The sequence below is a fragment of the Lutjanus erythropterus genome, chromosome 12 (genome assembly GCF_056507025.1).
Source record: "Lutjanus erythropterus isolate fLutEry1 chromosome 12, fLutEry1.hap2, whole genome shotgun sequence".
Classification (NCBI taxonomy): Eukaryota; Metazoa; Chordata; class Actinopteri; order Lutjaniformes; family Lutjanidae; genus Lutjanus; species Lutjanus erythropterus.
In genome coordinates, this window is record NC_139328.1 from 24,551,154 (window position 1) to 24,674,848 (window position 123,695).

Here is a 123,695-nt window from a genome sequence, read left to right on the forward strand (position 1 = left end):
TTCAGCAGCTTACTGCTTGCCAACAGCAACTTGAGCATTTTCATTCCTTCCAACAGGTACAGTGACATTTAATCCCAAACCTCCACATGCCAGGATATTCTTAAAAAACTCATGACTCAGCAAAAAAAGAACTGCTTGCAGTGTTTCCTACTGGAAGCTAAACAGCACAAACAATGCTCCTCAGCCAGTCACAATCTTCTGCAAAATAAGTTTCAGATGTGTGGAGGGTGAGCTGAGGGAACGTAGGCTCGGCTGTGCCAGGAATCAACCAGCACTCCTGTTTTTATGACGTGTGCTTAAAACTAATTAACATTTCTGCTTATTTCTGGTGGAATATACAGCACAGTGCAGGTAGCTTTTAAAGACAAGCTGCTTGGTGGCTCAAATGTGGGACAAATTAAAACAGTGGACTGGACACAAGCGGTTCAGAAAAATTATGCATGTGCCTCTTATAAATAAAACACATGTAACCGTCACAGTGAGCTCACGTGTCAGCCCACTGCCAATATTATGACAAAACAAAGATCCTGTAAGTTATTACAAAGGGAAACTTTCTCAAAATCATTTCTCATTATTTTATAAGTCATTTTTTGAGTTTCTAAGTCATTATTCCAAGATAAGTAGTCATTTTGTGATCCTAAGTCATTAATTCAAAATACTAAGTCATTATTTTGTGAAGTTGTTAATTTAAGACTCCTGGTCATTATTATGAGATACTAAGTTGTTATTTTGAGAAAACAAGTCCATATTTTGAGATAAGTTTCTCATTATTTTGACATACTAAGTCAATATTTCAAGATTAATCGTTATTTTGAGAAACCAAGTCGTTAATTTAAGATACTAAGCCCTTATTTTGCAATACTGAGTTGGCATTTTGAGAAACTAAGTTGTTATTTTGATTTACATACACGTTATTTTTAGATACAAAGTCATGATTTTGAGATACAAAGTTATGATTTTTAGATACAAAGTCATTAATATGAGATACTAAATCATTATTTTGAGAAAGTTCCTAATCATTTTTGAATACTAAATTGTTATTTTGGGATACTAAGTCATAATTTGAGACACAAAATTGTTACTCTGAAATACTAGATTGTTATTTTTTTGATACCAAGTCATTATTTTTTTGATACCAGGTCGTTATTATGCAATACTGAGTCATTATTTTAAGAACTTCTCATTAGTTTGACACACTAAATGCTAGTTTTGAGATACCAAGTCATTATTTTGAAAAAGTTTCTCATAATAATTGCTTGCAGGAAAAAAAAAATCATCACATTGGCAAAAAAAGGGCTTCTGCTCTTGCTAGAAAAAAGAAAATGCAGGTATATAGGGCAGAAGGAAAAAAAGAGAACAATCTAATCAAAAGCTTAAATTCTTTGGACAGGTTGGTAGACTGCAAAAGGTGAAAATAAATCTTGGCAGCACTTTAAAGGAAAATAGTTGGAGTCAAAGTTTTTAATGCTTGTTGGAGGGAGGACTTTACATAACCACATGCTTTACATTGGGCCTCGGGTCACTAACCTGCTTCAGCTCATCGCTGTCCTCTTTATGCTCCTGACTGCTCTCGCTGTCTAAATCGGCTGGATCTGGAGCTGAGACCTGATCCTCAGCCTGATCAGAGGCAGCTCCCCTGGGTTCAACCACTTCCTCAGAGTCTGAGGAGTTGGACCTTCCTGCCTTGTTACATGCCTCAGCAGGCATTTCAGTAGAAGCAGACTGTAAAATATATTTACAAGCACAAACTTAGAGCTGCTGTCAGAGAATTCAAGATGCCCATTTGTTTAAGAAAGTGAAATACAAGTAAAAATCTTTTAACTGTCCGTTGCTGATGGCTGAAGGCTGATGAATCCTGCCAATGATGTAAATCTTTAAAAACATGTAATGAGTATACAGTCATTTTTTTAAACAAAGGCTGACAATAGCTGGGTGCTAAAGCAATGTTACTCAAACAGGATTAAAAAGTGTGTGAAACTACAGCAAAACACAGCTGGTGTCAAGAAACAGCTACCTCACTAATGGTTAAAACTTAACCTGCACAAAAATGACAAACAAATACAAACCACCATGTTCTGAACAGACACTAACAAAAAGTAATAAAAAACATTTAACTTAAAACACCACTCTGTCCAACACTGCATTTATTTTACAACTCCAGCGGCAAAAAAGTTGGGACGCTGTGTTAAATGCAAATAAAAACAAAATGTAACATTCAACTAAATGCAGTCCAAACACAAAGATATTTTATGTTTACACTGAATAAATGTATTGCTTTTGTAAATATGCACTCATTCTGAATTTGATGCCTGTAACAGGTTTCAAAAAAGTTGGGACAGGAGCAACCAAAGACTGGGGAAAGTTGTACAATGCTCAAAAAGCAGCAGTTTGGAACATTCAACAGGTGACAGCATCATGTTCGGGTATTAAAGGAACATCCTCGAAAGGATCAGTCGTTCACAAGCATGGAGGGGTGAGGTTCACAACTTTGTGAAAAACTGCATGCGCAAATAGTCCAACAGTTAAACATCTACAATCCATAATATCATTAAAAGATTCGGAAAATCCAGAGAAATGTCTGCATGTAAGGGGCAAGGCTGAAAACCAACACTGAATCCCAGATAATTGTATAAAGAGCACTACATGAGCTCAGGAACACTTTGGAAAACCACTGTCAGTAAACACAGTTTACTGCACCTACGAATGCAAGTTAAGACTCTACTGTGCAAAGAGAAAGACATATATCAATAACATCCAGAAACACTGCTGACTTCTCTGAGCCCGAGCTCATCTGAGATGGACTGACAGAAAATGGAAAAGCGTGCCGTGGTTTGAGGAATCCACATTTCAGAATTGTTCTCAGAAATCATGGATGTCATGTCCTCCGGGCTAAAGAGGAAAAATACCATCCAGATTATTACCAGCACCACCTTCAAAAGCCAACATCTGTGACGGTATGAGGGTGTGTTAGTGCCCGTGGCATCATGTTCCTGTCCCAGCCCTTTCAGAAAGTGTTGCAGCAAATTCAGAATGGCTGTATGTTTACAAAAGTCAGTTTCAGTTTAACATAAAAGTCCTTGTCTTTGTACTGTATTCATTTGAATGCAAGTCAAAAAGGATTTGCAAAGCATTGCAATCTGTTTTATTTATGTTTCACACAAGGTCCCAACTTTTTTGGAATTGGGCTTGTATAACTGTACAGAGCATCACGTACGGTGAGATCTAGCACGCCACACTATTTTTGTTTATACCCAACTTATATGTCACAGAAGAATAAGATATATCAGGCTTTGATACACAGAGAGACATGTTAACAGAATCATTTAATTCCCAACTGAACACTATGAAGCTACTTACCAAAAGAGTCACAAAAAGTGAAACTTTAGACACATGATGTAGGAATATGTTTGGCAGATTGTATTACTTTTGTCTTCTGCATGTGAGCCAGATTTAATTTGACCAACTGGAGGTTGGAGAACAAAAAACTAAAATAAAAACTCAGTCTGCTTTTAATTCTGTTCAGTAGAAACATCTTTGTTCTGTTAAACAATCTGTGCAGCAGTGTGGAGCTGGACTAAAAATCTGTAAAACCACAACCCCTCTACTGTCAGACACAAAGTAATCAGGGTTTGTAGAGACAGAACCACAAAGAGCCATTAACACACTGACACACACACACACTCACTGACACACACACACACACACACACACACACACACACACACACACACACACAATTTGTCTCAGAAGATTATCTTTCTGTCACACACACAGTTTCTGTCCAAACAGCATTATCTGCTGCATCACTGAGCCAACACAAAAGAACAGAGACAAGACTCACACACACACCAAACTAACAGATACTGGACAGACGGGGAGACATGAAATGTGTCTGTGTGTATTTCAGAGGCATATAATAACAGTGGAGCTACTGTCCATCTATCAGCACATTATTACAGTCACTGGACAACAGCTATGCGTGTGTGTGTGTGTGTGTGTGTGTGTGTTATTGTGAGGGGAGTCGTTTCCTGCTGCTGCAGAAATAGTCAAGACTAGTTACGTTTAAGGCTGAACGGTTTTGAAAAGTTATCTAATTGTTATTATTTTAAATGATATTGCAATTGTGATACGATTTGCAATATTAGAGGTAATGATCATTTTTACATCATTCTTCCTTTGACTGAAAAACATTCTTGTCTGCCTCACTACTTTCATTAATTTACAAGTTTTTTGACACATTTTGCCTTTAACAAACATTGCACCTCCTGTGATCTGAAAATTGCAGAAAGCCGTATTGTGATTTCAATAAAAAATTGATTAATTGTGCAGCCTAAGTTACTTTTAGTCTGAATTCATAGATCAAAGGCATATTTGAAACTTATTTTTTTTCACTCAGAACGCAGTCTGTACTCTCACAGAAAACAAACAGCAAGAAAACAAGAGAACAAAATGACTTTTTGCCTTAGTCTCATTTGATGCCACACATTTTTTTCTCACAAGGGTCTAAAGATGAAGGACGCCTGTGTTTTTTGACACGGCTACAACTACCCGCTCATTGTTGCTACAAATGTCAACAAGGGTGCCAAACTCATCTCCTGGCAACAGGGACGAACAGCTGCACTTTGTTGACTAAAGGACTTTGCAAGCAGCACAGTGACCATAAGAACAATACAAAAGAACCACATTAGCAGGAGGGGGTACCATCCTACTCTGGTTCAAACTTGAATAAACAGTGTGAAAACAAAGGAAATTTGACCTTCTCTTTTTTTAATTTGGTGGCTGCAGCTTCACGCCAGCAGCAGCTGAGGGTTTGAAGGAAGCAGCATCACTCTCTTACTTTCCCATCCCTCAGTTTCTCTGATGGTTCAGTGATTCAAACTGGTGGCGTTCCAATCAAAAGCCTGCTTCTCTGCTGCCGCTGCCATGTGACGTCTATACATCACTGTCAAAACACTGTCACATGTTGGACGTTACGCTCTCTGCTTACCTCTTGCTCTGTTTTTGTTTCTTCCCCCTCCACTTTCTTTTCTTCTTCCCTTTCAGAGGAGTCAGAGTTCTCACCATTTGTTGTTTTGGTTTCACTGACAGGATGCTGCAGCTGCTCAGAGACAGTCTCAGCATCTGTCAGGGACTCTGAAGCAGGGACACAAGACAATTCAGGTTAAGGTTTAAACTCATAACTTAGAAAACAAATACTTAAAAATTAGGCACCAAAAATAAAATTAAAAGACATTTCGCAAAATTAACAGCTAAAATTGTGCAATTTTTAAAAAGTCAAAGTATAAACTCTCAATCAGCCGTCAGGTGACTGAAGAGATACGACATACATACTGCAGGAAAAACAAAACATGCAAAAACACCCCACTTACCAACTGGAGGTTTGGTATCCACATCTTCTTCTTCTGTGATGTTCGAGAGCTCAACATCTGCGACCCCTTCTTCTTCACTGGTGGCAGGTTCTGGTTTGATGCTTTTCGTCTTCAGAGTGGTGGCGTCTTCTGTCTCCTGCTTGGCCAGAGAACACAGCCTACAACACACACAAACACACAGACACTTCATTTCATTTATCAGTGATTGTGCAGACAGGAGGATTTAGAGACTGGAAACAGGTAGAATTCAAACATAAAAATGATTCAGGGCTCCTACACCTTTTCTTAAGTCAAATTCAAGTGTTTTTTAAGTTTGACAAATACATAAAATTAATATTATTACATATCTATTAATACCAACACCCATTATCAGCTGCAGTCTTACTTTTCTGGGTTCTTTTCTGTGTTTTTCGAGTAAAATATCTCCAACCTAAAGACATGTTGAGGACTGTTACTGCATCATTCAGTTGCAGACTGTCCTCTCTGCCTGTTAAGAAAACATGTTGGAGTACTGAATATCTTTGTAGAACAGTTTAATTACTAATTAATAAATTAATTCATACTACACAATTTTGGCTAGGGACTTAAAATTACATTGCTATATATTTATAGTATAATTCATAAAAACTACTGTGTAACCTGGACTGGTATGTGGAACGGCGATAAATGAATTAGGCCATATTGTATCGGCTATAGAGATATATATAGATATTTTATATTCAAATTGATTACTTCACTTCTTCCTCACATAAAATCAGATGTTACTGTGCTATAAAAACACAAAATCTACAAAATGGTGACAAATTAATCAGATAATTAATTTCAAGTATCATCTGGCTTTGCCAGTATAAAACCATCAATAACTATTCAGTCAGATAACTACGTATTATAAGACAACTGCAAATTACATTGTAAGCACAGGCACTTCATCCAAAATCCAAGCACTTTTCAAACCTTGAAAACACCACATTGAAATTTAAGCACTTTCAAGGAATTCCAGAACCCATGGGAACCCTGACTGTTGTCCCATAGTCAGGTATTTCAGTTATTTGAGTTATTTCATTATTAAATACTACCTCAGGATGTACTGATCACATGCTCGATCCCAGTAATATTAACTTACATGTATCTGACATATTGAAACAGATGTAGCCTCCTAAATTTGGTACATATTATTTTTCATGATTTTATTGATCCACTGAAAGTCACTGAACACTGAAAGTCGTGATTTGAAACTATTAAGTTGATCAGTTTAAATATCAAGTCATTTTTCACATTCACTCTATATCAAACAATAAATACAAAAAAGCATGCTGTTTTTTTTGTGTATATTAACAGCTAAAAGAGTATACTGTGGTGATTGTTATGTACTGTTGTACTGATTGTGGACACAGCGAGTCTTTTAGAGTTTGTCTGTCCTCAAAGTGTTAAGGCAGCCAAGTTTAAGCTGCAGGATGTTCTGACAGCTCATGTAAAATGTTTTGGAGGTAATAAATTCCTGATGAGTGAAAACAAGTCAAAAGCTTTTACAGAGATCAGATCAGATCATCTGTCAAACAGCCAGGACTTCACAGATGTCTGTGAACGTCATGACTGCGAGTCTGAAAACTGTCAGCAACCACAGAAAATCATTCTGACAGGAGAGTCTGTTTGTATGTGACTGATGAGCAGAAGGACGGACCTGCTTAACTTGAAAACACACTTGGACAAGATGCACAAATGTGAAATGTGAGTTCTGTATTTTGTGTTTCATACTTTTAATATTTGGGCCACCCAGAATAACTGTCACTGACTGAGTCGGAGGATTCACAGAGTAAAATCAGTGATGTGAGCTGAGGTCATTCATTCCTCCATCTATCTGCTGCCCATTTAATCCTTTTCAGGGTGGAAGGGATTTGAAGCGAATCCCGGAATGCACTGGGCAGAGGTCCAGACAGTCATTCATGGGGAGAGACGCACACAGACAGACACACACACACACACATACACACACACACATACATACATCCTGTTCATAGAGACAGTTTGGAGTCTGATGATGGTTGAATCATTTAATTAAAAACCATGAGGAGGTAAAAGTTTAAACTGCTCCCATCACTGTCATCACAACCACAAGATCATCAAGTTCTTGAGTCTTTACGGATTTTTGGTTCTGAAAAAAACTGAACTTGATTGATGGGCCATGTTTGAAGTAGAGCTGCAACAACAGCAACAATTAATCAATTCTTTCTTCTTTCTTTTTAAGAAAGAAAAAGTCAAAAATCTCATTACAGTGTCTTCACTGTGAATACTTTCTGTTTTTTTTACTTCTCTATGACAGCAAACAGTAAAACTAATCTTTGGGTTCTTGGGTTCTTGACAAAACAAGACATTTGAGGATGTCTTCTTGGGCTTTGGGAAACACTGTTTGACATTTTTCACCATTTTCTGACATTTATAGACTAAACAACAAATTGATAAATCAAGAAAATAACTGACAGATTTATCAACAATGGAATTAATTGTCTGCCTTATTTTAAAGTTTATTCTGTTCTTTAAAGCTTATTCACACTGATGCACACTCAACTTATGCCCACCTTTATAGCAAACATTATCATCTATATGCACATCAAATGTACAGTGTATTATTGGGCACTATCTATGTACAATGTGTATTCAATACATGGTAGTGTTAGAGGAGGGTCCTACTTTTAGATGAGTCTCAAATTCTACTGTTGCTCGCTTTTTACTGTGTTTCTTATAGGCCTGGACAATAACACAGTAGTGGTATGTATCTGCAACTGACATTTCATCAGCAGCAATATAACAATTGTTCAATAAGATGTTCAACAATTTCACTTAAATACATTAAATGTAAACCACCATAAAGCACATAATGAATACACTCTGGCTCATAAAAAGCCAATCATATCCCTTGATAATGAAGCAACGCCAAACTACTGGCACCTTTTTGCTACAGGCCACTCCCTCTGCCACGCCATCTTTTTGCCAGTTGGCATGAACAGTTTATCAGCTGTTCTTTGGCTCGTGAGCAAACGTGCTGCTAAATCTTGTGCAAGTCTATGAATCCATTTAAAAGTTATGCACCTTCTTGAGATAAGCCACTCCCATTACCACGCTCCATTTTAGCCAACTGGCATGAACACAAACACACTTGACTTCTATGCCAAACTTGAGCCTCCAAGGGTGAAAACTTTTCCATCAGCAGCTGGGGAACTTTGGTGGACCAACCAACCGAGGAGGTGACCTATAGAGCCGCTGTTCATAGCTGAAAGGGACTGGTTAACTCGCCAGAATTTAATGTTTCAGCTATAATCGACCAGCCTCATTTTCTTACCTCTTTGACTGTCCTTACCTCATTTGTTTTCATGATTTATGCATCTTTGCTGCACTGTAATTAAGTATTTTAATCATAATGCATCAATTTAGAGGACTAATATTTCAAGCTGTTGCTTATGTTTTTACAAACTGGGTCTACGGCAAAAATGTATTATTAAACACAGAGGCAGAAATTTCTTGTTGTGTGTGACATTTCAGACTCACTTCATCCAGCCTGTGTAGATGTCATGTAGGTTGGAGCTCTCCTTTGAGGTTTCCACCTGCACAAACACACATAAATAAAAACACTATAAAGACACTGAACTTTCTCAGTAATCACCAAAATAAAAAAAGACATTTTTAAAGTTATTGACTGATGTCTTGAATGTCTATATTCATGTGGCTGGACAATAATCCTGTAACTCAACCATGATGACTTACAGTCTATAGAGAAGCTGACAGGGAGCAAATTTCCTGTGGTTCAAGAGCGCTTTTGATGTCACAAACGCCAGGAAATGAATGAGACTTTGGATTCAAAGTCCCTCAGAGCGATGATTTTGAGAATGCTGCGCAAAGAAACTGTTGAGACCATTTTTCTCTGTTGTGGTAATCCTAAAAGTCTGTCAGCAACTTTTAACAACGCTATTTATAACATGTTAACCTGAAACCTGACACTTGTGTCCGACCAAAGTTTTGTCATAACAGATGCATAAAACAATATGCTGGTGCGAGAAAAGTACAATTAAAGTGTCATTATGTTAGATGCATTATTAACAAAACAACTATTTTTGTAGCAGAACAACACTTCAATTATAGGTCTGATCATCTAACCAGCAACAATTCAGATTTCACAATAGATTTTGATTTAATTTTGGTGGTTGAGTTTCCAGAATATATTGAAAAAAATAAAATAAGTAATTAATTGAGCCATATTTAGCCTTTTGTTAAAGCTGATGAGTGTGTCTGCTTGCATCGTGACCATGCACACACATTTTAGGGCTTCAACAAGCTGTAGTCTTTTAACTCATCAGAAACAGTGAAACACTCCCATCAGTTTCTTTGAACCTCAAGTCATCACTTGGTATTTCTGCTTGAAAATTGACCTTAACAATTTACTGGCAATCAAAATTAATTTTCTGTTGAACTGTCTGTTGGGGCATCTAAATAATAATAAGCAACTTTTATCACTAAGCACTATAAAAATGTCAGGAGGTTTTGAACAGGGGGTGTGAGTGTGCAGCAGCAGGCCTGCAGCAGGCCTGTTTCACGGCCATGCAGCTCCTGTAACATAATGTTCTTTTCCTCCAGGAGGCCTCGACAAGCAGCCATGTGCTGCAACACACTCACACAGACTGACCTCCTGCAGCTTACTGACTGCAACACACACTGGAGCAAAAAAAGCACGCTGAAATCACATTTATATTTAATCCATCTTCTTATATAATAGGTAAGACGCGCATGTCAGCTCAATATATAACAATAAAATCATAAATACGGTGATTTAAAAAGAAAAACAAAAAAAACACAGATGGTACAAACCATTCTACACCGACTCAGGCAGTACGTGCTGAAGATTTCGAGCAAACTTCTCACCTGAGTAACGTGTTTTTCCAGCACCTTCGCAGCCTTTTTGTAGCCGTTCACCTTGAGGTGCTGATAGATGAGAAACAGCAGAACTTCGTCCTCCTCCGGGGCCATGCTGCTGTCCGACCGGACCGACCGACACGACTGGAAACTGGACCAAAAGTGGAATATTATTGAGCAATTATTTACACCTCAGTTCATGCTCGCTATTCAGCGTGCAGCCATGAGCGCTGACGACGCCCCCCTCGAACTGCTTTATGGGAAATGGAGTTTTCTGGAAGGACAACACGGACAAGGACCACAAAAGCATCTTCTGAGATTAGTAGTCTTACAAACGTGAAGTAAAATGGATGAGTGACACATTTTAGGAGAATATTAGGCCTGTAAAACTTACATAGATAAAAATTATAGTCGCAACATGTGAAGAATAATATATCTTTTCATTTTTTTATTATTGCAAATCACTTAAAAACGTTATTTAAGAAACATACTTTGGAATGAATGGAAACTCCCTTCACATTATTTTAATTTAAAAGTATCTTTCTTCCTATTTTATTTGCCACACACACACACACACACACACACAAAAGCACAAAAATGAAGGATGGGTTTATTATAATAGCACGTTACAGCAGATTTGCTGAAGGAAAAACAGCTTAAAGTATTGCCCAACTTGTAGTTAACATTCAACATACATACTGTACATATAAAAAGTATTTTAAAAAGTGTATAAAAATTATATCAATGATGCCATCATCCATCACAATGTTTCTTCATTTCATTGGTCTGTTGATGAGGTGATATGCCAAATATGTTTCCCAAAGAGAGCTATTTTGGATTGTCAAGCTCAACAGAGAGTGGTGATGTATAGTTACTCAAGTGTTCTACTTAAATACAATTGTGAAGTTCTTGAACTTTAATAGATCCATTTTATGCTATTTTATACTTCTACTTTCCTACATTTCAGAGGGAAATATTGTACTTTAAACTCCACAGAATTTATTTGACAGCTTAAATCACAAGTTATTTTTAAGATGGAGACTTTACAGGATTGGTAACAAGCCTATAACAAGCTTTTAAAATACTGCACATTGTTAAAAAAATACAACTAGTGGTTTCCAGACTCTTTTGGCTTCTGATGTCCTACAAAAGCTGTGTGTATTTAAGATGTCTGAGTTGTTAACAGCTCCATCAAATATTTTTTCCTCCCTCTCAACTTCTCACAGGATTTCATTTCAATAAACGTTTAAATGATCCAATATTTCACCAAAAATCAAAAATTACAAGAGATTAGTGTATTATCCTTTCTCATCAATTATGTCATGACTCCTCAGATATATCTGGTGACCCTGTGTATAGAACTGTATAGAAAGTAGTTCAAACTCCACCTCAAGTAGCTAAAACTATTGGGACATTTGCTTACATAAAGGATCTGAATACTTCTCTCACCTCTGCCCATTAAACTTTCAGGGTAATTTTACTTTGAAATATCTCTTATAATGTTCAAATTTTGATTCTGACTATGGATCTCTATTTCTATTCCTTCACTTGCTTCCTGTGACTATCTGAGTGTTGACACCCTCTCGTGGTGTTGTCTGCTGCACACCAGTGTTGAAAAAAAGTCATTACCTTGATTGAAGAAAGTTGCTGTCAACTCTCTTCATGCTCTGAGGACGCCCGTAGCCAAAATGTGTCAGTGATGATATTTTACCGAAACTTAAAACTCTACAGGCACTGTTTGTTTTGATGCTACGCCACTTTTTTTCTCTGGTACAACATAAAAACATAGTGCACTGACAAAGTAAGGGACACACTTTCAAAACAGTTTTAGGCATAAAAAATATAAAAAATGATTTAAGTAGATAAAAATAAGAGGAGAAAAAGAGGTGACAGCACAGTAGCATTAAAATTTCCCTTTAATACAAAACCCAACCCATCAGTGTTCAGGTCTACAGCTCTGATAAGGAACCTTTTCTTCAGTCTGTTAGTCCATTAATGGCTCAGTATCTCTGACCAGATGGCAGGGGGTCAAACAGGAGATGATCCCTGGTGATGCAACAGGCTCTCCTCAGACATCTCTTGTCAAAGATGTCCTGTACGGGTGGCAGTGTAGTGCCAGTGACATGCTGGACTATTTTCACCACCTGCTGGAGAGCTATGACTAAAAAGTAGCACATCTCAAGAGTTAACAAAGCCGCTCTGCCAGTATGCCATGACCAAACAAATTCCAAGTTACAAGATTTTTATTTTTGTGGTTGAGCAGTGAGCACCCACTTGCAATGCATATTTATAGCCTCTTTTGTCTTTTTAAAACAACATTTGTCTGACTGTCTCATAAGTTTGACTTATATTTGACAGAAAGTAGGATTTATGACGTACTATGACATCTTTTGACTTCTAGCTCATAATTTTGACTTGGTGTCTTAAAGATTTGACTCAGTGTTTCTTTGTATTATTATAATTGTTGACTCTCATCTTCATTTTCATCTTTCACTGACATAAATGGACAATAACTGTGACTTAAAGCTTCAGCATTTAAATGAGCAATTAATATTGGTTCAGTAGATAAACTGAGGACATATAAGGGTTAAAACAGTGCGTTTTAAGTATGGGGAGGGTGAACAACTGCTCCTTTTCCAGCTACAACAGCGTCTGGCAGCATTCCTTCATGTATTGCTCACTGCCAGTGATTCAGGCATTCATAAATCACACACAACCTCTATCACTGCTTTGTTTGTTTGATACTTGGAGCAAGATGAACCGCCGGCAGACTGTTTTAATTATAGATACAAATTGTTTAAATAAATAGGCAAACGTCACTCACAAGGAATAGGCTAGTGAGACCTTAAATGGTGTTAGAAATGTTCTTTCGCCAGGACAAAAAGGAGCATTTCTTCAGTCTTTCTGCCTAATTTATGTTCATGTGTTTTAGATAACCGCTGTCGGTCATCCATCATCGTTAAAAGAGGCGCGACTAGGACAGGCAGGATTTCTGTTCACAACTTTCAAAATAAAAGCACAAACTGGGGAACCAGCAGCAACGTGTCAAACGAAGCAAAGAATAAAAGTGGGTCTTTTCAGAACACCACAGCTGCTGGAAATGCACGAAATACCAAACTTTCAGATTTATGCTGCCGTTATACTTACATTCATGCAGCTGTTACTTTTTGTACAGTCTTTTTGATACTGTTTATTATATGTTCTGGACAATGTGTAGGCTATAACATATGATATCGTATATTGTAACTGTAATTATAATTGTACTTTCCTCCTTATTTCTTCTGATATCTTTATTTATATTTTTTGTATTTTCATATTTTTATGTATTTATTTATTTCATATATAAGAGTTTGATTCTATAATAGCATTCAGAGTGGAAGGCAAAGAAAGAATTTCACCGTAAAAGGGAAACTTAATGTAATTGTGTATATAACAATAAATGCTTTGACTTGAATAGCTTGTCTACTTTAATTGAAATCATGCTCTCTGCCAAATACAATAATCATAGTGGTATAATAATGGTGGTATTATCATCAGAGCGCTGCAAGTTCAAGTCATATGCAGGTTAACACAGGACCAATGGTAAAATGAAATATGTAGGACGAGAGGAACAGGTCAGCTCACCAGTACGAGCACTAGATAACAGCACTAGTCAGACTGAGATGAAATAAGAAAGAAATTGGTATTAGGTAGGTAAAATACAACAATATACTAATATAAACATAATATTAACACTATATATTGGAATTGGAGGAGGAATGTGTAGCAATTCCATGTGCAAAAATGAGCACTGCAGTCAAAATAGTGAGCTGGAATCATAGAAGGTGTATTATATAGGTTGAAATCCTATTTAATATACAATCTATGGTTGAAGTGATTTGTTTTGCAGCAACAGCTCCTCCTCAGACTTGAGGAAGCTAAGGCAGGCTGCAGGGACACTGGAGTGCAAGACATGTGCAACATCGTAAATTGACAATAACAAGCGACAACGAGTCCTGCACTGTAAGTTGATCAGCTTTTTAGAATTGCTAGTTGTCTTTCAATGTAAAGCTAAGCCTGTTGTCCTGAAAACAAAAGCCCACTGCTCTGAAATAAGACTCTCAGAACAGTGAGTTCAGTCTCACTGCCTGCCAGACTTTTTCAATTTAACTGTTATAAACCGTTTAAATATCTATTCCTTCCAAATTATTATTGATAATAAATAAACAGAGACTAACTCATTATTCCAGCGCAGGATATAAATTTCAAAAGGGGACACCACAGTTGTTGGTGAATATTTCAACTTGTTTACTTATTCTTTGATGGCACATTGAGTAATGTCATGATTTATTAAGGGAAATATATTAGATTTCTCCTTTAAAATTAGGATTTTTTGTATGTAAGAGTAACAATACAATAATACAACAATACATTTCTTATGATGTTGTGATGATGTCTAAAAAGAACAAAAACAAATTAAATTAATTTCATTAAACGAACAGCTGTACAGGAACTGTCTTAAAATAGTTAGCAGGAACTATCTGATCAAAGAATACACATATATTTCTATTTTTATTGTGTTGTGTCACAAATAAATCACATTTTAAATGTGCTTGTTGTAGTATCATTATTTTAATATTTTTACATGAACTCATATATACGTTGCCCTTTAATCTGTTTTAAATGTTCTTTTATTGATGTTCTATCTGAATTACATATCATCATATCTGCCTTATATTAAAAAAAAGTTATATTTTATTTGCATATGATTTGTGGTTCTCGCTTTTACCTAAATTGTATGATTTTATGATCTGTATTTTACTTATTGGTAAATGAACTTATTTCTATAATTTTAGTTAGGGCTGCTTCATCATGTACTCTGTTTTTCTATTTATATTCTAATTATTATTATTATTATACATACAGAGGCACTTCCTGTGGTAATACATGACTTTTGGTGGACTGATTAATGCACCTTATATATTTGTTTGTCATATTTTAAATAAAATGTTTACTTTGCCTCTGTATGCCTGTATATTTTTGGATGTTAAAGCTCAATTGACCATCTTTTATTTCTTGGTCCTCCTGACTACTGTGACAACTCTTCATAATGGTGCGTTTCTAATCCACATGTTCTGAATTGCTGTAGGTTGTTTATTATGTGTTTATTAATTCTTGTGATAATGATGAGCTTTTACTTCCTAATTGATGTGACCTATTTCCGCTCTCACCCTCGTTTGTCTCTGGAGGGCTTGATGCCGTTTTGCATGTGTACAGTAACGTTCATTGCGTAAAGAGAGAAATTCCTGGTTTCCTCTGAGTTGCCAGCTGGCTCTTCTGCCTGTTTCACAGTCCTCCAGCCTGCAGTCACGCCGCCCGGCTGATGTTCAGTCTGCCGTCACACAAACACGGGCAGGAAACTCTTTCACAGCGACAACAATCACGATACCAGAAACACAGTAAAGTAACCGATAAACGAGCGCTGTTAAAGGGGCTGGGGGCTTTAGTACGTTTTCCCTGTGTCAAGTCACACAAATAAAAGGAAGAACGCCGGATGTTGAGGAATTTAGCCTTCAAAATAAAACTTCAAAATCTATCATTATTCATCAATTTACCTGACTGATTTAACATCACTAGAGAAGGCATATGTACGCCATGCTTGACCTGTTTTGTGTTCAGGTAATCAAATCCAATAAACATCCATGTCAAAGACAAACATAAATTCCACACTCATTAAAAGTTGACTACAAAGACAACAGCGATTGATATTTTTATTTGAAAGGATTTGACATTACCACCAAAATTTTGGGGGCTGTTAGTCCATAAGTATTTATTTAAAGTTTTCTTTTAGTTTCTAGAGTCAGCGATTGTTTTAGGGATGAGTCGGTTAATCGATGTCACCGATAACCTGGAGCAAAATGATAAAGAATTAAAAAATATATGAGCTAGTTAATTAACTTACAGTAGCTAAGTTTCACACTGGCATTGGTTTAGTTAAGTTAGCTAATTAATTAACTAACACTGGCTATGTTTCATACTAGCATCTAGCAGCTGACATTAGCTAAGTTCACACTGGCATTAGCTTGCATTAAGTTATCCAAGTAGCTAATATTAGCAAAGTTTCACACTAGTGTTAGTGTGTTTAGTTATGTGTCTTATATTTCTTTCTTTGAGCATTAATACACTAGTCCACAAGGCTGCTAGATAACTTTAGATGATAGTTAGACTTCTTTGTTTTTTCTTTTTTTATCAAGTATTTTCCTTTTTTGTCTGTTTGTTTATTTAAATACTTTATTCTGGGAGTAAATATGACAATTCAATTTATAACCAGATTATCTCTAAGGAAAGCTTCCCACTGGCTGCACCAGGTTTTGTGTTTTATTTTGATAAGTCAGACCGGTAGTCTCAGCCTGGTAGTGTATCTGACTTGACGTTGGTCGTATTTCATTGGGAGTGTGGACGCTCAGACTGAAGGAAGGAAGGTTTGGTGGAAACTTGAGGACATGCGGCGTCTCCTGCAAACTTCACTCCAACCAGACTTTCTGCGAGTTGAAGAAAGACTCGAGGTGTTAAGAATGAACTGAAGAGAGGAGAGGAAGAGGAAGAGGAGAGGAGGAGGAGGAGGAGATCCGTTCACTCCCATTGATCCTATATCGAGGTATTGATTCAGGCCTGGCTTTGAAATAATGCAGCTGTTGGTGAGGAAGTGATGTGAATTTAATTAGAAATATACTGACTTTAAACACAGCTGTGTGGATCATTTGCACTTTGATGGAACTGTGATGTCAGATTAGAAATGAAAACTGATATTGATAAATACTGTCTTTCTAACTGGGTTCAGACAATTTGTAACTTGATCCAAGCTGTAGACTTTATCATAACAGTTTTTATACAGGACTAGTCTGAGCTTGTATAGTCTGAACCAACAGGCTTTCACAGGAAAGGAGTTCATCGTCCACCACTCACACACACACACACACACACACACACACACACACACACACACACACACACACACACACAAAGTATGTGTCAGAGTGTGAGTCCTGTGTTGTTGCCATGAACACCAGTATCTCATCTAATGGGAAACCAGTTCAGAAGCCCTGGTCACCACCAGCTCTGTGTCCATTCAAGCCCAGGCAGCTGCTTTTAGTCACTTCTCACAGATAAAATCAACATTGCGTGCTGCTCTGGGCTTTGTAGTTTGTAAACATGTCATAGATGATACAGACTCACACAATCTTCTCGTTCCTTTCACAGATTACTGAACTGTGCGTCAAACTGGAGCAAACTGAGAAAATTAGGGGTTAAAGACTACGGATGTGAAATCTTAAGCAAAGCAGTTCAAAAGCCTTGAAACATCTTTAAGAAGTGTGTTTTCCTTTTTGGTTGGCACTTTGTGATGGAGAGCTCTATTGTAACTTCTAGGCCAGAGTATTTGTGGTGACTATTGAATTACATTACAACAGAAGGTTTATGACAAATATAAGCGACGACTTCAAACATAATGTAGTCCTCTAGTGCTGAAATGATGCCAAGTAGTGAAGTGATTTATTCAAAAGGCAAAGCTCAGTGTAATGCTTCTAAGAGTGTAGCTTTACATTTTAAAAAATTGGATTAGGACAAGATATACTGTGAGTGAGGCCATATAAAATTACCAACCGACAGGTGCTGATTTTGTAATTCATGTGTGCACAAATAATACAACACAATACAACACATTACAGTAAGTCACTGAAGAAAAAGTGACAAAGCAAATGTAACAAAACAAAACAGATCTTGTCACTAGACAGTCTGAAAGACAATAGTACTTTTTCCAAATAAAAATGTACACAAAGCGTAAATAACCTCAGAAACTACATGAGTGCAATGAATGAAGCAGCATACTTTCCTTAAAAGGAAGAAATATTTTTGTTCCTTTGTGTTTCTGTCTTTCCATTAAAAAATTAGACCAGAGTTAATAAAACTTTCCATGGTAATTATTATTCCTTGCAGTTAGGGACTGAAAAGAGGCAATGTCTGTCATTCACTTTAAACATTAATCAAAAACAGGCTTTGTCTGACTATTTGCAATGGCGAGGAACAGTCCCTGAAATACCTACAGCCTGCCAATGTAAGTCCAAATTTTTTGTTTGGATGGACCTGGTGGTGGGAGAGACCTAAAAAAAGCACAGCCGAGCAGATTCTGGCAACGGTTTATTCAACCGCTCTCCAGTCCTTTTGATTACTTGCTTCCACAGAAGGGAAACAATCGAACAATCCCACAGTAAAATCAAAAAAAGTATCAGTTTCCTTTCAGTACCTCCACCAATAATTACAATCCATACATTAAGCCCCATTCCCATTGGTGGTGTGTACTACACACTATGACACGGCGTCTCCCAGTCAGTTTAATAAAAAGAGGAGCATATGTACTGATGACGGTATTGGCAATCATACTGTCAGGATTAATTAATACCCTGATAAACTGTAACACCTTTACCGCCCAAGCCTAGTATATATTGATAGAGAGTTTTATCCATGACGCACACACAAGTTGTCACAACACCAGAATTTTAAAGTTCGATACAATGCTAGTACAGGAAACAATTACTGATCAGTTTCTGGTTCTACTGCAAGACTGAACTGAACTGACGTCTTCAACGAACACTTTTCTTTTAATTTGCTTTGTTGCTTTTAATACTATGATTAATGGCTATTTTATTGTTTTAATGGTACGGAAAAGTATTTAAGTATTAAGTAAGAGGCTCCATAAAATGCACCAGTAAATGATCAATGAATAGTGAGACGAGTCACATTCAAACTGGTGTGTTTCTGCTTCTTCAGCCATGACTGATATTTTCAGCAGTTTTTATTGTTGTAGACTGTAAATGGTTAAAAAGACCTCCTCGGAGCTTTAGCTCCCCCAGATGGATGTGTTTCAAATCAGTTACAGCCAAGTTGGCAAGTCCACCTCAGATGTGGTTTGATGATCTACAGTCAGTCCGCCACTGATGCGTGCTTGTGTGAATTTGTGCCGACTCAAACATTTTTAAGTTCTACTTCCCTGGAGTTTTGTTGGTAGAAGTTCTGACTGTATTGTTGTGATTTGCTGTTGTTGTTCTCTGCAGGATCCTGCAGTAACGATGCAGGCTGCTGCTGTGGTCGTGACTGTGCTGAGTGTTTTCTTCAGCCTGGGCTGCCTGTCCGCTCAGCGGTCCAAACCAAACCAGAGACAGCAGCGGGATGACAGAAACACTCAGAACCACGAGACGGGAGAGAAGAAGAAGAACCAGCCGCACATCTTGTTTATCCTAACAGACGACCAGGTGTGTGTGCACGATGACGATCCCGTCCGTATTATCAGGGTTCAACATTAACATGGCCCGATGGCCCGTGGAAACAAAATAAAGCAAAACCAAATATTCCATGTAGGTGACCCCCTGTGATCACCACGTTTCATCCTCAAACTGCGAGACTTCACCAACAGCATTATAGACCTGCAAACATCCTGATTCCACTTTTAGTTCAGCATTCTGCAAAAACAGCTGCTGATAAGTCACTGCTGCTGAATTCTGGGTTTACCAAGCCAACTCAAATTGCTAACACAATCCTTACAAAGGAACCAGAAAGACAAAAGACAGGCCATGAAAAAATAAAATGGCAACAAAAATGTAGGCGTGAATGGAAGCAGGAGTTTAAGTGGTGAGAATATGACACATTTAAAGATGTAATTTACTGGCGTGTGCATCACCAATTTCCTCAACTAGCCGAGAAGATGAGCTCGTTTTTCATCAAAAACAACGTGTTTAGGAAACACCACATCACAGTTCCTGGGAAAAGTGGACAACACAAGTGTCACAGTTAAAGGTATAATATGTGTCTCTTTCCTAAAAAAACAACAACGTATAGCTTGGTACAAACAGCATCCCTGCCCTCTGCCTGTATTTCTCATTATTTTGCTGTGTTCGGGATTCTTCACCAACCCAAAATGTTGGTGTCCTGGGAATGAGACACAACAATAAACTATTGCGTTTATAAAAAGCTCGGACAAGTCTTACTTATTCTGCCTTCTGTTGAGATTGATATCCCAGATTTATGAGCTCATAAACAACATCTATCCACGCTCCACTGAGAATTTAAAAAGTGCGTGGGACTCTTGGAGTAGTTTTAACAGATGACCAATGAGATTCTGTCTTTACATTTGATAGACACATCATCTACGTCCACTAAACATGGCTTCATATAAAAGTGGTACACAGAGGTGATTTTACGAATGCTAGATTGGCAAAGATTTCTCAGATCATTGATCTGTTATGCTCTTAATGTAGAGGCCTGCAAGCAGGTTTGGTTGTTTTTCCCAGTTTGAAAAGTGGTCACCGTTCACTTCAACCGTTTGGGATATTCTTCAGCGCCGTTTTCCTGCAGAGTTTTGTGGACTAAAAAAACTAAACCCGACCTTCGATCAAAATTTTTGGGTGAACTGTCCCTTTAACGCACATGTTCTAGCGGTGTCTCCACCTTCTGGATAAGTATTTTTAAAGATGTTATTGAGATGTTTGAAATCCAATTTGAGCCTGACCCAGTCTGTGCCCTCTTTGGTTTAACAACAAAGGAAGCCTGTGCTCTCTTACCAAATAAAACTTCTGTGGTCAGAGTCTTTACTACACTCCTTACGAGGGATTTGATTCTTTTAAAATGGAAGCAACACGCTCCTCTGTATTTCTCATTGGGTCAAAGATGTTTTGTATTTCTTATCATTAGAAAAAATGAAATACATACTGAACGAGTCCTCTAAAAGTTTTGTTCCTGCACATAAATGTGTTCTCTAACCTGTAATCCTGTGGATGGGTATTAGGATCTCAATATGTCAACATACTTGATGAATTTTGCCTCTTTATATTTGGGAAATAAGTAAGTGAATTGAAATCAAACAGACATGTTTTCTATCTTGTTACTCCTGTGGAAAGGCTGCTACTGTTTGGTTTAGGAATGGCGCATGCTTCCAAAACAATTACCCGTGTATTTGGTGAGTTTAGCTGCTGCTCACGATCTCACATGAAACAAACCAAAATGTTTCCTTAAAAAAAAAAGGCACTAACCAAAACACTGGGCATAAACAAAAGGTTGAATGAGCCTGATCAAAGACTGTATGCTTCTCTAACACAGCGACACACGTGAATCTGATTACCTTCATCTTATTAAAGTAAATCTGAGTTATGTCATAAGACAGATGTTCCGTGTGTTATACTCTTTATAACACTGACTGAGGGTTGGAGGTGTAAAAGGCAACTACATACAGGAAGATATGAGGAGGTGGGAAGGAATCAAAGGGTCTATAATCTTTGTAATGACCATCTGGGATCACTTTAGGAGAAAGAATAATTAAAAATGTTTGTGCATGTCCATGAATTTTGTTGCTACAGAAGGAAGGGATTATCTAAAAATATTTTTCTCTAAAACTCTCTCTCATGACTCTAAAACAGGGTTTCAACGACATCGGTTACCATAACCCGAACATAAAGACTCCAACTCTGGACAAACTAGCAGCGGAGGGTGTGAAACTGGAGAACTACTATGTTCAGCCCATCTGCACACCGTCACGCAGCCAGCTCATGACCGGCAGGTACACACACCTGTTTTACTTTTTGTTCAGCCATCTGTCTGCTGCACAAAACACTCTGCGCTGGATTTTTGAACTGCTGTCACTGATATATGAAGCAACTTGTACTTGCAGCTTAAACTATTAGAAATATATTTATGGGGCTGTTTTTTATCAATCAGATATTTTTATTTAACTTGTGTTAGGGCAGCATTGATTTAATTTGAACACCACTGAATACATTTTGGCATAAAGCTGAATGGTAGCAGGATATTTTCTAGGGCTGCAGCTAAGGATCAGTTTCATTTTCAATTAGATTACTGTTGATTTTTCAACAGTCCTAAACTGACAGATATTCAATTTACAGATACAAAACAAAGGCAAAATAGCAAATCCTCAGACTTTTGCAGCCAAAACCATGAAATGTTTGGAATTTTTTGCTTAAAATGACTTAAAGCCCTTAACTGAAAAGTCTATTGGATGAATATTGATTAGTTTCAGTATGAATTCATATTCTCGTGTGTCTTATTTTACTCTTGTTCTGTTGTCATACTGTTATGTCTTTTTACAGCGTGTTGATATTACTATTTACATTATTGATAGAGTTATTGATTGTAAATGCACGTTACAAGTCAGTCTGACACAAAAGATGTCAAAACAGAATAGTTTTTGAGTCTGATTCTCTGATTCTCTATGTAGCTGCTCTGACTAATCTGATTATTGATTAGTAAACCTCTCTGTGGTGAGGATAAATGAGCCCCTGGTTCTAACAGCAGATCCTGTGTGAGCAGTGAGTCTGGTACAAAGCCAATAAGAAGTCTTTTTTTCTTCTTCCAGATATCAGATTCACACAGGACTACAACACTCCATCATCAGACCGAGGCAGCCGAGCTGTCTGCCTTCACACATGGACACGTTGCCCGAGAGGCTGCGTGAGGCCGGCTACACCACACACATGGTCGGCAAGTGGCACCTGGGCTTCTACAGGTGAGACAGACTCCACTGGTATCAATGTGGATGTGATCGAAGAGTTTCTACTCATTAATTATTATATTGTATCTATTTGTTACAAACAAATCAGGCAATTACGTGTCCAATATTTTACCATTTAGTTGATGTTTAGTTTTCAAACGTATTTATTGGTGGGATGAAAAGGGATGATACAGTAATTGTTGAAAAATGGCGTTAGCAGTGCACCCTTTCAGAAAATTCATAGTGTTGCTCTCGGTTCAACACATGAAAAGTCACATAAATAATTGAGAAAAGACCTTCAGAGAGAATTTTCCACTCAGAGTACGCAGAGCTTTTAGTCCCAAGAAAATACTTTTCAAGAAACTAACATTTCCATCAGCCTGTTAATGTCTTCCTTTCCACCATGGTCTTATGACTCAGGAAGATTAGGTTGTTTTTACACATAATTTTTGCTTGCGACTATACAACAACAATTAATCCATTTAAAGCGTCAGACTGGCATCATTTTTGTGCGACACTGGGTGTCATTATTTCTAATACCAGCTGGATTTCGTCCTGAGCACTTTTTCACCAGTCCATCTGTCTCATGCTTTCTTCAGTAACTCCGTGTTGATGTGCTGAAGCACAACGAACAAAAGAACAAACAAACAAAAAAAGATAGCGATAAAACAGTGGTAAACAAGATTGGTAAACAAGTACTTTACCAATCAGATATGTTCAGCGTTTAGCCACACCCCCAAAGTTCCTCTACTTTCTGAAAGTCCTGTGGATTATTAAGACTTGGAACCCAAAAATTGGACCTGTTAAGTCCAATGAGAATCACCTGGTCCATATATCTATTTTATTATTCTTTTTTTGCTTCTTTCTCATTTCTCCTGCTGGCCCCGCCCATGAGTTCCTGCTCAGCCCATAGACTTTACATTGTAATGAAGTCACAGATTTTGAAATCATTTTTTCTTGGCTCGAGGAAAGTTTTACAATACGAAATACAATACAAAACCTCCATGGATCAAAAAATTCATAATAGAAAGAGTCATACGTGACCATGTTTACAGTTCCAGGTGTCCTCTTAACAGTTTTACAGATGTCTCTTTTGTAATGGTGTTTTATGGGGAAAATGCTTTTTGGGATGAAAATAAAATATTGTCCTGAGAACATAATTTAGACCCTGGTCCCTGCAGACGGGATGCACTCCAGATGTCCCTTGTCCCTGGGGGAAATTCCTGCAATGGAAATGTCAGATTGACAGTTTTGGTTGGTAACAGAAATTGCCGGACTCAGACCCCCAAATATGATGCTGGAAAGCTTTGGAGGGAGGGGATTTCAGACGCCATTTAGACTATCTGGCAAACGCTGTGGTTTAAGTATTCAGACACCATGTCTGTGTCCCTAAAATCTTACCACCCACTGTCTCACCCTGTAGAAGAACCTTTAAAAACTTAGTTAGTACTACAAATGCATGCGTATGTATATCTTGTACATATTTTCAGTCTATAACAAGAATGCCCTGCTGTAAAACTAATCCTGCAGACAGGCAACTGAAATCTTACCAATATGAAATGCTGTCTGGCAGCTCAGTTAATTTAGGTGGACCACCATCAAAAACTACTGGCTGACACAATCTGACCACATGTGTCACTCAGTGAGTAGGCGGGGATTCCTAGTCTTGCCTGCAGGGGCTGTGTCCTAGCAACTACCAAGCCACAGTGGCAGCCTTGTTTTTATCAACAGGACTTTTGCCCATCATGCATACAGCTGTACGCAGCGACCATAATGTGATTTGTTTTTCTTAGTATTTATGTTTGTTAACGTAGACGTCCAGGCACCCTGGGAAGTTTCTGATAATTATTAACACTATGGATCAGTGATGAGTGTATCCCTGTTTCACATTCACAAGTATTGCAGGTTTAAAACTTCTCTCTTTCTTCTTTCCTCCAGGAGGGCCTGTCTGCCCACCAGAAAAGGTTTTGACAGTTTCTTTGGTTCTTTAACAGGAAGTGTGGATTACTACAGGTAAATTATGATCATGATGATGATCACAATGTGTTTATTTCCATTATCTATCTCTCTTAACTTACATTTCTCCATCTGCCTCCAGTTATGGGTCCTGTGATGGCCCGGGGTTATGTGGGTATGATCTCCATGATGACGAGGGTGTGGCGTGGGGCCAGGAAGGGAAATATTCGACCACGCTCTTCACACAGAGAGCTCGTAAGATCCTTGAGAGTCACGACCCCACAGACAGGCCTCTCTTCCTGCTGCTCTCCCTCCAGGTACCATGCTAAGGTTTGATATCAGAAAAATACAAAGTAAAACATCTCTGGAACATGATTTAAGTCTGAGGCCCTCAAAATCAGAAAACGAGAGCTGCCATTTTGCTGTTGTTCAAGAATCTTACAGGGAGAAAATAGGTCAAATGCACTACAGGCTGACATGTGTTTTGATGCTGCGTTAGTTTATGTCTGGATGTGGGGAGTCAGACATGTTGGAATAACACTGAGACCACATGAAAGTGTTTGTTTGTCTCTGAGCATCAGAAACCTATTTGAGCCCGTTTGGCTCATATGGACCTTGACCATGTGATTAAAAACAGGCCACACAGAAAGTGTAGAATGACATTTGATTATTGTTGAATTTTTGTGGGCAGCCATGTTCATTTCATGAAAAGTTTTGAGCCAAGTGGTTTGAGAAAATCGAGCTGATGCCTTGACAAGGAGCAGAAGAACAAAACAAAGGGCTGTTTTATTTGATTTTGCCCTGATAGGGGGTCAGCGACACTGAGCTCTGACTTATGCACCATGACTAAGGGCTAGATTACACTGTCAAAAGGGCACATACATGGACAACTGCAGACACCACAGACGCATTTTAGTTCTGTTTCTGTTCAAGTTTTCAACATTCACCCAATCAGATAGTGTTGTGGGCAGGACATTGAGTGAGATCGCAGAATTGTGACCACAAGCATAGAGAAGTGGCTGCATCAGAGCCAAAGTAGCTCTTTTTTAAATTAATATAATCTTGACTGGCTAATTGATTGGTGTGACACAAATGTAGCGACACTTGCAAGCTAATTCAGTCAGTCAACTCGCGCTGCACCACAATCACACGTGACACACCTCACACGCTGTAGTACATACCAAACGCACCCTTCCAATCTGCCTGTTCATTCAGCTCCACCAACACCCCAGCATCCACCTGCAGGGTCAGACAGGGGTCCAAGATATGTCTTCATCACTCCTCTGTATCTGTGTGTAAACATAATCTGTTAGCAGTAACGAGGTAGACATTAACACTAAAATTTTTGTCCTTGCTCCTGATTCTCAGCTGCCTTCAGTGAGAATTCACAAGAAAGAAATTATGATATGTTATGATAGAAAATGTATGAAGTGAACATGTGTGAATACACACGTTTTCCTGCAGGCAGTTCACACTCCTCTACAGATGCCTAAGTCCTACATCTACCCCTACCGTGACATGGCTAACGTGGCCCGGAGAAAGTTTGCCGCCATGGTGTCCACGGTGGACGAGGCGGTCCGCAACGTCACCTATGCTTTAAGAAAGTATGGATACTACCGGAACAGCGTCATCATCTACTCCACCGACAATGGCGCCCAGCCGTTCACAGGAGGGAGCAACTGGCCGCTACGAGGCCGTAAGGTAGAAGTAACTTCTGGTATTTTGTATTTTATATCTGTTTTACTGCTTATAGTCAGTCTTCAGTTATCTTCAGTGTTTCAGAAATCAATTCAAGTAGCTTTGACACCACCACATAGAATTTGTTTGATTGCCAGGGGAATTTGATTGGCTTTTTTCTTTTTGTACCACAAGCGTTAAAAATCTGAGAACAACAGAGTTAGCTCTATTTTTTTATTATTAAGTACTGCAATGTGGATGTGGTTATTTCAGCAGCCACTGTAGGTAGTTTTCCAATCTTTTCCTATAAATTTGTGACTCTAATCTCAGAGAATATTTAAGTTTGTGAGTTTTTTTCTAATAGTTTTATGTTTTTTCCAAGTTAATGATTTTAATTTCAAGTTTTATTTATTAAGTTAAGTTAAGTTATTTACTTGTACATTTGTGACTTTAATCTCAGAGAATATTAATGATTTTTTCCTCATAATTTGTGAATTGTTGTTCATGTAAATCTGTGTTTTTCCCTGACTTTAATCCTGGCTCTGTATTATTATTATTATTATTGTTGTTGTTGCTGTTTTTTTTTTACTTAAAATGGCCCTACCATGTCATCATATGGTAATAAACTTAAGTTTATTAAACTTAACTCTTAAGTTTTTTTTACATTTAAAGATAAATATATGGAGTCCTTCTAGTGTCAAATAAGGAGTAATTTACATGAGTCCATATATGTGTAACATTCATAGATCCTGTTTTCCCACCAAAAATAAATTAATACATACATAACATTATCCTCAAGTGGCTGCAAATGTTCACACAATGTGTTTAACACTGATGTTGTGAATACTGGTGACACATACAGAGATAACTGAACTCTCTGACTGTGTTTCCAGGGTACGTACTGGGAGGGGGGCGTCCGTGGAGTGGCGTTCGTTCACAGTCCTCTATTGAGGCGAAGGAGACGGGTATCCAACGCTCTACTTCACATCACTGACTGGTTCCCCACACTGGTGGGCCTGGCTGGGGGAAACATTAGCCAGGTCTGGAAACTCAGTATTTTATTACAACAACATGTGTAATGAGTTTTAACATGCCTGAATATGTTTTTAGATTTGTATTTTTTTTTTTTTTGCATATTGCTTGCCTTTACCTTGTATGCTTGTCACTGATTTTGCTTTTTAGCTTCTTGGTGAAAACAGGATAGCAAAGCTTAAATACAATAAAAGAGTGGATTTCTGGCCATTTTATTGTCCTGTAAAACGAATCAGATTTAGAGATGCACTTCTCACTACAGCCACCCAACCTACTGATATGAGCGATCACTTCACTGTAGGGCTTTTCAGCTGTATATTTTCCTATTTGTTTTGCCAAAAACTTTACTCTGCTCAAGTTTACTCTGTGGTAACTTGAACCACTCAGCGTGTCCAACCGATTTCATATTTATAGATCTGTTTATTTGTTGTCACGATCAGAACTGAATGTGGAGTTCCATCTACATCAATCCCTTTTGGCCTCGGACTAAAGTTCAGCTAGAGAGCTACTGTAAAACTGTCTTTATTTGCTATCATGTTGATAAATGTGCTCTTGACCTATTATGATAAGTGCACTGTTTCTAAACGGTGGCCACATAGACGCTTTGTGTTTTACTTCAGATATAAATTCAGTTTATTGGTGAGTCGGTGCAGTCCGTGTACAGCTCCCAAAGAGCTTTGTTGGCTTTGTATATAAGTAGGTTTCCATTGCCAAAGCAGATAAGGAGGGCTATCTTGGCTACAGTCAAGACAATATCTGACTAATCCAGAAATTCGATAGGCACCATTACCAAGGGAAATTTATTATTATTTGTCCTGTGTGGTAGAAGTTTGAGTATTTCTTCTGGCAACATAAATGGAGGAAACACGTGGACAGTTAATCCTGGTTTCACTACCTGGCACATGTATCAGGGACCTCAGAGTGACCTCTCATTACTCTACATGACAGTTTCTTTGTATTTTCTGTAATTTACGTGTTTATTTCCCCTACAGAGTCACGGCCTGGATGGTTTTGATGTTTGGCCCACCATCAGTGAAGGGAAGGAGTCGCCTCGTCAGGAGATCCTTCACAACATCGACCCTCTGCACAGACCTGCTGCAACTATGATCTGGGATGACAGAACAGAGGGAGCCTCAGGTAACTATTTATAAGAGAGAACAAATGATTAGGAATTTGTTGTAGAAAGTGTTTCACAAAGTTTATAAGTTTCCCATAAGTCACCAACTGACAAACTGTGATTTGTCAGGGGAGTCTGGGGCTGATTTGCCTCCATCTCAAATTACTCAGAAGCAGGTTTTGCTCTGGAAGACAGAAATCAGTGAGGATGATGAGACTGTAGGTGTAAATGTGAAGGCAAGATAGGATCGTATGTATGGGGATACAGATCCTATTTTAATGCCAGGTGTGAATGGGATGTAAGTGATATAAAAATGGACTAAAAGTAATTTTATCTCCTCCAGAATATTACATAGCATCAGCAAAGTGTTAAAGTAGTGTTTACTTCATATTCCTCATTCTTGTATGTTTTCTTTGATTTGTCAGTGAGTAAATCAAAAGGCCCGGCCTTTAAGAAGCCGAAGAAGAAGAAGAAAAAGATCCTAACACAACAACCAAAGCAGAAGTCAGCATTCAAGGTGAAGACGCCCAAGACATATAAACCAAAACCTAAATCTAAGCCCCCTCCCAAACCGAAGCTTAAGTCCCTCACAAAATCAAAACTAAAACCCAAACTCAGGACTAAACTTTACCCTCAGAACCAGAAACCGTCACATTACAAACAACAACTGAAGTCTCACTCCAGTGGTCCTCCATCAGTATCAGGAACTTCTCGTCCTAAATCCCTAAAGCCTCAGATCCAATCACATTTGATGTCAAAGTCCAGGCGGACAGCATCCCAGAAAAAGGACCTGTCACGATCAAGACCACCACAACTAAAATCCAAGACACAGCTCAAATTACTTTTAAAGTCAAAGTCCAGGCGGACATTATCCCAGCACCACAACATGTCCCAGCTGGGGACGCTGCCACCCAAATCCCATCCAACACCGCAGTTGAAGCTCCAGTCGTCCCAGCCAGTGTGGGACACATCAGTCCAGGCTGCCATCAGGGTTGGAGACTGGAAGCTGCTGACAGGAGACCCAGGCCATGGAGACTGGGTCCCCCCACAGGTACGGCGACGCATTATGGCTGGGTTGCACCACTGTTCATTTTTAAACCTGATTATCATGGTTCAACTTTAAATTATGTTCCACCAATTATGTTGCAACTTTAAAAAGCCTAAAATTGAGGAAGATTCAGTTTAAACCTCTCTTTAAGCCTTAGTTTAGTTTTTATGCTAAACCTAGATTAAACTGAATTATGCTGCATCAACACTTAATTCTCAGTATTAACTTTAAACCTCTACTTGAGGAGGTTTAACTTTTAAAATGGATGCCTTTTTGAGATAGATTGAGCACAATAATGAAGTTCCTGGAAGAAAGCTAAGACAAACTCAACCCAGTTTAGTCTTCTGTTATTTGGCCATATTGCGCCAATAATTAAGCCGAGTTTTTCTCCATGGAGGAGAAATTAGAGCTTGTTTACCAAGCCATAATGGGTAGGCTAACTAGGTTAACTAACTTCTTAGCCAGCTAGTAAGCAATGAAATGTTTTGTTAATGTTTAAGCAAGCTAGCAAACAATACAACATTTTTACTTTTTCATGAGCTAAACTGTGATCAGAACTAATCTTAGATTAAATTATCCTTTGTCGGTCCAAGCCTTGAACCAGTTTTAGCATTAAGTTTCAAGTTCATCATAAAGAACATAAACGATTATATGATAATTTTGTTCTTCAGGTGCTTCCCAGTTTTCCTGGTCCCTGGTGGAACCTTGAACGTGCTGACTCTTCCTTCCACAAACCTTCCGCCCTGAAAAACGTCTGGTTGTTCAACATAACGGCCGACCCGTGCGAGCGACAGGACTTGGCAGACCAGAGACCGGACGTAGTCCAACAGCTGCTGGCCCGACTTGCCTACTACAACCAAACAGCCGTACAGGTTTATTTTCCCCCCGATGACCCTCGAGCCAATCCTAGCCACCACGGTGGAGCCTGGGTACCTTGGGTGGACGAGGAGGAGGAGGAGGAGGAGGGAAAATATCAGGGAGTATACAAGAAAGGTAGGAACAGAATGAGGAAAAAGAAGAAGAAGAAGTGTCGGCTGTGCAAACTGCAGTCATTCTTTCTGAAACTGAACACCAGGATGATGTCCAATCGGATCTGAGTTGACAATTGTGTCAACGACTTCAACATTTTGAAATGTTGTTTGTTGTTTTTATATTATTACATCTTCACCTCCTAAAACCAGTGAAAAGGTGGTAACCAGGTGAGCTAATTCCACTACATTCTTTTTTACTGGTTTCACTTTTTTTCTTCTTCTAAAAATAAAGTCAGAACAGTTTTTTTTATTATCATAAACATTATTTTGTCAATTAGGTTGTGAAATTTGTAATAATGTCAAGTGTTGCCATACATGGAATATATGTATATATGTGACAGTCCAGCTGGGTTGGTAAAGGCCTGAATGTACTCCCAAAACGATGCGTACATGGACAGCTGCGGACACCACAAACGTATAGTAGTTGCGTTTGTACAACTTTCTAGAGTCTGATTAGAGGACATGTTCCAGTCATGAACAGATGGTATTCCATGGCTTATTTTAGTGTAGAGGCCTCACGGACAAGCAGTGGACAAGTCCGCACAGTCACAACAAGTCTGAGGTATGCATCTGCACCAAGCCTTCGCATACACCTTCTGATGACACAATTTATGTCACAGCATACGCTTGTGTACTTCAGTTTAAGAAGACTCAATTCAGGTTTTTCATTAACTTTTTAAGGGCCATTTCATTCAAATCACAACATATTTTCTCACTCATCCCTGGTTTTATTCGTACAGAGTTTTGAGAACAGTTGTTCCCAAAATCTTTTTAGCATCGGTTGTTGGTTGAAGAAAATTGTTACCAGTGAAAACTTTGGCCAGTGAGTAACTGCTGTACCTTGTACATTGTTTGAGGGAAAGATGCATTGTTGTTAAGACAGGCGCAGGGATAATCAGTTACTGTAGCAGTCATACATGGGCAGGAAATGGTTAAAGGTGCTCCGACCAGGATTTTTGGGGCCAATCACTGGAAGCAGTATCACCCAGTAGCAATCGCATGGGTCTATTTGAGGCCATCTATTTATCATGTAACATTATTTATTTATTTAACTATTCTAAACAACATTGTATATTAAGCATACAATAACTTGCAAATATTACAGAGGTACTTTGGGGGCTGTTCTGCAAGAATGTGGCTGTGTTTGGTGATAACAATTTGATAAGTTTTTTTTAAATAGAATTTTAGAAATGGATGGGATAATGATTTTTGCCTCTAATTATTTAAAGATGCAGTGAAAAAAACAGACTAATGACAGATGGTGGAGATACTAAAAAAATCTCAAATTTTAAACAACCGTTGTGGCCATTTGTGCATAAATTTCTGAGTTTATGAGGTGCAATTGAATGCACCATGAGGTCCATGTTGGTGCAAAGAGATGATCAGCCAGAGCACCCTTGAAAACAATAAAAAAAAAAAAACTCAACAAAAGAATGTGAAGCTATCTGTGTGACAAGTTACTACATGAAGTAAGCAGGGAAATGTTTTGTGATTTAGGTGAATTGGCCCTTTAAACTGCTAACTATTCTGTTGGAAAGGTGGTTCTCCCAGCCGCTGTTCTTTACTGTTGTGACGGCTGTTGAAGTTCTCAGCACCTGATCTATTATGTGATTTCCACTGTTTCCTCATTATTGTCTCTTACTCCTTTTTGATATTTGTCTCTCACAAACTGACTGAGTTCTTGGTACGAGGACCGACACTGTGTGGCTGCAAAATGTTTTTGACACTGTAAAATAATTTGATTGTGTTTCTCTGACTCTGAACAGAATGGACCAGAAAGCCATTGTTTTCAAGCATCAAGTGATATACACAGGTTTCATGTATTTTTACACATACAATTCACACCTAAACGTCCCAGATGTTGGTTTTAAAGCAAATGTTTGTTTTTTTTTACAGTGAAAATGCATGTAATGCAATAATTATTTCTATAACTATGTGACTGTTTTTGTTTGTTGTCAGATTTTCTTGGTCACAGTGAATACACATATGTCTCTAATGTGTGTTATAAATGCTTGTGATGTGTTTGTCTTACTGTGGCTGAGACAGGCCTTTGGATACTGTGGCTGTTTGAATGTATTGCAAATGGCAAACATATTTTGACTATGAATTTACAGTGTGTGTTTTTAATTCACCACATCCTACTGTGAGGAGCAGAAACTGCCTTTTCAACATGTTATTTCACAACTTATTCAGCCCCATCTATGAATAACACAACAGTAACATTTTAATATTTTTACAGTTGTAGGAATACTGGTACAGCTCTGATTATACCATTCCTCCAGACAGCCGTGTGATGATCCCTCAACTCAAATGAAAACATACACAAAATGAACCACTTCAGCATAAAGTAGCTGACTCTCTCTCCTGCTATGACAAACACTTGACAGATGTCAACACTAGTGTATTCTGAAAACAGAGGAGGAAGTAAAAATGTGTTTTACCAGCATTAGAAACCTCTTTGAAGTAAGGTGCTGTTTTTTTTCCGTTTGAGCAAGACACCTAACCTCTAAATATTTCAGTGTATTTGCTCAATATCTAACAAACTGTAGCTGCTGTAACTCAGTAACTGAGGTGCACGACAGTCTGAGCGTGGAGCAGAGTGTTCCTCACAAACAGTTTAAAGGGACGCTTGATTTCTCCACCCTGAGTAAATAAAGGTAAAATATAATTAACTGTGACTCTGTTCTTTTGTGGTTACTGGAAACAACATACCATTTTATAAAATATCAAAGTAGTACTAGTAAGGTAAACATTCACATTTACTGTTTTCATATTAACATGGATAATCATAGCATGATGACCCGATTGTACAAAATCTAGACCATTAATTTAAGATTCCCCTGAGTAACCTCCTCTGCTCAGTGTGAAGTGTTTCTCTTCTTTGTAATTAATGTACAACAACTTCCTTACTTACCGTTAGGTGCACAGAGATGTCATTATCTGTATCTGTTCATCCAACAAAATTATCTGCATCTGTATTTGGGTAGAAAATCAGAAGTAGACATCAGGAAAATAAATGATAAATCGGGCAAATGTTGGTACTTGCTGACGTTATATTCACTAGCATTGAAACTGTTGAAATGATTTAATATGGGTATATAATTAACTATGAAATATGTTGCCACATCCTCACACTGTATTATCCTTTTCTGTCTCTCCTTATTTTTAATTTTAACTAAACTAAGTTTTATGAATCACTTCCCCTTTCACTGGGAAACATTGAGCAATAAGAAACTTAAGAAATCCAAATTTTAGAAACTGAATATTTCTGTTTTGCATTGGAAAGAGGAAGCCTTCACAAATACAAAAAAATATTACAGGGTGCCCACAAAGTCTCTTTACAATTAAAAACATGTATTACAAAAGCAATCGATGAGATATGTTAATCAGATTTGTTCTATGTTCTCAGTGGTTATCAGTTTTTAATCACGTTCAAGATCACTGATGTCATTGCCACCATTGATGAGGCCGTACTACAGCGAACATGGCAAGAAATCGAGTACCGTCTTGATGTGCTTCGTGCAACAAATGGTGCCCATATAGAGGTGTATTAAATGAGGCAAAAAACTTCAATATCTACTTTTCATTTTGTAATCATTTCCACAGATTTGTCTATTCATTTGTTTTTGTAATTCATTTGTTAAATTGTAAAGAGACTTTATGGACACCCTGTATATCTTTAAAGATATTAAAAAATATGCTTCAGTTAAAGGGAATAATCTTAAATTGCAATGACGCTGCCTTCATTTTCCTCAGTAAACATAAATATGAATATTATAATACTGAAAATACTTGTGAAAGTACTAGTGTAAAATGTACTTGTAAAAAGTATTATTCTTAATGTGACTGCATTACATTTTGGAAATTCATATAATAATGAGCAAGTGGGTAGAGGGAATATCTGTTTCCATCATATTATTTGTTCTTTCCGAAATAACGTATTCAGTATCGGGTGCATCCTTACTTACTATCAATAAGCAGCAATTGGGAGGATGTTAAAGGAAAATGGTCTCATAGTTTGTAGAACTTAGTCATGCAGAATGAACCATCAATAGTAAGTGCTTTATAATGACTAATAAAAAAAACTAATATGCAGCATAATAAATAACTAGTTAAGGGTGAATATGTGTACACTTTATTTTTAAAGCTGTTTGAGTAACTCAGATTAAGTCTTCTCAGTGGACAGGCCTGATAAACTCATATGTATGTATGGTTTTGCAAAGCCAGTGTCTTACTGTGCAATTGATTTTTAATTGTACTGGGATTTTACCAGGTCCAAACTTTAATGCGACTTTAATGTTTTGTTTTGTTTTTAATCTCTAGTAAGACCCAGCTGTCAAGTTCATATCTATTTTACTCATTTTATGACTTAAGTCTCAAACCTGCAGCTTGATTACAGATTGTTATTAAGTTATTTACATGTAATCCTAATTGTTGTTTATTAGTGTTCATAGCCACAGAAGATAAGACAGAATAATTTGATATACATACATTCATATTAGAAACTCACTGAGTGCACACAGTGGATTAAACCACTAGGTGGTGCCACATATCAAGAATCCTGCAGAAACATCACATCAGAAAACCTCAGCACACACACACACACACACACACACACACACACACACTCACACACACAAATTTGGGCTAAAAAAGGATTTTCCACGCTTGCTGTCGCCTTCCTACTTCACACTGTTTCTACAGAGAAATAATTGAATTTGGAGCTTCTTTTATCCCCCAAACACAAGTGGGATTATGTAATCCTCCGGGATTAAAATATCATGATTCAGGAACCAGTCTGGCCACTGATGCTGCAGAGAAGCTGCTGGTTTGATGCCCACTGACAAAAGTGGATGTACTGCAGAAACAAAATGAAATCTATACAGTTACTATAGTGTAGCCTATATACTGGCTCCAAGAACAGACAGGAGGCAAATCCTGTGATAAAACCTCTTAATCATTTGGTTGTAAAATGTTTCAGCTGTAGTATACAGACACATCATGAACTCCATTTGATGAAGGCATTTACACCATTTTTGTAACTCACACAACCAAGAGAAAACACATTTATTTTGGGTTTTTCTCCCCAAAACTCTCAATCTTGAGGTCAGTCAGGACACTCATCTCGAGTTCAACACAAACTCTGTCTGAGCTCCGAAATGTGTATTTTCTAATCCCAGTTATAGCGAATTAAAAATGTCTGTGACCTTATTTAGATGTTATCTAGCAGCCACTGACCTTTTTCTTAAATACTTGTGGGTCCTGCACCTCCTTGATTATAAGAGGCAAAATCTAGAACCCACCCAGGCGGTTCTACTGAGAACCCTTTTTTATTATGGTACAAAAAAAAAAACCCTGATGAACCCTTTTTAGAAAGATTTGAAAACTTTCTTCTTTGGAGTTCTTACAAAGAAAAAAGAAGAGGAAAGAAAAAGAGTTTTTCTTCAGAGGCAAATAGTTCTGGGTAGAACCTTTTGGAACCCTTAATAGTGCAAGTTCATTATTATTGCTGTTATTATTATTATTATGGTTCAGATTGCAACAGACCACATTTTGAGACAATGACGTGACAACCTGACCTGAATCTCTTTGTTAGAAAAAGGAAAAAACAAAGTTACCAGCAGCGGACACACACACACACACACACACACACACACACACACACACACACACACACACACACACACACACACACACACACGTCACAGCTTGAGTAAGCAAACTCATATATAAATAATGCACTAATTTGAGTCACACACAGTCATGCTTTCTCTCCTCTCACACCTTGAATTAACAAGTTTACATAGAAATATCTTCCTTCTCACCTTCTCTGTCACACCCTCCCTCCCTCCCTCACACACACACACACACACTCACACACACACACACACACACACACAGACACAGACACAGACACACACACACACACACACACACACACACACACAGAGTCACAGAGACATAATGCAATCGTGTAACCAATAATCCTGCCTTCATCCTGCCTCCCCTCCAGGGAACCGGTGGAATATGAGATTTACAGAACCGAAGCACGTGGGCGGCTGTGAAATTAGGATTCCCTCTGCACAGAGCTGCTTTTCGAAGGGTTTCTGCTGACACAATCACAAACTCATAATTGAGTTCTGTTCTGTGGTCGTACTGACACGAGCCTCGGTTTGTACTCTTCTGCTAGATTTTTTAAAAAAAACAAAAAAACAAAAACAAAAGAAGATGCATTATGTTCCCTCTGTGTGGTTGCATGCTGAATTATGATGCTTCAAATTGGTACAGAGTGACATTTCAGCTCATCTGTGAGTCTAAACTGGGACTAGGAGACATATTAATGTGCCTTAACAGCAAGACACATGTTGCAGGGGTTCAGTTATGTCCCAGTCATACCAGTCTGACATAAGGCTACTGCTGGCTGCATGAAAATTAATGCTGACATCTCACCACCCTCCGCCCTGGGCCAAATTTTTCTTTACCCGTCACATCATTTCACAATAAGCCCCTTTCTCATCTTTCACGTCCTCACTCTCAATTTCATCCCTTTCTTGGCGTGCTGTCTTAAAGTTACAACTGTTTTCATCACTCCCTGAGAAGAAGCAGAAAAATAATAAATGTCTTTCACTCTTGTTTTTGGAGGGATTTTTAGCTGCTGCCGCTCTTGATGCTCCTTACATTCGATTTGAAATTAGCACAATACAAATGGTGTGATGTTTCCATCCATTATCATTTAAATTACTTTTTTTCCTTTGTTTTGTTTCATTTCATTTGGCCCAAGATGGCCCGTGAGATTCATTTAAGTTCTTTTTCATTATCTGAAATGTTTGACAGAGCACAGTACAGTGTCTGTAATGGACAATATTGCTGTTCTGCCACCCTAAAGGCGGCACTAAACTCCATCTGAAGTGCTTGTGGGATGGTTGAACAACATCTGAAAACCCGTCCCCCACACATTTCCAACACTGAAACTGGGGGCTGCGTAACAGTCTCTGTAGGAGATGAAGAAGGGGTCAGGATTTTAAACAAGTGTAGACCCACTGTGCCACGACCCGGTTTGTGGTTTTGAAGCCTCTAATTTGGCAAGATGGCCATCACCATCTCAGTTTATTAAAGCCAGAGGTGACCATATTTAGATGAGAGTGTGGATCCTGGGAGGATGCGTGTTGCTTCACCTCTATTCTGGTGAGATCTGACGGAGACGGAGGACACAGCATGTTAGCCAGGCCCTAAAACACACCCTGCTTTATTGTCTGTAACAAATGAACATGAGAATAGCAATTGAGACCATAAACTCATTGGGAATTTGTTTACTTAAGTAATAAATCAAGTGAGAAATAGGGCCATTTTCTCATAGACTTCATATAATCATGTCTTTTCCCTGCAACCAGTGGACTAATACTCTGCTGGCACTGAGAAACAAAGCAGGTCTCTGTCCACTGTTCATACTAGTTTGAACTTCTCTATCAAGATCTGTTTTTTCTTCTCGCAACTATGTCTGCCACTTTTCGTGTGAAGAGCCAACGCCACAAATGCCTTCATGTGCTCGTGTGTCTTCTCTATAGTAACATTTTCATTTAAACGTAGCATCCAGATAAACAGCTGGTGGCACTAATTTTCCATTCAGATGCCATTAAAACATTGTAGAAGAAGAGGCTGCAGCTAGATGATGTGATTAAAAGAGCTCCAGTCAAAGCCCAGATGGTGGGAAAAACCGTGAAATGGCATTTATGTTTGTTTCACTGGAAAGAGATGGGGTGTTAATTTTGAGGATGACCACAGTCTCCCCATTGTTCCACACCGGTCTGAGGTTCAACGATTGCTAATTTTATTCTCTTCAGAAGAGGGAAAACTTGAGTGACAAATAAAAAAAAAGGTGAATGGACACATTTTATTTTAGCTGTTGCCAAAAAGTCTCTACGTCTTTGCCTCCTCCAAATCTCTGAATTTATTCTGTGCTGTCTTTCCAGTTGTTGATATTACTGTGGAAATTTGTTGATCCTTATGTTATCTTAGAGTATAAAGAGTATATCTAAGATATTCAGTTATCTGGTGTCTGTTGTCTGTAATTTGAGTTGAATTGCTCATGTATAGTTTCTATTTAATCTATTCCTGTTTGTCATTTTCTATGCTATATTTATTCCTTATTTATTTGTACTTATTCACTTATTTTGTCTTTGTGCTGCCATAACCCCCAAATATTCCCACTGAGGGATCAATAAAGGATTATCGTATCTTATCAAAGGCAACTATATTGTTGATCATTTTAATCTTCTTTGCTGACATTTACATTGTCCGAATGTTGATTCCTTTTCAAATAAGGTACCCTATATATGTAAGCTACTTAATGAACGGTTAATAAATCATCTGCTAAATGCTTTATAGGAAAGTCAGTCATAAGAACAATTTTAAGGTTGCCAAAGTGCGAAAAATCAGTTTCTATGTCTTTTTAGCTCCGTAATTAACCATGAAAATCCCTCCTTCTGGGAAAGATATGCAGCATCTGGACCAAAATCCCTTTAACAGCACATTTAATTTAGACTAGACAGTGCAAAACCCTCAAGCATTTATTCACAATTACCAACATTTATAACAGTATTATTACTAAATAGAGAGCATAAACAGCAGCCAAATAATTTTTTCCACACATTTATGAACTTGCAGCCTATCAATGGCTTCTACCTTATCTAAAAAACATTAGCAAATTATTTATTAATCATTAATAAAGCCATTTGTTACCACTTATGAACCATTAATAAAGGTTGTCTTCTCAGAAAGTGGTACCGACATATTTTTCTCAGACCTGTGTGGGTAAAAAAAGGTGCCTTTGTATTTTAGTTGGAGAACACTCTATCTGGGATGCATTTCTTTCTGCAAACTTTTAACTATGTATTCAAAGATCCTATGGTGCAAACATATTGAGATTAATAAGCCGTAGTTATTGACTGTGGTGTTGGAACATGTTGCAAATCTTGCTTTGGTTTGCTGATGAAATTGTAAAACCTCAGACAACTTGAGAAACTAACAAAAGTAATTTAATTCAAAAATGCACAGTCTAAAGCATTCAAGCCTGCATCTGAGTGTGAGGCAGCATCACTGCAGTGACAGATGGATAGTGATGGATACTCTCACTTTCAAGTCAGAGAACAAAGCCTGAGACGCTCCACACTTTGAGTGGGCTCAGACACCAGACAGTTATTTGGTCAACGTGATCAGGCCTTTGCAGACAACCTTGATCATCCCTATTTGCCCTCTGGCTCATTAGCCTTAATGAGCCTGCCAGTCCACAATGTCTCCACTGAGTATGTCTGCTGTTCATTAGGGCCCCTAGTAATTGAAAGCCGCGACTGTAGATGAGGATATGAAGGTGGCTCGGAGAGATAAAGTCAGTATACATGCAAGCCAAGAGCACAGATAATGAGGCTGGGGTGTGAAAGCTTCTTTGTGCTGCGCTCTGTATGGGTTTGATTGGCCTCTATAGAAAATCACCTCACTCAAAGCACCCACCAGCGTCACCAAACTCTCATTTACTACAAGCTTATACAGCAAGAAACGTTGCTGATGTCTATGAAACACATACAAGTCTCAAAACACAAGAGAAAAGAGGTGGTTACTGACAAATGTCAACCTATTCCTTGTCGATACAATCATAATACAACACCATGAAAAGACCAAAACCAACTCTGTGTTAGTCTGAGCCTGTTTACACCTGGTATTAACACACACACACACACACACACACACACACAAAATAGTTATCTGATTTCTATTTAGTTCACTGTCATGTAAATTATGTTTGTTTGCTCCTTACTTGCCAAGATAAGCAGCAGATGTTTGTGAACACAGCATCTGTTTCAGCTGATTTCACCATTCAACCAGTAACTGCAATATCTTCAGATTCCTTTAAAAAAAATGCAATTTTGAGAGTTCTTGCAGGAATAGAAACTTGATAAACTTTGTGAAATACCTACTGCATTAATCATTAATTAATCATTCATGCCTTCCTGTAAATTCAGCATTGAATGCAACATATTAAGTTGTTTCTTTCCTCATATGAAGTATTGTCAGTTTGAGAATGTGTGCGCCATGTACTGAGGCTGTGGGTCCTCTGCAGCGTCCATGGGTTGGACTTATGCCTACAGCACTTTGCTGCATGTTATTCCCCAACTCTCTCTCTCTTCCCCTTTCCTGTCATATCTACCTGGGAGCATTTAGAAATTAGGTGTTACAATACATTGTTTCAACTGTTTTCACCATTTATGCTAAATTTATGAGAGAAGGCAACATTTTATTGACAGCAAAAATGTCAAATTTTACAAATAAATTTAACAAGAAACCAGTATAGTCTATTTTTTTACTGTCCGAGGAGAGAGTGCCCAGACTTTATAAACATTGTGAGATGCTGTTTATGACAAACTCTTGGTTATTAATATTGAAAATAATAATTAACTTGATAATTCTGCAAATCTTTTGTTGTGTTGTGTTGGTTAGCCGGTTAAAAACAACAATGCATTTGTTCTTTGCAAATGGAAATTATGTATCTTTGTGTTTATTTGCATATAGAGCAGAGAAGTCTGATCTGATCGCAGGCTGTTATTTCAGACGCACACAAATACTAATTTTTATGGCAGGTGTGAACTGAAGTACTGAAAGAGCAGGAAGAAAATAGAACATCAGTTGAGGACTGTTTTCGGTGGTGGATTAATACAAATTTGGTGCACTACTGAATAGTTCAGCAGCTAGACAGCATAAATTTCTGAACCGGGCAAAAGCCTAGGGAGCCCAAGAGTTCAGAAGGCCCCTGAGAGGCGACAGCATCTGTTTGAAGTGACTGTCAATGCTGGAGGGTGAAAAGTCAATCAAATGACCACAAAGATACTCAAAACAACTACAAAAAGACTTACAAAAGATCACAAAGAGATCTAAATTGACAACAAAGAGATGCAAAATGAATATAAGAGATGCAAAACAACAACAAAGCAATGAAAAGGACTAAAAATAGATGCAAAATGACTACAGAGTGGTCCAAAATGACCACAAAGGGATGCAAAACAACAACAGAGGTGCAGAAGTGAGGTGGCAGGAAAGATGTTGGCATTTTACATGTCTGTTTCCAGAGGTCTATTGTCTCATACATTCTCTCTAGACAGTGTGTGTGGAATTTCTTCCAAATAAACTACAGTGTGTGTGTGTGTGTGTGTGTGTGTGTGTGTGTGTGTGTGTGTGTGTGTGTGTGTGTGTGTGTGTGTTACTGGTAATGGAGAAGGTTCCTTTAAGGAGCATGTCACCCACAGCGGTTCACTGATGTGATTTTAACAGCTTTTGGACAACAATTCAGCTCTGTAGCTTATAGAAAATTCATTTAGATATATATAAAATATTGCTTTCAATAAGCACAACTCTAGAAATCAACACTCATATAAAATGATTTAGTGAGGAGGAAAGAGAAGAGAAGCATCAGCAAATCTCACGTTTCATGAGTTTTGTTTGTCTCAGGTGCTGTGGAACCACTCGAGGTCTGGAGGTCAAATGCATCACAAGCTGTTTAATTCTGTTTTATACAAATACTTTGAATCCCAGACCATCTGGTGAAATGTGGATGTGGGTGGTGAATAATAAGTCCTTTCACTGCCCACAATAACTCAACACAGGTCGGGGTGACTTTTAACAGCCTGCAGCACTAAACTAAATATGTCGAAAGTTCAAAGTGATACCAGGGGCTATGTTACAGAAAATTAGGTCTAAGATAGTATTTTTCCGTATTTGGTATTAGAGAACAAAATCCAAACTAACTTTCTGAATTCTCTCTTATCTCAGGTTAGGGAATCCTAAATACTCAATCCACACAATGCAACTTTTATGTTTGTTACCTAGCAACCATTGCTGATTTTCTTATCTTGCAGAGCTTTTTTTCTTTTTTTTTTTAACATTGTTCACTGAGTTTTTGAGCAGACCATAGTTTAGAAAGTAGAGCTTAACAACTTTTAGCATTTTTTTTTAGCATTGAAACATACAGAATATGAAGCAAAAACAGCAACGTGCATTTTACTTCATGATACAGGACACTGAGGTTTTGGTATCATCTGTAGAGAAGTATGTCCTTCAGCAGTAGCACTGCAGAAACATTTAACACAAAATCTGTTTTTGTTAATGATATATAATGCATTAGTTAATGATTCTTTCACCATTAATAAAGCCAATAGATACAATTCATAAATGGTAAAAATAAAAATGGTAAAGCATTACAAATAAAACATCAGTGTGATGTCATTACCCTGACACATAATGGCAACCCCTGCTTCTTTTTTAAATGACAATTTTAACGTGTCTTAAGCCTCATATGAACTTGTCAGGAGGAATGATCACAGCAAGATTACATGTATTAAAACAGTCTCATGATTAGTACAGCTTTTTAAGAGTAAACTTTAGGCATTTTCAAGCACTTTCCAGGCACCTAAACCAAAGATTTCAAGACACTCAAACTCTTTATTAACACATCTAAATAGTTACTATAGATGTGACTGCAAATTCTTTTTATACCTGCAGCAATCAATGTATACTATCACTTTGTCTATTTTACCAGTTGTTCATATTAACTTTGACAGCATGTGATTATTTAATGCTTGCTGGGGATCAATAGAGGAGTTTTTTAGCCTTGACAAATATGACAATGGGATTTTAAATAAGATTTTTGGTTTACATGAGTGATTGTGTCAATAAAACACCAAACTGTGTTGTTTTTCGAGGAGCATATTCAAATCCAAGATAAAAGGGTTAAAATTACACTTTTTACTGACTTTTAAGACTTTGAAGCCTGCAGACTAGGAAAAAATCTGAACCTATCCTTTATGTGTTGTTAAATATGTTCAGCCCATGGGTGCAAAAGAACATCCTGTCTCCATGCATTGTCCTTTCAGTTTTTAATTGATCAAACCGAGGTCAGTAGAAACATCTCAAATGTGAAGACACTTCATGAAAGCCGGGACCACTGCAGGAATGCAAGGTGAACAGGATCAACCTCGCTGCCTCTTACATGTCTCATTGTTGTAACAGATTTCTGTACAGCTTACAAGGTGCTGCTGCCATAGAAACAGAAATCTAGAGCCTTGTACATGTCGTCTGCGAGTGTCCTCAGGTATCATCATCTGGGGTTTTAATCCTTACTCTTTGAAATTTCAAGCTGTGTTTGACTATAGTGGCACTCAGAGTTCAGATATGGCTTTTGACGGCGTATTTAAAGACCAGCACTCATTGCTCACTCACATTGAACATACAGAGCACTTAACAACTAAGCAAGAGGGCTGTATATCTATTTTCCTTTTCTTTTAGAAAGTGGCTGTTGACACTGCAGCAAAAGTTAGCAGATGTATGGACAATTATCACTGACATTTTACTCATACTGTCATATGTAATGGGAATACAGCCTTGTACTGATGAAGACATATAATTATCCCGAGTCAGTTCCCCTCCTCTCAGTTCTACAGAACATTTCAGCATCTTTTAGCTCACTGTTTTAGTTTTCTGGCCTGCAACATTAATGTTAACAGACAGCTATTTTCAGTGCAAAAAAAGCTCTGATGAATCTACTGTACACTACCTGCTCTGGACTAAGTTAGGGACGCGTTGGTGAACCATTTCAACCTTGTTCAGACTGCCAGCTGTAATCTGTTTCTTGGCATATCCAGATTTGATCCAGACTGATTTTAGAAAGTCTGGACAGCAAAAAAAACCCAAAAACACTCCTATAAAATATGATTTTTGCAAATTGTATCCAAACTATATTTGGAAGAGGTTTGAACTGAACATGTCTCAGTCCAGATGCTCTGGTCACTCAGGATTTCAAAGTGTTTTTTCCATCAATCGAAACTTGACACACAACGTCAAATCCAGAAAGACAAACGCGCATCAGACCAGCTAAACAGAATCCATGCTGCTACTGGGAGAATGGTGTGGAGGACAAGACAGTCCATGGAAAGATCCTTGAAATAAATAGTCTGCTGGTACTTTGGAGGGAGGTTTCTGCAGAGACAAAACTTGAATTTCTCATGATTCTGTATCAGAAAGCACGTCACCAGCTTATGCAACTATAGTTACCAAAGCAACCCATGCAGGAGTTGGTTTAGCTAAATAGACTAATGAACAGCATTTATCAGGTGGCAAGAAACAACTCAAAGCCTGCCATATCAGTTTTAGAAGGTGATGTTGTCTGTCTTCCAGCTTCACGATCCTGAAGAGTCAACAGCAATGCAAGGGGCTCTGAGAGGCTTATTCAGAGCGGTGTTTTATCCTAAATGATAACGTTGTTCAGCCTTTTAGCATGCTAATATTTACCAATTAGCACTTACCACAAAGTAGAGCTGAGGCTGATGGTAATGTCATTTTTGTGGGTATTTATCCTGCATTCATGTAGTGTTAAAACAACTAGAAAATTGAGTATTGCAACAAATCTGGGACGAAATCACTTTAGAAATAAAAAGCTTCAACTGTTTCAGCACTCAGTACTTGAACAGCAACATAAATCTTCACTGGGACACTATCAACCAACACATCGCCCTGGTGCTACAAAGTACAACCCTCCCTGCTCCTTTGTAATGTCAGTGTTATTTCCACAGTACCACTTCAAGGCTCTTGAACACACCAAGAAGAGTGACTTCCCAACTCGAGAAATGGGAACTTTTAAGGAGTTTGTGAATGCATTAATAGTCATAAATTATTGGAAAAAAAAAGTAAAGTATTGGACAAAATCAGTTTTGACCTGATTGTGGTAGATGAAAAGTCAGGAGTTTAACAAAGTCGTTAGGATGTTTGAAAAAAAAAAAAAATGTCAAGGGGAACCATCAAACGGTTGTTGAGGTCTGACCAACTGAACAAAGAACCAAATGAGAGAGCCATATCACTACTATAAAACTATTATTCATTAATGCAGTTTTGTCAGATTATTTGTCAGATTAAGTACAACCTATTATGACAGTTCAGTCAACTCAGTAAAATTTAGATTAGAAAAAAGTAACTTAACTTCATCCAGAACCAGATCAATCAGCTCCATCAGCTATATTTTTTAGCTGAAATAAGGTAAATGCTTTTTACAATGTGCAAACTTTCATAAGAACTTGATATATGTTGACAAACGTGCATTCACTTTTGCTGTATTATTATAACTGGGACAAGAAGACCACAGGCAAATGAATGGCTTTCCAACTATTTAAATACAGGTCCTGCATCTTATTGCTTTGCACACTTTCCCCCAAAACTGGTATCAGCTTCTCCTCCATCTCTAAAAACTTTCTGCATTGACAGTTTTGCTCTCTTTCTACCTTTTTGGAACAAGCAATTACAGGCAAAGATCCAAATATGATCGAGTCAGACGCACGGTAAACGCAATCTCTCTTTGGAGGTTAGACTCCGCTCTGCTCATTTATTTTCCAGCTCTTATCGACTTTCCTCTTTTCCTCCACTAAGAAGCAGAATTTACATTTAAATGTCATCTCTTATCCTACCCAATTTGTGTTGACTTCAGTGAATAAGAGCCACAGGTAAACAGCTACAGTGTTCCAGCCTGGCCTTTTTTAGGCGCTGAGAAGAAGGCAGAACAAATTTATGTTTTTCTAAACTTTCTTTTAATGGACTTATACTGCAATGCAGCAGCGGTGTACAATAAAAGCTGGAGATTCTTCAGTTGCCGTCCTTTTCTGCATCAATGTCCTTGTTAAGTCCTGAACAACCTTGATGTCAGCAAAATGTGCATTACAGAAAAAAAAAAACAGAAATTTTTCATTGATCTCATGACCTACATTCACTACATCTACAGCTCAATTCATGTGTTGAATTTGTCGACACAGCTTTTAACACAGCTTTGTTTCCTTTTTCTAAACAGCTTCTAAAGTTCTTTTGCCTGTAGGTCAAGTCGCTGAATAAAAGGGATAGATGTGGGCGCCAGGCACAAAGGTAGGAACTAATACACGACACATATTGTAGACCTTTGCAACAGCTGACTGAACAAAGTGAGGGGAACAGAATCACATTGTCGCTTAGGAGCCTTCTTTTATGAATACTCTCACTCACAATGAGCATTTTTCATGGTTTTGTGTAAAGATCATAAGTAGTACTTTTGGAAAAACTTCTTCTTTGTCCCATGTTTTTGTACTGAATACATTTTAATAACTTGTTAACACAGTGCTCATATGGTTGAAACACTAGCAGGCTGATGAAGGACCCTGTCTGAAATATATATATACACTTGAAATCATTTTTTCTATACATTACTGAAATTTTTTCAGTTGCTTTACAAAGCTCAAGCACCCACACACTTTGCCAAGTGGATTTCTTTGCATATATTTTCATAAATGACTGACGTAAACCTATTAATCTCATAGCTACCAACCTACTTCCTATTGCAGGACATACAGTTTCTCGCCCCCAACATGTATAGATGCAACAGATGTTTTAGGAGAGATGTACTCTATTAACAAACTCTTCAGATTGAGATTTCAGTTTGACTTAATTTCCATGGGAACAAGGTTTAGAATGTGTTTGTGACAGGCAGAGTTGGCTTCAGTCCAAAGACCAAAGAGAGTTGTCGCCCTTGAAAGTGAAAACCATTATTTCGGGTGTTTTTGTAGAAAATGGTCATTTAGACTTTGTTCTCTTTGTGTTGTTATTGTGGTTATTTTATTTGGGTTATATTGTATAAATGCAGATAGTTTTAAGACTTTTCTAGTTTGAATCATTGGAAGAATTAATTAAAATTTAATGGGACTGTAAAGCAACAATAAACTATACAACTGTGACAGGATCATACTTTTTTCCTTCTGTGTCAAGCCATTCGCACTAAAGTGGGCAGAAGTGAGCTGCTGGGCTGAGAGAGCCACGTTTCAGGTCCATCAAAAAAACAAAAAACAAACAGAAATTGGGAACAACAGTCTATCCGTCTAATGCCACAATTCAGTACAACATAGTTCTCATTCATTTCAGCCACTACATTCTAACATGTATGTGTTCAGAAGAAAAACTCCTTTTCCTTTTTTATGGACATGAAGTCAATGAAACTTCTCAAGAAAAGAAAAATTTTAAGCTTTCATTAGGGTAAAGTTACTTTGAGATAGCCCTGTTGTATTCTAGTTTTTATTTATTGTAGTCATTTTTGTATTTTGTTTTGTTCTCGGTCAACTTGAGACGAAGAGGAGAAGATGTGAAAATTTGTCCTGTTTCATTATAGGAGGGAAAATTTTATTTTTATTTCCAATATGAAATGTCTACATTTTAGGGGGGGGGGGGGGGCCACATCTTCTAATGAAAGATGTGGCTCCAGAGGTTCTCAAACTTTTTACCCCATTTGAGAAGATGCTGTGTTGTCTTGAAGCATTTTTTTTATTACAAGGTTTGATCACTGATTGCCTATGAAGACTTGATTATCTTTAAACAGCTACCCACTCAAGGAACCCAGTTGGTCCCCATATCACATCTTGAAATCCACTTATCTAGACATGTCACATCTATGTAAATTTTATTTGTCTTCAAGAACAGAAATTAACCTAACACACTGGTGGAATGCCTCTGATTTTAGAGATTCACTGATTACATTTTTTGCCATTTGATAATGTGGATACTGACCCATTTAAAATGAAACTCAAATACAAAGGGATCTGTACAGAATGAAACCCTCGACATTGAACATGATGACATCTTGGACTACAGATCACAGGAGCTGACTAATACAAAAGTAACCAGCCACCTCCACAGTTGGAGACTTTCAAATGATGAATGTTGGTTCGCTGCCAAAGTGGCTGGCAGACGCTCATTCATGTCCTTACCTGAATTTAGACACACATGAAACAACTAAAACAAAAATAGATCACAGCATTGTGGGTAGCTGGCTGGAAGCCAAAGGGACTAAAAGGGATTTTTCCACCACCAACCACAGGCCAGAGGAGGCTAAAACTTTGGCTGGTATCCCAAAAGACACAGTACTACACAGCATTAAAAGTTCACGACAGATTAAACAAAGACAAAAAACGAGACAGGCTGGTCAAAACACATAATGCCCTGGATTTTTATTTCATTTTGTGACATTTCAAGAGGATTCTTAGTCTTTCCCGTGTGTAAATGTGTGTGTGTGTGTGTGTGTGTGTGTGTGTGTGTGTGTGTGTGTGTGTGTGTGTGTGTGTGTGTTTGTATGTGTGTGTGGAGGAAGGGACTACAAAAACAAAACAATAACTCATGAATCAACTGGGCCATTGGAATGGGCATTGGGATTGTGGTACAGACAAAGAAAAACTACAAGTAGCCTTGTTCAGTACCAAACTCTTCACAGAAGAGAGCGAATTTTTTTTTTCTTTTTTTAAAGTTTTTTTTAAATTTTTTTCCCAAATGAAGGCACCCGATAACTTGTGGTTCATGGCCTTGCAGCCTTCTGGAGTTTTTAAAAGTAGAGAAAACTGTCTTTTCAATTGATACATGTTTTCTTCCTTATTATGTAGAAGCTGGAATGATAATAAATGTCAGTTACTGCATCTTTTTTTTTTTTACTCCCTTAGTTTTTCTTTTTTTAAGATCAACAAGTAACAAAAGAATGAAGTCTTCTGTGAGGAAAAATTAAAATAAAAAAGTGGGAGATACAAAAATATTTATTTTAAAAAATGAGAGGTGAGGGATTATCTTTTTAGAGAACAAAAAGTAAATAAGGTCAACTGGTGCAAACCAGAGACCAAAATCATACAAAAGCAGCATCAATCAATTAAAAAACAAATTATATAGTGCTTAGATAAGTCAGAAGCAGCAAAGTCTTCTGGGAAAGAGTCTTCATCCCCATTGTTTTGTTACTTGTCTCAGGAATAATATATGTATGGAAGAGCTGTGTGGAAACTGATTAACCCACTGACAAACTGATGCCTACAACAAACAAATTCACACCTGTCGTCTTCTTCTACTGCCCTGCGCCTGAATCTGTATGAATGCATGTCTCCATGGATTCAACATGACACATGGGAACATCATGGAAGAACGCCCCACAAAAATGAGCGAGCCCCCGGCCATGTTCACAACATCCAAAAAAATACAGAGTTTTTTTTTTTTTTAAATCTAGCTAAACATTGACTACAGCACGGGGAACCGGTGAGGGGTACAGTGTATAAAAAAAAAGAAAAAAAGGGGTTTAAAAAAACAAAAACAAAACATGAACGGAAAAAAAAAACCTTTGTAAACACGGCACAATAAATAGATCAAACAGCAGGTTCCGCACCATGCATGTGATGACATACATTTTTCTGTGGTACAACTTTCACACCTCATACTCGCACCAGTTGCAGTTTGTCGTTTTCTCTTTTTAATTTTGATTTTTTTTTTTAATATCTCGAGTGCAAAACATCACAAATGAACAATTCTGTATTCAAGTAATGTTATATACAAGAACAGGGGGTGGGGAGGGGGGTATTACAAATATGCAGTACTGTACATATAATTGCCATATTAAGAATTTACAGACGATCTCTTATTAACAGTAACAAATAGGGAAATGGGGGGAGAGAAAAAAAAATTGTACGAGACGAGCATTGCAATTAAGTCCCAAAACAGTTACCATGGAAACCCAGCCTTGCCGTGCTCATTCCGCCACCACTTTGCTTTCACGACTAACCAACGATGCATAGCACCTAAAAAAAACACAACAACAAAGGAGTCACGCTTCCCCCGTGCTGCGTACGGGAGGCTACGTAACCTCCATGGCCATTGTGTTCTCTGATAGACTGTTCAGTGCTGGCTTGTCTTGTTCGTGATTCTCCCTGCAGACACAAGAAGACAAAAGATGGTAAGAAGCTCAGCTAGACTAGCATTTAAGACCACTAATTTCATGTAATAGCGTCCACTGCACTGAAACTTCTGAAACTAAACACTTTAACACACAATCTTGGGTGTATATAACCTGAACTTCTGCAACTACTGCAATATTTTGGGGGTTCCAGTGTAGCCAGCAGAAACCCAAATAATGGATATACGGATCAAGGTTTTGTCTCCTGTGTGTGGGTCATTGGTTAAAGTCTGATTAGCAACTTAAGACATAAGAGTCAAGCTGGAGTTGAGAAATGACGTCTATGACCGGATTATCTGACGTATGTACGCAGATAAATTTAAAAAAACAAGTAAACTAAAATTATAGCCAATATGTTCCAAGTTTGCATTTCAGTCAGTAGATTCTGCCTCTTTTGCTCTCCACATGGACTGCTGACCTGCATGGGGACCAAAGCCTGCTCAAAAATGATTGGTCTATACTACTCTGACTAAAAACATGCAGAATTGGTAGGCAAGGGACAATATTTTGGTCTCTTAAACATTCTGGTTTGCATTTGTTGTCTATGTCTAGATATCTGTAGATTCTATGTTATTAAAAAGGTGGGACTTACTTGCACTGAGTTAAATCAAACTCAGAAGGAATGGTAACTGTGATCACATACTGCAAGCTCGCTCATGTTCTAAATGTTGTTGTATGTGTCCATGCTAAGTAAATACAATAGAATAAGCTGATAGCTAATAGGCTAAATTTATGATATTTTCCCTTGAACATTTTGGCTGTGTGTAGTTCTCCAGATGTTCTGCTGACAGTCCCTGAAAGTACCTGGCACGCGCACTTATATTTAGCACTACTGAAATTTTGTCTGGCCTGGGTTTATATCTGCGATTCCATCCACTCCATCAAGTTGACCGTTTCATGTCATGCCAGATGAATCAGTGGTATCTTTGAAAAAGCTATACTGAATCAAGAAAAGTGCTCTATAAATAAACATTATTATCCAATGAGCGCAACAGGCAAGGACTAATGAATAGCCAATCAGTGCCACGGGCAGGACTAATGACGTTGTCAAACTGTATGCTGGAAACAAGGAGAGATAAAACAATTGCTACTGCTATATTCCTAAATAGATGCTGCTGTCGAGGCTGTTCTTAATTAAAAGTACCAATTACCTTGAAATCTGAACAGCATCAATCTATAATGCCATTAGATTCAGGAGGATACACTGGTGTCTTGTGAAAATCTGATCCCCTTACCACGCGGAAATCAGTTCGAGTGAAGGCAATGTCAGGCTGAAGACAGAAACTGAGCAACAAGTTGACAATTCTGTCTGATAAAGCAACCGAAATTTTGTTTGACGAATTTGTCCTTAACGCAGGCAAAGAACAACGGAAATGAGGGCAGAACCCAATACTTATTTTACATATTCTTTCAGTTACTGTAGTGGAAAAGTGCTTTAATTGTCACTTGCTTTACTTTCTTCTACAGATATGGCTAAGAAAAGACACTTTAAATGGGGCCCTGTGAAACCAGTATTTCAATAGTTGCATTTAACTGAAGCCCCTCGTCTCCACAACTCATAAATCTAAGAACACTGATAGAGAGTAAACTGGCTTTCAGTTTAAACACAATAGGTTCAAGTTTTCATAATATAATCAAAGGCTGAAAATCTCATTTAAACAGCCTTTGCAATTTTTGCTTTTCTACACACTTAAGGCGGGCCACTCTCCCGCTGTTTTTTTTACAAGCACTTGTTCTACCACTTAAGATGATATTGACTAGTTTCATGGAAATAAACAGAGGGCTTTTGTGATTTTATTTATTTAACACATCTGGCTCACTTGGTCTTATTTAACCCTTAAATGTCCTCACACTGTTTTCATATTTTTTTCTCACCTGGGCACAATGTCCAGTGGTGAGGCCGAGGTCGCAGTGACCTTGGGTTTCTGACAGTTGGCGGTGGCAGCGGCTGCATGGGCGAGCTTTAAGGCGGATGTTGACATGGTGGCGCTCAGCGTCCGGGGGGCGTGGGCACGCTTGCCAGTGGGAACACCCAGACGGAGGCTGTTGTTGTTGTTTCCCAGCAGGACCTGAGTGGTGGCGGTAGTGGTAGTGGTGTTGGCGGGGTGGGCGGTGCCGTTGTTGTTACTGGTCGCAGAGGTGGAGCTGGTGGTGCACGGGTGGAGCAAGGCGGGTGTTGGGGTGGTGGTGGGAGGAGCCGGGGCGGCGGGGGAAGGGGACACTGTGCTCGAGAGGTGCAAGCCCTTGTAGACACCTGAGGGGTGAAAAGAGGCCGGGCAGTGGTGGGGAAGGGGGACGAGGGGTGGTGGTGTTGGGGATGGAGTTGGGATTTGGAGATGAAGGTTTTAATTATCAACTGATTTTTTAGGGAGAGAGCCTGTTAAATTATAGTACATGGTATTCAGTGCTTCAAGTTTCACAAATAATTACTTGTTCAAGGACATAAAAAAAAAAACTTTTGGCTTAAAGTGTGCTTGGCAATCCTTTAGAATAAATGGAAATGTATGGAGGATTTAAGCAGTGTTTCCAAAAAGGGGTACAAGCACCCCTTGGGGCCCTTTGCAGTACTGCAGGGGGTAATAAATAAATAAGCATAATGTAGTAAGTTCAATAAAAAAGGTTAGGTTGTAATGTGAGGCATTTTGTCCTTTCCACACTTGAGGGTCATTAGTTTTATAGTTTATTTTTAGTTTATTTTCAGAGCAACCGAGAACTGCTGAAAACTGTCAACTGCCATAAAAGCTAACAGAGAAAAAAGCAACAAAATAAACTGTGTTCACTGTGAGCAGAAATTCAGTTCAGTATTAAATGACGGATGAAAATAAAGAAAATGGATTTGTGCTTGAAACGCATCATTAGTATAGCTGAAAACAGAACAAAAAATGACGTCAGTATCCGTAAAGTAGGTTTTAACCAGCAGACACTGATGGTGCAGCGCTGTACCCTATCTCTCGATATATCGAGCTGGTCAGGGAATATTTGGCTGAATAAATGTTTCAAAGGGGGTACATGACTGGAAAAAAAGTTTAAGAACCACTGATTTAAAGGCTGCAATGTCACAAGCACAATACACGTCTTAAGTTTAAAACTTTGACGATGTGCATAGTAATAAATATGTACTGCCACACAGAAGGTCATTTATGAGCTGGATTTATTTCTTTTCACCAGAATCACAAAGAGAGTGAGTATTATGAATTCTTTCCTAATGGTTATCTGACATAGTTTCAGTAGTTTTATCTGGAAAGGACAGATCCTTGGTGCACCGTTTTTATCTGCAGAATAATCTCAAATGGAAATTCCATTTTGTCACTTTTCTCAGTTATCTGCTAAATCCTGCCGCCTGAAATGGCATCTGTGTTGGGGTTTTAGTGCGGCAGGTTTTGTTCGGTCTGCTTTGTGCCGTTATCTGCTCTTTCAGTGCACTCCATTATGGGTTTTAGGACTGTAATTACTTTACCCTTATTGTTTGCTTTGTCTGTTCAGTGTCACTGTATTGCAGCACTTTGGTGAAGTGCACTTACTTTGAATTAGAATTGCTTTTGGTTTCTGTAACTTTGTGGCTGCTTATTTTTCAACATAAATTATATTTTGGGAGGTACAAATAATTGCAACTTAGGACAAGCACCGACAGTAATGAACCATTCCCAGTGTTGTTTGTGGTGAATAATCACGACGGTCATCAAAGAAACAATGCAGTCAATAACAAAGACCAATGGTCACATTATTCAATAAAACAAGGATTATTACTCAAGCTATTACTATGATGGACAATTGCATCTTTACATGTGGAGTTCACAGGAGGGTCACACTCAGGCCAAGATGAGAACCAAAAACATTTTGTTGTCTTTAAAGAAAGTGCCTTCTTGTAATCAACTGCCTCTTTTTCAAAGCTTAGGTCCACTGACAAAGCCTACCAGTCCTACCGGTGACTGTCATACCTGAGGGGGAGAGGACGCCATTGACTCCGCCTCCCAGGGCTAGCTCCTCCTTGGTTTTCAGAGCCAGCAGTTGATCGGCGGTAACTAGGGCCGAGGCAGCGAACTGAGCGCTGGCCTGGTCCAATGTATTCGTCAGGCCCTGTCAGGGAAGAGGAACACTGTTAAAATCACTTATAAATCATAAAAATAAGGGGGAAAAAAGAAGAAATCAGGCCAGTTTGAGTTTGGTTTGACAAGCTGGAGAAACTGTGGATACTAACGTGTGTGCTGTTTGCAGTGGCGGTGCTGTTGGCTTGCTGTTGCAGCTGGACCTGCTCCAGCTGCTGTTTCTGCATCAGGGCCAGCTGCTCCTGATGCTGCTGGTACTGTTCGGCTGTGAAAGCTGAGAGAGATGAGGGTTTGTTACAAATCTGAAAATAGATTCATACCATCATACGCAGACACATACAAGCACACAAAATGTATCTCTTTAAACCACTGCTGAGTTGTAATAGCAGAACCAATGCAAGTGTGGAAGTGTGTTGAGAGAAACCACTTTCTCAGATGTGTTTAGTTTGAATAAACCAAACACATTGCTCTAACATGTGGATTCATTTATTGTCAAAGAACTCTTCTGCAGAGAAACATGACCTAGTGGTGGTGAGGAGGGTTGTGAAGGATGCACTGAGCAAATCGGACAGACTAATCACACTGTTGTCTGTCTATGTGCGCATGTGGCATGTAACGGTTGTGTATGACTTGACGTGGCCCCTCAATGCAGTGCAGCTATTTTAGCCTCTCATCGTTCAAATGCTCGACCACACCTGCTGTAGCACTTTTTCAATTTGGCAAACCAGTGGCATCAGCTCCACATGAAATCTTGGGAAGCTCAACTTCATGATCAAATCTCTTTACGAGCACATGAGGTTGTTCAAAGCCTCTTTTCCTTTCACCCTTGGTGGTATCCCATTGTTTGGTTTCAATTTATTTGTGGTGAATAAAAACACATGTCATTATGCAACCAAGTAAACCGTTTCACAGACTTTCCTGCCTTTGGTTTGCAACACTGCAAAACTCTTGGTGGTTCTATGGCTGTATGGCTGTCTGTAAACCATAGAGCAATACCATGGAAAGACTAGCAGGAATACTACAACCAAGTTCTTCAGTAGTGAGGTAAGTTTTTTTAGCTCAGCAGAACCTGAGAGCTCAAACTGTCCCCTTAACATTAGATGAGAGGCACTAGAGGCTGTATATTTGCTGACAGATCGTAAGTCAGTATCATCAAGCCTGTGGTCTGCAAATGAGAATAAATGAGTGCATCGCGTCTGGTCGTAACATGACAAGACACGGTGCTTCATTATCTTAACCATAATTCACATGGTGACTGACAACGTTTTAAGGTGCAACAAACAGGTATTTTAATGATCAATTTATATGCCAATTATTTTCCTGATTAATCTATTTAGAACTGGAATGAATAAACAATTAAGAATTGATTTAAGTGATTCGCAACTAATTTCATGAATCAGAACAGAAAAAAGTCTGATAGCAGCTTCTTAAATGTGAATATTGTCTGTTTTCTTTAGTCCTTTATGGTAGTAAACTAAATATTTTTGAGTTGTGGGCAAAACAAGTGATTTGAGGACGTCATCTTGGGCTTTGGGAAACACTGATTGACATTTTTCACTACTTTTACATTTTATAGACCAAACAACTAATTGTTTATTCGAGAAAGCAATCGAGATTTATTGACAATGATAATTATTGTTAGTTGCCATCCTAAATCAATTAATCCTTTAGGCTATAAAATGTAAAAAGAAAAAAACGTGAAAACTGCTCATCACAATTTCCCAGAATGCAAAGTGGCATCTTCAAATTGCTTCTTTTGTCCAACCAACAGTCCCACAACCAAAGACTGCTGCTTTTCCTCAATGCTTTTGATAGTACACGAACAAACACTCACATTTAAGAAGCTGGAACCAGTATTTTTCTTTTTCTTTTTTTTTTTTTTTTTTGATATTTTCGCTTGACAACTGACAGAAAATGAATCAATTATCTATGACTCATATTCATTCTATTGTCAAATCAATCAATCAATTGTTGCAGCTCTTGTACACTTACATGCACTTCAATAAACAGGTTACTTCAGTAGGCTTTTGTGGTTACAAAATTCAGAAATATCATACTGGCTATGGAAAAAAACAGTTTACTGAGCTGCAAATAAACATTTGTTTGGCAGTAATCAGGTCACTCCAATGAACACAATCTCAAATTTTCTACAACAACATGGATTCTCGAGTGCGTATTCACCCATGCTCTCATCTGCATCCCACTTATTTACCCTGTAAATAACATGTTCAAGTCTTTCTTTATTGGCTTCCTATTGATTATGAAGTTCTATTCCCACATTTCAAGGCATTACATGGCCTTGTGCGTCAGTGCAATATTGATTCTCTTATTCCCTGTGAGCCTTTCAGTTCTCTACTTCAGAGGATCCAGCAAACCTCATCACTCATTTGAAAGTCACAGCTTGTACTCTGCCACTGCCTCCATCTGGAACAGCCGTCATGCTTATTTCATGCAATCTGACACCGTCTCATTTAATCAAAACACTGCACATTAATTACAGCCTACCTTTGCGGCTGCTCTCTGCAGACTTAATGCGCCTGTGCACAGTGACTACAGTAGTGGTTTGATTTACTGAAAAATCTCTTCTTTACTCTGTGTCCTACGGTTTCTTCATTGTACTTATCAAACAAATCATTTTTTCAAGATGAAATCAACAGGCAGTTATTTTTCATGCAAATCAAAACATACAGACTCCTGTAAACTGCTTGTAGTAACAACCGCCTAACTGCCCTCACAGTAATACCATGAAGAACCTGTGGCATTTGGTTTGTATTCAACGCCCCACGCTTCTGTGTCTACACACCCAACAAATCCTGTGCATCTCATGAATTTATTTATCAAACCCCGTCTTAATTGACACCTTGTGGACTAGGGGGCATGGGAAGTAACGCGGGGTGAATGTCAAGCAACAGCTGTAACTGATGAACAACAAAAAAACCTGCTCACAATGGAGCTGGAGGACAGGACGGACACTGGCCCTGCAGTTAAAGGGCGAGTCCACAAAGTGTTTTTGAGACCGTTATATCATTTCATAGCTGCCCATTGGTACATGTTGTATTCAAATCCAAATATTCTTTTTTTTCAAAGTACGTATGTTTTAGTGCCAAAATGACATTTTTTTCAAACCCTTTTATAAACTTTACCCGCATGTGACATGACATAGGTTTCTGCCATTACACTCCTAGGCTGAAGCAGGGAAATGGAGGGCATCTGTAACCTGCGTCACAGCCAACACTGTGGGCATTTACATTTGAAAACCCTGGGAAAAAATGCAGAAGTAGTCCCCCTTTAAACCACTCCCAAAAAGACAAACAATGATGAATAACTGCCAATTACCTCTCTGAACTAGCATGTCTCACCGTCAGTTCAGCCAAAACACATTTGTCTACTTACTCAAAGTACTATCTTATCACAGTTTTTGTTTTGAGTGCCCAGGTTTTGACATCTCTCGCACAATCAGGAGGATGTAGAACAGAACAGAGAGCAGCCTTGCCATGATAAACCACAAACCTTGCAATCATTTTTCATTCTGACTACTTCTTACAAGAAAAACAATGCATGTGAAAATTAATGATGCAGATTAACTGGGACGCAGTTTCTGGGAAAAGACACACTGCTGAAGACTTTTTCCAAATGTCATTGTTCAGTTGTTCTCTGCAAAAATACAGTTTTTATTCGCCTCCATTCTAAAGGTGTAACAGCAGAAACTGCAGTGGTGATATCTCGACACCTGAGCAAAAGAAACCAAAACTGTTCTCAAAGCTTAATACCAACAGGGCTGAGGACTTAATTTATTTATTTTTTGACAAATTAGGAAACCCTCCCTTCAAAACAAGGTAAAAGGTAGAGCACAAGCGGTGCCAGTTGTGTATGCAAGGCTTGTTTCCAATAAAACATGTAACTAAATAGGTCACTCATCAAATCAAAGATGGTGGTCTCCATCCCCAAGCTGCCATGAGTGAAAAGTAAAAATAATCGTGCCTCCCAAAATGCATTGTGTGTTTGAAGGAAGCCAATCCACTTACCAGCAACGGGTGCGGGTGCAGGGACAACCCTTGCCGGGCGTTGAGAGCCATAGGGCTGTCCCCCAGCTGTGGAGGCCGAGTTTGGCCGCTTCAGGCCACGACTCAACTTCCTGAATAGTGGGTGGGCATTGTCCAGCTCGTGTAGTGGTAGTGTCCGTGGTCTAAAGTGCCTCCATCGGCACGACTTAATATTCAACAGTATCTGACTGAGGTCTGTGGATGAGGGGGAGGAAAGGGAGGAGTTGAAAGAGGAGGAACTTCTGTCTGAGGTATTTGTTTCTGAGGTACTGGCAAACTTGTCGGCGGCCGGCGAGCGTGAAGTACTTGTAGGAGGAGGAGGGGGAGGAGGAGGAGGGGAGGGGGGAAGAGGCAGGTCGAGCATTTCTGGATCCAGTCCGTGGAAAATGTTGTCATAGTCCGTGTACGCCCTGTCCAGCAACACCCTGTGAGAGAGAAGGTAGCGGAACCTGTCAATACAGGTGGATAACACTTTCTGACAGTTTCTTCTGAGGTTGATGGTCAAAGCTGCCTCCTTACAATTACTGATAGAAGTATTTAAAAGGGACCACTGTGTAGGATTTAGTGGCATCTCACAGCTTTTCATATATGCCTGCAGGAGAAAGTGGCGGTGAGAAAAACAAAAGACCCTCACTATAGCTTTAGAAACATGGTGGTGCAACATGGCAACCTTTGTGGAGGAGGACCTATGCTCTCTGTAGATAAAAAGGGCTCATTCTAAGTGACAAAAATACAAGGATTGTTGTCTACTTTCACTAAATCCCCATAAATCTTAAACACTGGACTTTAAAGAGTAAGAGTAAATGAGAAAAAATCAGCAGCCCTTTCTTTTTGGCAAAGAAAAGTTAGCAGCTAAACTATTAGTCATCATTGCCTATGAGATTTAGGGCATTTTCACACTTGGTCCCTTTCAGCCCTCCAAATGAACTCAGGGTGATTAGTCAGCATTTTTTTTTGCATATGAGAACACTCTGAAGTGAATTTAAACTCAGACCTCCTTTGAAGGTAGTCAGGGTATGATTCGCTTCAGGGTCCACACTGCCGTTTGCTTAATCTGTGTATCATGAACATAAAGCACCCCTGGTTTACTCTGCCATTGTATTTTAGCCATCTACGCTTGAGATAAACACGTTTTTGCATGGAGACACTTGAAAAAACAAATAGATGGAACCATGGTCACTGGTAGAATTAAGACTTAAGGATGTAGAGTAGTTTGGTCCTAGTAAGAAACCACTGCACAGAAACACTGAGGTTTTCATCCAATTTCGGGTTCATATGTAAGCGAATGGCTTTGTAAAAACTCACAGCAGTGCTGTGCAAAAGTAAAAACAAACAAAAAACAACAAAAACAATACATCCAAAGTACTTTACCACATGTGATAAGACAAGAAAAGTTAGGGTCCTCTCCCATAAGACACATGCACCTTTCACGATGAACTGGACTGGTCAACTTTAAGAGGACTTTGGTTTGTTTGAAAAGGACTATATGTGAAAGTTAAAGGTATAAATTTAATCACTGAATCGCTTAGTCAAGTATGTGACCTAAAAAGAGAGAGAGAGAGAGAAAAAAAAATGCAAATCTACGAAACAGGAATATAACTAACCTGCCGCCTCGTCCCACGCGTCGTCTAGCCATGCCAAGGCAGCGCCGTGGCACGGTGAGTGTGGTGAGACTGTAGCGAAAGCGAGCTTCTGCCAAGCCATCCTCCCAGGGTCCACACCACGGCCAGCTACCCACACGATCCTGATGAGCCTGGAAGCAGACAGGATGCTCATCGTCACCCATATTATTCTTATCATCTGACTTTTGCAAACTACTGTATAGAGTGTGAACTAAAGGACTATATTTTTTACTGTCTTCATCACTACTGCTGGACAAAGAGTTTCTAGGCAACTCATCTACATTAATTTAGCTATGCTACATTATAATATAATGAAACTTATCTAAAACCTTTCACAGAATGTCATAATAACAACAAAATCCCACTGTGATTAAATGTTCCTTTTCTAGTCAGTGCTTGTAAAGCGCATTTAAAAGCATCTTCAACTACGACTCGGACATAATGTCTGCTTAAACCAATCACCATATAAAAATAAAGCTTCAACATGCTTTGTTTCTAAATTAACTGTTTGATGATGACTGTACTTACAGCGTAGTACTGGCAGCCTGCCTTCCTGCGAAAGGCATAGGCACCATCTGGGTCGTTCTCCTCCTCTGCTTCTGATGAGCCTGAGTGCAGCTGTGAACACAGAGGTGAGAGGTCAGTGTGAGGTCACTGGAGGAGCAGAACTTACGAGACTGAAGCCAGAAGTTCTGGTTTATATACATTATTTTTTCTTATCATTTCAGCAGGCAGGACATAATAGCTGTTGTCACTTTGCTGAAAGCATCACTTGAGAATCATGTTTACTTAACACAAAAAACTAAGAATTAATGTTATGCCAAGAATTCATTTGAAAAAACATCTATAGATGACTGACACTTTCTGAGATGAACGGCCATGATTGATCTGCATAGTGCATATGGCATTGCATGAATGACTGCTTCTGCAAGTACCTGGGAGAAGGGCTCGTCATCCGAGCTGGGGAAGTCGTACTGGTTGAGGTCCTTGGCATTGAAGACGACAGGACCTGCGTGGTGGGGGGCGCCCGATGAGAGAGGTAACACCTTCTGCTTCTTCTCATATTTCCTCTTCTGCCGGGGGACTTCCGTCTTCTCAGGCTTAAGTGGAAAGAAGGGAGATAAGTCATGAGATGTTTGAGCACCTTACAATAAACCTTTAGAGACTGCAGACTGTGGGAAACATAATATTGCACACAGCTCTCTTAAGATATTCTTACCATTACAATTTCCAAAATGCTGACTGACAATGTGACCCTGTTCATTATGCACATAAATAACATTCATTTTCTGAGTGTAAATCTTTAACATTAAATATGTAATCAGACATTTAAAGAAAAACTTTTCACACTTTAGTCTCACCTTGGACTTATAGTCCTTGAGGTCCATGTGGTCCTGGTGTCGATACTGGTTGGTGAGGGGGACCAGGGGAATGATCTGCGGCCTCACCAACGCCCGCTCAGCCAACACCTCTGCCATCACCTCACCACCAAAGTCTGACATGACATTTCTGGAAAAGGAGAGAGGAAAAGGATTCATCCAAACAGCTCAGACTAATCAACTGACAGAAAACATTTCATTTGGTGTACTGATATTCCTCCTCAAACTAAATCGATAAATTCATTTGGAAACTGTGCTAAATAGCATAGTACCCCACAAATTGGTAAAAAGTCACTTTAAATGTTCTTTTATCTCAGTTATAAACTCTGAGTATTCACCCACGTTTTTCATTTTTAACATCACCCTGCTGCCTTCACCCTGCCAGCCTGCTGTCTCACAGCTTTTCATTTTATTTCTGTACTAATGCATTATGTTTGTAGCCCTGGAGGCAGGCTTACCTCTTCTCAAAGATCTCCAGTGTGAGATGCAGCAGCTCTCTCTTGCTCTTCTCCCTTCTCTTGATCATTTCCAGGATGGTGACGGCTCGGCTGAGATCCCTGCGTAGCTTCAGCATCTTCTCATAGGACGCCTCGTCATTCTTACGGTTCTGAGTGTTGAAGAAAAAAATGTGAGCAACACAACAAGAAACACATCATATAAACTATAATGACTGGATGGAAACATGAAGTTAACAGAACAACTATCAAATAATTTAACCTGTTGCACCGTTGTCAGTTATATTAAGAATTGCAATTTTATTAGATGTTGTGGCTATCAAAAAAATCAACATCTGGCAGCTTTTTGACTAATATTTTTGAGTTGCTTGGATGAAAGTTGACAGGTTACTAAGATCATTAAGTCACACCAGGACTAAATTCTTCAAATGACCACTTGGTGGCATACGGTACAACCTTCACAAGAGTGGTGAGAGGAAAAGCAATTTAATGGTGTCTGACTTGGTTCACCAAAGTAGTGTCGCTAATTTAAGACAATAACCCACTAGAGTGAGCAAAAGCAATATCATTGTATTTCAAAGGCGTGCCATATTTCTCAGACTATCTGGTCATTTTTGGGTTTGGAAGGTTCTTTCATTTGACTTTTAACAAAACATAACAGGACGGGCTTGGGTTAAGTTGTCAAAACTATTGATACTTCAATATTTTTTGATAACGTGTTGAAAATGATCTGTTCATTGTTTAAACAAAAGTAGCACAGCTATTAATAAAAGATATCTAGGTGCTCGTTCAAGATTTTAGCTCAGTCTTTATTGTCCACCCTGAAAATTGTCTCACAACAAAACCAGACAGAGTTCAATGACTTCTTCTTGTACCAGAACTGTGTGCAGTTTAATAAACAAAAAAGAAAATCCAATTTTGCATGCCCAAGATGTTCTTTTGTCCATTTTATTTAAGAGGTATTGCATTTCTACACTGGTATTGTATCAGACTTGAAAATTCAGGTGTTGTGACAACTCTATTATGTTCAAACAGTCATGGACATTGAAAATGTACACAACTAAACACACAAACATCTCTGATTGGGGACTGAAGTCCTTTTCTAAATGAACAATAAGTCACTGCACCTTTAATCGTCATTTTACAGAAAAACTAGGAAAAAAGCTAAAAATAGAACAATTTAAAATTTCAAAGTAGACTAAACCTCATGTCACCCTTCATTCTGTCGGAGCAGATGACATTAGTAAAAGCTGTACCAACTGTCTGACACAAAGCTATGTGCAGAGACAATTTACTCTCTGCATTCTTCTTTTGCCAACCTGTCAAAGTCAGGTCCTGACAATCTACATCACAGGTGACACATGTAGAGTGCTTACAATTCGTCAAACCAGATCAAGTTAATCTGGCCGAGGTTCACAATAGAGTGAACAAATTGAAATGTAATGACTGTGTGAAAATTATTCCATGCAAGGAGGAAGTTTGTCTAACATGACAAAGTAATTCCTTCAACAAGGCATACATATCCCCTGTTGGAGTTGGACTTGTCTCGAGCACACTACCAGCCCAAGGATAGACCTGGTATGAGCTGCAGAGATCACAGCCACATACAATCTGCCAATAAAACACTGATTGCAAAGACTACCAACCTTTCTGGTTTGCATCTTCTCAGTGCGCCGTCGAAAGGCCACATAGGGGTCACTGGTGCTGGAGCCATCCCGTTTCTCCTGCTTGACGGTGGGGATGAGAGAGTTGGCCTTGCTGTTTTTCCTCTTGCGGCTCCAGTAGTCAAAGACCTCCTTGATGAGCTCGTCATCCTCCTTCAGCAGCAGTTTGGCCTCCGGAAGGCTCACCAACTAAGAAATAGACACAGGAGTTACATCTTAATAAATAAGATGCTTTTACACAGCAGTGAGGTAATAAATCTGCTATGACAGGCTTTAATGCACAGGCATGATTTAATGAAGGCGTCTCAGTTTTTCAGAAACTCATTGTGTATTGGTGTGTAAGGTGTTTCATATGCCTCTCTTTTCAGCTGGCTGTGTTTTGGTGGCAAATGGAGACACCAACCTGCTGTCCACTGCCTTTCTCCAGCCGGTCAATCATCTCCTCAAACTGCAGGAAGCTGATCTCCATCTTCTTTTTCAGCTTGTTGACAAACGCATCATCATCCGAGTCCAGGTCGTAGTCGGGCTGCTCTGTGTCCAAGCTGAAAGCTGCAGGGAGGTCAAGAAAAGGAAACAGACTTTAAACATTGGATAGGTTGAGATACCAGGAAAACAATTTCAAACTCCCTTGTTTCTAAATTTTGTTGGTGTTCATGTCCTCTTTTGTAATACCCATATTTAGATAAACATTCAGTGCAGTAGCCATCATGTTGTGAACTTCATTTTAAGTTGGTATGGTGGTATGGTGTTTCACTCATTCGTAACCAGTGACACTGACATATGGGGGCAGTCTACATAGTACAGGCCACATGAATCCATTCAAATGTTGGTAATAATAAAGATAAAACTAGGCAGAAGGAAAGACATTCACATTTTGGAATTTATTTCACTCTCTACTTCAAAGTAGTAAGAACCTGCCTTCTCTACTCGAGTCCCCAGTGTGAGTGCAAGAAGTCAAAATTCAGCTTAACTGGTCTCATTGAATGATGTTTTCCAAAGGGACAAGCTATACTTTCAGTCATTACCAGTTTTCAACCTAGTTCACCTTATGCTACTGCTGACCAGTCATTTTGAAATACTGGATGAAGACTCTTTGAAATCTAACTTTTAGTTACTGGTGGAGGTCAGCAAAGCAAACCAAAACTCTCTTTTGACTGTCAGATTGTGTAACAGGAAATGATCATGCGCAAAACACATCAAATCACAATCATGATTATACAAAACAAATTCAAGGCATAGGCTACATGAATCCTCTATGGACAACATGAGCAGGCAGGTTGTGTTTATCGTCAAGCAGAGTTCAAAATTAACTTTTTTGCTCACTGGTCAAAGGGCTACTGAACATTAAAATTTTACCAGCCACTTCATAGATTACCTTTGTTCGTTTGGCTGGTGACTGAAGCAAATCTACCAGCGTCTTGCATATATTAACCAGGATTAACACTGTGCCTACCACAGAGGAAAGGTTATCACCTACACAGCCACCCATATTTAGATTTCATCAGTTGATGATTATGTATTTTAATGAAAAGGATTTCAGCACTGATATGTAGCTAATCTATCACTAGGCAGATTACAGATACTGATTGATCTGCTCTACTAATGCACACAATGTCACACTGTGACAAACTTGTCTGCTGCAAGAAAAAAAAAAAAAAAAAGAGATGGGCCTTTCAGCAAACACACAGGGACAGCAAAAGGAAACGGATCTGATCAAAACACAGCAGTTACAGTGACAGAAACTGAGGATTCAGCCACTGCTTTACTATATTGCTGAAAAAGATGCAAACCAGAGCAATGAAGCAGTGAGAGAAAGGAGAGGTTTTTGTTTAAAACGACATAACCAGTCATGTTACCAAAGACCATGTAAACACAAACACACTATGCAGGCTGATGCTCAAGAAAGAATTTGACCAAGTCACCCAGCACACTGTAAGACCTGCCAAAAACAGAGTGCAATTCTACCCTCAAATATCTAAATTCATATAAACCCATTGTAGTTCCTTTTGCAGAAAAATATAATATTCAGTAACTGCACAGGACTAATGGCCCACAGTTAAGAGGAATAAGTCTTGTAGGAGAACAGCCCACCTAGCATCTGTTGGTTCCCAAGGTTAGGGACATGCTGGATGATTATCACACATAATTACAGCAGATTTACACTTTTACACAACTGAAAGCATAAGGACCGACTAGAACTCACACAATAGAATATCTGGCTGTTTTGGGACATTTGGTCAACATCCAACCCAGAAAACCAAAGACTGCCCCGACACTTTAATGGAGTCTGCATTTTTGCATATATGAAAGATAAATAACACACACCGAGTATTTCAGCAGGTCAAAGACACATCAGTATCATTTTAGTTGAAGCATAAAATGGGACTATATGCCCTTCACTAATGGTCTAGTGTGAGCATATTTCTGACTACAGAGACAGGGAAATATTAAAAGCAATCCACTCATTTTGGTTTAGCTTTGTAAGTCTTCTAGTTTGTCTCAAGCCTCAGTAACCACTCAGGCAGTCATGTCAAACCATGTCAGGCTAATTCAAATCCACACATTTCCTTTCTGATTCTCAACAACTCCCCAAAACTCTAAGCAACAACCACTGCCACAACTGCTGAAATTAAATTAACCTGCATGCTCAGCACATGCACTGTACTTCCAATTAGAGAGCAACCAAAGTACCGACCAAAGTAGTTGCTGCTCCATCTTTAAAACGAAAACCCGAGCCAACATTTAATTAAAGCAAATCACTTTCATATTGAGCTGCCGTCAAGGCAAGTGAGTACGACAGACGGGATATATGGTTATTGATGGGACTAAAACAGCAGGCTCACCAGGGAATTTATATAAGATTTTGACAAGTTTTCCCATTTTAAATTTCAATGACCTTTTGCAGAGACTTGTTTCTTTACTGGATTTCCAGATTTTTGATTTTCAGCGTCAACCTCCAACTGTGTAAAATGGCAGTTAACATACAGCTGCATAAAGTGCCTACTCATAACAGACAAACTAAAGTTGCAAAAATTGTTTAATCAATTAATGGTCAACAATTAACCTAAATTAAACTCTTGCAATTAAACATTTTAATTCATTTTTAAAGAAAAACCTCAAAATTCTCAGATTTCAGCTTCTAAAATTAAATATTTTCAGGTTTCTACAGTACAGGCACTAAACCTTCCAGACCTGAATTTTTCTCTACGTTTCAGACTGTCTAGACCTCAGTGGAAACCCTGAAATTAGTCCGATAGCAATTTGACAGAACCGAACATTTGTTATTTCAGCTTTCAACTGATAACAGTGTCTCTGTTTAGGGTACAGCAAATTGCTTTCCTCTGAGAAACAATCATGGCTTCACACCACTTGTGAAACAGACATGGTTACCGCACTAAGCAATCAAACAAACTCATTTTCTTTGATATCATTACTGAATTAGGCAATCTCACAAACTCATTTACTTTGACAAACATTTGACAACTCAGTAAAAGCTCCTAACACACGTGCTTGATGGTATTAAACGGAGGAATTGGGAGTCAACACTTTTACTACCTTAGGGCTCTTGAGTCACTGACTGGATGCAACATTTTATAAGCCTTTACACAACCAATTTAACTGAGTGTCTATAGCCAGGAAACATCCTGATCACTTGTTTTATTTTAAATGCCACATGTCGTCATTTCGGGTCACCTTTTCTTTCAGAATTCTGTGTTAAACTCTTTTGGACTACAAAGCTAAGGTTAACGTAATGTAATTATATTATATAGGTCTGAAGTGATGCTTACAAACAAAATGCTTCAAAAAAGGTACACTAATGTGGAATATTCAACTAATTGCCACTTAATTTTGATCAACAGCCCCCAAGTGTTATTCACTGCGTTCAAAATAATTGAAGGAAACACCATTACAACCTAATGAATGAGCTGAGGTTCCTAATCTACTACATTTAACTCATTTTCTCTGCTTTCTGCATCAAATATTTGCCATTAGAGAGACCCACTTACGCTGTATGTGAATTAGCTGCTTTGGCATCTTGTAGTCTCCAGGGTAGAGGGATTCGTAGTAGGTGATGTTGCTCTCTGCCTCGGGGACCGGGATGACCATGTTGTCCCGCTTCTCACCATATACCTGCTGCGCTGAGATGGCTCGCTGGAGATGGTGTTCCTACAAGACAGACAGACTGAGGTGTGACACTTGACCAATTACACTGGATATGTTTTTTACTAGAGATTATATCAAAACTGTGGAGTTCAATACCATACAAACAAAATTACTTCAATGCAATGCAATGTCTTGTTTTTACAGCTTAGTTCAGTCAGACACAATTGCACCAAAGAATGAACCAATGATAGAAAATAGTTGCGTTTATCTTTGCTCTCAAACAATCCAGGCAGCAAAAAACAACTAAGCTCATCAGTATTTATACTGACCAATAAGTAATGAGAAAATGCAGTCCAGAGAGGCAAAAGTAGGTTTGAGGTCAACTGGAAACAGTGTCAACATTACAGAATTCATAAATGCAACAAAAGAAAGAAAAAAAACAAATCCAATTGGAATCACAGTGGTCTGTTTACATCACATGTTTGTTAAGAAAATAAATCACTATTGCTGTATGTGCCATTATTAGATTTTTTTAAACTCACAAATAGGGTTGGGTGATATGGCTTGGAAACAGATATTTTCAGGCCATGCTGCAATATGATATACATCTCGAAATACACGTTTTTCTAAAGCAACAAACTGCAAATTAGCGCTGGGCAATATGGACAAAATTAAACATCACAATATTTCTGACCAAATAACTCAACATCAATATTGCAACAATACTGGAGGGATGACTGTTGGTCCTTTCACAAAATATTAACATTATGGGATATTACTTTTATGATTACTTAATTATCATAATAGTTTCACTGGGCAAGTGAGGTGCCAGATTTAGTAGCCTGGCAAAGCATTTTACACATACAATCCTTATTGTAGAGCCCTGAACGGCAAATAATAGAAAAGCTAGCAATGTCTGCTAAAGTTCACTGCCATATCACGATATCACCACAAAATCAAAAAACGATATCTAATCTCATATCATGATATTGATAAAATATTGATATATTGCCGAGCCCTACTCCTTAATATCAATAGGCTTAAAATTCCTGTATTGATCGGGCTGAGATGTAAACCTGCACCGATGATTGGATGTCACTAGCCAGCTACAAGCCTCAAAGCTGTGAATGAGCCAGTTATTTTTAAAGCATGAATGAAACAGCTTATGCTAATCAGAGACTGCATACGTGACTGAACTAATGCTGAGCTCCATGTATCCATGTGCTGCCACAATTTCAATTAGTTAAGACTGATAATTTTCTCTAGAAGTCTACAGAAAAGTTTCAACTTTTGCAGGATATTTTTTTTAATGGCTGCCCTACAACTTAGCAGTTATTAACAGGAACGTGTTTCTATTTAAACTGTAATAAAGTGAAAGCAAACACCAACCTGTAGGCTATGACATCTAATTTTGTGGTCACAATATCCACACTAAGAGATAAGTAAACAATGAACAGCTTCAGTCTCTTAAAAAGAAAAAAAAAAAAATCAAATCTTCAGAAAGGGCCACAACAAACTTCACAATCCAAGAAGCTGTTCAAACAGGTCAGAACTACAGGCCAATTTGTGAAGCACTTGGGACCAAACAAAACATTTCCTAACTGAAACATAATATGAAGCCTGGTAAACTTTATCTTGCTGGGGGGGAATAACAATGACTCATGTAAATACAGGCTGAATGTGCACCTGCAAACTGAATTGTGGGAGGAAACTGACGATTATCCAGTTACATATTGGGCAACATTTGGCATCCAGACAACATGACAATCCATGAAAAACACAAAAAGAACAGGAACAAACAGGACTGCCAAGTGAAAACATTACAAACACTTGATGCTAAATCTAAACTGCAAAGAGAGTTTGAATCTTTTGAGTCTGAAACTAAATTATTAAAGACCTTTATCTGAACCTGCCATCCAATCACTATCACCTTAAGAACAGAAATACAGAGGTAAACTGTTTTTGTCTCCAACGCTCGTCAGTTGGCCTTATCTATCCGCCACAAGTGTGATGAGAACCTGCTGCTGCCAAGCCTGCTGAGGGGGTAATGTGCCTGGAGGAAGGCAGACAGGCTGGATGGCTGACTAACTGGTTTGCTGGCGGGCTGCTCGTCTGAACCATCCCAGTCAGTCGTAGTAGTAGAGCCTTTGGCCCAGAGTTGGGCACTGAGCCACTGGCAGGCAGTCTGTCAACAAGGCAGCGTGCTGCCGGCCTCGCACAGCCGCTCTCTGGAGGGAAGGTGTGTGTTTATTGTTTTCCCCGCGGCTGTCAGGGACACAGGGGTAGTGGGGGTGTGGGTGGGGGCCAGGGAGAGAATATCTGTGCTGAGGGAAGGTAGACTCAGTGAGTGAGTCAAAAAGAAAGTGAGTGTGTGTGTGTTTAGAAGAATAAGTGTGACACTGTGAGTAAAACGGGTCTGTTATTACTGCATTTTTCCATGGAAAGCAACTCGCTTACTGGCAAAACAACCACTACAAGTCAGTCAAGGAACAGTCACTGTTGTGTATAACATGTACAATGCCCGAGGATCATATACCACATTTGTAATAAACTCAATGCTGCATCTGAAAGTCACTGCTTATAATTCATAGGTAATCTGACCATTTATACTGGTTCCTTCTGTATCTTATCTACAACCATCCAGCTAGGGACATCGTAATAACAAAATGGACAATGGACTCAATACCAGTGAAATTCCATGATTCTCAATTCAACTGTAAAACGAATAAAATAAAATTCAGAAATTGTTTCTTTGCCCCTTGAAATAATAACAATCTGAGTTTTTAGGACTGAGGGGGCTAACAAAGCAGACTGCAAACTATTTTGATAAGCAATCCATTGTTTTGAGTTTTTTAAAGAAGAAAAGCCCACATTCTCTGATTAAATACTCTACATCTCTACAAAATCACCGTGAGGGAAACATGTCACCCATATCTATAACGTAATGGAGTGCAAGAAATCTCTGCTGCTGAACTTTGAATTTAAGTTAAGCTGCAAGTGCAAGCAGTAGTTTAAATCTACTGACATGGTGGCAGTAGAATTAAGTCCAGAAATATATAATTTCTTGTGACATCCCTATGTCAAGCACACATGCACGGTCAGCCCCAGTATGCAACTGGCCACCTGGCAGTGTTTCAGATAGACTGAAGACAAGAGTCAACTGGAGCAATACACTTCACACTGTTAAAGTTCCACAGACAAGCCATATACAGATCAAATATAACCATGAGTCTCTAATAACAGTAAATTAAACCCCTGGAAAAGCATGGTGCCTCATCACATTGATGCCAAACATCACACAAATCAAACATAACTGGAACACATGAATACCTCAGTATAAATCATTATGACAAAATCCAAAGGCTGATAAATTTTAGCTGGCTCACGGTGCATATTTGAATGAACTGACCCTACTCACAAGCTAACAACTGCACAGCTGAGCGTATCTTTACCCTAATCAATCTCTACTTACAATTATTTCCATGCAGGTGTTGGAAAGAGGGAAATATTTGCATGGATCACTCGGTAACAACTAGACGGTTTTATTCCATGCTACTGTACACTACATAGAGGACTGCACAATTACACATATATTCCATACATTTTTGTTAATTCATTTCATTTATTACTGGCTGCTTAAAGGATCAGTGTGTAGGCATCTGACAGTGACCTTGAAGATTGAAACCAATGAATGAATGAATATCCATCACCTCCCTGGCCGTAAAAAAAAAAGGTCAAAAGCCGTCCCTGGACTCCATTTTGGGCTAAAAACATGTGAACTTCATGAAAGAGGATCTGCTCCCTATCTAGATATAAATGACTCATTCTAATGTATTGAAAACATGATTCTTATATTCAGGTTATTATACACTAATGAAATATACTAATTACTTCCAAATTCTGCTAATAAATCCCACAAAATCTAACACAGTGTTGCATTACGTTTAAGCAATTCTAAATTGTAATTCAGTCTGCTTTAACAGAACAGCACAACATAGCATTAGACATGTCTCAACATTATCATTATCTAAAGGCAAATTCAGAACAATTTGTTTGGTGGTCAGGTAGTGTGTGGGCCTCGGCCACGCAGCCCCATTATATCGGTTTATTTTCTACTTTAACATTTATATAAGATGGTTTTATAGGTCATTTCCACAGCTTTAGTGCTTAATGTCAGCAGGATTTCTGTTTTAATGCAACCTGCCCCCAGCACCACATGATCGCCAGAAGAAAAGGCTGACTACTTATTATAACGGGAACATAAGGACAGCAAACAGTTTTCACTAGGTTAAATCAGGTAAGTGTGCAGCTTCTCAGAAAGACATCCAGCAAAACTGAAGTAGACTGCTGATGAAAACGGATCAATTTGTGCTTTTATAACACTGCAGACAGGCAAGCTTTTCAATGCTGCAAGGTTTTTAACCAGAGGGTCCTTGACACTTTCACAGAAGCCTTGCAGAAGCAGTTTTCTACTGCATTCAATACAAGCTATATTAATCCATATGGTCTTAACTTGTTCATTATTTCATGCAATACACTGCATTTAGAGTAGAAACACAGCTTTCCTACACACCAAGACTGACACCATCATGATTGGGGGTGCACAATATGGATTTTTTTTTAGCCAATACCAGTAACTGCTTCTAATGAATGATAAGATAATGGCCATTTCACATGTTTGCATTTTACAAAGTTCATATAACTTGTAGTGTATAAACAGCTGAGGGTAAGAAAGGCAAATATATAGCAAGTTAAGATGGATGATTTAATATTTCATTACTCTGACTAGGGCTGAGCTATATGGACAAAATCAAATACCACAATAATTTTGACCAGACATTCTGCAATGAATATTTTAACACTTTTTTTAAGGATTATTGGTGTTATTAACATGAGATTTCTGTAATAATAATAATAACCAGTAATGTGTATATAATAACTAAGTGGGTAAAGACAAATAATAGAACAGGTACAACCATCTAATAAGATAAAAAAAAATCCAATCACTTCACTGTAATGCAATGAAAAACCGGGAAATGACAAAACTTGGGCCATATCACAAGATCCAAAATGTAAGACAATACATAGCTTTGACCTTACCTAATCTAACTGATTAGGAAGCATTCTGCCTATGAATTCAACCCACATGTTATAGCTCATACCTGTTGGCTAAAATTTAATTATCAGAATAATAATCATATTTATATTCACTCTCATTAGATAAAACTGTGGTTATACACAAACATAATATTACTACATTTTCAAATAAGCATCTAGTTTGTGAAAGTCTAATTTGAAGGTTTTAATCAGCATTTGTTTTACTGATTGACTCAACAGTTTAAAACACTAAGTACTTCATCACAATATAAAAACAATATTGAATTATGACTCATTTTCTTTCTGGAAAAATCTAAAAAATAAAAGAGGATGCTATCTGGCAAAGGTGCAGAAAAGTAAACTTTATTAACCTGACCTTCAGTATACCATCATGCTGTCTGTAGTCATCTGTAACTTTCTCAGTCTACTGTATTAAATCTATTTTATTGTGTCCCTGAGCACTGTGTTCATCAACACCATTTGGACTTTTGGGGCTAACGACTTTCTACACAGCCCGTTATACCCGAGGCAAGTGATTGTAATTTACATTTATAGCGCCATGTGCTCTGCCGATCTGTTCTGAGGATGTAGCTGCTCCCTTAGCTGAGGAAGTTGCTGTGGACAGGCCTTTCGCTTTTACTCACAGCGCTTCCCTAAGGCTTCTGCAATAGCAACGGAAAACTTTTGCACATTTAACCTATTCGTAGTGTTTGCTGTGACCCCCTCTGTGCATGTACGCTTGCATAACCTTCATGTTGCTATCTGATTCCCACTGAATCATTCCCCCAGCGAACATCTGAACCCCCGCCTTGACTTCCTCGGGCCGCTCCACAATGAGGGAAAAACTCATAAAATCAAACGGCCTTGAGCAAAAACACGTCGGCTGCCAAACCTAATCAAGCAATGTGTTTGTTTACTTTCCCGGCCATGGCTATTTGCCTGAGAATAAATAGACTCAGATTGAGGTGAACAGTCAGAATACAGAGCATTAGCTGGTGCCCTCACACACAATTTTTCTCTCGGCCTGCCTTTCTCACACATACACATAGGAGTCCAGAAATAGCCTTCTAAAATGACCACATCGATCACTGTCAAGTCTGCTAAGGCAGCCAGAGCCTTCTCCACCTACACCAGTCTCGCCTCTGACAGCTACTGTCCCAGACACTGTAAATGCCACTTAACATGATGGACAGCCGCAGGGGACGGTTGGGTAGGGCTGTCGAGGGATGCATATAGCTACAGTACAAAGCAGTTTTATGCACTGCGTGGGAGAGGATGGTTCTTAACACCCGGCGTAAGTGGGGTGGGAAATTAACAGCAGCTATCAGACTGCGGTTTTGGCTGTGGCTTGATTCTGACTCTGCCTGGGAGTTCGTAAAGTAAGTGTCCATGCATTGAGAAACTTTCCATTCTTCAAATTATTATGGCTGGTAAAATAACACAAAAGCAGTGTAATATTTTTTTCTGACTTGAACACAGGCCTGCTATTGCATAATAATGCAGCAAAACCAATTAATCACTAACAAAGAATGCACATAGTCTCTGTGGGTCAATGACTGGAAAATTCCTAAATTCACTGGTTGTTCTGAGAAATCACTCCAGCTGAGGCTTGCCATGCTGGCAAACTTGCTGCCGAGTTGGATTCAAGAACTGGCCTGGAGGCTGGTGTTAATTTCCCACGCTGCCCACATACATGTCAACACAAAACTTTTAAAAGTGAAAGGAAAAAAGGGGGGAAACAGCTGACAAAGGCAACTTTCATTTTCAAAGCGTGTAGGCTGCACAGACTTTGGACAGGTGACATGCCCCACATTCCCACCCGGAAAGGTCACACAGTGAGAATCTGGTGGCCTGCCAAAGTGTGTTTGTCTGTTAGTGTGTGTGTGTGTGTGTGTGTGTGTGTGTGTGTGTGTGTGTGTGTGTGTGTGTGTGTGTTTGTGTAAGAGAGTACAAGAACTGGATCTGGCAAAGAGGCAAACACAACAGACGACTGTGGGTTCCCACCAGGGCCGCAGACACTGACCTCACTTTCACCCAAACGTAAACACAAGACCAAGTGTCTGGCCCAAAACAAACAAGCTGCACGTGCTGAGGGAGTTTCGCTGATGACGGCTCTACTGTCAAGCCACGCTACATACACGCACACCGCCTAAAATTACAAAACCACATGCTGGACTGAGCAAATTTTTTAGAAAGCCAAGTCCAGCAGTGACAGAGAAGGAGTGTGTAGTCTTGTGCTCACCAAATTGCTCAAATGAGCAGCGCTAAATGTGGCGTACAGAAAGGCCTTAACCTACAAGTTCAACAGCTGATTGTTAAAAGCTCTTCATTAGCAGAGAGAAGTGCAGGAACACCACACATTCACCCTGCAGACCACTGAGCATTGAGTAGGTAGTCGATGTGGTTGAGGTGGTGGTGAGCTCAGTGGGTCAAGCATATCTCCAAAAAATACCAGAACTGTTCCCTCTGCAGACCAAAGAGTGAAGAATCTGGGATACAAATCCTAATGCAAGCCCACAAAACTAAAATTACATGCACTTTTACAGTGCTCAACAGTAAGGACTGCCTGCTTGCCTGAGGGCAGGTAAAATGCTGTCTGACTAGTAAATCTAGAAACTGAGCACAAAATCCTTTTTTCAGTCTCTAAAATAGAGATTTCCCACCTTTTTCTATTAATTGAAAGGGATGTAACAAGATAATGAGTATTGCCATGAAAAAACCCTCAATACGGTTTTGAACCACAATATCTACCATGATATTACATGGTTAGTTTATCATTTTATAAAAGCACTGCTAGTAACTGATGCACCGTTTTTATTTTGCATTTGAGCATATATAGTTCAAACATTCATTGCCAAAGACAATTCGTTCCAATTTTTTGCACATACAAATTTTCTATGAACAAAACTGTTGTAAAAAGATTATTTAGGCTAACCAAGGACATTTTTCCAGTCATTTTTCATTTGTTTTTTAATCTTGTGATAAATATATTGTGGAATTTCTTACCATGGTAATACTGTACCATTAGATTTTGCTATTGCTGCATCCCTAGTTTATCATCAAAACTTAATATCTGGATTTTGGGCTGACAAACAAGACATAACCTTAGACAATGAGACAGTAGGATGGACATATTTCATATTTTTCTGGCATTTTATCAACTTTACAGTCCTAGAATAAACATGACAATTAATTAAGTATGTTGTTTAACAACCCCTAATAAAACAATTTGTACAGGGACAAGTAAAAGTTGACTTTGGGCAAGTTTATTTGTGACTACACAGACATTGAACCCTCACTTACAGTACAATAAGTGACACCACCATGCTTTAAGTGCTGATGGAGAGCATGAGTTACAGTCTCTACCAACAATGACTCAAAGCACATTCCCATCCAACACCTGGTGTAGATTCACAACAGACAGCTCCAAACACTGCGCGGTTGGCATGCCGCAGGCCTTGGCCTACCTCTTATGATAATATGACTATTACATAACCAAGCACTCCAGCTGAGCAGAGCACAGACTTTGAAGTGACAGCAGCCCCCTACTCCTCCTCCCGCTGCTGCCCTGATCTCCTCCTGAGCGCCACGTGCCGCTGGTCTGCCAGCCTGCTGTGCCATCTGACACACTGAACCCCTGACACCCAGCCTCCACAAGAGCAGGGAGACTGCTGCAACATACTTTCAGAGAATAATAACAGTATCCACCACAGATGCCTGTAGTGATATTCCCCATTTACTTGCCCTTATATTTAGACATCCGTCAAGACTGCTGGTTCAGCTAGAAAACACTGATATCTTGCTCAGGGGACCCAGAATAAGGGCTGTTGCCTAATAATCAGCAAGAAAAGAATGGAGGCACAAACAGTAAAACTCCCCAAGGATGCATATAGTTTATAAACCACCCCCTTCATCCAACAGACAACCACAACACCCACCCTGTGGGAGGCAGCATGGACCGAGAGCAGGTATCAAATGTTGTTTAACTACCTGACTCAGTGGCTAGTGCATCCCTGAATCTCACCCGAAAATATCACACTCTCAGGCCAATGAAATTGTCAGTACTTTTAGGAAGGAATGTAAATACACCAAAAAATCCTGTTATGATAATACCACAATAAAAAAGTCCATGATACAACATGACCCATGCTAATTATTACAATATCAAAAAACAAAGAAAAACGAGGATTTGAAAAAAAAAGTGACGTGAACTAGTGCTGCAACTAACCATTATTTTCATCCCTGCTTAGCTGATTAGTTGTTTGGTCAAATAAATGTCAGAAAATGGTGAAAAATGTTGCTTAGTGTTTCCCAGAGCCCAAGATGTCCTCAAATGTCTTGTTGTTTCCACAAACCAAAGATGTTCAGTTTACTCAAGGAGTAAAGAAACAATAAAATATTCACATTTAAGAAGCTCAAATCAAAGCATTTTGACTGTTTTCTTAAAACATTACCCAAAATGATTATCAAGAGTTGGTGATTACTTTAATGATCATTTCATTATCAAATAATCATTGCAGCTGTCCTTTCATGATATAAAAATAAAATAAACATGTAACATCACGGTCGATACTGTCACAAACTGGTAACAGAGAAATTTTAATAGCATAATCATGATACTTGAGATATCCACCTAAGGAACAAACAAGTATCTGGCAGTGCTTTTCAGGGTTTAATTGCAAAATTCAAAAACACTAGAGTATTTGGTTTGCAGATGGGAATTAATGTCCTTATCTGGAAAATCAAATGTCAACACTAGGAAACCAGGGAGATAGTTATTACAGTGACAACAGCTAATCTGAAAAACCATCATGTCCCTTAAATGAGGTTAATATGTGAAGAGAAATCTCTGCAGGTTAGTGTTGCAAGAATGGGAGATTTAATAACAAACCTTTGTGACAGCTTCACAAACAGCATTAACCCAGAGCATCTACTGTTCAAACAGTGGTTTTAGTTGTTGCTATAAACAAATGATAACAGCTGCATTAAATATACAGTGAATGATCACAAGCACAGCCACCATATAAATAAGCATGAAAGGCTGTATCATATGAAGACAGTATCATGGCATGACAAAGTGGTAACAGCCAACTGCGAGAACCTGCACTAAAGCAAATGAAGTAGAAATCATGTCAACACACACACACACAATGATGTGAGCAAAGACACACAAAACAAAACACACACCACGGTATCCTGTTCAAGATGACCAGACTGAGTTTTTCCTTAAATGCATGGCAGCAGTGTTGACATTTCTGTCTGGTAGTAGCACAGATGCCACATATAATCTGAAATCACTAGCTCCCCCTTGCCCTGGTCCTTTGCAATTACGCCAACACAAGGCCCCATCCTGACAGACGATACAAAATGTCGGAATTGCTGAAGTCACATGACTCCTTTGTACTCCGAAAACCACCTCACGCACAAATAAGCCGGCAAAACCCGGCACTTTTATCCAATAATGACACAATGTATCCCCGCTTCACCCAAACCCTCGTCCAAGTCCCAAATAAAAGCCGTTTGCAACAGATAACCGTCGTGTTTCTCCTGAGAAAATTGGCGGCCATTTTGTGAATGCTGGCGCAGAAAAAAAGAGGGACGCCTGTGATCATTTGAAAATAAAAAAATAAACCAAACATATATTTTCACAAATTTTCGGACGGTTAAAGCATACCGATTCCTCTTCTTTCTCCATCCCCGTTGGCATCTGCGGCACGGCCCGGTTAATGGATGCATATTCGTGTAGGTCGGGTAAATCCTCACAACGGAAGACGGGTAGTGGCTTGGAAGCGTCCAGCGCCCGTGCCCGAAACGACAATTTACTCATTTTTCACAATTCGAGATGCAATATAAATCTATCGGATCTCCTAATATTAACAACGGTACCGAGTAGAGCTTTCATGGATGTTTCTGTGCGGTTATATCTATTCTAACGTTCGAATGGTTGTAGCTTGTATTTAGGGCGTCGCCAACGGAGCCGGGGGAAGGCCCGGATCTTGGTCGCTCTCTCTCGGACTGTTTTTTTCCGACGCTCCGCTCCCTATCGTTGGTTCAGTGCGCCATGGACAACATGGCGGACATTTAAAACTCTTTTGCTCTGTTTCGCTCGGAGCGGTCCAACCCCCAGTTCGCGGACCGACCATTCCCACACGATCCCGAGCGCTTGCGCGTTGCGGGGGTGGGGGGAAGGGGGCATTTCTTGCAAACTAACTCCTCTCCACACATACACACATAAATTATTGAGATAAACATTAGGCATGGCCGAAATATAGATTGAGAAAATTAAATAAATAACTAAATAATGAATGATACATTAATTAGACATAAATAAAATACAAAAATAACTACATAAAAAAAGAAAAATAGACAAATAACTAATATTCCAATTACTTTATGAAAAATAATAATATAAGCCAAATTCTTGCAAACTAACTCTTCTCCACACATATGCATAACTTATTGAAATAAACAACAGACATGGTCGAGATATAGATTGAGAAAATTAAATTAATAACGAAATAATGGATTTTATATATTAATGAAACAAACAAAATAAAAAAACAACAACAAATAACTAATATCCAATTATTATATATATACACAATATAAGCCAAATTCTTGCAACTAATTTCTCACCATACATACACACACACATTAATTATTGAAATAATCATTATGCAAGCTGAAATAATCTTGAGAAAATATAATTAATAACTTAATAATGGATATGTTATTGAAATAGATTCAAAGCAATATAATCCATAAAATTCCATAAAATACACAAATAACTTCTATTCAGTTAAAAGATGAAATTTAACAAATAGGCCAAAATAGTTTAAATAATTTAAATGAAGAAAAGTGATTCATGTGGGAATAATTGTGCAATATGCCTGTTTCACAGGCATCAATAATGCATTGATTTATTTATAATGCACATTTCAACCAATCAATACTATTATTTGTAATGTTCTCACATCTTAACACTTAATTCAGAATATTTTTTATGTTTGTTGTTTATATACACTGTTGTGTATGTGTGTGCGTGCGTGCATGCATATATATATATATAGAGTAGAGACTAGTATACATATTTTTACATGACAAATCTTTTTTGTTAGCTATATATTGTGATATAATGCACTTTCAAAAAAGATTTCTTGTCCATTTTCTATTGTATTATACTTTAGTATGCTTATTAGGCTGCAAGATGTGGTTATAAAAAGTCATATTGTGATTATTTTGACAGATACTACGATTGGATTCACAACTAGTGGGAATGATCATTTTTGCATTACAGTTTTCACTGGAAAAAAACTACTGATATTATGATAAGGTGACATTTGTTGGGGTCTGTACCAAACAAACATGTTTTCTTACATTTGGAGATGTAGGCCAGGACATCTATGTAGTACTACATTATAGTGCTGTTTTGTCACACATTTTTCCTTTATCAAAAAAATTACAGCTTCTCTGATTAGCAGCAGTAATCAGTTATCCAAAACTTGGTGATGCTTATTCATAATTATTACGTGTCCTGTCTACATTTTAATAATAAATAGCCATATCCATGTTAGTTTTTACCAGACCTTTCAAATCATGAGAAATCAAAGCTCATTTGTACAGCTTTATTCTGTTGTACATTTCCTTTTACTGATGATACAGTGACATCATAAATGATTGTTATCATTGCTGATGCCTGGTTTAATTCAACAGGTTACCCTCAGGAAATACAGTGTGACCACCCTAAAACCTAGCAATAAAGAAATGCCTCAAACAACTCACTCAAAATCTCCAGATAATACATATATATATTTTTTTTTTTATTATTAAAAAACTTTTCTCACTTCTAGTCCCAAAAATACAACCGTATTCTAAAGATTTCTTTTATGGTTGTTGGTTTTATGCTTTGGTGCAGAAACAAATGCCTTCACAGAGGTAAGAGTTATAACATTCCTCATTACCCACTGCAGGTCAACACCTAAAATACCACAGAAGTAATGGTTCCAGCTAACAGACCAGAGAGAACTACTTTAGCTCCACTGAACCTTATCTAGCACTGGTGAGCATATAATAGCCCACTTAAAAAAAAACAAAAAAACATGTTTATCCCAGGTGAAAAGCTTCATGGCAACATGTTCACCACCAGAACAATGTTGCCCTCTTCTGGCCTGACAGGCAAAGGACCTGACTTTCAGGACACCAACATGAAATACAGAGAGACACTGCACACACCGTTTCCTGAACACTGTATCCAAATCATTATACAGCTCTTTGAGTCTAAATATTCATTTCGGCTAACTCCTGCAGAGTCAAATCCACATCTCACTGAACTGAATGCACCAAGGGTGGGTGGTGGTGGTGGGGGGGGTTGAGATTAGCTTTTGCCATGACCCCATGGATTTGGGGAAACTGATGGGGCCCTGCTTAGTGTGCTTCACAACAAGAGCCAAACACATTTAGAGTGTTAACGAATCTTTGTCAAGGTCAGAATAATATTTTACAGTCATTAAAACACCTTACCTGTTGATGACATTGGGTTTAGCCGGGGTCCACCCAGAGGAAGTGAGGTACTCTTTGCATTGTTAAATCCACTGACGCCATCATGAGAGCCTGAGGGCCAATTAACAAGAGCAACAAGGACATTTAGCCAAAATTCTCGACTCGACAGTCCACAGGAACACAACGTTTTAAAAAGAAAAACATTTTAAAGGAAAAAATAAAACTAAGTGGCATACAAGTCAGATTAAAAAAGAAACTCAAACAAGATTTTTCACTTGTTAATTAAAAAGAGGGTTAGGAGAGGGTTGTCTGGGCGGAACAAAGAAACAAACATTTGTCCACCACCTGACCATAATTGCCAGCGGTGCTTCCTGCTAGTCTGCCCTCCACACCTGACTGTGTTCATGGGTATTGGCAAAGGAAATTTGATCAAATAGTGAATTCGTATTTAGCAGATTTATTTGCAACCTCCAGACAGTGGCTTCATCATCACTCAAATGTTCACCTTTTTTGACATCAACAAATACTTAAGTTGATGTCAAAATACCTGCAAAACTAATGACATTCCCAACAGCTGCACCTGTGTGTTAACTGCTAATTTGTTAAAGCTGGCATGCTAAAACACCTGCCCAAATGTTAATGTCAGCCAGCTAACATGCCCACAATGTCCATGCTAACACGAGCTGCTGAGTTGTTATCTGTCATATATACAGGAACATGGTGGACGAGAGTAAATGTATGGTTGATAACTTTTTTATCAATTCACAAATTGCATATTAATATTTGGTCACATTGTTTCTAATATAATATTAGGTTGTAACCGTTAGCCTTCAGATCAATTCAGCATATAATTACCGTACTCTACTTTTAGTAGAATCCATGTCGTTTCCACACTACCTACGTACCTACACCACCAACCTAAACACATGAACACACCGAAGTTGGAATAACAACTCCCCATCTTAGAAACTAGGACCATTTGAGGAGCATGTGAATGCACCATAAGTACAGCCTCACAGAGTAGTTACACCGTTTAGGCAATTAGATGAAGCCCCAGCTAGCCGTCAGCTACCTTAGATTAACTGGTGTCAATTTAGTGACTATTACAAGATTACCTAGCGTAGTTGCTGAGGAAGAGGAAAAGAGCGAAGAAAATGTTGAGAAAGACTGTGTGGTATAAAAGAACAGCACTTCTGCAATTTGAAATAATTTTGGATTCAGCAGATAAACGTGTCACAAACACAGGTACTGTGTTAACCAGTTGTAACAACTTCCCGAAACAAGTTTTTGAACACACACTCCAAAGTCCAATATTTGTTTATTTAACACAAGCCATATCATCGTAATGTAAGAAAGCGGCCACTTGCAGTGCACCTGAATGCCACTAGAGGTCTCTGTATCTGAGGTTCAAGTGAAACCTGAGACTCTGTACATGTGTTTTCTAACAAATCAACTATAGCCTGTCTCCAGAGGAATTTCCACTGCATGGTACGGCTCAGCTTGACTCTACTCGTTTTTGGTACCAGGTGCTTTTCTCATATTCATTGTCCACTGCAGCAGTACTCCCTCAATGTATACATAGTGACACTGCATCAAACTGTCATGACATAATCTCCAATGCAGCAAAACAACAGGAACAATAGAGGACATCAAGGGGATGGACTTGAACTGTGACTCTGGTCGCTTGGTGTCACGCAAGTGATTATTCTAGTCGTTATTCTCTGACCAGTCAGTGTTATGCAGTGTGTTCACTCCACCTTTCAGTATCAGCTTAGCTCACTGGGAACCCGAACTGAAACAATACCAAAAACCTACCCGGTACTATCCACAACTTTTTCAAATGGAAAACCAAAAAAAAAAAAAGAGCAATTCCAAGCAAACAAGTCGAGCTGTGCTAAGCAGTGGAAATGAGGCAACAGTGAGTGCTCACTCTGACCGAGCATGAATCAAATTCATGTGCATTTATTATAAGGAAGAACTTCTACTATGCAAAGCAGTATTGTAATCATGAGCACTGAGGCAAATGAAACCCTAGGGTTATAATTTGTATTTGAATATTGATCTGTTGGATCGACATAACTTGGCTGTATTCATTTAGGAGGAAGCTACTTACTGATTATATGATACTTTTGTCCCATTTTAGCCTGTTGTTTCCTACAAATGTCTTATCATCCTAGTCCTACTTGTGATACATTATCAATACAGTATCAGCAACTGTGATGTACACTTTTTTTTTTTTACTTGACATTGAGCTCATTGCTATGAGGTTATGGTGTGTGTGATCCTGTGTATTAAAAACACTAAGAATCAACATCACAGCTAAATTATTTATAACTGGTAGCGCTATTTTAGAGGTTTGTTTGCTCCTTCAGTTACACTATTATTAAATAAATTAATTAAATTGTAGATGAAAGCAGTGAAATATTCATTAATGAGTATATAATTATCAGCCTAACTATTAATTAGAAAAAAGGAAACCATTTGTCTGTGGTCAGCACCTCTGTTCCCTGTGCAAAAGTGAGCAAAGCTAAGGGGAAATATTTTAGTCTTTGGTTACCGTTTGTGACCTTGAGAGCTAATCATCTAAAAATGTACATACTAAAAGACCATCACAACCTGACAAACAGTCCTCTCATACCTCACATACTTTGTGCTAGCCTACAGATGTCCCATGAAGGAGGGGTTTGTCCTCGAATACACAAAGAGTTTACACAATCACAGGAAACTCGATTTATTGTACTTTTTCTATTTTTCACAGCGTATGTGGTTGACCTGATGTGGTCAACACAACCCATCTGGCATTCTACACAGGCTTTTTAAGGAATTATTAACAGAGTCAGCAACTACACCCACTGCTAGTCACCATGAGGCAGCTCTGAAAACTTCTTTAAAGGAAGGAAGCAAAATCAGCTACTATAGTCTTCAACCCTTTTTGAGCCCATGTAGGGGGAGGTGGGTGTTTGTCTGAATGGAACTAATGTGGGCATTTCATTATTTGCCCCTTAAAAAAAATCCCTGCTCAGGGGACAGCATTTACAACAGATGGACAGCCAATGATTGCTGTTCTATAGTTGTGCACAAAAACGTTATAAGCACAAGTGTCACTTTCTTAATATGTCACCACACAAATTTGCCTTACTGATGCAGATCTTTGAACTTCTGTCAATTATTTGATTGATTAGGCTGGTTGTTTGGTCTACAAAATGTCAAAAAATGTCAAAAAATGGTTTGAATGGTCGATCACCATTTAGATGATGTATTCAAATGTCTTGTTTTGTCCATAACTCAAAGATATTCAATTTACTGTCATAAAGGAGTAAAGAAACCAGAAAGTATTTACATTTAAGAGGCCGACATCAGAGAATTAACTTTTTTTCCCTTTAAAAATATTACTCAAGCCAATTAATTGATTACCAAAATAGTTGGCAACTAATTTAGCTTAATAATTAATTCATAACCAATTAATCGTTTAAGCTATACTTAAGACTGTGGTAGAACAATGGGCTGGAGGAACCTTTTAGTACCATAAAAAGTTGTACCTGGAACTAAAAGGTCTGTGCACATTGGGTGGAAATATGGCTTTTTCTCCTTCCATTTGGCATTTATGAGAGGAAATGGAAGAGTCTTTGGGTTTTGGACTGTTGGTTACAGGGAATTTGAAGGTCTGGTCTTTTGAAGTGTGATGAGCATTTTCCACATTTTTTTTTAAACAATCAAATAATCTGAAGCTGAATATGTAATACAAATAATCATGAGTTGGAGTTCTATTGATGACTGATTGATTAATCTAATGGACTATGTTGCTAATTACAAAAATTGCCAAAGTGTATCAGTAACACCTCAAAATAATCTGACCCAACCCTGATCGTGGGTTACAGGAGATAATGCAGGGGATATGAGAGATCCAGTCAGACCCATGCAGGCCAGGGCCAAGCAGTTCCCTGACAGACCACAGGGACTGCCTGGCACTGTTTAGCCACACACCCTCAGCTCATGATCCAACAATGTTACATTTAAAGACAAGATGAGAAATCCCAATATGATTTCTTGTCAGATTGTCTTTGAAGCCCTCATCTCTCCTCACGTCATCCTTCCTCTGGTGATTTCTCTCCATATCGAGCCAGATCAGGTTTCCGACATTGTAATTTTACCATTAATATAACAACCAGTGAACTAGATTTTTCTTTACCACAATGAAAAACATCCATTTTGTCTGAATCGATCGATATCACAGTCTCCTCACTTCAAGGGCTGGCAGAGTGATGAGGAACTTGTGCTTTTTAGTGCTGAATTGCATCCAGCTGACCAGCCAGGAATTTGATTGCGTGTATGAAATCATCTGATGCCAGAAACACTGTTCACGATGGGCCTTTCTGACGACCGTCGACTCAAGTTACAAAACATGACAAGAAAAATACTCACCAAGGCGACCATTCAGCACCCGTCGGGAGGTTTACAGACAGATGGTCAACATTTCTGCAAGTCAGAAGTTAGAAAAAAAAAAAAGAAACGCCAGGCAACACGACGCAGCTAGCCACAGAGGCAGACAACTAACATGAACGTTAGCCACAGCTACTTCTTCTTCTCTTTTAAAATAAGAAACAAACGGTGAGCAGACAGGAAGAGCCGCTGTCCGGTTTATATCCAGTTCGTCAAATAGCGTTTATCGCTCGATGAAAAGTCAGTGTTTTCCTGTCGATGTAAAGCAGGCTGAAACTAGAGAGGTGGCAACCAAAGTGCTACTGTTGGGGGTTAACAACTTTGCTGTAAAACACGGCCTCTGATTGGACGGCCGAGGCCACCAATCACCTGTGGAGAGCCCTGGGCTCGTGGCGTCACGCTCCACTGGGGATGGAGCGAAACGTGATTGGCTGACGGTGTCACGATGAAGTCCGAGCTTTAGCTTTTAGCTGGTTTTTATGCTCGACTAAAGTCGTATTTTCACATCTGTTTGTCTGTTGTTTGGAGCCTAGACTTAAATTTACACTTGAACCTCCTTTTCTAACTAATTTTACCACACACGGATTCCTCTTTATGTGAATTTACGCGTTTTACGATGAAAATGGGCGTGTAAAACACATCGACGGACCACCTCAAAATGTGCATGACAAATATCACTCCAGTCTCAGTATAGTGTTATGTTGGTGATTTCAGTTTATGTAGAGTCAGCTGGATTAAATATGAGCAAAATAATGTTACAAGGTTTTCTTCAAGCTTGTTATATAAAGAGAAACTCATCACAACACAAAGCTTTCTAATGTGTTCCTGTTTTGAGATTGACTACTAATACGACTTAAAGGAACAGTTCACCCTCAAATCAAAAATACATTTTCCTCCTTAGTTTTGATGTGGGTTGCTGAGCCTTGGAGATATCAACCATAGAGATGTTTGCCGTCTCACCAATATAATGGTACAAGATGGTGACTTGTGGTGCTCAACGCACCAAAAAGTACATATAAAAAAGTCAACATTAGTGTCTCTTCTGAGAAACCATGACCCAGTTACAGAAGATAATCCACAGATCTTGTTGTACAAAGTTTGATGCTGGAACTATTTTTTTTTCTTCCACTCCAACTGTAACGCTGCACAGAGGGAAGCATGCATCTACTCATGGAGGAGAGGCTTGTGCTCATGACAGCATGGGATGGAAACATCATTGGTGGACTCCTGAACAGAGCCGTCATGGTAGCACCAGAACACCCTAAAAACATGGCGTTTCATCTTGATGGGCGTGATTTAACCTGATGCAGTAGTGGCATTACAATTAGGCATGAGGTCTCTTGTATGTTGAGCCGTGGAGATAAGGCAAAGATTAAGTTCAACAACTTTTTAGATCATGGTTTTGTTACCTTGTTCAAAAAGTGACAATGAGAGCCAATGAGAACACGCATCAGGCGCCTAACACTCTGTGTGACACAGGTCATAAAGCACCGCCCCCCGGTTAAATGCCAAGTTTTTAGGGCATTCCCATTAACATGACTGAGTTATGTAGTGTAGTGATATGGTTGGTGGGTGCAGTTCGGAGTCATGATTTCTAGAAAGAAACCTTGTTGTTGAGTTTTTCAAATATATTTTTGTTTGTTTGTTTTGAGTAACCCAAGCAGAGTGCCATTTAGTTTCTTTATATTCGAGAGAAGACAGACGTCTCCATGGCAGATATCTCCAAAACTTAGCAAATCACAACAAAACAATCTAGATGAAAAATAGCACTACAGATATGAAGAAAAAACATGGAATTTTGGGGTGAACTGTCCTTTGCCATGCTCCAATTAAAACATGAATAATTGCATGAAAATTTAGCAAACTTTCTACATCATGCTACTTGTAAACAACATCATTTGAAAATATTGCCAGGAATTTGACAAATTATTTAGAGACAGACATAAACAAATACAAAATTATTCTCCTGACAATTCATCTGGTTGACTAACTGGCAGTTTCCACCGCTTCCATTTGTCAAGATGAGGAAGGCACAAATCAGTAACCAGTTTTGCCATTTTGTCCTGAGCTGTGTTGAAGGACAAAAGCAGATACTGTCCAGTAATTGTTCACATACCAACATTAAAAACAGGCATAAGGCTAGCTATGGAGACAAACTGAACACACCAGTGAGTAGAAGCACGAATATACAAAACAGTAATTACACAATATTTTTTACAATATAGGGGTAAAATTGTTTTCCATGTTTATTCAATAAATAATTTCAGAAATACAGAATTGCAAATGTGAATGTTTTGAAATTAAAAAAGGCACTTAAAAACAATGGTGATAGGTGTAACCTTTTTTCTTTACAAAACCCCCCAAATTCTAGAGATCTAGAGTTCATTCCCTTACCTTATCTTTAAGACTAAATGACAATCTCACCATTTATTTTCAGTAAAAAAAAAAAAAAAGTTTGATCGAGGCACCACGAAAGAGTCGGGTGGAATTACTGACTTGTAGAAAAAAGTGGCACTCTTCTCCAAATTCATATCCTACAAATAAAAACAAGGCATTTCAATATAAGCAAATTTAGTAGATAAGGCAGGTTTACGTGTATTTGGCATTGCTGTGAAGAATTCTTATTAAGGACCTGAGTTGGCTTTAAATTAAGCAAGTAAAACCTGGAGCCAAGCAGTAACATGACTGTACACTGATGTCCTTTACTCTAGAAAGATTTTTTCTAGACAAAGCTACATTTAAATTGATTGTTCCAATGGATTAAGTCACTCAAAAAAACATACAAACGCCTTCAGTCCTCTTCTGTGAATACAAATATGGCTTAACACAGAAACCAAAACATACTGTACACATTTCATTGCTACCACACTGCTACATTTGAAGAGTTTCAATCCAGAGACGTTAGAAAAGAGTCAAAATGACTACAGACACTATGAGACCTTTGCTCAGACAGCAAATCAATCTTAAGACCTTTGAAACACTGATTGGCTGACAGATTGCCACCCTCTCAACCTTGTACACATGGTTATTTGGAAAGGAGCTCTTCATTTGTCGCCCATTGTCAACATCCAATCAACCGTCAACAAAACACTGATGGCTTGATGGTACTAATAAAAAAGGCACAGCTAGGCTTTTTGTTACCTTGCCAGTCCTGTGGCGGAATAATTACAAATCTGTTCAACACATTCTCTCAAGTTCAAAAAACAAAACAAAACCCCACATTTATAAAACAGACTGTACACAATTCAGATGATGCATAGAAAATAAAAACATGTTAGTAAAACAAACTGAAATAGTGGCAAAATGCTTTGCTATCATTTGGTGACTACAACAACACCAACAAACAAACAAACAGTGAGAGCATTATAAAAACCCGCCCCTCCCATCCTTTCAGCCCGTATTCTTCTCCATACAGTGTTGTCACAAAAAAGGCACAGCTCCATCATTTGCCCTCATACTTTGGATTGACGACAGTTGTTACGGCACTTTTGTAGATTGGATTCTCACCCTAAGAAACAAAGAAGAACAAAAAGTGTAAGTATAACTTAAACTGAGTGAGCAGCTTAACAAATCACAGCACTTTTCAAACTTTTTGTAATGTAACAATAGCAAAATTACACTACCAGTAACGTCAACATTTTAAAGGGATAGTTGGGATTATTTGAGGTAGCGTTAAACTGGTTACATGCCTCGCAAATATACACTATATTTAGAATATTTTCACTGCTTGACCTTGCCATCAGCCACCATTTTCTGCTCTTAATTTTATCACGCAGAATTTATTATTGCTAGACCACTGCTGTCTTGATCAGTTAGTTTGTTTCTGTTATTGTGTGACTTCAGTGTTTTAAAAGGTTAGTTAGGAGTCACTGGAGTCACACCATAACACAAACAAATGAACCGATTGACGCAGCAGTAGACCAGGAAAAAAATATCCCTTTAAAATTAGGTCTGAAGATTATAATAGCATACAAGACAAGCCAGGATTAAGCATGTGGCCACACTGTTCTCACCATCCGGCTGGAGGCAACAGTTTGGTCAAACATGTTATATTAAGTGGGATCTGACACTGTTGCCATGGTTTTAGCAACTTGAGTCTGACTGCTGCAGTCAATTGTCTGAACCACTACAATCTGCACAGAGTATTTAAATGATCTGCCCCGTGGGGGTGACACTGAAGCGGAGGTGGTTGTTACAGAACATTTTTGGTTAAGCCGGGCCCGATTATAGCCCCAAATTAGGCACCATGGACTAAATTTAGAATCGGGCCCAATTCTATCAGATCAGTTGCCATTTAATGTGCAGTTTGAGGTCACAACACCTTATTTAATTATCAATTGCTGCTGTATGTTGTAAACTGTGGTGTGTATAAACTATTGTGAGCTTGTTTTAGTGGCTTATAGTGAGGTCTTGCCTGAGACTCTGCTGTGATATAAAACTGAACCTCAAGGCAGAACAGACTGATCAGACTGCATCTTCCAGATATTTGAGGCTCCATATTTCTTTTTTCTTCTTACTTCCCTTCATGGTAGAATTACACAGAGTAACACTACCTTTCTCTCTCTTTTTTCCCACCAACAGTAAGGACGTGGTCATCTTGTTTGAATAAACTCACAGGACAAAACTGACCAGTGGTTCCATGTTTATATTCAATGTGAGCTTCACATACTGTGTGAGTATAAAGGGTGATTAAAATTTGTAGGGTGAGTTAATAACACGTACAAGATGAATAAAAATGAGGAGTCTGCACAGCTGCACAACATTTATACATGGTTAACATGACAATGCTAACTGAACAGTATATTGTCAACTTAATGTTTATATTTGAAGCATTTCTAGCCAGGCATCGCCAGACTAATTCATTAAGTTTCTGCCAGAGCAAATGAATACATGAGCTCAGCAGATTTGTCCGGTTCCCAGGCTAGAGTGTTTCATTAAAGTAGAGACAACACAAATCAGCATTCTTCAGTTCACACAGACACAAAAGCTGTCCGTTAAGTAATGGTTAACAGCTAATGACGGTAAAGAAATGTAATACCCAAGAGTCTGCTGTTTATAGTAATTAAGATGGAGGTGGATGGTGATGGAGGAGGGAGGTACGGAGCACAGCCAAGAACTGAGCTGCACCACAGTCCCCAAAATCATGTGACAGAAAGATCAGGGCAGGGAGTTTTAACTTTTAGAACACAATTAAAAAAATGTGTCTACTCTTTGAAAAGTTTTCCTCACAGTAGTGTAACTAGATCATACAGATATTCTTAAAAACCTGGACCAGTCAAATGGGCTACAGTAACTTTTATCCTGGTTTAATTTGCAAAATAGACAGTTGTTCCTCTAAATATTTTAAGTAATAGTAATGGATTTATTATATGTATAGCTGTAGCATACACTTGCTGCCCTGTGAAAAGCATGCATCTCCAAAATGTCAACTTTTCACGGAAAAAAAAGCCTGATCTCAGCTCTGTGTTTTTCAAATGGCTTATTTAGCTACAGAAGCAGGAAGAACATCCCTCATTTTATCCAATAAATTCAGATATCACCAAATTTGGAAATGCGTAGTTTTAACTTGACAATGACACATACTGCAGAAATCTAAGGAGTAGGAAAAAAAGTTAAAATAAAAACACACACCAAGGAAAAAGCCAACATTTTATACCAGCTTTAGTCACAAACAAAGATCAGCTGTGAGGAGGCATGTCAGTTTCACACCATGCAGTCACCAAACCTCTCAGTCAAAGAGCAGAACTGTACTCTGCAAAGAGAAAAGCACATGCAGGTGCACAAGGCCAACAGGTGATACAACCTTTGACCGAAAGAGCAGCGGCTTTATTCCCATAGCTGGGATTCTGGAACTGGTTAATGGGACTCTTGTAAATTGGATTCCCTTGCTAACATGGAGAAGGGAAAGATGGAAAAGTAAAAACAGAGGAAAAAGAAATGAAGAGAAGCAGGAAAAAGCAGTATAAAATGGACAGACACAAAAGTCTCAAGAAAATATTGAGCACAGAGCAGAAAAGGCCCCCAATGTTTTTTTTCTCCCTTTAAAAAAAAAAAAAAAAAATCACTGACATGCTATTAATGATTTGATCATGTGTAATGGCAGGTAGGGATGGGTGCTGAGAACCGGTACCAGTTACAGACTGGTCATAACCAAAATATTGATAAGTTCCTGAATAAACAATACTGCTTTCATTATTTATGTAACATCATATAAACAGCTTACAGGACTAAGCGTTCAGTGTGGGCTCACTTTACCAAATTTAATTATTTTTTTTTAAACGCAGCTAACAGAAGTCACTAAGGAAACAATTGAAGTTTTTATTATTGCAAAAAAGTAATAATAAATTAACTTAAATCTTTTAACATCCTTTCATGTAATGTCAGTTTTTGCATCTTTATCAATAAAGTTATTATTACTTACTTATTTCTTATGACCTGTAATATGTGATTTGCAAGATTTTAGTTTGATACCTTTGCTCTTATATTACTTTCCTATAATTTCAATTACATTAGCAAAAAACCCTATACTTCATATTTAAATAAGACTTGCTCTCAATAAAAAGCTAAATATAAAGTAAAAACCGTGAAAACATTCCTGGCAGTGCAAACTATGTTGCTATAGCATGTTTATTAAGAGAGAATACCAATGACTTTCCTCTAGTGAAGTAATAAAGTAGCACATTATTTTTACATTTCTCACTGCCTGTGTTGAATGTTAGTTTTCTGCCATCAGCCCATAAACACTGCTGCTGTGACTTCACACATGCAGTGAGCAGTAGTGGAGCTTTCCATCAGAGATCACCCAGCAGTCCTCCCTCTTTCTCTGCTTCTTTGCCTTTTATGGTCGTGCAGTTGTAACATGTGAACAGCGAGAGGCAGCACTGTCAGCTGAGGGGAAGGCAAGGCCGCTCCCTCAGAGGATAAAGACAAAACAGAACTGCACAGAGGTTGATCAAGGACAGAGGCCAACGGTGCTGAAGATGTTGTTAAGATCAGGGGTCTTTCACATTACTCAGGTTTAAATCTCTTTAAATGTTGGCCTTGTTTGATGATTTTCCATACAGTTTAACAGCTGGAAAATCTAAAAATTATTCTAACTCAATCCTTTTCCTAGTTAAGCATAACTAGAGTATAATTTCCCCAAGTGAACACTGTAATTTTACAGCTGGAATAACATTATCTTGAAGGCTTCAGGTAACCATTATTTGAACTGTGGAAAAAAAAGTAAAGCTTGTGCTCCAGCTAATGTTCCCATGAATTATTGCTCCAGGTGTTCTGGTGTGCCGGACTCACCGTGTCCCACTTGGCGTTCATCTTTTCCTTCTCAAACTTGGCGAACTCTCGGCGGTCGTGGATGATCATGAGCAGTTTCCAGATAAGCAGCAGGGCGAGACCAATCAGCACGATGCCTGCTACCACACCTGCTACAATGGGGATGATGTCAGGTCCCGCCGGGCACTCTAAAAAAATACAAAGAAATTACACAGAAAACAAATTAAATTTTCATTAAATTCATAACACTCACCATAAGTGATAAGAAAGTCCACAGTTTCAAAATATAAAATGTATCTCATTGAATCAGGATGAATGTGTGGAAGCTATGGTGGCCTATTGGTTTCACCTGTCAAAATAATAAATAATCAACGTGTGTCAGATTTAATACAGACTGTACCCTTCACATAGGCAACTGCGCACGTCAAACTACATCCACAAAAACTGCTTATTTTGCCAATGAAAGGCTAACATTATAACAACAGTATGGAAAGGACTGCTATAGAGACAGACTTATTTTTAAAGAGCAAGACCCTTTTTGTTTAACCAGAAACAGCCATTTTTCACCAAAACTCCCTTTTACAGAAACAGTAATTCTATCACCATAAAACAGAGTTCAGCCAAACTTGACAGAACAAAATAAAACTCATCAAAAACATTTTTTCTCATCTTTCCACTGTTCCAAGAATCATCAGCTCTGCTTTGGTTGAAATAAACCCTTTATTCACATCGTGTGATGTAAAAAGACCCAGTGAGGACTGAGGGTGACACTGGATGACAGATGTGAAAATATTATTACAAGTTGATTTGGATTTAACAACCAGAGACGGTGATTGTTGGAGCAGTGGAAAGACAAGCAGTGGATTTTTATTTTGTTTCTGTAGAGTCTGAATGAAGTGTGTTTTACAATAACAAAATTAATGTTTCTGTAAGTGGAGTCTGCTGGGTTCAGTGAGAGCGATATAACAGCTGTTTCTGGTTTAACAAAACTTAAAAAAGGTCTAACCTATGAATCGATCCTTTCCGTAATGTTGTCAAACACCTCTTTTAGTAGACTTCTTTTGACAGCACGCAGTTGCCCACAGGAATTACACTGTAGCTCAGTTTTGCTTCGGCCGGCTGCAGCAGTCTCATTGTCCCCATTAATCACTTTGACAAACAACTATGAGAAAATGGTGTCCAGATTGAAAAATTCAGAAGTTACCCTTCAAGAAACTCATCATACAGCCACCATTATGACTACCACCACTACTACTGCTACTAACATTAAAGTATTAAAGTGACAAAAGATACCCTGTGGAGTTTTCTTAAACAGAGATCGATTTACATTTAGCGTTACCAAAATGTACTGTGTGTATCCCTGAGGCCTGACAGTTGTGTTAAATGGATTTCATTCCTTATAAATTATTGGCAATCAGATTTCTCTTATGCTTGATAATGCTGCTAGTAGTGGTCAAAAATACAATATGGTACCTTCAAGTTAAGATCTCACAGGGACACCTACTATCACAGTAAAGATTACTTAAAATAACTACATAGTCACCTAAACAGCATTGTGTTCCACACATGACAATGACGACATCTTGTTTTCAGTTTTTTTAAATTAATAAATACAAAATGTAGGACAATTATACCCAGTGTCTCCACCACGTAGACCTCCTTGGTGGTGTCGTTCCTGATGGCGTAGGTGTAGTAAAACCAGCAGTCGTTGGCATCTCGCTCCTTGCAGTGAGTCAGTGGGAAGCTCTGGTCTGTAGGCTGGGGCAGCTTGTCGCGATCCTTCACCTTGATAAGCTGGAAGTACTTGCACTCTTGCTCACATGTATCCTTCTTGTCACCGGCCTCGAATGCTCGGCACTGCACACAGTCTCTGTGAAAACAAAGACAGAGGGATGATTCACTTTCTGTGTTGTATTCTACGCAGTAGAGTCCCAGCATACAGTGGTACAAAGCAGAGAAACACTGTGACCTATGAGCAGTGAAAAGTGAACTACATGTCACTGGCCGATGAAGAAAACTGAGGTACCCAGAGAGATATAGCCAAGATTTTAGAAATACTCGAGTCATGACACCAAAAATAAAATCTGTACAACTGTACAGGTGTATTCAGTTATATTTTCTGTAAGGTGTACATCTCAACATTAAGGCATACATTCTGATTTAAAGAATTCACACACCAAGGAATACAAATGTGGTAGGGAAATAATGAATCTTTAGTTTTTTATAATATTTGTTGACCTTTAAGTAATCAAATTTAAATATACCACATGTAAAACAGAGTGGAATCTGCCTGTAACATATAGTATCTGTGGATTGTTAATTGTAGAATATAGTATGCTCCCAGGCTGCTAAAACTCCCTAAATTCCCAGAAGAAAAGACAACCACAGTGTGGTTGGCATGGTAGCAACAGCCCTGCCTGGAAAAAAACACATAAAAACACACAGGACACATGTACAAACTGTACACAGACAGGCTTGTGCCTCAAACCCAAAACTTTCTTGCTTTGAAGAAACAGCACTATTCTTAAAGACACCTCAAAACAACAATTACCTCTGGCCTCACTGACACATATCAAAAACATATTCTATGTAATAAATGTATGAAATGGGTTGCATAACATTTGCACAAACAGTACATTACTGCAACATCATCCCTCTGTAACATTACCTGACATTCTTTCTCTTTCTCCTTTAAGGAGATTTTTTATCACATTTCACAAGTCTGGAATACAACGTCTGAACATGCAGAAATGCAAAATTCTAAAATTTATGAACTTTAAACATCTAGCCAAACATACAAGGTTCAAACCTACTTGTGCTCGGCGCAGACTCCGGGGCAGGTGGGACAGATTTCGCAGGTTGGACCCTGGAATTTGGGGTTGGTGCATTTGCAGATTCCACATTCACAGGCACCACGGCCGTTACAGATCTGCCCATTCTTGGCGAGGCAGGTGGAGGTCTCCAGGGAGCAGTCGCAGGCGCTGCCAGTGTAGTTGGCATCACAGATGCACTTCCTGCATTCACAGCGTCCGTGTCCTGGTAAAATACAGACAATAACAAGAGTTACCACAGAGTTTACAACAAAACTGGTATTCAAATTGTATTTCTACAATCCTCACCTCCGCAGAGCTTGTTGTTGGAGCGGTCACAGTTGAAGTTGTCGCACTCGCAGTACTTGCCACTGTAGATTTCTGCGGGATTCTCGCGCTTCTTGCATTCGCAGGTGCCACAGACGCAGTCACCATTGTTACTGCAGATATCTGTACCATTGTCTTTTCGGCAGTTGGCGTCCAGGTCCTCCGTCCGCACTTCGTCTTTGCTGCACTCGCAAAGACGCCCAATACGTCCTTCATTACACCTGACACAGAAAACACGAGGTTAACCTTTCCAGTAATAATGGGTCATCAAAAGTTGAACATTATGAGCAGAGTATAATTCAACAGAACAAAAAAAAGTACACTACATACATTTCTCCCTCCTCCTCTACTAAGGAAGCCCAAAATCAAATAGCTTTATTCAATTCATTAACTGCAACTGGTATTTTTTTAATAAGCAGATCCCTTTTCAGGTTAATGAGGTACAGTTGTGGTTGAAAGGGAAACCCCACAGACCTCTAAGGCTCTGTTGTACACAGATCAGCAGCACTGATACTTACTTGCAGGCTCCACACTCGAAGGTGCCATTGCCCTCATGGCACTTCTCACTGTTGGGCTTCCCTTCTGTGGCACACTGACAGTCACAGATAAAGTTCAGAACAACCTCAACCTCCTCAGTGAAGCCCAGTGGTTTAATTTTAATTGTCTCAGTCCTGCCGTGCGATGGACACTTCTGGGATTCAATGGAGATCTTGAAAGACACCTGGAAACCAGAGGAAATTTTAGTGTCATTAAAACTATAAAGGTGGATGCCTCAAAGCTCAGTGTTCCATTTTTCAGACATGACTATGTTTTAAAGAGACTTTTTTTTTTTTTTAAACGTATTTTTTCCTTTGTGTCTCTTTTTGGAACAGCCAGTTCCCCCAAACAGTAGGAGGCAAAGTTGTTTACCAGCTTCACACCCCAGAAACAGGACGTCCAAGCTATAAAACAACACTACTATCAGTGAATGAGCACTTGCAACCCTTGTGTTGTGGTGGAAATGCTTTTCCAACTGTGCTATCTGGGTTTTCCTTGAGTTGAGACATAGTTTTTTTTTAGTTGTATCATTTTAACATATGGAAACAAATTGCAACAAAATGTATCATATCTACCTCGTCTCCAATGGAGATGTTGGAGCACTTCCTGCCGTTCTCTCCTGTTCCCTCCACACCGTTCTTACAGATGGACTTGTAGGTGATGGAAACTCCCTCAGGCAGCCGGCCATTTTCCAGAATCACCTCAGATGACAACGACTGTTCAAAAACAAGAGCGTTCAAACAGTCACTACAGGCTCTAGTTTGAGGTGACAACAGTGCACCTTTGTGTGTAAAAAGATGTTGATAATTCAGCCTGTGCATACAGGCCTTCTCCTTCTATTGTGCAGACTTGCAGACTTTTAAGTGCCTGGTCTCATTAATACAGTGGCATGGGTAATGTATCCAGAATGTGTGCATAGTATTTAACAAAAGGAAGAAGTAGTCACAGGAGTACTGCCTTAAGTTTGTCCAATTTTAATTGTCTTTCAATTATAGTATAGTACATGATATGGTTGAGCGAGTACTCGATTAAAACAAGTATCTGGTACAGATAATGCACAAGTGCGAGTACAAGTAAAATGCGCCAATATCCGTAATCATGATGAAAGAAATCTTATTGGGTAGCTAATACTGCATGTGTCATTGATTCACTGACTTACTTCTTGTGATAAAAACGTCGCTCTAAAGCTCAATTCTGAGGCTGCTCAATAAATAATTTTCTAATAAATAATAAATATAATGATCACTGATCTCTGATCAACCCAATTTAGGGCTTAAATTAACAACTTCCTGTTAGTCCAGCTTCCACCTTAAGCACTGTTTATTGTAATCTTTCTTTGCAGGTGTCATGTGAAGTCGGTGCAGTTTGACTCACATTGTAAGCATCAATAATGAGTTTGATCACGTTGCTGGAGTTGGAGGACAATGTGCCAACAGCTGATTTGGGAATAAGATTTTTCAATTCCTGAAAGAGACACAAAGGTTGAAGACAAAAACAGAGTGAACAGATAATAAATGCAGATTTTTTTAGATTTATATGATGTGAGTTAAAAAGTCAATATTTTCATGGTAGTTGAATTTTACAAGCACAATGTACAGAAAACACCAAGTTCACCTTGTAAACAGGCTGGAATTCCTCAGTAACGGCAAAGATGGTTTGGATGTTGTGGTCACTCAGTTTCTGAACCAAATGGGCGATGGAGGGGTAGTCCTGTCAAACAACACAACAAAAAACACATGATTGTGAATAAAAGCAGAATTCAGTTGCCACTTCAAATCCCAGACCAGGATCCAAAATTAACTTCATGGCTCATCTGCCAAAGGCAGGTAACCTGAGAAAGTAAACCAACCAAAACTATATTTTTACCAGCCATAAAACTTGATTATGCATTATTTGAATTATTTTTTTTTTTTCCGTCTTTTGCATGTTGGCAACAAACACTGTTATATACTGTGGTTTTGAGCTTCATATGTTAGCCATGACCTCTGGGCTCCTCCGTCATTCAGATGCCACCTCTCGCAAAAACATCAACCTTTGTGTCTTTTTTTTTCTTCAGTCAAGCTGAAAGCAGCACATATGCTTAGTCAGCTCTCCCTGGATACATTATGCATGTTAAATAAATGATAAACTACATACATAGTAGTGGCTCATGGTGTACATGTTGTTCTCCAGGTGACACTTCCCATCATTGGGCAGGACGATGCCGCCCAGTTTGCCATCACCAGCAAAGTGGAAACCAGCATCGGTGGAAAACACCAGCAGACGAGTCACGTTCCTCCAACCGATTTGCTCCTGGGAAGACAACGAGAGTTTTCTCATGAATATTTTACAGATTTACATCACATTCTTGTCTAGAAATCATAAAATGGAGGAACAAGCAACCCGTAAAAAACAACTTCATACCTCACATACAGCAACCTGCATGATGGCATCAAAGCCACCCTCTGGAGAGTCGAGGTTTCCTGAGATCTGCTGCTGACTGACCAAACGATTGAACTCATCTCCCTTGTTGGTCAGCTTTAGGACGTTCTTGTAGCTGAAAGGGCTGGTGCAGTTCTGGTTCCCTGTGCAGGGGTTGATGAGCCTGGCTGGCGTGGTGCTGATGTAAGGCATGACGGTCTTCTCCACAAATGAGCCGAAACCTAAAAAGAGAACGAAGGATTGTAAAAAAAAAATTGTTATTACAAATATTGTAATGTTAACACTACAGCTTTTCTGTTGATTATCATTCTTCTATTAAGAGTGGAGCTTTCCTTACCGATCCTGAAGTCTGAGGTAATTTCCTGCATTTCCTTCATGAGGTCAGTGCCAAGGTTCTTGACATTTTCCAAATCATCTTTCATGGAGAACGAGAGGTCCATAAGGTAATACAGGTCGATGGGGTAGTCCTCAGCACGCTTGAATTTCAGGTCAAAAGTCTGAGGCTCACCTTAAAGCGAAAAAAAAGGTGAAAAGTGAAATTTAAGAGATTATGACAACAGCAAAAACATTACATTTTAACCTGTTATTGTTACACCAGACTGAGATGAACAAGACAATGTGTCCTTCCACATATTTTATACATATTTTTATGTGTGTGTGTGTGTGTGTGTATATATATACATTTCCCCACTTCACGAAAGTTTCAATTTCAATCCTGCTGACAAAACACACATGTTGACTATTTACCAGATCTGAGTGTCAGGGTGAGTTTCTGGGGCTGGATCTGGGTAATCTGTTCAGGCTTCAGCTTCTCGGCCACGTCCTTCTTGCGGTTGGTCACGGGTTTGTTCTTATTGATGGTGATGCTTCCACGTGGATTCTCAATACTGGTCACATTACAATTTCTCTTCTTCAGGGACTCCAGATCATCACAACGTGCTGACTTGGACTCACCCACACTGAGGAAGTTCTGAGAAATGGCAGAAGAAGTGTTTGTGAGGAATATTTTAAATTAAATTTGTGTCTAACATAAATAATATTCCTTAGGTTACAGCTTTGTTTATAGACACTCAGAGGAGAACTAACGTTAGTATAAGTATCAGGCCACACCTAAAACAATGTAACAGAAAAAAAAAAATCTGGCATACATAGTTACTGGTCATTATACAACAGTGCTCTGGGTAACAAGACATTTTAAACTTAAATGTCGTGACCAACTGATACAAAGTTCCCAAAGAAAGAGGTGATGTATGCGCAGAAACATCTGGAAGAGTCCCGTAAAGGTTCAGGAATTTGTCTTATTGGGACTGGTCTGAAGAAACATGTTGACAGCTTGCACAGTAACACAGTCATACTGACAAAGGTATTACAGGAAGAGGACTTCACCTAAAATTGTGTGGGACAGTTTGGATTTCTTTGAAGTCGAGTTGCATAAATTACTAATCCATAGTCAGTGTATTACCTACAGTAGATGGCAGTCTGTATGCCTCCAGTTTGGAGTGGCAGCACCGGAGGACGCACCGGTGTAGGAAGCTAAGCAAAGTACTGCTGTGGACAAGGCCAGCAGCAAAACATGTTTTAGCCACCTAAGAAGTCTCAACTTCAACGAACAACAATAGCAAAAACAGTGTTAAGTGTATATTATATTTAGAATATTTACACCTCTGCCTTGCAGTCAGACAGCCGTTTCCAACAGGAAACTACTGAAACTACTAATCGATTAATGATCGATTATTCAATTGATCATCACAGCTCTACTGCTGACCCTGTCCACAGCAGTACATCGCTTAGCTTTCTACATGGTTTTCCTGCTGCTTCTCCAAACTGGTTGTGTGCCGACCGCCATCTACTGTAGATAATACGCTGGTGATTAGTACCTCATACAACCCCTCTTCAAAAAACCCAAACTATCACTTTAATATGTCACTTTGCATTTACAGCCTTGTTGACTTAGTCAGTGAAGTTCTTGTAAAAATAAATGGTGCATGATATAGTGGTTTGTTCCGTCTTTTCAACAAATAAACTTGCTATTATCTGTTGCGGACACATTGTTAAGGACGTCTGACATGAAGTCAAACAGCGTTCTCAACCACTGAAGCCACTGGAATCGATCCACTGTACTTTAAGTGCCTGTTTTTTTCAGGCCATTGTTTTTCGGCAGCAGGAGACAAGAGGAAACAGATGACTGGGAAGCCTGGCTCAGAATATAGATTGAATGCGCATGATATCCCACAAGGCACAGTGCAGGAGAACTTGAGACAATGAACTCAGTCAAAACAGAAATAGTGCTTTGACCTAATTCTTTCAAAACCACATGACTTACAGAGGCCCTTTTCCCCCTCCCCTGCATCTCAGTGTACACATCAGATCAGATCTATTAGAAAGTTTGAGAACCACTGTAATGAGACACATTTTGCCCTGAAGAAGATTAAAGCTACGCGGGGGGAATAGAGGACATAATGTTCAAAAGAGCAGGTGAGAAAATATCAATCGATTTCAGTCACACAGGAAATAATATACATGATGTTGTCAGCAGTGGGCAGTATACACAGCATTCACAGCTGTAGTTCATGCAGTGAAGTGAGACTGTAAAGATGCCATGCACTTTGCTTATGGAGGACTTAAGATTGTTGTTCAAGTCCAGTGATTTTCCGTTGATTTTAAACATCAAATGTCGTGTAAGCATGAGAAGATTAAACTCTACGTACTTCAATGACCACAATAAAAACTGCAGTCATGTTGTGATTTCATCAGCTAAGGGGTGGATATATCAGTCAGCAATCTGACAGAGAAGTACAGGCAAGATTTAACAGGAATGCAGCTCTGTCTTGACATATGCCAAACTGACTAAAACACTCAACCCTTCTTTCTCTTTCACTAAGGTCACACTGATGAACAGTTTCAGAGGAAGTGCTGATTCACAAGGCTTGGCTAACCAATCGTTGCCAGTTTGGACAAATACAGTAATTGGTACAGTCTTTATACATCTCAAGCAATGAGATGATATTTGGGGATGAAAACTGATGGCTTCTGATCAACACAACAGTTCAAGATCAGAAATAATTAGTGGTGGGGATATGCCAACAAAAAAGATTGTACATTCACTGTACATTTTACTTACCAACAACAGCAAACCTTAAAAAAAAAAATCGTGTGACACTAAACTGTGAAACGGCTTGTAAGAACAGGAAAACAAGCAACTATTGTCCAACTTAGGCCTGGTTTCTCACACTGATTAATGTAAGTTTGAAGCAATTACAATACAACAGGGACATATCACAAATTTTGCTTGACATAGAAAAAAATCTTCCTGAACATTTGCTGCACAGTATGATATAGAATTCTATCATTTGTATCCTTTGTTTGCCCTATGCTGACTCTCCGTGAAGGAGCGAAGAAACATTTCATCGCCCTGTTTCCCTGTACTGTGGTCTGTTCACTATTATTAGTATTAACGCCACAGTAAAAATACTTGCTTTGGGTACAGAAACCTTCTAATTAAGCAGGATTATTCAACCAAAATTTCCACTGTGGGGGAAGAAGCAACAAGACTCATGTTTACGATTAATGCAGTAGTTGTGGTTTACTTGGCTTTGGTCAAAAGGCTGGAAAGAGGAACTCTCTGTAGTCTCTCAGCTCTCTAGTACTACTCTGCATTTGTTCTCTATGTACTTATAGGGTAGGTGTGGGTTATGTGCATACATATATATAGATGTATCTATCTGTATAAATAGTAAAGATAACAAAATAAATATAAGGAAGTAAAGAAAAATATTCTCTTATTTTTTTTAACACTGCCTCCCTTTTTCAATGATTAAAAAAAAATCATCAAAAATACTATAATGATATTCTGTTACTAAAATCACAAATCATCTTTGGATTGAATTTGTTTGTTTTGAATAGATCCAAATGAGTCCAGCCTGCTGAATGCAGACATTATGAAATGTTTGATCTGCCAAAGTTGACATTGTTAAAATTTATTCTTCATATTTATTGGATTGCATTATTCCAATCACAGAATGATGACTACCAGCTGTGTTTGTTAGCCGTTTTTGTGCAATTCAACCATTAAACTACGCTGCCACACAAACCACAGAGAAAACTCTGAATGTGCCACACCCACAGTTAAAGATCTTACAGATTTTTTTTTGTATTCATACGATACAATACTTCGCTGGTAGCTTTAGTGATGCAACTCACTTCATCTGAGCACCATCCACACGACTCAGCCACCTGGATGCATTCCCCACACGACTGTGCGTTCGCCTTGAGACATACGCTTCCCTCTGAAAGAGACAACACAAGTTCCTTTTAGCCAAGACGACAAAACAGAATTTCCATTAGTTCACTAACTCGAACCAGCTTTGGTTCTTGGCTGCAAATCACAACCCATTCCCAGTTCAGAAAACTGAGTCATGCTGAGAAAAGCTCCAGGCAGCTCACCAAGTGGTGACTTCACCTTGTAAAAAAAGAACATCCTCCCACCGCTGGCTAGCTGGATCCACATAGTCATTAAAACCATGAATGAAGAAATACAAGATTTGAGGAGTGAAGTGGATAAAAGTACTGCTGTATTTCATTGTTCTTAGGAAACTGGGGCCTCGCTACAGAACCTTCTCAAGTCTAAAATCCAATCTACTCAGTTTGGAATGACATCCAAGATTTGTGGTATTATAGAAACATGCTTCCTAACTGCAGTTAGTGAAAAAATCCTAAACTATTACAAAATTGTCCTGTTAAAAATGGCAGCACCACTGTTGTTAGGTTGGTATGGCACACTGAAACATTATGATTCTCAGGCGACTCCAACTGTGTGATGCTGCTTTGAATTTCTAGGCTCATGTATTAATAGATGTGCATCAACTGCCAAGCCAGTTCATTTATAATTTGATTGACATGATCCATCAGTTAAAAACTTTATCCTAAATTACTAGAGAACGTCCCTCAAAAGGTGTTTTTTTCCTCTTCTCTGACACTATTGATGCTTCAATACAAAGCTAAAATTTAACACCCAGCTTTTTCTCTTTCGTTAGCCTATAGCAAGCTAGCTAGCATCAAGGGAAGTTAGACAGGATATAGACAGTCTCATGCGTTTATAGTTATACTTAGGATTTCTTAAAGTAAGACAAAAGATCTGAGGTAACATGGGACATAGCCATGAACCTCTTCTGTAAAAGGCAGATAGGATTTTTTTCTACTTTGTTGATTTTAGAGGCCCCTACAGATGAAAGCAGAAATGCTTCTACTACAATAACCACAAAACATAACATCAAAAATAACTATCTTAATAAAAAACCCCGTCCTTCTTTTTAACTGGCTAATGTACTACTCAGTGTAATTTTGCCTCCGATTTCAGGACAGGGTTACAAATTTTGTGCATTTTCCTCAACTGATACTCTAACAATCAAGTAATCATTAACAATTTATAAGATACACTTTTTCCCCCAAATTTGTTCTCATTTCTCTTATTTTTTTCCTGTCATAAATTCAAGTTATTCAATGAATGCCTCTGCCAAACAAAACAATGTCACATGAGACTGCCATTTCTAGACTATTGATTAAGTACTGATTAATACATTTTAATGGGTTAAATTCTTAACAGACATTAATAATTAACTATTTCATGGAGAATCTGACAAAGTGGCGAGCATTAAGAATAACTCTACTGAAATAATAATCTAATCCTCTCACTGAGGGCCTCATTTGCTCCTGCAGGTGATATAGATGCATCAGTATTAAATTGAGACCGTTTCATAATTACTTAAAAAATCCTTGTAGTAACTTTGGGTAAAGATTGGACAAGCAGTTAAGAAATGTTACTGTAAAGAGGCACCTGAAGTCTAAAAGAAAAGAGAGGGCAACATTTGACCCAAATGCACAGAGCATGACACATGACAAGTCAAACTATGATTATCTACATACACATTATGTACAATAATGAATACAGAGGTGATTGTATTGCATGGGAGTGTCTGTTAACAGGGCTGGAAAATGTGCTACAGTTTGGGCTAGCTAATAATTAACAGTTAAGATAAGAAAAACTGAGCAAAATTTGAACAAGTTTATGACACACGTCCTTGTTCTTACCTTGTTGTGCCCAGCTGCTACCAAGGACTGCTGATAATGTTGCTATTAAAAGTAACCGTAGATCCATCTGCAAGAAAAATAACAACAAAAAAACTCAATGAAGCATCAGGTGAGCATCAGCAGGAAAGAAATAGATCTACAATTTATACTAGAGTCAATCAGACGTCTTTGTCATCAGTGTCAGCAGCAGCTAACAGGGACAAAAATGTGTGTTTTTGTGTGTCTGTGTGTGTGTCTTTGTGTTGAACAATGCATTTTGTTGGAGGTTTAATGTGGCACAGATCTATCTTTACAAGAAATTTGAAGACATTCATCCATATCCAAGAAATGTGACCACACAGCTACTATCTTTGTATCAAAAACAAGTCAAATGATACAGTATTTACATTTCCCTGTGACACAGCTGCACAGTGGTCACTTTAATGTAAGCAGTAATCACTTTAACACAGATATTCCCCTTTGAAAAGGTTCTCATGTCCTGATGACAGCTCATATAGCCTTTTAAGGGTGTCTATACCAGGCCTATTTAATTACTCAGATTTGACAAAGTACACTGCAGATCAGACACAGGGAATGTAACATCCAGCCTGTTAGCAAAGTAGGGAATTTAAATGAGTTTAACCATGCACTTTTTTTTTTATTTTTCTCCATTGTATGTTTTCACAATTTTGAAAAGAAACATCTATAAAAGTACAGGGAAATAAATCAATGCACCATTGTAATCCTAGAATACAAGTACCTGTTGCATTTTACATCTTTATTTAACTCACATCGACTCTTCTAAATCCCCTGTGCTGAAACAGCCTGAGTTAAAACTTTTAAAAACAACTGTCTCTGTGCTTAACAACTGACCTAACCAGTGAATTGTTTGATAAGCCCACTAATGCAATACTGATCTTCTAATCAACAATGTAAAACACCAATTTACTTGAATGTTAACAGGTTATTTAAATTAAATCATAATAATATACTTATTTCATGTTAATTAATTATCAAAAGGCTGGACTGAGGCTGTTAAAGGGCAAAATGGAACAAGCCTGCTTTAGACACACACCGCAAATCAATGTATATTATCTATACTGTCACTTTGTTTACTTTACCAGCTGTTCATATTAACTTTTACTGTATGTTTTGATCATGATTATTTAACGCTTGCTAATGTCCAGAGAGAGGGCTCAACAGAGGATATATCTCGCTATGAATAACAAATATGATGATGGGAGTATTTCATTTTAAATATTAGCCTCAAAGATTTTAAATGAGTGATTGTGTAGATGAAAACAACACATTATGTTGAAAATAAAACTTTTTTCCAAAGGAGTATATTCAAATCCAAGCATATTAACCTTTACTGCCATTGTGTTCTGTACCGCGACAAAGGATTTCTATTCTATTCTTCATTCAAATTCAAACATATTCCTGACCTTGAAGACATATCGGTTAAAATCAAGCACTGCCTAAAACTTTTAAGAGTTTGTATTATCCCTGAAAACAACAGTTTTTAATTTAATGAGACGACTAGGATGACTATACTTCGGTTAAAAATGTACTATTTGATGTTTTCCTAACATGAGTCATGCTTAATGTTGTTAAGGCTCAGTCCTGGTACTGAGGTGAAATACCTCAGTTACCGTTAAGCAACAGAGGGGAGGAGTTGATTCTCATTTTGCCTATTCCATATATGGAGCAACGATCTGCCGACACTCAGCTGGCGTCAGCTGCTATTATCCACCATACTACATACTTTCTTTCTGACTGTGGTTTGGAAACTTTCATGCTGTTGTAGGCCTGCGCAAAGGTAGCTGGTTATCTTGGCAACTGGTGTCAGATACTTGACATGACAGAGACAGAGGGAGACAGAGACGCTTGAGGAGAGATTAAGAAGAGAATGGTCACATTTACAACTTCAGGTGTTCAGTCTTATCCAAAGTGACTCATGGAGTCTAACAGCAGACATGTAACGACTGTAACAGAGCAGCAGCAGAGGCTTTAATACTAAGATGACCGACATTTCAAGCTACCACAGAATGCAAAGGAATAACTGTGGTTCATTAAGCAGTCCTATGATGCCCCTCATACTGAGCTAAGCTACTAAACATTACCAAGCAACCAGCCGGGCAGCCACAACACCAACAACACGACTAAAGAAAGATTAAAACCTCTATTAGTTTGTCAGCAACTTGGAAATAGCCTTAGTGGTGGGGCAACATTTCAAGTAAGCATGTTTTCTGCAGAAAAACGTCAAGCTGAGATCACAACTCTATTGGAGACAACAGATAAAAGAGGTGGGTGAGTTCACATGTATGTGTGTGTGTGTTTCCATATTTGGTCAGACAGCCTCCTCCTGAATCTTTGCCATTTCCCACAACTCCAGTGACACACTTCCTTGACTGTCTGCCCAGCCCTCAAACTCAGAAAGTCAGACCGACTTTATGTGTATTTGCCCAAGTAAGATATACAGAGGAAGTCAGACACCGCTGACAGTAGCTAAGTCAACAGATGTGTCCAGAAATATCCCATCCTTGTTGGATATTATTGAGCTGATTTATATAAAAATTCCATTATATTTCGATTAGGGCTGTCAAGATACCAGGGCTAATTCCAGCCCTTAAAAGACCTCAATCTAGCCCTTTAAACATTCATAAATATAAAATTATAGACAAAACATAGAATTGTGATTTTATTTAAATAACCTAATAACATCTTAAGTTAATGTGTGTTTACACTGTTTATTAGAAGATCTTCTAATTCTTTCTTTACTTGCCCAACATGGTATTTTACTTGCCCCGGACAAGCGGGCAATCCATATTGTTGGGCCCTGAAAGTGGAGGGAAAAAATAAATAAATAATAAAAAGTACATTGTTTTACACATTTAAATTACTAGGTTTGCAGGTCAGGCATAGGAAATGTAAACATCTAGCCACTTGGCACTTTACTTTTTTCAAAACTGGCCCTTCTTAAATGGTTACTGAATAGGCCTGCTGTACCGTATATGCTCTGTGAAAAGATGTACTATGTTTGCAGCAGTGCAGTGGGCCAGAGGGTACAGGCATCTGCAAAAACAACCACATCCTGTGAAAGGCGGCCTAATGACCAACCAAAATGAGAGTTTCTCACAAGCGCTTAGTGATAGTTATACTCCTGTGGGGGTATAGTGGATGACAAAAATGTAAGAAAAGGTCACGCTGAAAGATAGAAGCAGTGAGAGATGCAAAAAATCTGACAGAAACAGCACAACATGATGTGATTTTTATTGGAATTTTTAGCCTGCCTTTTAACATCTGGCCAGGGGCAACAGATGGGAGCTATTTTCTGTTGATTTTTTTTCTGTACATCAACAGAACTAACATCTGACAGAAAGAAGAACTTGTGGCAAGACGAACAAAACATTCAATACGCAACAAAACCAGCAAAATGCTTAATAAAATTCAAAACCAACACCGACTGAAAAGACTCTCTACACACTATTAGGGCTCCTCCCCAACATTCCTGAAGACCAGCTTTGTTTACCGCTCTGGGGCTCGTCCTGCACAGAGCTGCAAATTGCAGAGAGCTGACAGATTGGGAGGCATTCGGGGTCTCCAAGGCCTGCATGCCACATAATAGCATTAGGGAGGCACTGGCATTTCTGTTAATGATCGTGGGGCATGCAGAGTTTGGAAAACTGACTGAAATATGAGGGACGCCTTCCAGAAACATCTTCTTAAACCCATCTGCTTTTCTTTATTTACATCTACTCCTTGGTTACTGCAACAGCTCTCAGGGAAATAAATACAAGATAATGGTTTTGCTGGAAAAGTCTTACTACCTTTTCAGCATGAAAACATTAATTACATTTACATTAGGGCTCCACAATTAATAATTAATATAAATATTGAAATCTTTTGATAAAAGGAAATGTGTGACAAAACATCTTTATCACAAAGTGGTGTAATGCTGTAGAGACGTCCCGGTCTACAGGTCTTGTTTGCCAGATATAGGAAAACATTTTTTTGGTACAGACCCCAACAAATGTCACATCATTATGATTTTAATAGTTTTTCAGTGAAAATCAAAATTGTGATGCATAAATGATCATTCCCACTAATCATGACTCATCATACCCGTCAAAATAATAATAGATTTTTTTTTTTACCATATCATGTAGTCTATTACATGCAAAAAATATTCTGTTGCCCTTATTCAAAGAAAGACAATATTTCTATCAAGCTGTTTGCATGGTTAGTGAAAATGAATATTAATATTCCTGTTTACATGGAACAGTTAGAGCCACTTGAGCCAATTTGCATCTTTGCATCAAAATAGTATTTTTTATCAAGTCTTTCACAAGTGGAGGACTTGTTCAACCTTGGGAGCCCAGTTTCCCTCTTTTATTGGTTTAATCACTTTATTGAAACAGTCTGTGTTACAGTATTTGCACATATCCAAAAAACTATTGATTACAAAGTATTTCAAAGCATATGTGTTTTTCCTCCTGGGCAGAAATGTGGGGTTTTCTTTTGTGCATGCCTCTCTATCTCAGCCTAGCAAACCAGAGATGCACAGATTGACTGTCCAGCTAGTTGGTTTGTTTACAATAGACACAGGCAAGAGGAGGTGTCACAGGCTGCAATAAAAAACCCAACTGAGACACATATTCTGAATGCACTAAATGCATGTTTAAAGAATGCTCCTTAAATCTGAGTAATATCAGCATCCTACATGTCTTAATTTGACATTGCCAGCCTCTAAAAGGCATAATAAGAATATCCAAACGGAAAATGATGCTTACATGACCTGTATCAATTGTGTAAAATTAGTGTGCGTGAAAACGGAGACACTGACAACAGCTGAGAATGACTCACCAGGAACAGTTGAATGATTGTATGACTGTTGGAGGAGACCTACACTTGTCCGATAGAAATGGCGGATCATAAAAGTCAAGATGCTTCCACCCAGTGAACATCACAGCTGATAAGAGCCAGGCAGACACAGACAACAGACTGTAATAAAAATGCTCCTCAGAATTATGAAACACATTACATGCTAGATCTAGGCCTACAGTAGTATTTTCTTGCACCCCTTCAAATCAAGGAGGCCTCGCAACACCCAGTGCAGCTTTGGCAACCAGACGGTCTGCCTGAGTTTGTCTGTCAGTCACTTACTGCCTCCACAAAGACACCACATGTCCTCTAGGCAATTTACCCGACAGCTTCTGAAATGTATCCCAACCCTTCTTACTGCTGAACAGAAAAGCACAGCCACATCTACCAGCTGTATTAATTTGTGTCATTTTACATCCAAACTACAGGGGCACACAGTTGAAGCTACTGTACAATATCTGTCCCACATTATCAGCTGAAGAAAATCAGTTGAATGCACGAGTCCATGCCACTTCCTTGCATGCAGTGAAGGTGAAAATGTTGTGAAAAAGCTCAAGTCACAGCTGATGACTGTAAGTGGCAGATGAACTAAGTGTTACATGATGAACAACAACTGCTGAGTTGACAAGATGTTTAGAAACCTCCACAAGGTCATGCTTGCTTTTCTTTTAGACTAATCATCATCCTTTTTGAACACCTCTCTCTCTATCGTCAGGCAGAAACTATGGGCTATGAGTAGAGTAGACCTGAGAGCCTAATATTTAGATTAACAGAAGCCCCGTATCTAATCATGACTTTGTATGGTCAGGCTGGAGAAGACAGAGACAGGCATGGATTGTATTTGTGATGCTGAATGTTAGCGTCACAATTTTTCATTTACAATTCAACATCTGTTAATAATAGCCAGACCTGCCTGGCTCTTTCCAATACGAGTACTGTGACTCGGAGTCTGGTTTTGACTGGAATGCCTCAAAAACGGTTCGTAATAACACAAAGCAGGGTCTTGCTGAGTAACAGCTAATATAGTCCCTTAACTCTCTGTAGATACAACAGGTTTAAGCTACAGTACAATTCACTACACAGTACACAAAGTGTGGTTGTAAAGTAGTGAAGATACTCAGAGACAGGGATGGCTTTCAACTGCTGTCCAATACTAAACCAGTACCGCTTTCAAACTGGCCAGTACTTAAATATCAATAAGCACATTTTCATTTCATGTCTGTTTTTCCACTACACTGTTGGGAGTAGAATTAATATTAGTATCGTTAAGTATCAGTGCTAATAGGCTGTATCAATATCTGTATCAATAACATCATAGTAACACTCATCCACACTCAGTGATCTGTGAAATTCTAACCCTATCTGAAAAAAATCAGACATTCATCTGAAACAGTTAGGCCAGTAGGTTAATTGATAAGTCAATTTTAAAAAAAACAACAACAACACACACACACACACACACACACACATTATACTAATGGATTATAGAGTTCAGCTTCAGAGTTTCAACTGTGGCTAAATGATATTGAAAAAATACTCAATTGTAATTATTAGTAATTATTTCGACTGGTATTTTAATTGCGATATGATTTTTGCGATATTAGAGGTAATGATAATTTTCACATCATTATTCTTATTTTGATTGAAAAACATGTTAAAATGACTATGGTGTTTTTTTTTTGCAACAAATCTGTACCAAAATGAAGATTTTTTTTTTAAGTCTGATGTGCAGGACAGGAAATCTGTGCCTCACAACATTCATTCATTTAATTTGAAAATTGCAGAAAGCCATATTGTGATTTCAATAACATTTCAGTTAGTTGTGCAGCCCTGGGTCCCACTTTGGAATTTGCAGCTTTTCTTGGTTGCATTGTATGTGCTAATGAACTGAATATATTTGGGTTTGGACTGACGTTTGGGTAAAAGCAGTAATATGAAGATGCTACAAAGGCTCTAGGAAATTATAATGCACATTTTTTTTTTTATTTCACAGGGGAAAAAGCAATTTATTGAGTAAATACCTAGCAAAGTATTTAATAATTATTAGTTGCAGCCCTACAGTGGTCTTTGTTCAGATTCTTGTCATCAACTAGTTCAAGCTGGTCCCAATTTATCCAGATTCCAGATATAATAATGTGTAATGAAAGTTTTGATAGAATCACAACAACATCTGCTGGGTGTAATGTGACCTTCTGGACATCTCAATCGCTGCCCACATCTTCAGCGACTCAAACAGGCCTGCTGTTGTGATGGCTGATTGTTCAGTTGGAAAAACAAAACAAAAAACAGTCATGCCAATCAGAGCTTTGCAGCACAGATTGGCCATGTCATCTTCCTGTGCCACTGCCAGAAAAACTGCCACAAAAATGATGACAAGTGTGGAAGAGATTGGCACAGCTGCACAGGCTGTTCCAAGTATTCAACAGGAAAAAATGCTTGCAGCAACTGCTCCCACTGACTGAAAATTATATTAGCAGACAGATACATCACTCATTAATGACTGGTCAGGGCAAAATATCAACGCTTCCCAAAAAGAAAACAGCTAAAATGACCTGAAGTTAAGCTCTTTACCGTCTTGAAAATCTGGCGAGGCCAGGTTGTTCAAATCTAGCTTTGTGTTCTGGCCTTAAAGAGAACATCCTTGCCCCAGAACCTGTAGAATAATATATTTTCCAAAACTTCTTGTGTTTATTCATCCTCTTGCAAAACAAACAAACCTGAATCAAAACAACCTGCCAGAGCAATGCAGAGAACCTCCATCCAGTATCTTCCCTTTTTTTCCAAACCCTTTCTATGCATTTATGTTGAGTACTTTGAAAATGTAAACACTATTTGCTTGGTAAAAACTGATACAACAGCCTAGCTTTCAACACATGCAGTGTTGAAACAGACCCAGACAAATGCTTTATCAAGAATTTCTTCCAACAGCTGCTGACAAGAGCAGACTGAAACTCAATACTCCATCCACGGCGCTCTTTGTTATGGTCCACCCGCCTGCCGCCAGCCTTAGACAGGTCAGAGGTGTTCTGATTCAATCTGAAGTCTGAAAGTATGCCTCAGGGACCACAGTCATTCCCTGTCTGATGTTCCGATTCACACAGCGTTCCTCTCCTCACTCGTATAGCTGTGTTGCAAATAATCGACTCCCTGTGTGACATCCCCGCCTACTTGACAGTGGCATTCCTTTGGTGAGGGAGAGGCAACCCCGAGAGAATGAATGAGAAATGTTTGATTCACAAGAGGGGAAGATTGTTCTAGTATTTGATTCACTGGATTAGCCAAAAAGTATACTACATCACAATATAAACTGATATAAATATCCATATACACTTAGTTGCCGGTTTATTAGGTACACGTAGCTAAAATTGTTGCAGTCTAATCTATCAAACCTGCAATAAATCCTACCTTGATGATGGTTATAATTTAGAGGTGCTACAATTAGTCGATAAATTTATGGACAGTAAATTAGTTGCTAACTATTTTGATAATTGATTAATCGTTTCAGTCATCTGTCGAGCCAAAATCACCAAACACTTGCTGGATCCAGCTTCCTAAATATGAAAGGAATTATGATAGTAAATGAGGAGGGCTTTGGGTTTGGGGCTGTTGGCTGAACAAAAGAAGCAATATGAAGACATCACTTTGGCCTCTGGGAAATTGTGATGAGCGTTTTTCACAATTTGTCACTTGATAGGCTTAACAGTTAAGAATGAAAATATACTTAGAAGGTTAATAAATTATAATAAAAACAATAATAATTGGTTGCAGCCCTATCTCAGATTTTGCTACATGGGCTATACACAGGCACACTATGGTGATTAATCAGAGCAGCATGTTGGGGTCAGAAAAAGGTTGTGAACAGCAAAAACAGGTCAATCAGTCAATCATTTAGGGATGTGTGAGAAAAAAAACCTCATAGTAAGTCAGACACCAGGATTTTGTTAGTTTGATAATCATATTTCACTCAAAGATGGTTGCATCAGTAACTGTGATCAGACAAGGTTATGTATTGCTCAGCACAAGCACAAGCCTGGGAAATGCCACCTGACAGGAATATAAATATAGCATTTTCCTGAGAGGTGTTTCTAATTATTTGTCCACCCTACTTATGTCAATGAAGGTATAAGGAAAATCCTCATAAATACAGTCCTCTCCCTTACATCACAACCCACAGGGTGCAAAGACACATTTGAAGAAAAGGGATTATTTTTTCACTTAAACAGAGCTAAGATTTTCCCACAGTTTTATTCAGTCACACTTAAGCAGGAGGTGAACATGAGGGCTTTGACTCAGACTGTGCAGACATGTGTCACCACTACTTCTTTGTTTACCCCTTCCTCTGTTCATTGATGATGGTGCAGTGACCTATTGACTGCTATTAACTAGATAAACTAACTATACAATGTCTGGGGCAGAAGACTTCCTCTTAATCGGGGCACTCACTGATATTTTGAAATACTTTTAGACCTATTAGGTTTTTATGTCAGCTGCATTTCTTGTCCTAAGTTAAGAGCAGCCAGGAAAGAAGTCTTCTTAACTGGTGGTCTGTATGTTAATATGTGGGTTGTCATTTAAATGAAAGAGTTGTATTATCTGATTGGTGGTGATGGTGCAGCAAGTCACATCTGTGAGTGTTTAGTAATCTTTAACTAGTCCATGTTTTGACTGTAGAGGACTTAAGTTCAAAAATTACACACACACACTAATGATGTTCCTCCACATGGCTGAGTTAATGGTTTATGTGTCAGTCGCAACAGGTTTGACTTTGAATATCAGGTCTTTGAGGTGACAAACATGAAACACACCATTAGGAATTACTGTTAAAATACAATCTCTAAAATAAGACGATTCTGCAGCTTCTCTCACATCCTCCTCTGACAAATGTCTTCATAACAACAGTAACAACAGCATTTCCTGCTGAATGCACTTTGCTGATGCACAGCTTCCCCTGGTAAAAATGACAGGTGTCAAAGCAAATGTAATTATTTTTAGCTTTCTGATGCCTGACTGTCGGTAAACAATCAAGCTTTACCATGACTCCATTCTTGAGATCAAATTTTATTCAAGTTTATGATGCTGCAAATTAACAAAAAATTAGCAAAATAGGAAAAATTAGGCAAACAGAACAAAAAACAAACCACTACTGCCCATGATACCTCTTTGTGCATTCATAGGACAAATTAAACAAGTAAGGAAGTAAATGCAGAAGCTACCACAACCGGTTTCTTAGTGGTTCCTTGTTTCAAGCAACTGGAGGTTAACCACACGGCGCCGCACTCACTCTGATGTTTGCTTCACTTTTTTCTAATGAGAAGAGAAATGCACATTGGTCCATTGCTACAAAATAATGTGAACTTGCAAGTTTCATTTTATCCTACTGATCAAACTTCATGGCAAGCATCTTTCCATATAAAGAAAGATGCCCCATTATTACTTAACTACTTTTAATTATAAATTAGTTGCTTGGCCTAAAAAATGTCAGGAAATTGTGTGGTAACAATTCCAAAATGAGGTGTTCAAATTGCTTATTTTGCATGACAAACACTCAAAAACAAAAAGATACCTCCACTACTGCTACTACTAGGTCTCTTGCTTCCATTTCCAATTAGTCCAATTATTCATCAACTATTAAATTAACTGTCAACTATTCTGATAATCAGTTAATCTTTTGAATATTTTTTAAGAAAAATATTCAAATAGTCTAATTTCAGTTTTTCAAACGTGAATATTTTTAGTAGTTTTTTTTTTTATTCCTCTATCACAGTAAAGTGAATATCTTTAGGTTATGGACAAAACAAAACATTTGAGGACATCATGTTGGGCTTTGGGGAAAAGGTGAAAAATTTCCACCATTGTTTGACGTTTTACAGACCAAACAAGTAATCACTTAATCGAGAAAATGATCAGCAGATTAATGGATCATATAAAATCAAAATAAACAATTGTTCGACGTAGCCCTGCCTGTGTTGCTCACTACTGCTCATTACAACCCTGTTTGTTTGAAAAGCAAAACACAATTTTGTGTGCCCCAAATCTGTCACATAATGCATCCTGCTGTAATCATACTAGAGATGCTTTACTGAGGAGTATAGACCTCTGTCAGAATCATGCAAAGTGAAAGGTGATGTTCAAAACAAGTCAGCATTGTTCACGCTGGATGGGTCAGATGGTAGTCCATAAAATAAGTTGGGTTCCCATCCCCCGCCGTTCTGTTTGCCACCCGGTCAGCCAGCCGGCCCCCACCTGCAGTCCACTTTCAGTCCATTAGGTCCCCAAACAACTCAGCATGACTCTCTGCATCCATTTCCTTAATTAAACCCCACCCAGGCTCCATTTTTCTCCACCATTTTACAGGCTGCTGTGGGATCAGGAAGAACACCTCGCTTCTAACCGCTAACACAGCATGTTTGAAGGAAATCCAACCCAAACATACCTCCTGTATCCAGCTAACATCTGTCATAAAGTTTGATACTGAACTAAAAGTGCTGTCAGCCTAGATGAGCGATAACAGGTGAAGTGTCTTTCTTTGTCTATGTTTCTGAGACAAAAACAAGGCATCATATAAAAGGAATGCATCTAATCTGGTCATCACATTTTGACCATGTGACGCCCAGCTGACAATAAAAAATAGCTGAAAGCATCACCGGAAATTATTTTTATTTTCCTAAAATAATACATGTGTTTGGCTGTTGTCTTGATAACCAACAATATCAAAAAATGCCAGGGACATAACATAGAACTACTTAGAAGACTTTTATCAAGATTATATTAACCAGTAAAATATTTTGCATCCCTTTGCTTCCCTTAAATTGTTTCAACTGGTTATTCTTTAAGTGATTTAATCTTCCATTACCAGAATCCCAAAATAGAAAAATTAACCATTTATCCAAACTATTCTGTGGCCAAAAAAGTAGAAGAAGAAGAAGAAGAGCAAAGCGGATGTTTTCTGACATGCATTAACATGTCTAACATATGTTATAACATCTAAAGCCATATGGAAATCAGACTAATCATGATCTCATATATGTTATGTGCTCAGCAGATATAATAGCAGCCTGATTCTGGAAAGAGTTAAAGTTGTTGCACGAACTGCAAGACCTGTTTGGGGGTTTGTCTGTCATATGGAGGAGATCCCAATCTCCCAGCCCTCCCCAGAGAGATGAGATAACGCATTCCATCTGCACTGGCTCTCATACTATGTCGTGGAAAAACTACGCAACTGAAATATGGGGTGAATTTTCCACTTCTTTCCAACCCAAACCCAGAGTTCACTCGGACAGTTTGATGCAGAGTGAGTATGACGACAGTTCTGGCCTGAAAACTTGTTGAAACTCCTCTGGTTGAGTTTTAAAATGATACTTTTTTAAAAAATAAGCAGTGCATCAAGAACTTACTGAGGCTGGATTCTATTTCTAACCTCACAAAGTCATTAACAAAGGCCTAACAAATTTGTGATATCTTTGTTTATCAATATTAGTCATACAAAATGCTAATTAAAAACAGAACAGTTATTGTAATATATACACCTAGTAAATAGATGGGCTGAAACAATTCCGAGAGATATGGACATGTGACATAAAGATGTGGAACATGGGGTGGAAAGAGACAAAATAGGGGCAAAGGAAGAAGCAGGCCACAGAACGGAGAGTGTCCAAGGTTTGGGATCATTTCAATCTGAATCAAAAACAAAAACTGTGTACCATTTATGTCTATTGTAAAAGTGAAGTAGCCTACCACAAAAGTGTGATGCTAATGCTTCAAAATAGCATCCAGAAAGCATCCAGCCTATAACGTGGACCTGACAAAGTAACCTTAATGTATAAACATTTTGGTAAGTATGACTATATGCCTTGGCTAGTTAAGAACTGAGCATCATGATAGTCTCACACACAGCAATGCAAAAAAAAAAACAAAAAAAACAGAAAGCTAAATATCAGGTGTTCTAAGTCTCATTTTATGAGACTTGCCTTATTTTCGCTTGTGTATACTTACTAATGCTCTTTGATAAAGCAAAAGTATTTCTCATTTGATTCCAGTGATTCATCAATAGAATAATAGAAAAGCTGAAAAAAAAGAAAACTTTGACTAATAAAATAAACAATAGTTGCAGCCCTAAATATTTAGCATTTGCTTGAGAAGTTACTTAAATTATTATTAGATTATCATAGATTAAGAAAATTCTCCTACTTCACTAATAAATTAATTGACTCTCCTTTATATTAATGCTGTCTTGTACTCTGGTTTAAGGTAGTATTAGAATACCTGATCCTTCAATCAAAGTAATATAATTTTTGGAGAAAGGAATGTGCTTTTCTGGAAAACTCCCTCTACCAGCAGTATTCTGTACTTCTATGAATACCCCAAAGTCTCTCCAACAGAGTTCTTGTGTTTTCTGCTGCATCCTCTCAAGCTGTTTGACACTTTTCATGTCTCTGCTGTGAGAGCTTCCAACATTTTACCACAGTGGGATAAAGAAACGAAGTGATAATGTTTGAACCGTGATCATATAGTATATCATCAAACATTCTCCCTCCCACATGCATCGTCTGGCCGTCACTGGAGGGCCCGTCATCCATGACTCATAAGCGACAAGTCGAGGTGAAGGACCTGGTGTTGAGTAATGCTGAATGACCCTTCAAACTGCCCTGGACACTCCTAGCTTTAGCCCAGCACTGTTCACTGTGTTTAAACATCACAACAATGTAACTAAGGGAAGTGACTCAGTGATCTACGGGAGCCAGCAGACACGTCCCCCCTCATGTCTACAATTACCAGGCCTGGCGTATATTATCTGCATCCATGCGATGTGTACACACTGTACCAGATCAAAGACATGTGTGTTTTCACACCTCGATACAATGTTGTTGCTATGTCATTATGATGCCGTCTATAAGCCAAGACAGGCTAGTAATTAACCAAAGACATTTTATTCCCATCGAGCTAAAATTAGACCTTACAGCAAGAACTTGGTGAGCACAGATTACTAGTTGAACAAATCAAGCTTCTCCTTGAAACTAACAAGGGAGAAAAAACACTCCCTCGGGCTGCAATTCCTTTACAGGAAGTGAATGAGGCAGACAAGACCAATCCTGTCCAGCTTACATACTGCACAGTCAACAGTCCTGAATCACAGCTGTGGGCACGGCTGAACAAGAGCTTCTAGATTCTGGTTAACCAATCTGGCCTTCTTTAACATGCTGAGGCCTTACTGTATCCCCAACCACACACAGTTATTCAGTCCATAATGCAGTTTGACCTGACTGGGATCCAGCTGTGGTTTGTTTCAGGACATTCTTTACAAGTCTAACCTCACTCAAATGTTTGTGTCTTAAGGCTTACAAAGGGACATTGTTTGGTTTTCTTCTTCATGTGTGTATGTTTTACCCAACTGTGTGAAACTTCTGACGTAGCTCTAAATGCTTCCTTCGCGTATGTACAAACACAAATGTTAAAGACATCTGTAAAGGTTTTTTTGACAAATTGAGGAAAGTCTGACAGGACAAATGGACCCATGTGCTTAAAGCATTCCTAAACAACACCAGGTGGCTTTGAAACGCAATCTTCACTTTCAAGTAAAGGGAATCCTGATGAATGATTCTGAGGGTGCTCCCATTTCAGAGTTGGACAATCAGAAGACTTTACAAGACCACAACAAGTAGAGTGAAAACCTTTTGTCCACTGGCCAAATGGCTGGTGAATTCTCAAATTGGGGCTAAACAATTAATTGCAATTATACCAATGAATATTTGAAGCTGATGTTGACAAAAACTTAGAGTAAAAACAATCCAGAAATTGATAAATCTACCAATGTTTCTATACAGAAAATAGACATGAATGTGTTTTTGCAATGATCCCACAGTTTTGACAAAGATCCAGATTTTACAAGCTATTTAACAGAATGCCATTGTTTTTTGTCTGGTGACTGAAGAAAATCTATCAGCCACTTGGCTATAGTTTACCAGGATTTCGCCAATGGCTGGTGCTAATTTTTTTAATTAAATTTTTTTGCCCTGACAAGTGCTCATTTCCTCATAAACAGTGTTACTTGTTGAGTTCTTGACCTACAGAAATCATTTGAGACTAGAAAGATGGCAGTACAACACTTTTTTAAAAAAGTTGAGTGAGTAGATGTAGAAGATTTTTCCTTCAGACATTTAAACAAATTAAAACCCACTGTAGGACCGTTGTAACAATGACAACAATGCCAAAGCAATTAAACAAAACGCTTTTAGGCAGAAATGCCACTACAAATCATTATTTCCACACACAAAGATAGATAATATGTGTATATACAAAGTACGATCTGCAAAAGCCTCTGTGATAGTTTGGATTTTAAGATGAAGGCTACAATATTTTAAGAAAGTGTTGAGAGTTATCTCATGTTTCACCTAACCATACTGCCCTCGTTGGTCATACAAAGCGGCTCAATGGTCTACTTTGTGTACAAAGGCCAAATTAAACATTTACTGAGGGGCAGACTTCAGGTGTGGGTTGAAGTGTGCCAACATTTCACATGTCATGTTGTTGAAAACCCGTACTTTGTAAGGAAATTATTATGACTGCCTGGATCGATCGCTAAGCTAGCATAGTTTTATCGTTATCCACACCCAAAGTTTGCCTGAAGACAGGCATTCTTTGCTTCTCCCATCTTGTGGTCGTGTCTAGAAAGGAACCCCAGACCCGCGGAAGATCTCGCGAGAGTGCTCTTTTAACCCAACCACGATCTTTTCCTAACCCTGTCCAATTGTTTTTTTTGTCCACGGACACACTCAGATTTTAACAACAGCATTGTCTTATTTAAAAATAATAATTAATTTGTATATGGCGCACAATTAATAAACAACGCATACAAATCTCGCGAGAGTTTCACAAAGCAAGGGATCCGTTCTATACACTTTTGTCGCTACGCGTTTTCAGTCGCCCTAAACATGATGGCAGACTGGTTAAATGTGGCAAGTGAGGGTTAAAATAACAACACTTACCTTATGCTGATGCTGTACTGGCCTTTCTGTTGTTTTAGAGTAACATTTGCCCCAGAAGTCTCCCCTTTAAAAGAATTAAAAACGGTTCCTCAGGCGAACAGTTGTGAGGGTCCGCTTTGTTTCAGCTAATAAACCGCACCGCCTGGACGTGCCCGTACGTAACGTTTCCTGGATACACGCTGATGGATACCTTACTAAAACTAAGTATTCGTAAGGGATATGTTAAAAATCAGATAAGGGTCGAGGAGACCCCGGCTCGCCCGAACACGTTACTGCTGCTGTTCTGATACTGCTGCTGGACCGTCTTTTTTCTTCTACCACAATTCAACAAACCTCCTCTTCTTATTTAGACCCCGCCTTCAACAGGAAGAGCAGCGGCACGGAGGGGGCAAAGGAACAAACACACCAGGGAGAACAGTGAACCCGCTCTCACCTCACATGTGGTGAAATGACCCAAGTCACACACACACCCGCACTCACACCTGTACAGGTCAACATGGGTCAAAATGAACAAAAATAAAATGTATAGAATAAATAATATGTAGAGAATAATTATAATATATATAATAAATTCCTTATAAAAATTTAGCTATTTTTAACAAATATAAAATCTGTTGCGTTTTCATTTGAACAGTGGTGGGCAGTTTACTCAAAGGGACAGTTCACCCCCACATCAAAAATTTTATCATACCTGTAGTGGTTTATATCCATCTAAACTGTTTTGGCATGAGTTATTGAGTTTTTAATTTTTATTTCATTTTAATTTCCATTTTACTTAATTTCCTGAAAGGGTTTGCTTGTTTCAGTTTAGTTTTTATTGTTTAAAAATGTTGGGTTTTTGTTCAGTTTTTTAATTTAATCAGAACAGGTATTACGGTACAAATACAACACTGTATGAAGGCAATTAACTCAGTCATGTAGACATGCCATGCCATTCTTCAAGTGCTTGCTCATGGTAGGAACTGCTGGAGCTCTGTAAATAAAACTATAATATATTAAAGTAGAGTATGATCTAGACCTGCTCTAAATAAAACTTTCCCTGAGATAACTTGTGTTATGATTTGGTGCTATATGAAAAAAACTGACTTGACAAATAATGTAACAGCAGCAGACAACATTCTGTCAACATAAGTACTTTCACTTATAACATTTTGAGTATGTTTTGCTTATAATAATTATATAAAATCTGTAAAATGCAGAACTTGCCCTTATCATTGAGTATTATTACACTGTGGTATAGCGACTCATACTTAAGTGAAGGATCTGAATACTTCTTTCACCCAGTGCTTTTGGAGCTACTACAGGTGAACGACCACATGTTTATCTGCTGTGCTGTAGGAAGTTACCTCTATTTCCTGTGTGAACTGAGAATGCAGTCTGAAAGAAAATCCAGTTTCTGTCACTTGCAATGTGTCTCTTTGCTGTACGAAACAGCCTCAGAGCTGTAAAACATTTTTCTGGTTTTGAAATTGTTGCTATAAATATATGATAAAGTTCTGACATGGAGAACTGGAGGAGACATAAGAAATTTTACCAACTATGTACAGACAAAACCTGGGTCTGTCGGTACAGACAAACTTTTCTACAACTGATCCCAAAATTTAACAATACTAAATATATGAGGCTGAATTTTGAGTGTGTGTGTGTGTGTATAAAATGATGTACATAACCTCAAAAACATTTCCATTTTAATGGAATGGTGCAGCCATGAAATACTCAGAGTCTTGGGTTTGAATATTGTACTCACTGTAAATATCCTATACCTTCAATAAAGAGCTAGAACAAGCTGAAACTTAATTATACTGTAGAAAGTGTAGAATAAGATTATTTGAACAACATTTGAGCTTCTTAACTCAATTTAAAAAAAGAAACAAAAAGGGGAAAACTACATTTTCAAGTGTTTCAAAATCTAATAGAGGGATGAGGTTGCCTCACCCAACTGATCATTCTGAAGTCCCACCCCCTTTTGCTCTGTGCCGGAATAACAGCAAGCTTGTTACACTGCAACAAGCATGCTGTAAAATTGACAGTAACTTACCTTCTGTAATTCACTATTAAGTTGCTGTAAATACATTTCACAGTATGATTACTGTAACTCTAATCACAGTACTGTAATTGTTATTACAGTAATAACAATGTCAGTGAAACACGCCACTGACCAAGCCATTTGGCCACGCCCAGCAACAAAACTCGTATCATATATTCAGGCCTGGACTACGATTGAACATGTGAAGTTTCAGGCAGATTTGACCAAGTAAACGGAAGTTGATGCGGCTTCCTGTGTCTTGGGGAAGCATCGACCTTCACCGTGCTGTCATGGCAACGCCATTTGACGATGCATCAAGATCTTCACAATATCGCATTACCAAAGTCTTAAGACCTTTCTGGCCAGATTTGAGTTGGATATGGTAAATCTGCTTGGAGGAGCATGTCATTTCTTGTTGCCAGTAGGTGGCGCTATCACTATTGCAAAATATTGTCATGTAGATGTGTTCAGGGAGGGCAATTATCAAACATGTGAAGTCCGGTGCAGATCAGACCATTTAAACTAAAGTTAGAACTATTTCATGGTCAAACATCAA

At 38.6% G+C, this 123,695-nt stretch overlaps 4 protein-coding genes across 5 annotated transcripts in view; 1 reads left to right on the forward strand and 3 right to left on the reverse strand.

The window, feature by feature from the left end:
* Positions 1-10,528, reverse strand: part of LOC146318047 (uncharacterized) — a 19,708-nt gene extending 9,180 nt beyond the window's left edge. Inside the window, 5 exon segments of the mRNA XM_084732498.1 lie at positions 1,528-1,722; positions 4,988-5,133; positions 5,370-5,527; positions 8,913-8,968; positions 10,281-10,528. Coding sequence (XP_084588624.1) covers positions 1,528-1,722; positions 4,988-5,133; positions 5,370-5,527; positions 8,913-8,968; positions 10,281-10,385 — 660 coding nt within the window. The 5' untranslated portion in view covers positions 10,386-10,528.
* A 6,136-nt stretch (positions 10,529-16,664) lies between these two features.
* LOC146318048 (arylsulfatase I-like) lies at positions 16,665-31,799 on the forward strand. The gene is made up of 11 exons (XM_084731799.1): positions 16,665-16,908; positions 19,361-19,558; positions 21,716-21,855; positions 22,669-22,818; positions 24,742-24,816; positions 24,902-25,076; positions 26,224-26,460; positions 27,330-27,476; positions 28,461-28,605; positions 29,011-29,636; positions 30,305-31,799. The coding sequence occupies exons 2-11, from the start codon at positions 19,376-19,378 to the stop codon at positions 30,728-30,730; spliced, it is 2,304 nt and encodes a 767-aa protein (XP_084587925.1). The 5' UTR covers positions 16,665-16,908; positions 19,361-19,375; the 3' UTR covers positions 30,731-31,799.
* A 16,992-nt stretch (positions 31,800-48,791) lies between these two features.
* Positions 48,792-86,119, reverse strand: LOC146318049 (enhancer of polycomb homolog 1-like). Of its 2 annotated transcripts, XM_084731458.1 has the most exons (15): positions 85,797-86,119; positions 81,396-81,485; positions 67,682-67,841; positions 64,078-64,223; positions 63,657-63,863; positions 62,014-62,162; positions 61,538-61,685; positions 61,112-61,276; positions 60,705-60,794; positions 60,159-60,307; positions 58,537-58,979; positions 54,664-54,785; positions 54,404-54,542; positions 52,341-52,719; positions 48,792-50,439 (listed from the first exon to the last, which is right to left on the reverse strand). In XM_084731458.1, exons 3-15 carry the CDS (start codon positions 67,779-67,781, stop codon positions 50,367-50,369), a joined length of 2,310 nt encoding a protein of 769 aa, XP_084587584.1. In that variant the 5' UTR covers positions 67,782-67,841; positions 81,396-81,485; positions 85,797-86,119; the 3' UTR covers positions 48,792-50,366. The 2 variants fall into 2 exon arrangements, with proteins under 2 accessions (XP_084587584.1, XP_084587583.1); XM_084731457.1 differs by lacking the exons at positions 81,396-81,485; positions 85,797-86,119 and adding an exon at positions 78,550-79,009.
* A 1,917-nt stretch (positions 86,120-88,036) lies between these two features.
* Positions 88,037-121,445, reverse strand: LOC146318050 (integrin beta-1-like). Its single transcript, XM_084731413.1, has 16 exons — positions 121,114-121,445; positions 105,269-105,335; positions 103,382-103,467; positions 99,929-100,151; positions 99,519-99,689; positions 99,164-99,402; positions 98,897-99,052; positions 98,375-98,470; positions 98,135-98,224; positions 97,336-97,476; positions 96,742-96,944; positions 96,206-96,444; positions 95,900-96,122; positions 94,721-94,956; positions 93,108-93,274; positions 88,037-89,322 (listed from the first exon to the last, which is right to left on the reverse strand). The coding sequence occupies exons 2-16, from the start codon at positions 105,333-105,335 to the stop codon at positions 89,257-89,259; spliced, it is 2,403 nt and encodes an 800-aa protein (XP_084587539.1). The 5' UTR covers positions 121,114-121,445; the 3' UTR covers positions 88,037-89,256.
* Positions 121,446-123,695: the final 2,250 nt, after the last annotated feature.

Bases quoted from the DNA above. Each gene is read 5' to 3' on its own strand.
- LOC146318050 (XM_084731413.1), bottom strand. From the start codon at position 105,335: ATGGATCTACGGTTACTTTTAATAGCAACATTATCAGCAGTCCTTGGT. The intron at 99,690-99,928 runs GTAAATAGTCAA...TTTCGCTTTAAG, and splicing joins CACCCTGACACTCAGATCTG to GTGAGCCTCAGACTTTTGAC. The intron at 98,225-98,374 runs GTGAACTTGGTG...TGTCTCTTTCAG, and splicing joins AATTCCAGCCTGTTTACAAG to GAATTGAAAAATCTTATTCC.
- LOC146318049 (XM_084731457.1), bottom strand. From the start codon at position 78,702: ATGAGTAAATTGTCGTTTCGGGCACGGGCGCTGGACGCTTCCAAGCCA. The intron at 60,795-61,111 runs GTACTTGCAGAA...CTGTGTTCACAG, and splicing joins ATGACGAGCCCTTCTCCCAG to CTGCACTCAGGCTCATCAGA. The intron at 50,440-52,340 runs GTGAGAAAAAAA...TTGTGTCTGCAG, and splicing joins CCACTGGACATTGTGCCCAG to GGAGAATCACGAACAAGACA.
- LOC146318048 (XM_084731799.1), top strand. From the start codon at position 19,376: ATGCAGGCTGCTGCTGTGGTCGTGACTGTGCTGAGTGTTTTCTTCAGC. The intron at 22,819-24,741 runs GTGAGACAGACT...TCTTTCCTCCAG, and splicing joins TGGCACCTGGGCTTCTACAG to GAGGGCCTGTCTGCCCACCA. The intron at 24,817-24,901 runs GTAAATTATGAT...ATCTGCCTCCAG, and splicing joins GGAAGTGTGGATTACTACAG to TTATGGGTCCTGTGATGGCC.